This window comes from Maylandia zebra, linkage group LG1 (genome assembly GCF_041146795.1).
Source record: "Maylandia zebra isolate NMK-2024a linkage group LG1, Mzebra_GT3a, whole genome shotgun sequence".
Lineage (NCBI taxonomy): Eukaryota > Metazoa > Chordata > Actinopteri > Cichliformes > Cichlidae > Maylandia > Maylandia zebra.
The window spans coordinates 30189365-30312282 of record NC_135167.1 but is presented as its reverse complement, the minus strand read 5'-3'; the positions used below and the strand labels follow the sequence as shown (position 1 = coordinate 30312282).

Genomic DNA, 122918 nt, shown 5'->3' with positions numbered 1-122918 from the left:
GACTGCACTCCACGAGCGTCTGGCAGCACAAATGAACCAGCTGCCAGCTGATGAGAGACACCGGGACTGGCTAAGCCAGTGGTTCCCAAACTCTTTTTGCTGCTGGGCTCCCCTTTGTTTTACAAGAAAAATGTTCGCGCTTCGTGATTTGGACAGCCCAGCGCGTGCTCCCGACGAAGGGAAAAGCAATTATGCAGGGGAGACCTACCTTGGCACTTGTGCAGGTGAAGCCAAAGGGAAGATATGCTTCACCATATTTTCTAGTCTTTGGCTTAGAATGAAGTTGGTTTGGAAACATATTCAGCGATGCTTCATCTCCTGCTTTGTGTTTGTGTGGGCGCCCATGCTAGCAGTGTCCAAGCATTGTAGTTCTTTTCCCCTTTTCATACCGGCTTCTTGGAAAGCCATGTTTGCTTTACATGGCTGGGCTGTATACTTTGTCATGCTAAAAAAAATGAAGCTTTTGCCAGGTAGATATATAATGACAGAGCCTCCACTGTGTTTTACACTGTAGACACTCACTGTTGCACTGTTGACCTCCTATGTACACAATGACAATGAGTTGAACCACAAATTTGGCTTCTTGACAGCCGCCCTTCCACTGAGACCATTTCTGATGACATTTCAGTGAACAATAATCAACTGAAGGGCCAGATGTATCCCTCAGGTCCTGTTTCAGGTCTTGCTCGATTTTTTTTCCATATTTCTTAAGGACATGACTTTCACATACTGTTCATCTGCTGTAGACAGTTTTTTCTTTCTTCTTCTTTTTGTCTTCCCCTCATGCAGTTTCCTCAGATTTGCTAAAGACACACTGCACAGCATGCTGAGATATGCCAAGTCTATCTATCTATCTATCTATCTATCTATCTATCTATCTATCTATCTATCTATCTATCTATCTATCTATCTATCTATCTATCTATCTATCTATCTATCTATCTATCTATCTATCTATCGTCTGACTTGGTGGCTGTGCTGCTGGGTGTGAATATTTAGCACTCAATCAAAATATACATATACATATATATAAATATAGTGAAGCTATCCAACTGTTTGAGAGCATAGAGGCGTGTCTTTGGTCTCAGCCAACCTCATTTAATCAAAACATAGTTTATCATGTAGCTTACTGGCAGGGAAGCTTTAATCAGAGGTTTTCCAATACACCTCTATGAAATGTTATGGCACAGAGGAAGCACTGATTTTAGGCTCTCAAGTAGAGCTCTAAATCCACAAAAAAAACTTGTAAATAAGCATTTTACATAAGGCTTAACTCTAGCCATGCAACCATGAGTAAATATTTCCCTCCACTGCAATTTCCTAGCAGACTTTTTACATTATTTGCAGACCATTTGCACAACATTTCAATGAAAATTGTCAAACTAGATCATTTTATTGTTTCACTGTAGATTGTTTTGATAAGATGTATGCCTCTTGTAATTATCTGCTGCATAGAGATTTCGTACCAGGAGAGGAGAAGAAATATTTGTGGTGTCTTGGAGTTAAAATATAGCACCTCTCACTTCATAAATAGCAGCTGTAACAGACTTGTGCTTTCAGCAGACACAGACGCATTCAATGCTCCACTGAGGTAATTTTCTTGGAAAACTTCCAGCAATGTGACTATTTTGCCGTGTGTAACAGAGGACATCAGCGTGACGTCGCAGTCAGCCCACTCCTTCACACCGCACAGGTCAGAGGTCAACAAGAAGAGCATTTCAGGACAGACAATATGGCTCCCTGGAGGTATGGATGAAGCTACAGCTTGTCTAGCCATCTGCTTCAACCTGCCCCCATTACTCCAGCTGTCTTCACACTCTCACACACACTGGTGTGACACAGTGGTTGACTCCTGCTCTTTGTGCCTCTTGAGATCTCCAGAAGACTGAGTGCTGCACAAAGCAGGTATGTTATACCAAGCTCACTTTGGTAGTTCATGGCATTGATCCATACAGCAGGACAACTTTAAATGTAATTCAATGGCATGAATTCTAGTATATTTTAAGTTAGGCTGTAGTTGCAGTCACCTGGGGCAAGGCCTCGCCTGAAGGCAAAATGCTTTAAAGTAATTGACTAAATCTGTGAAGGTCTTTCTCTATTTTTCACCCCTTAAGTTAATTCTTCAGTTACATCACTTTCATCTGCCTTTTCAAGCTGTCACAGTGAGCCTTGCAGCCTTTTTAAACATTTATTTTCATCTATGATCCTTAAAAAGTCTTGTTAAATCCAAAAATCTGAGATATTACTTGATTAAAACATAAACTTCATGTGTGGTGTGTAAATATACTGACTAAAAATATAGGACAGGACAGTCTTACTTTCAAGAACTGAGATATTAAGTTTGGTCTTATTACATGAAACACAGACACACAGACACACACCAGAATTACTCAGAAAGAAATGTGACTGCACAGTAATGTGAGTGCCAGCCATATTACAGAAAACTGTCATTATAAGACAGGGAGAATTTTGCTCTACCGTGATTTATACTGACTCTTGGGTGATTCTGGAGCAAAAATGAGTCAATACAGACGTTGTCCGCCAAATGAAATCAGTAAGTTTTGCACTGAATAATTCATGCTGCTTTCACTCTTTGCTGAGCGGCTGTATTTAATTTCAGACACTGAGTGGAGTTTAGGGCTCTGTTCTGTTTGTTCACTAGATGTCAGTGTAGTTTCTTGTGATAAAGTTCTGCTAATTCTGCCTAAATCACATATGCACATCTTTGAGCAGTAACATGAGATTTTATTTAAAATTCAAACCGACAGCTTGCTCTGTAACACACAGACACACAGATGTTGATGATTAGCCTGTTAAATGTGCTATTACAAATGATTGATGAAGGATGCCTCTTGTTGCCTACTATGAACTTCATATTACTTACAGAGGCAAAAGTTGGTCTGGAGGCATGGATCCGTCCTTCTTTTATATACAGTCTATGATCTGTATAAACCCACAACAGCACCAACAAACAAAATAGCATCGACTGCAGCGTTCAAGTATTCATAATTTCAAATGTGAGGCTGTTAAGGAGGGACATGTGCATAAAGCAGTGTACAGGAGGTCTGTAGTTTTTTTGTTGATGATGTAGCATGCCATTGAATATTGCTGGGTTTAAATATTAACTATACTCTGAGTGTACAACAAGGTCAATTAGTCCCATAGGCAACGAGTCCCTCTTATTCACTTTTCTCAATTCAACTGACATGTTTTTATTATGTCTGTACGACTCTGTGGGCACTGTGATCTGACTCATTAAGAGGACAGTCTGGGCTGCAGATGGCCTTTGAAATCAAACTGAACGATGCTGCAGTGGTTTGGACGTCACCTCACAGCAAGAAGCTTCTCGAGTCGACTGGAACGTTTCCGTGCGGAGTTTGTTCTCCATGCATGTTTGTGGGTTTGTTCCAGAGCTCCAGCTTCCTCCCACAATCCAAAGGCACGAAGCTTGGATATCACCAACTGTAGGTGTGAATGCGAGGGTTCAGTTTAATGGACTACCTGGGATCGACTCCAACCCTCCGATTGTTGTATGGATGAATTTGTCATTTAATGCGCTCCTCCAGAGAAGCAGATCTATTATCTGTTTTTGTTTTTATTAATTTAATCTAATTGAATTACTCACCTGTGATTTTCTGCTTCCTCAGACTAGCTTTAGTGAATATTTGTATTTAAATAAGCAAATCTTTACCCTCAGGGTAACATGTAACGAGGGCTCCACGTCATTAAAGTGGAAAAAAATATTAATATATAAATTTTTTATAGCACTTTTTTGGGCGTGGTCGATTTGTGGCTCCTAAGACCAATAGTGTATGCATTTTTCTAGGATGCCCCAGGGGTTAAAGTCATGGTTGTTTTTCATAGTTAAAATGTTACAAAGTAGACATTTTCAGCGCATGAAAAACGGCGACAATTTATTAAATTTAAACTGATTTCATCAGAAAGAAAACCCGTGCCAGTGATGTTCGGCCAACGTACCGTATGTAATTTATTAAGCGCCGAGTGCTTCTGCCAACATCGTGGGCCAGTTTTATAATTTAGCCTGAGCTGTGGAGGTTACTGAAATTTGCAGTGGTCTTGGAGTCCAGCCTTTTTGTGGTCGTGTATGCCGTGCCAATATGACAGCATGGAAAACCAGACAGTAAAAGTCTTGGCACCCAAATTGACGGGAAAACAAGTAAAAGCCACAGACTTTTTCTCTCTCTTTTGCTTATTTACACTGTTTTCCAATTTAATTCACAGGGATTTCACAAAATAGGACTTGAGGGTTACATGTCACATGTCTGAAAACTCATCATCAGCCAACAATATGACACATCAGTGTTATTTTAAGTCTTAACTCTTCATTTGAAACGTATAAAAGAACCTGGGGAACACCTGCCACACAGCTGACTAGTGATACAATGAAAAACAAAGGAGATGCATGTCATCTAATCGTCCCATTCACATTACAGTTAACACCCACAAGGGATGTGTCCACTTTATCAAATTATATGACGTATAACTTCATTCAGTCAACAGTCTGTGCTTGCAACATTACCTTTTTTCATAAATATCATGAAAAATGATTCAAATAGTCACATACGTCTGAAATCATGTGGACCTGTACTAAGAGAAAGTGCATAGTGGTAACTAGTTTTATCCTTTAAAATGAGGTTAAATAAGAAGAATACATCTGGTTCAGTCCAGTTTTTGTCAGTCACAGTATGGTGAGATGTGCAAGCTACACCCATAACGTGCCTGACGTCTTCATTCTCAGTCTTTTTTCAAGTAATTAATGTGTTGAATTATCGCTCAGCTACTAAAAAAAAAGATGAGTGCCACAAACAGCAGATTCAACAGTAATCTACTCACTATTTCAGGATCGCCTTACACTGAGGCGTCACCAGGTTAAAGATGAAATGCCGGAGAGAGGGACAGATCCTGGGAGACAATCATAATCTAAAGTAAAAAGCTACTTTATATTTAGAAAAAAATAGACAGTCTGTTTGCATAGTCTGGAAGTGATCACTGATTGGGAACTCGTTCCCTGGTGGGAAAGTCCATAAGGAGCCCGGAGTTGGGTTGTTGTTGCACCTTTGCACGGTGCAGCTGGTGCGGAGGTTGGTCTGTTCTGGGCTCTAAGCAGGTCCTGGATCTGTGCAGAAGGGCATCGTCGACTCTGAGGCGGGAGGAGAGCAAACAGCAGCCAGTCTGGAGGCTCACAGCAGACAGCGGTTGGTTATCTAGATGAGGAGAAAGCAGCCTGGTAGTGGACTCCGACACCAGAAATGTGCTGTTATTTATCAGTCTTTACACCTGCTCCCACATACAGCAGTACTGCACAGCATTAATCAGTACTGTTCCTGCTAAACAGAATTAACAAAATACAAGAATATCATAAAATAATACAATATAATAATCATAACTTAATAATATTGCTGATATTTTTTATTTATTTCTGCAAATTCCAGTTATAATTATTCAGATTATACTTTTTTAGCCTTTATTTTTGTTTGTAATCGTAGACAGAACAGCAGGGATAGAGCAACAGGGAATAACAGGTCGGGCTAAACCCAGTCCTCTGCAGTGTGGTTGCAAATTTAACCAGGTGAGCCATACCAGCACCCATATTACACAGTTTAACATTATTTAAATCACTGATGATGCCACTGACACCACGTTACTTACCTTTCTCTCAGGGGTAGATTTGGGTTACCAAGGAAAGACAGCTGCTGCTCCAGACTGCACACACGGAAGGCCAAGTAGCACGATGACAAGATGAGGAGAATAATACTGAAGACAGAAGAAAAGATGCACCCGTTGGTCTAATTAAAAGTGTATGTCATCTTTGCTGATAGTAATGAGTCTTGTAACAAAGTATGAGGGCTGTAATGGCTTTTGATGAACACTGGGTGGCGGCATTTGGCTACACTGTCCTGCAACAACTCAGCCTAAAGAAGAGTAAGAACTGATTCTGTAACAAATCATGTCTTTTCTTTCTTATTATGCAGCCACAGTCATTCATATACAATAATAATAATAATAATAATAAAATGAAATGTTGGGACTTTTATATAATATAACTTAGCTGTAGTTTTTAAAATATACTCTGCATTATTACATAGTGATAATAACATGATGATTTACCTATTTATCTACTTCTGAATAAGTCTGTTATATCTCAGAGAGATTAGTCTCTTCCTCTTATTCAGACAGGGGACAGGGGTCAGCAACATAATAAACAGCTAGCAGATTGACCTAATGCTTTCTGGATAATGCACAGTCTCCCAGGTGGAGGAAGGAGCACATACTGTCCTAAAGATAAATGATTTATTTATATAAGAGACAAATCTTAGAAAAGTTTCATGGGAGGAAACTTGTTGTGTGGAACAAATACAAAATAAAAGGTGTTTTATCAGCTCTGACCCCCTGTGTTCACTATGAGTCAATCATCCACTATTTATATTTCTGCATTAGTGTGTGTGTGTGTGTGTGTGTGTGTGCGTAGCTGTGAGTCAGCTCCTGGAGGAGATGAAGGTGGTGTTGTTGGTGTCTGTATCCTCAGTATACTCACAGCAGGGTGAAGAACTTGAGCAGCTGGTACTCCATCTGGCCCAACTCTGCCACTGGCTCAGATAAAAGACCTCTGTCTGTCTGCAGAGCTCGCTCTGTAACACACACACACACACACACACACACACACACACACACACACACACACACACAGTATAATAAAACCATTAATAGTGGTTGACTGTACCACATAGTCCCCTTTAAATATTGCTGCCTGTCTACCACTCATATGCAATTACAGTGCTTTCATATATTCCCTGAAAACGATATCCAGAGTTGAGGAGTCATAAATAGATACTCTAATTCTGTTTCTACCTTTTTCTTCATTCACTGTAAACAGTGCAAACAGTCTGTGTCATACAGAACCACAGCCTCCATACTGCTCTGTTATTATGTGCATTCTTCTTCTTTACACTGTGGTGTGTTTTTGTAGTGAGATAAAACAATTGTAATATAGGTGTTGACTTACATCCCAGCTTTCCACTCCACAGACGAGCTGTGACAATAACGTACACAAAAGCTCACGCTGATCTGACATTTAATAGAGAGCAGCATTATTGGAGGAGAGTATGCAGAAACAATATTCAGCAGATAACGCGGAAGCTGTCCTCACACAACTTGGACGGCAGACATTGCTCGTCATAATCTCTACTTAATCTGCACCCGCCCAAAGCTTTTTAATACAAGCCCCTCAAATGATTTAATCTCCATTTGAGGCTTAATGTGTTGTTGCATAAGAGGAACGTTGCAATCCAAAAGCAATTACTCTCTCAATGCCCCCCTCTCACACACATGTTCTGTCTGCACAGCATTCAACTAACAATAAAAATGTTAAACAGCAAATAAGTGTGGCTCAAAAAAAAAACAATTTAATAAGAGTATAGCATCAATTTAATCGAACTTCTGGGATATTTATTGATTCTTTTCCCTACTCATCTTTTCTGACTGTTTTTTCATTAGTTTTGCATTTGGCAAACATGGTAACATGGTTCAGGATTACTGATTGGTGGTGGGTCAGTGATGGTCTGGGGAGGCATATCCATGAAGGGACACACAGATTTCTACTGGCCAGACAACGGCAACCTGACTGCCATTACGTATCGCATGAAATCCTTAGACCCACTGTCAGACCCTACACTGGTGCAGTGGGTCCTGGGTTCCTCCTGGCAAGAGGATGCAGGAATTGACAACGCTGACTGGCTTCCACTCTTGGAAGCCTAAATCCAATAAAGCACCTCGGGGGCATTGTGTTTCTGTCCAGGTTGCACCTCAGACTGTCCAGGAACTCAGTGATGCCCGGGTCCAGATCCAAGATCAATTTCAACATTTTTTTCCACTTTGATTTTTGGGTTATATTTGAATTCAGCCGTCCATAGGCTGATCATTTTCATTCCCATCAAACAATGTGGCATCCAGTCCATCTTTATAGATATCCAGCATGAAGATTCTTTTTCCCCATCGAGATCTGATATGTTTTCAAAGTGTTGCTTTCATTTTTTTGAGCAGTGTCTATTAAGTAAGTAAGTAAGTAAAATTTTATTTATATAGCACATTTCTAGATAGAGATCACAAAGTGCTTTACAAGATATAACAGATTAAAAAGACAAAATACAAACAAAGTTAGCAAAAGGCAGTTTTAAAAAGATGTGTTTTTAGCTGTTTTTTAAAAGTAATCAATGAATCAGCGGATCGTAAGTCCTGAGGAAGGGAATTCCACAGTCTGGCGGCCACAGTAGCAAAAGCTCTATCACCCCTAGTTTTCAGTCTCGTATACTGAATGACAAGTAGGCCCTGACTACTCAACCTCAGAGACCTACTAGGGGCATAGGGCTGTAAAAGTTCAATGATATATGGTGGTGCTTGTTGTTGAAGAGCCTTGAAAGTTAAAACCAAAATCTTAAACTGGACTCTAAATTCAACAGGAAGCCAATGTAACTGCATGAGCAACGGTGTTATATGTGAAAATTTAGAAGCTTTCGTCAAAAGTCTTGCTGCAGCATTCTGAACGATCTGCAGACGCTCCAAAGAACCTTTATTTAAACAAGTAAACAGGGAATTGCAATAGTCCAGTCGTGAAGAGATAAAAGCATGAATAACAATCTCCAGTTCGGTATAGGATATAATAGAGCTCAATTTAGAAATATTTCTTAAATGATAAAAGCAAGACCGAACAAGAGATTTAACATGACTATCTAACGTAAGAGCAGGATCAAGGATAATCCCTAAGTTCCTGACAGATGGTTTTACAAACGTTGAAAGAGGACCAAGAGCATTTATTATACTGGGTATATGTCTATCTGGGGCACATAAGAGGACTTCGGTTTTACTTTCATTTAGTTGGAGGAAGTTTTCAGCCATCCAGCCTTTAATGGTTTCCAAGCACACATTTAAAAGCCGCAGCTTAGAAGCCTCTTCCGGTTTAAAAGATATATAGAGTTGGATATCGTCCGCATAACAATGGTAACAAATATCCTCAAAAGGGCTCAAAATGTGCTGAAGAGGGAGTAAATAAACTAAAAACAGTAATGGCCCTAGCACAGAGCCTTGTGGCACACCAAAAGACAGGGACGCAGAAGATGATCTATACTTAGAAACTGCCACAGAAGAATATCGTTCAGAGAGATACGAGGAGAACCATTTCAATGCAGTCCCAGAGACACCAACCCAGTGTTTCAGCCTGTTAAGTAAAATATAGTGGTCAACAGTATCAAAGGCCGACGTAAGATCCAACATTAAGAGAACAGAACATTTACCTCCATCGCTTTGTAACAAAATGTCATTAGAAACTCTAAGAAGGGCTGTTTCAGTGGAATGAACTTTACGAAAGCCAGATTGAAATTTGTCGAAAATACTATATTTATCTAAAACTGCTGTAAGCTGCTTAGCCACGATCTTCTCTAGAATCTTAGCAATTAACGGAATTTTTGAGATCGGTCTATAATTGCTAGTGAGAGATGGGTCCAGCATAGGCTTTTTTAACAAGGGATGTATAACAGCAGTTTTAAAATAGGCAGGGACTATGCCCGAGGCCAAGGAGGTATTAATTATAGTAAGAATACAGGGACCAGTAGAGTAAAAGACATTTTTAAATAATGATGCAGGTAAAAAATCAAGAGAGCAAGAGGATAATTTTGTTGCACTAACTATTTTTCCCAGCTCTGGTAGTGAAACAGGTGAAAAACCTTCTAAAACAACAGGCCGAGCTGGCGTGGGAACAGACAGCGCAGACGCTGAAAAAGACAGGTTTTTCCTTATGTTGCTAATTTTTTCTAAAAAGAAAGCAAGAAAAGTTTCACAATCTTCAACAGAAGAAATAATAGCAGCAGGTGGAGCAGGAGTAATAATATTAGTAATAGTATCAAATAAAACTTTAGGATTACCTCTGCTCCTTGCAACCAACTGAGAAAAGTAAGCAGCCCTCGCAACTCTAATAGCATTGTTAAAGGAGGCTAAAAGATCCTTTAAATAGAGGAGATGAACATTTAAGTGAGTTTTCCTCCATAACCGCTCGGCTTTACGACAATTACGTTTTATAAGACGAATGTTGTCATTTAACCAGGGTACAGACTTGGAAACAGGCACAGGTCTCATTTTAATCGGACAGATTTCATCTAAGATCGAAAGACAATGATAATTGAATAGAGCTATAGAAAAATCAACATCGTTTTGTGGGGATAATGTTAAATTAAAAACATCAGAGAACTTCTGTGCTGTGGAGGAGTCTAAAGTGCGGGAAATAACTGTCCGATGAACAGGAGACATAGGCTCATAAAAAAACATATTAAAAAAGACACAATAATGGTCAGAAATAAAAATGTCCTTAGAACAGATATAATCAATATTCAGACCCAAAGAAAAAACAAGGTCCAGTGTATGGCCTTTGTTATGTTTAATCGATTAGTCTTCTTCTACTAAATCAATGACATTTAGAAAACACACAGTAACATGTCTTCAGTCTCTCCAAAGTTAATTTACCTCATACTAAAAATGACTTCCTCCTACCCTTAAACCTCACAGATTAACACCTCCTTACATCTTAAAAATTTTATACTCCCCCCAAATTAAAAATGTTTAAAATAAAGATACAATACAATACTCACTCTTAGAGTGCATAATGCAGGCACTGCCCTGCTGGGAGTAGATTTTCTTTCCATGCTGCACTCCTGTGAAAATCTGTACCTTTACCACTGGGACGTGTTATACAGAAAGATAATTTATTATTTTTAAACGGAGACTGAAAACCCGCTTGTGAGATTACTTCCCTCTTTTTGCGTCATAAAACTCAATTAGTCAAAACTCACAAGACCCGTGGCCTTGCGTGAAGCCTTGACCTTTGTATCTATGATGTAACGCTGCATCATTATCTAGTTTTATCACCTTCGAGTTGCTGCTCTGATTTGAAGGGTGTGTCCGTGGCACTCAGGCTGCTGGTTGAGTTCCCCAGGAGGTCGGGGAGGGAGGAGGACACAGACACGACCGAGGGTTTCCTTCTCCACTTTAACACTGATGGGAATTCATCAACCACTGGGAACACGTCTGGAGCTGGGAAGTCATCCTGTGGCACAGGAGGAAGAGAACAACAGATCAACACATGAGCTGTCAGCACACGTCTGGTTTTAAATAAATGGTTATTATATTATTAATAGTAAAGCCTCTTTGAAAGTAAAAAGCCTTAAATTAGATCAAAGCCTGTAAGGTTGCAAGGGAAAGAAATCTGGGTGTAAATAATTTTGTTTTGGTAATAATGCAGGTATAAACTTTTAAAAGCTCTTGGATGTTTCACTTTTGCCATAGTATGATGACATGATAATCAAACACCCTGTTTCCATGATTATTATCAGTCCAGGTTAGAGTATGATCAAGGACAAGTACGTTAACACAACTTAATTATTCCTTCATGCAAAAGCTGTTCTGTCGCAGTGTAACCTGTGGTGTGTGTGTGTGTTCATGCACACAAACACACAAGGTGACTTCAGAGAGCTCTTTGATAGCATCTTGCAGACTCGGGGAATAATGCACTGTGAGGCTGCAGCTGCAACAAAATGATGTATTGATCCTGTCTGTGTAGGAAGGTTAGTCAGCCCTCTGATCAGTGTTTCAAGCTACTTCAGGGGTACACTTGCTTTAATTTTTCCAGTTTTAAGATTTTTAACAGTTTTTTTTTTAAAGTGGTTTCTCTCAGCGGAAGACATGTCCTCACTGACCAGGGATAAGGTTGGCTCCTCCATGAACTGCTTCAAGCTCAGACTCTTCCCATTGACCTGAAGAGGAAAAGCAGATCACTTCTGTAACTAACATGTACACCATGACAAATTAAATTAGCAGTGTAGCTCTATATGTGTGTGTGTGTGTGTGTGTCCTCCATCTGTCACCTGCAGGTGTGTGCAGATCCTGCGGAGGACGTCATATACACTGTCTCTTGATAGCAGAGACACAAATACATACTGAGAACATAAAAAAGAGAAACAGGGAAATAAACATTCAGTTAACTTTATCATTATAATTTTTACTGTGCAGTAAACACCTGAGAACAACACAGCAGCGTATACCCATGCAGCCAGTTAAGGTTTCTATTTACAATTTTGAGAAGACCCTCAGTTTAGATAAGAGATTATTTCTGTTTCACATTCCCCCTGCCTCCCCCATAACACTAATGCTTATGATGTTAGTCCGCATGCAGTACATTTATGGCTGCAGACAAGCATAAAAATATTTCGATTCTGATTTTACTGAATTGTAAAAAATCTGTTAGAAGTCACCTGGACTTTTCTGATCTCATTTTGGCTCACGTACCAATATTCCTTTGACCTGGATGGAAATTTGAATCACTGTGCGTGCGTGCGTTATCAGTCGCTTTTAAGATGATAAACAGTCACGACTAATTATGTTATGTCTGTCACATGCTTCAACCCAGGTGTGTCTTTAATTCCTTAAATAAGATGATGCTATAAACTAACGTGCTGTCCGGTGAGTCACACTACGTGATGTAAATATAACAACGATTTATCTTCTGAGGTCATTTAGTTGGTAGGAATGGATTTTAGCACGCAAAGAATGTAAACATATATTTGATCAGCTGAGTTAGTGTAAGGAGAAATAAAGAAAGAATGAAAGAAACTGAAGGTAAAGACAGAGGTTGTATATCCTGGTAGGCAGATTTTTACAGTGGGAAGATCCATTGTTAGAATATTTAATGAATACTTCTGTGATTTGGTGCATTATATAGGTCGTATAATGACAGAATGGCTTTAACCTTTTTGATTCTCATAATGCTGAGGAAGCTGCTCTTTTGTCTATATGTGTGCGGACATATGTCTGCTCCAATTAGAAAGAATATTCAGTAAAATATTTCCTTGTAAAACAAACAAACAAACAAACAAAACATCTGTCTCTGTCTTTATCTATTTAGGTTTATAGCAGAACATTTTAAAACAGGACAACAATGAAAACAACGATCTCCGTTCTATCTTGTCAGCTGACAGTATTTCTAACCTTGATATGTAGTTTATATGTAACGCAGCACAGTTAATGTTTGACCACATTACTCTATAAATATAGGGCAACATGATAGAGTTCAGTTGTAAATTACTAGAGTGCTGCCACTTCTGTGGGTTTTTTATGAATCACAACTTTGAATTTTTTGCGTTCACCATTTTTTTTTATCATTCCTTTCGAGTGAGCAAATCATGCTTTTAAAAACGAGTTAATTTGCCCCTCTTCTCTCCCTCAGCACGATGCGCGGTGCACACAAATAATTAATTTGGTGGAACAATTCATTAAAACATTTTTCACCCTCTGGGCCACACTGACTTCAGTGTGTTTATAGGTCTTTTTTTTGCACAGTACTAATTGGCAGTTGAAGATGAATTACCCAGATTTAACTAGATGCTAATGTAGCTATTATTATTCACGCATTGTTGGGGCCAGGGCAAGAGCTGAAAGGTGCAAATTGTCCTTGAAAGCACCACCTGATGAGAGGTTAAATCTGGTGTGACAGGAAGTTAAGAGGCTCATCTTAACATTGCTGTAATGGTGGAAAAACCTTTCGCTCTCTTGTGTTAGCAAGCTGGGACTTCACTCTGCTTCTAACTATAGCACCGTTCTATTTTTTTCCATCTCAGCTTCAGTGGAAAAAACGCCCTTGCTGAGCTAATCAGCATGAGCATTTCAGTTTATGGTGACTGTAATGTTTACCTTCTGGCCGGTGTCTGTGGTGATAGCCAAGCCATTGGGTACGAGGCCTGCTGTTTTGTGCTTCTTCACCAGCCTCACAGAAACGACAGGGATGGCCACCTAAGGAAAAAAATAGATTTTTAAAGCAGGGGTGATAAGGAAATAACACCCTTGTGATTTCAGTAGATGGTAGCAGGGAAGTTAGAGCTAATATCCATCTACGAAAAGCCCTCAGAGAAAGCTCAAAGTGGACACGAAGCGTGTCTTATTTCAGTCAGAATGTGAGGAATGCAGTCTGAATAAGTAGCTTATTGTCACTGAAATGTTACGAGAGGTTTGGTTTCAAGGAAATGAAGGAAAAGGTACACTGCACAACATCAAAGAGAGAATAACATAGCTGATTAAGGTTAAAGGTTCAGTAAGTCTAACTGGCCCTCGTATATAAATTCACCGCACATACAGACAGACAGAGGTATTTTATAGAAGACTGTGAAACTTCACCTCAGTCTGTAAGCCTGACTGACTTTCAGACAAATAATTTGTCCAATCAGTTTGTAAGTTTTTCAGATCCGCTTGTCAGACTCTGACAGGGAGTAACCCGGTTCAAGTTTCTCAGTCGGTTTAAATTTATTAAGCTGTCTGCCAGTCATTCGTACCTTGATGTCCTTGCCGAAGAGGTTGGCATAGAAACACAGCCAGTTTCTGGAAATGTATAGCCGGCCTTGTAGGAGGATATCTCTAAGAAGAGCGCAGGAGTACACTGAGGATAGAAGAGACAAAAGCTCTTCTAACAACAGTAAAACTTGATGAAGAAAACCTTAAAAAGCTTAATAGTAAAAAAAATAGTTCTACTAAAAATATTTTTACTTAAAAACCTGAAAAGTAAAGTACACGCCCCCTGCATGCGCATTAATGTCTGCCAAAGAGAAGCTCCATTTAATTCTCACTATCGAGTTTCAGTAGAGGGAGCTATGAATGAAAGAACGGATGAGTGACTTCTGATGCAGCTCTAGTTTGTGAGGTGACGGATGGGTGAAGCTGCAGCTCTGGTCAGGACTGAGCAGAGGCGTGTGATGCCACCGAGGCTACGCCGTGACTGCTGGGCGGTCAGTAAATCCCTTCAAACTGTACGGCTACGTCTCGCTAAACATCTTATTTTCTATTTTCTTATTTTCTACCCGATATACAAAAGATTAAAGGTGTGGTTAGGGAGGAGTTGGAGATGTTTAAAGGCACCTGAAAAGCCCGAGGTTGAGTTACATAAAAGAAAAGAACAATATAAAATGGATTAAGTTACCTTTTTAATGAATAACACGTAATGACTCATTCGTTGCAACTTCAAGGTCGCCAAACATTTTATTTCCAATTCATTTACGTGATAACAGCCACCAATTAAACTAATCTTTTTCATTCTGATGATTGCTTAACTGACTCACTTCAGTTACTATAGATGAGCAGCTTGAGCCAAACAGAGTAAAAAACACAGTACCTTTCATGAGGATCTCATCCTTGGGCACGCACTGGAACAGTTTGTGGTACTGCGAGTTGTACTTGCTGACAGTCTGTGCAGAGGGACAGGGCAGAGTCATGAGCAGCTCCTTGGCGGACCGGCCTGCCTGCACAGCACCGGAACCACCGCCGCCACCGGCCACTCCGGCTCCGCTCGGCGCAGACGCCACCCTCTCCCTCAAAGGACGCGAGTTCTGCACCAGGCTCAGCACGTTGGCACCATACTCACACACACACTCGCGAACATCCAAGGCCTGGAGCAAGCTGCTGCAAGACACACACTGTTCCCCTGTCGTCGGTCAGTACTGTGACAGAGGACTGCCTCTGTGCAACTACCTCTAGTCAACACGTCCTACAAACACACACGTGGCTCTAATGTGCGGACCTACACACACACAACACACACGCGCTGCAGACGCCTCGGTTTTTACAGCCACTGAGCTCTTTCACAACTACAAGGTTGTCTTTCTCTTCCTCAGATACACCAGTGACACTACACTTTACAGCACCCAGCTGACACCCTCCCTCTTCTCCTTTACACACATACACACACTCTGCCCTCATCTATAAAAAAACACTGGTACTCCTCACTGCTCTCACTTGAAGTCTGCTCTTTTTCTGCCTTTACCTTTCCTCTTCTCCTCTGTCAGCATCTTGTCTGTAGTGCCAGTGTCTCACACCTAAAATTCTTCCCTTGTTCAAAGAAAAAAACGTCCATTTTCCTCCCCCGAATGCACGACAGAGCTCATTCATTCCCCACCCTCCTCTCTCGCAGCTCGACTCACTTCCACCTCTAGCTATCTCCAGCACAAGATTAAGTTTCTTCTTTTTTTGTGTCCCGTTGTAGCTCATCTATCTTTCCTTCAACTTGTAGGTGCTCTGTTTGTTATTATCTGCTGCTCCTGTTTTTGTCTTTCTATTAATAGCTCACGCTAGAGCAGCTCCTGTCGTCAGGACTATGGAGCTTACAGTAGGTTACAGTAATTCAGAGGGCTCAAATGCCACTGCGTGAAAGCTGCAACCATTACTGGGGGATGATTTGTTGACAAATTTGTAGTTCAAATGGTATTATGGGGTTTAGTTTGTGGTGCGGTTGTATTATTTCTACTCACTGATGACAACGTTGCTGTAAATTCTCTTTTAATGGGGCAAGAATCTGGTACAAACGTAAAATGAAGGAGTCCAAATGTTTCTCAACTTTATCATCTTAACCACAGGAAATAAAAAGGATTCAATGACTGAGCGCATTTATCTGCTTTCAGATTTAATTTAGCAGTACAGAGAAAGAAAATAATGTTTTAAAGGATGTTCCACTTTTATTGAGTATTTAAAGTAAAATACAATTAACTGGACTTGAGTCACAGACACAGTTAGGAGCAAAAAGAAGAGATCAGACTCACCGAGCCCCTGTAACACTTCTTCAAATCTTCATAGGACAGGTCTTCAATCAGCTGAAACCTGTGATAAAAAAAAAAAAAATACACTTAGTTATACAGACATGCCATCTATTGCCAGCTCATCTCAATGTGCTGTTTAAAAACATTCGTTTTAAAAAATATAAGAACACTTGAAGACAGATTGATGTCGTCACGTGAGCTAAACAAGGCAAAAATCGTCATCGTGACAAATGGTTAGTTAATCATCAGCATAAATGGAGGGAGATGTGGGCTGCCATAAAAAACAACATAAAGATAAACACTGAGCTGTTCAAACACAAAAAGTGGCCATGTCAGGAGATTATCTGTGTCACTCTTTTAATAGTAGATGAGCACACACGCACACACACATATAACTGGCATCCAACTTGCCTCAAGAGGAATAGTCAGAGTGTTGCAGCAGATGTCACAGCATGATACTCATATCTTTTGCTAAAGCAGACACACACACCCTCCCCGCAGCAGATAAAATCCAGTATAATCAGACCTTTAAGGAAAATGTCATTGAAACATACTGCTGTTCCAGTTAAGAGGTTTAAAAGGAGAAGATATGTATGCAACAATAAAGAGTAAAAGGCAGGGTGTTCTCGATGGTTTCTTTTCTGAGAGACTTGCCTTTCTTCCTCTATTTTCTGAGAGCGCTGGGTGATTGACAGCGAGCACAGCAAGATGTAACGCAGCGCTGATACGAAAAGAGCGCTGCTGAAGGAGATACTGATAAATCAGGAGCTCTGGCCAAACCAAATTGAAGCTTCGCGTGCTCTGTGATGAGTTATCACACTCCGTGGAAGCCACTTCTTGCACTGTGCGAGAGTAAGAGGCTTCAAACGAAGGGCAGAAAGTGAAACTTGGTATATTCCATCATATAGAGCACAAGTCTGTTGCATCATCTCAAAGTCATTGCTCTCACATTACGAGTAAAAACATACTGTTAAAAATATGAAGAAGCCTTCAAGTGTCAGATAAATTATTAGTCAATCTTATTTTTACACAAATACAGTACAAATCCATCATTTTCAGGCTGATCACAAAATATTTATAGATGTCACTGTATTTATAACTGTATTTTAACTACTTTTACCAACAGCCTTATTTACCTTTTTTACGTACACACAAAATCTACTTCTCAACATGACTTCTTCAGCATCACATTTTGTATTCTCCTTGAGAAGCATCCTATACTTTATACAATGAGATGCTTTTATGTAAAATCCCCCTCCCTGTTGCCCTTATAGCAGCAGGGCTGTCAGTGTCCCGTCTCTCCCCCAGAGGAGAAACGCTCCTCTGGGTAAGAAGATAGCATGACCTCTGTCCTAAACAACTCTCTCTGACTCTGGTAGTTTTTTCCATGCAGCTCTTTGTCACCGTGGAGATGAGAATGACAAAGTCTGACCGCCGGGGTGCGTGTCACGATGACGCCAAGATAATTACATCACCGTTCAATTTAAGGTTAAACAGCTTTATTTAAAAATCACCAGCATCAGAAAAAATATTCGATAAAACTGAAAAATGCAGTACTAAATATTATATTATGTACTCGAAGTAATGTGAAAAAAGCCATGAGACCACGAGAAATCAATCTGATTATCAGTATGATTCAATATTTGCTAAAATGAGTATTTAAAGATGTTTCTCACGTGACTTTTTAAAAAAATATATTAGAATACAATATAATCACACAAACCACCTGCAACTCAACACCTCAAAGAATAAGGAACTGGTTGTGGACTTCGGGAGGTCCAGAGAAGGTCCACTGCCGGTTCAGATAGAGGGGGAGGAGGTGGAGGTGGTCAACAAGTACAAGTACCTCGGGCTGTGGGTGGACAACAAACTGGACTGGTCATGCAACACAGAGCACCTGTGTAAAAAAGCCCAAAGCCAACTGAGGTCTTTTAACATCTGCAGGAAGCTCCTGAGGATGTTTTACCAGTCGGTGGTTGCTGGAGTACTTTTCTATGCTGTGGTGTGCTGGGGGAGCAGCACAGCAAAGAAGGACTCATCCAGGCTGGAGAAACTGATCAGGAAGGCTAGCTCTGTGGTCGGCATGAAGCTGGACACTCTGGTGTCAGTGGCAGAGAAAAGGACACTAAAAAAGGCTGCTGGACATTATGGACAATGCTGGGCATCCTCTGCACACGGCCATAAACAATCAGAAGAGTCTGTTCAGTGACAGGTTGCTTCTCCCCAAGACAAGAACTAACAGACTTAAAAACTCCTTTGTCCCACACGCCATCAAACTGTTTAACTCCTCTCTGGAGGGGAGAGGGAGGGGAGACAGGAGGACAAAGGAGGGGGGAACAACTAAGCTGTAGTGCCTCTTCACCTCACTGTGAAATACTTTTGTTAATAGTCAATTTCAATACTTGAAATGTGCAATTCACTTGTATTTTTATTTTTATTCCTATTCATCCCCTTCGTATATTTTATTTATATTATATGTCTCTGTATTTATATATGTGTGTGTGTGTGTGTATATATAATATTCTGTAACTCTGTAACTTCTGTCGGTGCTGTGCTTTTGGATACCGAATTTCCCAGAGGAACCCACCCGAGGGATTAATAAAGTTTTATCTTATCCTCTTATCTTATCTTAATATCATTATAGCTAAGGTGTATGTCAAAGCTAAAGCTAGCCGCTACCAACTGAAATGTTAGAGAGTGAGACTTTTAAAAAGCAATAAAATCGTTTGGAGAAAGAACGGGAGATTTAAAAAGGACAGAAAGATGCCTCTAAAATAATGCTAAAGGACCAAAGTGATGACTCCTTCACTTAAATGTAAGGTGGTCACATGTTATGTAACTTCAAATTTGTAAATAAACCTACAGGGGTTTGAAAAAGTCAAAGTCCACTCGACACACATGACATGATCTTGCTCCGTGGGCAGATTGCTCGGTTGTCTTGGTGACAGATATGCTGAAATGTGAGCTCAGTAATCGTTTGCACCTTTCTTCAGTGTTTGCTTAAAGTTCTGAGTAAGAAGTGCAAACCTGAAAACAGCTCCATCTGTGTGACAACTGAGCCAACTCAAGGTAATAAATTAATGTTGTTGAAAAGATGAATCCTATATATCCAAGAAGGCTTAAAGTATAAGAGAGCAGAGGGTCTGATAAATGCTATGTCAGCCTACTGGCTGTGTGACTTTGTGTGTGCGAGCTTGTCACTGTTGTTTACACAAGAGCAAAGCTGTTCCAGCACTGCCAGGTCTCCTGCTGGTACTCCTGTAAACCTCACAGACCTTAAAGTGATATATCTGTTGTATTATTCTAGGGTCTACCTTACAATATAAAGCGCCTTGAGGTGACTGTTGTTTTGATTTGGCACTGTATCAATAAAATTGAATTGAATACCAGCCAACTTATATTATGTGTCTGCTTAAAAACAAAACAAGACATTGACATCATCCAATCATGTACATAGACTGTATGAAAGGTGACCCAAATAATTGTTGATTATTGTAGAAGGGTCTTTAACCTGCACTCTCTCTGAGGGCCAGTGAGGATAGACTTCACTGGCTTCAAAATGAATTTTAGATTGCATAGAAGACTGTTAGTAGCTTCCCCTGTGGTTGAATCCCACAGTAAGAATTTTTCTGATAGCATTAAATTATCAAGTTTTATTATTCTGTGTCCAATGCATCTCTTAACTCCAAATGCTAAGCTTCACCTACGGGTGAAATCTCTAAGCTGAGGCTCAAAAACAGCAGTCTGTGACACACATCTTTTATATACAGTCTTTGACAATGAATCCAAGTAGCCAGACTGTCTCTTTATAATCTGTATTTTAAATGTAATGAATTTATACTAATATATTGTGTTGTTTTGTAGTATCTACTTGTATTGTGAGGTACATTAACTTACAAAATGTTACATGCTGTGAATTTCATAAGAAATTAATGACCCAAATATGTGAAAATTAAGTGTCATTAATACAAACGTAGAGACCAAAATAAATAATAAGTAAACCATAACCAAGCTAAATAAGAGCCATAATTTGGCCATTAGATGAGCAAACTAACCTCTGTTCAACCTTTCAAATGTTTCATTATTTAATGTAGCTTGCACTAGATGTGAAATTCACAGTTTTCCTCATTAAGCCCCCTCCCCCTCCAGGCACCCCATCATCTTGTGACCACATTATGAACAACAGAGCATGTGTGCTGCTCTGCCTCCCTGCCTGCTGGTTCCCGCCTATAAATAGGCTACACAGTGGCTCTGCACTCTCAGGTGGAGAGAAGAGAGTGATTATTAAAAACACAGGCGGGTCTGTGGGGACTAGTAAGCTCTCTAGTATTCTATCTCCATCTGTCTCCCTCTCACTCTCTCTTTTCCACCAGATCCAGCTTTTAATCAATACTGCAGGTGCATTTGGGCAAAAATCGGGACAAAAGTGCTTTGGGCATTCCCACATGACTGCAGGATAGCTGTGAATGTGGTTTGTGTTGAGATAAAGCATTTTTTACAGTACAAACAAGGTCACGTTGGAATGATACAGATATGGACAGCTCCACTAAAGTTTTGCTTCGTGTTTATTTTGGGCATTGTTCAGAGGGTTTGAAATGCACAGGCTCGGGAGGAAATCATCAAATGTTCAGTGTGTGCTGAATACAGGAAAAACAAAGAGTAATAACAGCAGCAAAATGTGTTGGATTTGTCCTGCACACAACATATACTGAGCAGCAACAACTTTCTCATAGATCAGGGGTAGAAGACTGATCCCGACCATCACCTCTGAAGTTTGGAAATAAAAACAAAGTAAAATGCTGCCTGTGGCACGTGGGTTCGTGTGTGTATATGCATGCACTAGACTGTCACAGTGCCCTTGGCTGCGAGGCGAAATGGTGAAACTAATTACAAGCTCAAAGAATCCTAAATTGAATCCTAAAATTAGAAGGCGAACACCTCCCATCGGTGGCCAGTGTGGCAGTGGACTCGCAGTCAATAATTTAGCTGGAGGAGTGGAAACTGGGACTGGGAGCACTGAGAGAATACGTCTCTAAATGACACGTGTCCACGAGAATGATCGGGAGTTTAAAATCAAAGTGTTCTGAGTGGGAAATGAATAAGGTCACACAAGTGGGAAAAGTAAAGAACGCGTGAATTTTTTTGCCTGCGTGTCCTGAGAAAATCTGCGTTCATTTGAAATATTTCACACAGAAATCAGTAGAGCACACTACAATCAATAAGAATTCTCACTGCTTTACAATAGTGCAGTAATAAAATAATAAAATAACTCATCCTTTGCTTTCAATTGAATCCTTTTTTGCTTTTGCTAATTTTAACTGAAATAGAAAAACTACTGGTGCAGCAATTACTGAAATGACTAAAAATATATATCTGTATGAGCTGTATGAGCATTCAAACAAATGATTCTGTACAATAAAAGAGGTTAGATGGGTAAATATCTACTAATTCGTGGATTTTTAGCCCCTTTGAACGTTTGGTTTTACAGAATGTAACTAAAGAAGTTCAATTACTTCTTTAGTTACATTAAATTATTATTAACTTTTAATCAACTTACAATGATAAACACCAGGTAATGTCTAGCACCACGAACATTTAACAGTTCGGAGCTAGGCACTAAATGAAAGTTATAGTTGAGACCAAAAGAGCTGTTGGACTAACAACAAAACAACAACAACGAAAAGTAGCCATGCCTAAAATCATGCTTTATCAAGTATTTGATTCTTTATGGGACTGTGTTTTACTAAATTAATATCATGTTGTATTAAATAAGTCTCAAAGTCAGCAACAGAGCTCATAAACTCATTAGTATCTACTGAGGTATTAATTGAAGGGGGAATTCAGGTCATTTTCTCATACATTTCTATAAATTCTGAGAAGTCAGAGGCTCTTCTGCACTGGCTTTACTTTAGAGTCACGGCGTAAGTCTATCTTTTAGAAACAGTCTGTAAATATTTGCATGCTGGAACAGAGCTGCATTGAAGTGAGCTACACACAGGAAGTGGATCAAATATAGACGCACCGCTCATTGAGGTGCTACAAGTTTAAGCTAACGTGCATAAAGTGTTCAAGTCCCTGAGTCCGTACCTCAGGGCTAAATCCCATCCCAGAGCAGATTCCCCCAAGATTACATTGCTCCTGCCTTCAATCCTTCTTATATAACACACCAACACACACATGCAGTATATCTGCAGATGCACGCACACACATGTCCATATGAATACTCACAAAAAGCATGATGCATTAGATTAAAGCACTTTATTACGAGTATAACTATAGCATGCCTCCCAAGCACATATATCTTCTTAAAGACCCTAAAGGGAGAAGAGAAAAAACATCCTGTCTGCAGTCTCTTTATCCTTATGTATGCATGTTTGACCATTGTTTGACATCAAATACAGCTGAAATAAAAGCACAAAATAAGTGCTGTGAAAATAAATCTCCTAGGGCTGACACCCGTGACCGTGCACAGGATACAGATGGTGTGTGGGATGAAAAAAAAAAACATGGAAAGAGTGTGGCGGAGCAGCGTGTGTTTGTGTGTGCAAGCTTTGCCTGAAGTGGCCGTGTGTGTCGTCGTCCTTGGAGGGGTCCAGGTCCTGCGTTGAAAGCAGGCCTATTTCTTCACTCTGCTCCTGCTGCTCAGTCATGCTCCTGGCCCTGGATACACAAACACACAGCTCTGTGTTAACAGCGGGTAACCTCTCTGCTCGATCTCCATGTAGACGTGTAAAAGAAATGGTTTGTTTTTGCCTCCGTGTTTGACTTTAAAGTGAGCTATTCCCAAAAACTTTATGGGCCAAACAAGTGGACTCTGTCTTCAAAATCAACACAGAGGTGATGCAACATTCAAAGTCTGACGCAGCTCACTGGCACTACATTAAAAATATCTACTTAGCGAAATAAATCTGTGTGCTTGTGCTTGTGTAAACTGGGTCAGTTTGTACCCTCTCCCAGATGTCTACAATGAAGCAGAGCACCCCAGAGGTTGTGCAGATGGCTGACCTGATCTGCTGCTGTGAGCTGACTCAAACATTTTTAAAAATACACTTTATACACTTTTCAGCGCCACGTGCGACGTGAAATTAATTTTTCTCGGATGAGAAAAGGAGAAGAAGAAGCCATGAATATGACCATTGGTTGTGCGTGAGCTGCTCAGAACAATATCTCCTCGCAGGCTGTGATTGACAGCAAGCCGGGCAAAGCGTGATTCACACCAGGCTCGGTAAAGCGTGGATTCAGCAGAAACGCTGAGAGAACCAAATCTCAGCTCAGTGTTTACTGTGATGTATAATGAGGCTCGAGTCATTTTAACGGCTCGTTGAGATTGGTGTGCACGCAGTTCAGAATAGATGGCAGCAAATGGCTTTAAACAATCAAACACGCCTCACAATCTCCATCTATAATGAGGCTCCAAAGGCAAATGAATATAGATGATTCATCAGACCACTTAAAATAAACTAGAAAAACTTCATTCGTCACAGCATTTTGAGATGAATAAGTACCCTTAAAAAGTGTGACCTGTAATATTTCATTTGATGCTGCATGGGATTTAACACAACTGTTCATACAAAGAGAACTTTTTAGTAAAATGTCTGATCAACTTTCAGCTGTTATATGCCTACCTGCATATGTAATCTTTTTAGTTACAATTTCAACTTTAAATCTGTTGCACATATCTGGTTGACTTCACCTGTTAAATATTTCCCAACCTTTTAAAACTACAGACTTTCAAGTGGTTCACAGTTTGATTTGTTAATCTGTGGGGGGGGTTTTTTTTGTTTTTTTTGGGGGGGGGGGGGGGGTTGCATCTTGCAAGGCCTTGTGTCAGGAAGGGCCTCTAGCATTAAAAACGGCTAAATCAAACATGTGCAGCTACCATGTGACTAAGGGTGCAATCTACTTAAAGTAGCATCTAGTGGCTTTCATCTAGTCCAAGGGTTTATCCAGTACTTTAAATAGGTGTTAACAAAACAGTGCATCAACAGTATAAAAGTCCTTAGCAGTTAGCAGTTCTGACTGTGACTATCTCTGACTTTCAGCTAAACATTACTTCCATAGACACTATAAAACATGGAAGTAGCTTCGAGGTCTGACAAATTAAGAAAATGCATTAGTGCCTTTAACCTACATTTTATCTGAAGACCACCAGATGGCAATTGCTGTGGACTTGCGGACCCATAGAAGTGTACAGGAAAGCAACTTTCTGATTTGACCTTGATAAACACTTTCCTCCTGAATTAATAGGCTCAGTCACTCATTTTGGATCACATTGAATGAAAAATGATGTCTGGTTTGTGAAAACCTGGTCGTACAGTGGGGGAATTCACAACCCCACTAGCGGTTTCATAGTCTGCGCATCTTTTCAAATGTATTTTTCTGTGAAAACCTTCTTACAGCTCCAGCGTGGGACTTCAGAAACCAGTGGATGGCTTCATGGGAGCTACGTCAGCCTCTAACGTAATTGTGTGAATGCTGAAAGGCATTCACACAATAGTTTGTCTCCTAACATTTGTCTACTTTTAGCTGACACCGCTGATTTGTTAATCCTTTCCATTAAGTCAGTGGTCTACTTTTAGCTACAAATTTTACCTTTTAGTTACTTTTAAAGATTTTAGCTTTTATTTATTAATACTTTTTATCCTTTACGTTTGACTTTTTTCCAGTTTGTGCATTCACTAGGTTCCTATGTCTATCTATGACCAGCATAATTGTAGAATCATAATTTTTTTAATATACCTTTACATATATATTTGTCGAAATGGGTGTTTATGTATTCCCCCACCTATTTTATACACCTATTGTATAATTTGAAATTTCAGCACTGCCTTGCTCTCATTCCCACCGACTGAATAAAGATCTCTGTAACTATATCTCACTCATTTTGATTGCAGTTTGCTTTGCCTCAAAGTTCAACATCACATTCATTTGAAATGTGTTCACTTCCTTTTTCCCCAATTTGGATATATTTTTAAATAAAATTGTAATTCATTTTTTAATTGTCCTAGTAGTCCACAGTCTGTCTGGTAGTCTTTGGGTACACAAAAAAAGGTTTTACCCTTGTAGTGTTTGCGCTTTTACTACATAACAGCTTCACCTGAAAAGCTCTAGCCCATCTATTTTGTTTCCTCCCTCACCTGCACATCTTTTTTTTTCCACACATGCACACACAAACACATGCTTGCCCTGTGCTATACCTCTGGGAGAGGGGAAGTCTTTACCACCTGCTCTGGTTTAATTACAGGTGCTGATGGATATGGCTCCTGCATGCAGTTTCCAGTATATTATCTCTAATTGGCCAGAAGGCAGAAGTTTTGCGTCAGCCGCTGACCTGTTCAAACAATAGCTGTCTGTCTGGTGCTTGAGGTTACATCTGACTTGTTGTCTGTGATCACAGAGGACTAAATGGGAGGTGAAAGGCTGAATACATAAGTATAGGATATGTGGGGTCTTTAAGCAGAGTTTAAAGGATTCAGGAGCAGTATTTGATCCCAGATGCTGTATTACCGTGAATTTGCATAAAGCTCACTTCTTTTTGTACACTTTTTCCTCTTTAGCTCGTCCACAGAAGGACTGGTAGCTCCCCTTACAATAAGGGTTCAGATCGCGCGAACAGGTGTGAAATGTGTGTGTTTAGTTAGTTCGTTTGTTTGTTTTAATCAATTTTAAATCATGCTTTTTATTTGTTTTTGTTTCTAATGTCTCTGTAAAGCACTTTGAATCACCTTGTTGTTGAATTGTGCTATACAAATAAATTTGCCTTGCCTTGCCTTCAGAATCAACATATAAAGGACTTGAATTAGTGCTTACTTAACAGTGTTTATTTTAATAATTAAAAAGAAAAAAACCAATGTGTGAGACTTGTGCATTTGCAGAACAGAGGCTTTTTACAAAATATGGGTAAATGTTACTCCAAAGAGATATGGTGCTGTGAAAACCCAAAGAAGTTTAATGCAAAAAGTGAAGGTTTCTGCATCTTTATTTAAATGTTTTTATATATTATTTGGCCTACTTTGAAAAGAAATACACACTGTTATTGTTTCAATTCATTTTGCTGTAGTCTGAAAATCAGCTTGCAAAGAGATAAACTTGACTCAGTGGATACATAGATAAATGGACCTTTTACCTAACAGCTGCAATTCTTTTTCACATTTGCTTTTCACATGAGGTAAGACTAACTCATTCACAAGCTGCGGGCTTACAGTCTAGACATTGTATAAAACATCTATAGAAATGCATCATAATGACCAAGACAAACAGCCCTGAGATAAACCAACTTTATATCGCTGTGAGTTTGACCGTGAGGATGTTTAGGCCATCTAAAATAGGTTTTATTTAGTCTGAGTGGGTTTCCTGGAAGTAGACGATGAATGCTACGTCAAATACACCACAACCTGTGATTTTCTCACAGTCATCTGGCTATATTAGCATGTCTGTCTGGAAAATTATTGCCCGCACTTAAACCTCTGATTAAAGTTGGACTGTTCATGTCATCCAGGAGAGCAAACTGAAACAAAATATACCAGGCTGACCAGTTTCTTAGGTAAATAAGAGGTGAGACACTCATTCATTATGTTGAACTCCAATGCTGCTGGAAAAAAGAAGCAGCCTGGTGAGCTCTGTCACAGTATTTCAAGACTAGGAGCATCATTCGAAGCTATCTGATAATGAATCCTTCCTGTTTTTGATGAGAAAGTTCAATACGTAGTCTGTTTATGTGAAGGAACACGCTCTCAAAGCTCATAATTCATGAGATAATGACAAAGCGAATTTGCTGCTTTTCAGTTTTATATGACGCGGTTCAGATAAGAATCAGTTCATATAAAATGATTTAACAGGCTTCCTCTTCTACCCGTGCTCTGCCTCCACAAAGATGGCTGGATGTCCCCATGGAGCCACGAATGAATACATAATTAATACAGAGCTGGCTAAATATTCCAACAGTATAAGTTTTGCATTTTTCTCAACAAAACAGGGTGATGCATTGTGATGAATACTTCAGTCTGCTGTTGGAGCTGGGCAGGGAGTCAACGCTGCTGTAACTTAGAGTTTGTACCACGATTATGAGGCCAAACAATACATGGCCCATTCATTAAACACACTGAGCCTCAAACTTAGCTAACAAAGCAGCGTCCCACCTATCATCTTACGCCAGTGCTCATAAAGACAATACACACATGTATAAACTAAAGGTTGGGGTCTCTTCTAACCTTTGGCCTTTCTTTAGGCCAACTTTCATTCCTTCGGTCTCACTTTCTTTGTTTCTTGCATGAATGTTTTTCAGTTGAAAGCCATTCTTCTCTTCACCTCTCCTCTTCCATGTCCTTCTTTGTGTCTGGACATTTTTTGCTGTCACAAGACATCCCTCAATCCAATAAACTCTAATCTTGTTAAGGTTGCTCATCACCGAGGTCGTCCCTGCGCTCTCTCCACCTCTCGCTTCCTTGTAGACCAGTGCACCAAGGAAAATACCTCCAAATTTCTTTTACAATCTAAAGTCACGTTCATTTTTGAGGCTACTAAACCAAGAACTTTGTCTCTGATTAGATGCGTCAGTAATAAACCATCTGGGTTGTTTACAGTGGATATGCAGGAGAAAAGGTTTAATGTGTCTACAAACGCTGAAGGTGACTTCCTCTTATAGGGACATTGAAGCTGCCAGCAGGAGCTTTCTCTCATGTACAGCAAGTCAACCAAGAGTTTACTCATGAAAAACGCTAACCCAAGGGATATTTGTTTGCAGAGCTTTGGTGCATCACATGGCACGGGATAATTATTATTTTCTTTCGTTTTCTTTGTGTCCTTGAATCAGTCCGTCTATGAAACACATGTACAGCCTTTGGACTCTGGCCTACACTGCTTGAGACCAGACAAAGAAAAAAGAAACCCTCCCCATTGTGCAAGTACCTCAAAACAACCTTTGATGACAGAAGTATGTTTTTAAAGCAGTACAACCCTTCAAAAGTCCATCTTACCTAAGACTTAATGGAGCAGAGTGATTGGTTTAATGGGATTAGAGGAGGAAGGGGAAATTAATAGCTTTGTTGAAAGGTTTCTAGTTACTTCTAGTTAGTAGCCCATTTAATAATTTATTTGTTTAGTGTAGGTATGTCGTGGCAAATCGATAGGCCACTAGCACCTTCAGTTTTAGTAGTAATAAACATGATGATTATGGGCTTGTAAACACGTTTTGAAAATAACTTCATATTTTACTTATATTTTTCAATTTAAGTGGCTACTTCAAGGATTTCACATTATATTCGTGAAGTATATCCGCATGTTCAGCGCCTGACTTGGAATAAACGCCGCTTTTACAGTATTCCCGAAAGCAGCAACGACGTGAAGCTAAACAAGACAATATCTGAATAACCGGGGCCCTTCAAAATAAAAGCAGAAAGCGTTCAAATTTAGAATACAAATAGACATGCAGTAGGCTATAAGGGGCACTAAAACACAACAAAAAAAGTAAATTTTGGTAAACTCCACGACCAGCAACTATTCATACAGACCATCGACATCTCTAAATTCCTCAGTAAATCCCTAAAGGCATCACGGGTGCATTTTTTTTTTAAGTCATTTCCGGAAGCATTGCTGTTTTTTTCTCGCTAGCTTGATTTACATAAGGTTTCCTACCTGTAGCTCAGAGGCTGCTGTCGCTTTTTCCTCTGTTGTTTTCCAGTAGCTCCACTAAATTCTTCAGGTCTTAGTGGTGTTTCTCGTCAAATTCATTTTTTTATTTTATGCTTTTCCACGACAAACTAACAGAAGCACCCAGTTTCCCGCCACAATAATTAAAGCTTAAGCAGGGAAATAGGGCTGAGCTGCAGCGTCTTCACAAGCGAGTCCGAGTGTGAGGTGGGTTGAGCTTACCTATTAGCTAACTGTTTACAGCAGCCGGGGGATTACACGGTGGCTATTTTTTCCCCTCGCAGACGCTCAGAACAGCGCGGCTCGTTCATTTGCACGTGCAGAGATAACGGAAATTAAAAACATGACGTAAAAGATCAAACTAGTTAGATTGTTTTTTTTAACTGGGGGAGGGGTCGTGACTTTCATTCTATCTTTTATACGTTAACAACATGTTTCCGTTTCCAGCTGAGGAGTTTAAAAGTGTATAATGTCATTATAAAGCGTTACTCAGAGGCAATGTCTCAGCTCTTAGTTATTGGCCACGTTATCCATGGAATAAAATAAAAAAAATAATTACATCTCAGAAGTATTTTTAAATAACTTTGTAAAGATTATTCAGCGTATCATTGTATCATCTGCAAATTATCAGACTGCTGTTTCAGACTTACATTCATAGTAAACGACCAATAACTGACATGTAATGGCTGCCTTGTTACATTGCAGATGTTTTGCACTCATATGGAAGCAACAAATGTGTCATCTGGTGCAAAACCATCAAGTGGAAGATTTAAAGGAGAATCGTTTAAGGATGTTTGAAGGGGTTTAGCCGCTGTCCCTCGTCTTTCTGTGCACATGTACGAACAGTAAAGGTTCAAGCATCAAGCTGTCTGTGTGCATTAAGTGCTCTGAGTCCGAGCTCTAAGGTCAAACTGAGACACTTTCCAGAGAGGATGTTGCACTGAGGAGTTTAACTTTTGAAATCGCAGTCCAAACACTGCTACTGAGTTGGGTCGTTTTAAGTTGACAGTGCCGCACAAATAAACCCTGAATCACACATTTTGTGGTGTCAGTGATGACTAATTGACTTATCATAGACATGTCATAACTTGAACTGCTGACACATTTGTGGTGATCCCTTCATCCCTGCTTCTCCTCTGCCATTCACGTTTCAAAGCAGAAGCAAAAACACCTAAATTGAAAACTGATTTCCTACTGCTGTTTAAAACAGTGATCTTTTTTTTCTTTTTGTAATGTATGCATGGATGGGATGCGTTCTTGAATGTGTAACCATCCTAAAAACACTTCCTGTGTGCTGTTCACTGACCTGGCTCTGCTGGCTGCTATCCTCTGACTGCAGTTACCATGAGGGTGGCGGTAGTGGGGGACCGGATAGTATCTGTCCTGGCCTGGGGCCTCGTCGGCTGGCAGGGCCTTAGGGCTGGCTGCGTAGATAGTGCATCCCATGAACACCTCCTAGAAGTCACCTTTAATGTCCTACAGTTAGCGGGTGTGAGTCGTCCTCAAGGTATCCTTCCTCTGAGCGGCCTGTCCTGCCCTGATGCCAGCCAGCTGCTCTGTGGAAAAGCCATTGGCTCAGCACATTGGTAACTTAACCCCTCCTTCCCTCTGAATCTCTCCTCCAGCCTCACTCTCTCTAGTTCCAGCCCTCCTCCCTCTGCAGAGCTGAGAGCATGGAGGATAATCAGATTTCACATTTACACTCACCAAAATCATCCCCGGCCTAATCACCCTCTGTCACTGATGTTGCATTATGCTATTGCATAGAGTGTACTGTCAGTTCAGGGGCATTAGGGGCAGCTAAAAATATCCCAACTGCCTGATACGAATGGATGTCGCACCAGATGCAGATAAAGTTTGAGCACTGTGTGCACATATGCAAAGTGACGCTCTCAACAGACTCAACTGTTGACAGCTTGCAAGTGTTTCCCAGAGGAGCATAACATATATTCCAGTTAAATGTATGTATGCTCCTCAAGCATGCAGTGCAAGCGAGTCAGCTGTAAAACTCAGAAAGAGGCAAAAATCTGACATTTGATCCCACTGAGACAGACTGTGGTCTCTTTAGAGACACTGCACTCATGTGGCTGTGTGCCATGGTGCAGTTTCTGCAGGCTAAGAGGTTTTTCAGACTTTTAGACTTCTTTCTCCCAGGATGGGAAAATCAATTTACGTGCAAATTCAAACACTTGCCATACACATGCTGGGGACTTTCTGTGTTTTGTGATGGGATATAAATATTACGTGACCTATTGGGTTGACTCTCATCTGAAATAAGACTTGGTAAAAATGACAAAAGGAAACCTGTTCCGATGATGTGACTTTCAAGGTTGAAAAGGAATTTTGCTGGAACGCTGCGTTACAGTCAACCTTGTCCCTGGGCGGTAAACAATAAATACAAAACCATTTTAACTGTATTATCAGCTTAAATCTACAGCACCCACCAAGCACGAGCCATTAAACAGTTCCCAAGACAGATTGTCTCATAAAAAGATTTATTTTTTTCCAGCCCAAATTTACAAAGGCAAGTTACAGAGTATTGTATAAAAAAGAACCATGGTAATGTACACTTTACACAAACTCCTGAAGGGAGGGAGAAATGAGGAGAGGGGACAGAGATCTGAATTTCTCAAACAGAAAGAAAATGAAGACATTGTAAACATCCTTGCAAGCACCAGAAGTGGTACTTTTGGGAAAAGGGGTGTGTGGGAATGGGGTTCGGGTTGGCGGCGGTTTGCGTGACAGTGGGCGGGGTCGGGAAAGGACAAACGAGCGAGTGTCTCTGCATTTTCACAGGAGAATGTTCAACTAGGCACCAATTGAGACAACTGCTGGCCAATAAATATACTCTTCACCATGAAACAAATACAGTCCTGCAAAATACAAGAGCCAAGCACTTTCCAATATGTTGATAGCAAAACATTACTTTTCTGGCTTTTTCATACACTTTAGTATATATGATTTTCACTGGGCTTTGCTTACTACTGAGATAACATTACTACTCTCAGAGAGAGAACAAATGCACTTGTCACAACCATTGTTTGATAAAACTATATGTACTGTATGCAGCCTGCTGGTACTAAAAACCCACTGACTTTTAATGACAACATCACAGCTGCCTAGATTACCCTTACAGATTTAAGTACACGTCAAACACCACCACATTCAGCTTACTCATGTCAGCCATTCTTCTTGAAAATGCGTAAAAAGTCAAAATATATACCGTCCTCGCAAGCCTCCATTAGACGGGGCACTGGCAACTTATTTACTTGGAATGTCCAAGAACCTCAGAATGAAGTGATGCAGTTTGGTAACTGAATAGTGTCTCAACAAGCAGCTAACATCCGACGTCAGAGGGTGTTAGACACAACGTTAACTGGTGGTTTAGGGATTTGACCATGTAGAGTATTTACTGAGAGAAACAGAAACGACAACAATAGGAACATTAAAAGTATAGACACCCCCCCCCCCCCCAAAAAAAAAATAGGAAGAAAAAAAATCAATAAAATTAGATTTAATGACAACATGGTCAATATTCCACTCAGATTATAATCCTTTAGAGGAACATTAAGACTGCTCATAAGCCACAGCCCACATTGAACCTTTAACAATGCCCTATCCTGAATGAACCAGCACATCAAATCCAGCCTAGAGTGGATAATGTGCCCCTCCCCCAACACAGAGAAACCGAATCCCTCTCAAATCTATGCAAGTAGCATGTGTATAGAATTTCACTTACAACCCCTGAGGTATAAGAGAACTGTACTATAAAGCCAAGAGGGAACTCTGGTACAAGAGGACACGTCTGCAAATTAAAAAGAAGAAGGGGACCACGTGTTAAGAGGTTGAAAGGAAAGCAGAGAGCTCATTGGGCAGCTTTGAGCCTCCCGACTCCCGTTTCGCTTTAGTTTACGATGTTCGTGTTGCTCCACATTTTGACTGGCTCACACTTCTGGTTTTGTTTTGTGGAACATCTGATTGGTTCATGCTTGTAAGAGTAACAGCTGGATTTTTAATAGTTTTCTTCTGTTTAATGTGCTAATAAACTGACCTTCCAGCATAGGCAACAACGTAACAATTAAAACTACTGTCAGAGGCATCAGACTCATTTGCTCACTTTTAGACTAATCCAAAGCTAGCTGCTAGTTAAAAAAACAAAACAAAAAACCGTGTGTGTGTGTGTGTGTGTGTATATATATACACACAAGCTAAAAAAGAATCTGAGGTGGATGTGTGTTAAGGTGAAGCCACATGAGCAAGCGAAGCACCAAGAGAAATTTTAAGCCTTTTCACACTGGATATTAACCTAAAAATGACATTTGATTTTGTTCCAGTTTGTTGTCACTGCAACGTACAACCACAGAGTTTGAAGACTTCACCTGTGAAACTCTGCCTGATCTCCCCATCAAGGTCATGTTGTTGTACAGCACTGCAGGGCTTTTAGCATGGCTGCTTTTTATTCATTTCTTTATTTCCTGCTCAGACTTGTGCCCGTGCGGTCTTCACCGATGTGTTAAAATAGTCACCCTTTGACTTGATTTTTATTTTGGGGGAAGTAGAAAAAGCTGCAGGGAGCCAAATCTTCTCAACAAGGGATTGCGCTGGGTGCCAGAGCAGGTTATGCTATTTCCACCTCAGCATGCTACAGTAGAACTCCTTACTGAGACAGGAATTCATGGTGTCCTAATGTTAAATGTTGTAAAATCAGAAGCATTGCAGAAAGCAGCCCAGAAGTGCACCAGGGAATGACCCTGAAGGGGAGAGCGGCCAAATTTGAAGAAGTCCCGGAAATAACTCGTGAACTGTTGTTTTTGGAGCTGGAAGACAGCAATTCAGAAGTCTATAATGAATCAACCTGCGCATTGCTCGGTTAGGATGAGTGGAGATGTGAACCAAGTTTAAGGTCAAGCAAAGCCTGTGGGGGCAAATAAAGAAGCACACAAGACGTTCAGGAACTCCACAGCAACAGTGACCATCTGAGCGCATAATGGTAAACGCAGCAGTGAAAGCTATTTAACAGTTTTTTAAGCAGTTGCGTGCTGGGATAAATATAAACATTTATGCACATAAAAGTAGGATAAAAGTCTATATTACAGCAGAAAAATACATGGGTGAACTTTCACATTGTTTACAGGAAACAATCAAAACTTGACAAGCTTGAAGAAGCACAATCTTACAGTAAAACAAAAAAAACCAAAAACACCAGAACACACACCAGCAGCCCGATGAGCGTGACGACGGAGCGTCCCGTGAACGGATTGCTCGCTAATGTGGCTTCACTGTTTGAGTGAGTGGCAAAAACGGAGGCGACCCCTTTGCGGTGTGAGGAAAAGATGACGGGACCGATACCAGCATCAGACACATTCGAAGATGAACGCAATGATATGGAGCAGAAGTGAAGGAAACATGAATAGTGTTTATTCTCCGTTGAGGTGTACGCGGTCCCTTCGCAGAACATGACGACATCATCCCTGAAACACGACGTGAGGGTTCGAGGAGGATGGGGAAACGATGATGGAAAGTTGAAAACAAAAAAACAAAAACTTCAGTCTCAGGCTCTCAAGTCTCTGATGAAAGCAGCTTCTGCCATATTCCCTCTCCCCACGAAATATAGCCAACAATTTGTCAAGTTAAGGATATACTGTTGTTTCATGGCATACGAGAAGCCAAAGACAGAGTTGAAAACAATTTCAACGTTAAATCATTTTTCTTTTTTTCTTTTCTTTTTAAACAGTCTTTAATTTAGTTTGACCCCTCTTTCCCATCAGCCACCCAACTTCCTAAAATCCCCTGCCAATTTCTTTCTGCATGTGACAAAAAAAAGAAAACAAGAACAAAACAAGAAACAATGCAGTCCAAGGAGAAAAATACAACAACAACAAAAAACAACAACAAAAAGCTGTTCTGGCAGTCCAATAGTCTCTTTTTGCATTGCATTTGTTGACAGTGCAAAGACTAGATAATCAGCGGGTTGGTGTTTCCTCTGCGTGACAGGGCAGAGTGATGGCTTTGAACCTGGGTTATATTATCAGTTCTGGTACAGACCAAGGTTTGGAGAATTTGGGGTCTTTAACGAGAGGAGGGGGAGGGAGAAAAAAAACAACAACAACAGCAACAACAGTCTGCCTTTCCTTGGGACAGAAGAACTAAAAAATATAGATAGAAACACCATTCAACTGATGTCTAAAAGGTAACACCCGGGAGATCTTGTTCTCATGTGATCCAGTCATATGAATCTTTGCAGGGTTGAGGTGTGACGGTCAGGTTTTCCTGTGAAGGATACAAAGAAAAGAATTATTTATTTACACATATTTCAATTTAAAAAAAAGTGTGTGGAGAAAATACTTTACACGCATCTGTAACTCAGTTCTACTTGAGGTTTTGCTGATCACAAAGGCTGTAATTTGTGGTGCTGTTTAACTCTGGTGCATTATGCATTAGGTATCTTATTTATATAAGTGAGGTGGACAAAATAGTAGAAACACTTATGAGTTAATGTGATACAATTTAATAATAATAATGATAATGGATTGGATTTATATAGCGCTTTTCTAGGCACCCAAAGCGCTTTACAATACCACTATTCATTCACTCTCACATTCATACACTGGTGGAGGCAAGCTACGGTTGTAGCCACAGCTGCCCTGGGGCAGACTGACAGAAGCGAGGCTGCCATATCGCGCCATCGGCCCCTCTGGCCAACACCAGTAGGCAAGTAGGGTAAAGTGTCTTGCCCAAGGACACAACGACCAGGACAGAGGGCCCAGGGATTGAACCGGCGACCTTCCGGTTACAGATGCGATTCCCAACCCCCTGAGCCACGGTCGCCCATTTAACAGTGACTCCATCCTAAAGAAGCTTGATACAAACATTTAACATCAAAACTTTTTGTTAAAACTGTACTTAATGTTAATACAGGCAACACATTTGCAATGGAAGAACAGAGGCATTTGTCAAATTCACTGTAATTTGACTGAGCTGCCACTAGATGTCAGTGCAGTCTGCAGTGGACTTGTGTCTTGGGCTCATTCAACATCTCTATTATCAACACCATGATCCAGTTGTCCTCAGAGGACCTACTTAGGAATGGATGAGCTGAGAGGCTAAAAGTGCTGCATATTTGACTAGATTGCAACAGAGAAGTGAGGGCTTTGTTTTTTTTGTTTTGTTTTTTTTACAGGTTGCTGCATCTTTCTGGAAGCCATGACATATAAAGCCATGACAAAGAAACATACAGTTTTACTTTTAAATGACATTCTACATCTCTGCACGTACTCCTAACTTGCTGCCTGAGCTTTTTTAAGATGAGCTGCTGTGTGACGCACATTATCTGCCACCTGCATTTGTTTGAAAATGCTGCTCTCGGTAGGCTTGTGTTTTGCCTCCCTGTCGGTTGCTGGTGGTGGGTACAAGGAAGGGGTTGCTGCTTGATGGCTGACAAGCAGTTAAAGTATATTTCCTTCTTATGCTCGTTTTTAGAAGACCCGATGGTCACATGTTTAATTTACTCTAACAGTCTGCTGCATCTGAAAGAAGTGAACATTGTATCTACAGTGAAATGGGATGACTGATTTACCTGTGGCGTAGGACAGGTCATATTGCAGGGGATATCCCAGGTGGTGGTGAGAGGGCATGATCCGCTGGGAGGGTGAGGATCGCGGTCGGTCCACATCTCGCTCCCTCTCCCGATCCCTGTCTCCCGAAGCTCCCCTGTCCTGCTCTCTTTCCCTGTCGTGGGGTGGCTTGTCACCTACTGTGGGGGATTTGCTCTTGTACTGGCTGGTATGCAGATGTAGGTTGTCCAGGGCTTTCGAGTCTGTTGCCGTTTTGGTGACAGTAGGGCTAGCACGAGATTTGTCACTGCCTTCCTCGGTTCCGGCAATTTTACTCCCATATGGGGAAAAGGGATAACCTCCAGGTAGATAAGAACCTGAGAGTGACAAAGAAGATTAGTGATCCACATATTCAGGTTTATATGGAATACAAAATTAAGATAAATACTGTTAAGATTACAAAGTAATAGTTACACATTGGTAACTAACCACTTAGTTGCACAGCTCACATATCTCTTCACTAGGGATGGGAATCGAGAACCGGTTTTCATAGAAAACTAGTTCTCAGTAGACCAATTCCTTGGAATTGTTAGTCTGGCTATTCCCTATCGATCCCAGTTATTGGTTCTTGCACTTGCCAAAGCAGAATCAGTGCGGTGATTGCTTTTTGTGCTGGTTTTCCTCTGTGCTTTGTGCAGTCAGCTTTGTTTTTTTACTAAGAGAAAGGTCTTAGAGGTCCATGTTCTCATTGGTGTGTGGGGTTGTAGCCTCAGGTTTATTTTGTTAAATGGTGATTATAAAACGGTGGGTTTCAACTATTTTACAGAGTGACATTAAAGTAATGTAACGAATAGTATAACAAATTACTTTTTCTCTGGGAGTAATTAAGTAATGTAGTGCATTACTTTTAAGAAATAAAATGTAATAATGACTTTGAGTCACGACTCCAACACTGATCACAGCAATGAGGGTAAAAGCTTCAACAAAAACGCACAAACATTTGACCCACAGCATGCAATACATTTGCATGAATGTAATTTTGGTGGCGACTCTAAAAACAGAGCGAATGAGAACCCAAAAGACAATCAATAATAGAATCAGAATCGCTAAATTCTTATCAATTCTCATCCGTATTCTTCACTGACATCCAGGTTGGTATAAAAACACTACTCTTATTTACTCTACATAAAGACTAATATTTGGGCTATTTACATCAGATCCTCCAGGAATGTGTGGATTAACACAAATTCAACCATGCTACTAGTATTTATAAGTGCAAGCAATCCTGCAAAATCAAGTGAATGCAATTTTTCCCCACTCTACACCATTTTCAACACATGTAATTTTATTGATAGCCTCTTAGGGAGTAGAATCATTCTTTGACTTAAATCATGTAATTGCCTTGAAAATTACTCCATTGCCATGCTTCATTTCTAACAAACTGTACCAAAGGACTGCAATTATTTCATGAAGCTATTAAATATTACCACAATTACCAGTGAAACAACACAAAAAGTGCTGTTTTTATGATGGAAAAGAAGAAGAATAAACTAATCAGAAACCCTCACAGATTCAGCCAACAATCTTTATATAAACTGCATTATCACAAAGTAAACGAGCAAAAATTCTCATTTTTTCATGCTACATTTCATAATTGCTTGTATTTGGAAGAAATCCAAGGTCATACCTGGGTAATTCGGCATCATGACCGAAGGCATTCCCCTGTATCCAGGGTGGTTGGGGTCATAGCCTTGTCCGTAGGGGTAACCATGCATGTAGGGCATGTAGCCTTGGTGCTGTGCTAGTGGTGATGAGAACTGCATGTGGGGATTAGAACGAGAGTCTTTGCTCATAGCACGATGATCTTCAGAAGTGATTCTGGGATCACTGCTCTCTTTGCTGTCCTCCTTGGGCCCACTTTGACTGTCCTTGGGCCTGGGCCTTTCATCCTTCAATTTACGATCATGTTCCCGGTCTTTCCATCGAGCATGTTGTTGCTGGTGCTCATCTTCTGCTTGAGACTTCTGGCTCTCAGGGTACTGCTAGGGGCAGAAAAGAAGCTCCAAGTCATCTAAAATCACTATCACCATACTAGAGTGGTGCATACCTCACAAAGCATTATCAAAACAGTTTTACAAACATATTGTAGCACTGTTGAACTGGACTGCTACTTACCTGTCTGAACCACATGGCCTGCTCCAGCCCTGCCTGACCTCTGGATTCAAGTGCTTGCTTGGGATCTTCCTTTCCATGGTGACCTCCTTCAGTCAGCTTCATCTTTAGTCCCTCGGGTTGTTGGGACTTTGAGTCCTCCCCCTTTATGGTTCCCATGGATTTGGAGGTCGGCTCAGAGGGGGAATCCCTGGATTTGCTTGGTTGCTGCTGCGCCTTTCCAAGGTCTGACTGACTTGGGGTTTTGGAAAGGCTTGGCGGCATCAGGCTTTTTTGTTTCCACTCATCCTTCATGGAAGATTCTCGCTCTTTCATGGCCACATCTGACTTCTTCTCAGCAGCACGATGCTGCTCAGCCATCTGTCGCTGGCGTTCCTCATACGGTTGCCGGTAGGCTGGGTTGGTGCTCATCAGGTAGGCTTGATCAGGATGGTATGCGTACGGAGGGACGTAAGCATACTGGTTGTAGTACAGAGGCTGCATGTACATGTTAGATCGCTGTTGGATGACTGAGGGTTGCTGCTGCTGTTGTGCAGGAGCAGTGCTGTCAGGTTTGCGATCTTCATGAACCTCAACCTTGACTTTTTCCTCAACTTGATCCTGCTCATCATCCCTTTTAATCTTTACCTGACCTTCGGCAGCTGTTGTACCTGGATTGGGCCCACCAGGACTGGGGTTGACATAATTGGGTGAGTAATAAGTGTCATACCCAGGATAGTAAGGAGAATCTTTGTTGGGTGTCTGATTTGGAAACAGTGCCTTTTTGACACTTTCCCTGATGGCTTGGTCCTCTGTCCTGACTTTAACAGCTTCTAGTTTCCCTTCACCATCTTCACCAGCATCTGAAATGTCTGAATATGCTGGGCTGTTGGTTTTGACTGAAGAGTTGTCAGCACCATTCTGGTTCACTACGTGAAGTGGCGTGAGAGTCTGTGGAATCCCACTACCATCTATTCGACTGGCAACACCAATGGATGGGCTTGGGGCGTTGTCAGAAAAGCTGTAAATCTTGTCAGCTTCAGCCTTTATACTGGCCAAGCGACTTTGATGAGTTTCTGATGAGCCGTTAAGAAGCCCTTCCCCCTTACTCCCCTGATCGCAAGGCTCTGAGTACGGAAGCTTTCCTTCCTCCAGTTTTCCTCCCTTTCCTGGAGGCTTGGGGCTATCAGCTTCCTTTCCACCATCTTTTTTCTTTTTGTCTTTCTTCTTCTTGTCTTTGGAGCTACTGGAGGCAGGATCTCCAATGGCAGGGGGTTTAGGCTGTGTGCCTTTCATTTGGGGACTCTTAGGGATTCCTTGCATCATTTGGGTAAGCCCCGGGGAAGAATTTGGGTTTCCAGGAGGAAAAGAGTAAATCTGCTGGGTTGCTGTTGGGCCAGGGCCAATTGGCCGTGGTGACTTCAAGTTTTTCTTATCTGTTTTTGCACTTGTGTTAGCCTTTTTAGACTTCTCCGATCCTCTCTTATCATCTATACCATCGTTACTAGCCTCATCTGTGAGGCAAGGCCCATCCTCACACCCATCCATCGGTGTACCGCCTGTTTCAGCATCCGTTTCAGCAATTTTCTTTTTACTCTGTTTTGAACCAAACTTGCCAGGAGATGGAGAAGGACTTTGAGCATCAAAGTTCCTGCCTTTTGGAGTGGCTGAACGTGCTGGAGACAGGCATCCTTTCTGAGAGATAGATGCTCCATTACAGTTTCCTGGTTCAGGATGGAGAGTTGAGTCCTCCCCATATTCGCTGTCACCATCTAAGTCCAACTTAATGTCATCATCATTGTGAGCGCGGGCTTGGTGGTACTTGAGACCGTTAATGTGCTTGTACTTTTTGTTGCAGTTAGGGTGTGGGCAGTCAATAAGAACAGGGGAAGGGCAGCTACGATCGAGGGGAGGTGGAAGTGGCTCAGTCTTAATAGAAGGGATAGGAAGGCCTGTAGGTCCCACCCCTCCACTGTTGGAATTTGTCCGCATGCGTTTGTTGCCTTTTGTGTCCTCTGAACTGGAATTGGGTTCCATGTCTGAGGTTGGCTTGGTCTTTCGTTTTCCGGCTGAAGAGGGACTGGCCTTGATGTCCTCGGTGTTGCTGTTTGGTGGGGTACGGCGCTCTGATGGTGTCTGACTGCCCCTCCGACCCTTGCTGTTAGAGGCTGCGCGTGTCTTATTATTGGTGGTGCCCTTGCTGTCTGATGAGTTGCTGTTTTCGTTGAGAGGAGTGTTGCTATTCGGTCTCATTCGTTTACCCCGACCGCGACCATTCCTCATCTCCAGATCACTTGTAGGGGATTCACAAAACCTGCAACAGTGTTAAAAGATCGCATTTAGATTTGTATTGTCAAGTGCCAATTATCAACATTATGGTACATAATATAGAGGAAATTTGACTAATGATTTTTGAAAATTAACATTGTGGAAACCTAATAATACTACTTCAATCAATACCTCATTCAACTTTCATTTTATTATTTCACACCATTAAATTACTCTAAATATAATTGGCTTTATGACAAGAACAGCCTGTCAAGAAAAATGACAAATCTCATCAGCGGTGCAGTCAGTTGTTTTCGCTTAATGGAAATCACCCGTGTGTAATTAAGATGTCACAAATGATTTTATGATAAATACACTTGTATCTGGAAGGCAAACCGCTGTTGCCCTCATTACTAGGAAAAAAGGGTCAGTTTCTGGCAACTGTAATGCTCTCTAAGGACCTTTAAAGCAATGGTTTTAAAGCTTTCTTTTTTGTTCTTTTTTAATCTCTCCACAAACAAGCTGTAGGGTTGTGCTTGGCCAGACCAATATTAAAACTATTATGAGGATGACTTGTTTATATTTTCACTTGCAATGTCATATACAAGGTTATCTAGTCCCATCGGTAATAACTTTATTGGCACGGACAATAATGGCGGAGAGCTAAAGTTACAATAAACAATGTCACTCATACTAAAATAGATACACTATTGTCCCCCTCTTTTTCCTCTTGTAACATAATAAACTTGATATTTGGTGCTGAACAAGTGAGTAAGCACTTTAAACAAAGCAACATGACATTCCTAATGAAAGACATGTAAGCAACATTGGAAAAGACAGCCATGAACATTCGAGCTGCTTTGGTAATCAAAACACGCAGTCATTCAAATACTTAAAATAGCAGTTTGGCCTTATCTCTCCATAACAGTAATGCAATTATCTTCAGCACGGCAGTGAAGGTTAGCAGTCTGTGACAAAGTCAGACACAGGGCTGGTATGACTCACAGCTTCCCCTGCAAGTCTCTCCAAAAAAATTTCAACCTCAGCAGGGGATGTGAATATATCGGTAGACTGACTGGTACTGGAATTTAGACACATTACAAGCCCAAGTTTACATTCAGTCTGTTAAAGGCTTTCTGATTTATTCATGGCTTGTCCCTAATGTGGTTGTGCTGCAAATGCAAGATTATCTCAGTCCAAATGCAGCACAGCAAACAACATGTACTGAGCATTATTGTAATATACTGTGATACATTAGTATTATACAGCCTCTTCTTGTTTTCCATTAGCACTGGTTTATCCTTGATTTCATTAGATTTTTTTCTGTTGCACTTAACCATGCATTTCAAATATAGATTTATATTTACATCTAGATACAGTGCGGGTGTTTCAAATGAAAGCGAGTGTGCCTGGTACAATCCACACACTGTGTATTTTGCATAACAAAGGCAAATACCCAGAAATTACAACAACACCTCATGCTACCACCCACATAACAGTGATCTAAGAAATTGCAGCCGTTGTGATAAAGAACGTTATAGCGTTGAGGAAAAGCTGTCAGTTCACTGAGTGGATTCTGCAATCTGGCTAATTAGAGTATCTTTGTATCTTCTACTACTGCCTCCTGGGACATCAGCTGTTTGCTAATGAATCCTGTTTCTCCAGGCTCAACGTAAGGACTAACATGTACTTGTAGGTCCAATGGCAAGTTGATGCATTAGGTTTTATATCCTCAAGCCTGACTCTGCTACAGCACATTTATATCAAACAGAATATGAAAGGGTTAAGAGGCCGAGCACCAAATGTTGGAGAGTAAAAGTAATAGTATGCAAACCCTGCTTTCTCTAATAATAATAATAATAAAGAATTGCACAGAGCCATGCATCTTACCTCGGGGGAGCCCAGTCATGCCGTGTACAGTCCAACAGGGTGCCCACATATGTCTTGTTTCTCCAAGTAACATTGACCACTAGCATGCCTGTAAAACAAAGGATCAAAGATTTACATATTTATCTTACACCACCTATTAGAATATATTAAAGGAAGTGGATAAAATACAGCTCATATACCAAACAGAATATTTTACTGCGAAGTCCCTACATAACAGCAAAATGTAAGGAAAATGATGCTACAGCCATAATGCACTGTGTTAATCTTCGCTAAAGGGTGTCATATGGAAGACAGTTTTACAATTCAAAGGATCCTTTTTTTAATCTTCTTCACACAGTAAAGCCGTGGGGGCAAGACTGACTGATATCTTCTAAATGACTTGGAACAGACTCAGCTGCAGTCGGTATTGTAAAACCTGTAAAAATAGACACTTGCAGCAGGTCTCGCTGAGAACGATCGCATAGATTTTACCGGGAAATACTCACACAACACCCATTCGATTTAAATAAGCCATCTCAAAGTACAAGAGAGTTCCCTGAGGGACAATTACTTAGATGCAAATATTTTCGGCAAAACTTCTATCTCGCTTTGTAGCCCAAAAATTTACAACCTTGGAGAGAATGTAGAGGCAGTACCACAGCTTATGAAAAACAAGCAACAAGCTCCTGGGCTCAACAGATTTCAGTGAGGATGGCTCTTTCTGACAATGTGCAAAGAAAGCTACTTGACTTCAGTGGCATTCCAGCAATCTGTCACACTTAGAAGCTTCTGCGTTGCCTATTTGGCTCATGTGAATACTGTAGCATTCGGTGTGAGCTACACGATCCCACTTGTGCTAAGTGTGACACCTGAGCTCACGTTTTACAGTCTAAAATGAGAGATTCTAACATTAGAGATAAAATTAAGATTCGTTTAAGATTGCATTAACTAAAATCCTTGTACGTGGATGTTTAAATGCGGGAGTACGTTTCATATTAATTCAAGCCACATTCCACACGGCGGCTCCTGTTGAAGGTCGTTTTAAATGGACGCTGCGACGGCAGGCAAACGAAGGATAATCCGAAGATTTGACCCGTAAATTCAGAAGTGAATCATCAACCAAACGGCTACAGTGGTTCAGGAGCAACGACTGTGCACAAACACATTCTGAATTTATTGCCCACACCATCCCCCCTCTCTCTCTGCTGGTGACCTCAGCTTGCCACTTCAGCACTGCAGAGAAACTGGAGGCTGCAGTGAGCTAACTTATCTAATGGCACAGGAATGCTGGCTGGCAGCTTCCATCCCTCCGAACATTTTATTAGCTTAGGAAACCTCTCTTGCTCACCCCATTTTCCCTCTCTCCTTCACCCTCACCCTCATTTCCTCTTTTCAATGGTATAACCATCCCTGGCTTACAATCTTTTCCCCTCCCACACACACACACACAGTTCAAGTCACAGTTCAGACCTCATTTTTCTCTTGCTGCCTCTGGCATAAAGCAGCGAGTGTATAAGGCATTTATATATGTTTACAGGAACCTGCTGACACTTGGCTACAAGTCTCTTCCTTCAATCTATGGCTCAAAAGCATGAATGTTGGGTCCAGGCAAGATCCAACTGCAAATGTCATTTGTGTGTGTGTCTGTGTGTTGCGTAAAGAGAGGTTCTCCAGTTCAGATTTCTGTCACATTAAAAGAACCCAGACCCTTTCTGAAACGCCTTCAACAGCACCCTCTCCCCACCCCCCTAAGCTCTCCAAACACTCCAGCACAAAATGGCTCTGGCAGCTGGTCGTGGCAGGATGTAAATCAAGGCAGGGCAAATGAATGAGTGGCCTTTCATGATCTGCAGGATATAGCCTTCCCGGCGTTCTCTAGAGAAGGGTTTAGAAATTACACTACGAGTTGTTAAATGATTTAAAATTAGCATTTGGTCTTTATGTTTGACTGTGTCTTCAGTCGCTGGAACAATGCATGAGCTTAAGAGGGAATTAAGTGTTAGTAATGCCAGCAGCACTGATTGAGACACTTAAAAGGGAAAAAAAGCATTTTCAGATACACATTTCTTTGCCATTTGCTTGAGTCAATAAGAATTTTGACACGACCGCCTGGAAGAGAAAGCGACACATATATTAAGCTTTACACAGATTTACTCGAGCTCAAAGTGAATGAGTGGTATCTCTTAAACCATTTTTGAGCCACTACAAAGGTTTTCCATCACAACTCAGGTCTGAGCTCAGTTATCAAGGTCTTTGACAATCTTGTTCTGAAGAAATTCCACGCCGCATTTTATCTTGTGATAAGCATCGCTGTCTTGTTGGAAAATAAATCTTAAGCCACAATCTATTTGACACTGGCTGTTTTGCATGAGATTTTCTTCAGGAATTTCCCCATCTTTCCCTCAGCTACAGCTATCATGTGACAGCCAGTGAAAAGCAGATCACAGCGTAGGGTTTCAAATGTTTAACCTCGTGTAGGCAAAGTGGAGGACGGGTGATGAGAATAGATGGCGTGATCAATTTGCATTTGCAGTCTAAATAGCTTGCCGATTTGATTGGAAAGAAATATTATGAGCGGTCAGAGCAAAGGGTCAATTGATACCTTAATTATACTATAAAATGCAAAACATTCTGGAAATCTATTGGGGATGCAACAGGAAGTGTCAGAGGGTCATAAAGAATGTGTTTATCATTGTATGCTTCCTTCAGTGATGACAAACAGCATCATTAACAATATCACAGCAACACGTGAACTATACTTCTACATCAGATCTACCAGAACCCCATTTTAACCCTACGTCACGACCTTGTATTTAACCTGACGTGCACCAGATAAAAGGAGTTTCTGGTTACTAAGAAGGTTAGGATGCAGATTTCCCACAGAAGTCTACATCAAGCCTAAGGTACTTGATAGTTTTAATTGTATGACCCTGGTAAGCCGATATTTTGTATGCGCCTTTACTCTTCAACACAGCCTGAACTCTCTTAGGCAAGCTTTCTTGGTATTTCTTAATACCAGCTCTACTTTGGATATTGGCTGCCTTTTGTTCAGTTCTTTGTCAAGATGATCCAACACTACTTCAGTAATGTTGAGGTGTTCCTCTGTGTGTGGCTGTAGACACTCACCTCTCTTCTGACCTCCTCTGTACATAGTAACACTGATTTGAAATAAAAATGTCCAAATTTACATTCATCACTCCATTAGACCTGTTGACACAGATTTTCAGTAGAGTTCTTGTGTAATTTGGCATAACCTGGCCGTTTCTCCCTATTTCCCTTCCTAAAGAATGGCTTCTTGACAGCCACCCTTTCATTGGGATTAGAGCTGGGCGATAGAACGATAACGATATGTATCGCGATATAACTTTTACTCGATAGAGAAATTAAGCTATCGCGATAGACCTCGCCGCTCTTGTCCTCTTAAAAAAAAAAAAAAAAAAAAAAGTCAGCCAATCCAAATTCAGTAGCGCAGAGCTGAACCAATCACAGCCGCAGCGTCACGTCGCGTGACTTGTTACGTACAGCACAAGTGCCAAGCCGCACGTGTGTTTGTTTGGGAAGCAGCCAGCGCATAATGGAGGAAATGAGTGTGCCAACTAGAAAAATCAACCGAGCGTGACCGAAGAGAAAACAGATGATGGTTCCAACGCCGGAGAGATTGTCGAACGGAAGAGCCATAGAAGTTCCGTAGTGTGAAGGTATTTCGGCTATTTCAAGTCTGACAAAAACAGAGTAGCGTGCACTGTAAATTGTGCCGAAAGCAAGTCTGGAAATACAATAAACTGGTGCATGCGTCACACTGTGCGCCACGTTATTGTTTCGGTGAAATGAATTTCTACAATACTGTTACTGTTAATTCTACTCTCTGCAGTGTTTAAATGCTTACATATACACACAGTTACTGTCCGTCCACACATACGACTCGGTTCTGCTTCTATGCCCCAGCTTTGTTTACTTTTTCCCACCGAGGCTTCTAGACTTCTGATTGGCCAGCATTTCGGCACGGTTAGGAATCTAGCGCCACCTGCTGCTTTGGCATGTTCATAGCAGCGTTTTCCTTCATTTCTGCCTTTATGTGTGGACGGGATTATTTTTTAAAACGAAAACGGAAAATCTCAGTTTTCAAAAATACCCGTGTACGTGTGGACGTAGCCTCAGTCTCTGACTGGAAGCGCTAATTCGTCATTCGGCTTTTGTCAGACTAAAGTAACTGTTAAAACTGTTTGAAAAGCTAAGCTATACAACAAGGAGAGATTGAGAATTTCCTTTTAGTTCTCAGTTTATTTGATATTGACAAAAGTTAGTCAGTTTTGTCTGTTCTTCTGTAAAACAAACTAAGATTTATTTTTAGAATTAATATTTTGTTTCTAAGTGGAATTGACAATTTAGTCTGTTTCGTTTGTTCTATTTTGAAACTTAAACGCTTTAGCGGCTGCCTTTTGTGTAGTTTGCAATATTTGCCTTTATTTATCTGAAAAAGTCTCATGTTCCTTAAGTACATCTACCCTGTTGAACTTATTATGGGAAATAAATATTTAAAAACAAGCTGCTGATTATTTCACATTTTACTTGTGAGCAACGGCACATTTAAATCTTACAAATATAGTTATTTGGCTTATATCGTGATAGATATCGTTATCGCCTGAAATGAAAAAAACATATCGTGATATGAAAAAATCTCATATCGCCCAGCTCTAATTGGGATAATTTCTGATGAGACTTCAGTTAAAAGTAGAAAGGCCAGATGCATCTCTCAAGTCCTATGTCAGGTCTTTACTGCATTTTTCCTCCCTATTTCTTAAAAACATGGCTTTCAGATATTGTACAACATGCAGATAATTTTTTTAGGCCTGCTGCTTATTTAGTCCTCCTCTTGTCCGTTTCCTCAGATTTGTTTAAGGACTCACTGAACACCACATTGAGATATTCCAAGTTTTCAGCTAATAGCTCTTTGAAAATCATCTTGTTGGTGCAAAAAGTACTATTTTATGTATTGTACACTGTTATCTTTAACATTTTTCATACATTCTAAAAAGAAATGAAAACAAGTTTTGTTTGATTTTTACGGACTGCTACTTACAAAGTATCTAAGGATATTAAAATTAAAAAAAATCTTTGCCAAGTTATCTGTCATTCCTTTAGTTAGGCGACTTTTTACTGCCTGAATAGGTCACTGTTAAGTGGCTAACTAAAAAAACAAACATTCCTCTAACAATGATTAGTTACAATGACTAGACTGAAAATGAATAAAAAAGTAGCCAGTGCCCAAAGAAAAACTTTGAAAGATCTATTGCTCAAAATCACACCAAAACAATTATATCTGGCTACTTGGAAGTAAAATATAAAGAAATGAAGGGTGGCTTAAGACTTTTGCACATTAGTGTATTGTACTCCAATAGTTCAGAGTCAGTGACAGTGACCTTTTGTATAATCCATGTTTGCTGTTGTCTCTTTTCCCCCACAGAGGTACCTTCCTTTTGGCTGCTTTCCCATGCTGAAGCCAAGCAACCCTGTAATCCTGTCAGCGGTCCTTGGCTTCTGGGTCAGCTCAGATATCTGCTTCTAACCTACTCTGAATGCTAATAACGTAGTTCCTTGAATGTTATCTGGGACACCTCAAGGACATTTAAACAAGTTGTGCTGAAACATTTATCAAAATAAGAGGAAAAAAAGACTTTACGTGTGTATGTTGTGCATCAATTAGACACAGTATTACCTGCTTACTAAGTAATTAAAATTCACTCCTCATCATGGGGAGTACTGGTATACGTTTTCAGTGCTGACACTTCAGTAGTTGTATCAGAGCTTGGTAAGTAAAGTTGCAAGCTCCACAGTATCAGTGTGTCAGAGATAAACAAAGCTTGGTTTGCCCCATACTAAAAGCAACAAGGATTAAAAATTCTATTACACAACTGTCATCTTGCAAATGTTTCAAAATTTCTTCCGTCCTGGTAATTATTTACTGTAGATGATACTTTATGAGCAACACTCTAAATTCTTCCTGCACTACCGAGTAGATGACATTTACACTTCATTAAGCAACCGTTATTGTATATTGATGGCATGAGTAGCTGATTGCACAACTATTCCATCTTTGAGAAAATTTATATTTATGCAGGTTATTAAAAAAATCAGATGCTTCATGCTTTCATTTTAATGCTTAACATTTATTACACTTTACATTGCGTAATTTTAACTCAGCTACTCAAAGTTTTGACAGGGGTTTCGAAATCCACTGAATTTGTTAGCCATATCAAAAATATGCCCAAGGGTATGTAACAAGATCAGGTTTCAAAGCTGGAACTGAAAAGCTGTTTGAATTTATCTGCACACTTTCATCCTTGGAATCATTTTGAAGCCGTTAGGACAAAGATGTCAATGTCATGTCTGTCTAAACACGGAAAGCCCTCGACATAACAACCCAAACAAATTTCCCTGTGGCAGAAAGCAAATTACACAAGGAGAACTTTCCATGCGTGATCATTTGTTTACACACACACACAGAGTTACAGATGAGTGTTTGTGTGGGCCAACAATCCCCCCCCCCCCTTCTTTCCTTCACTGGATTTGTCTCGAGGGAAGAAACAAGACTGGCGTTCAAAGATCAAAAAAATACAACTTGCACTTTGAAACTGCAGTTCACTTGGGATTTGTTTTCAAAGGGAGGCTTGCTGTGTGGTGGAAGAAAAGGGTCTGAAATTATGTGGAGCAAACATGGTTTCCTGCAATTCCCCCTCTTACTCCCCTCCCCCTGTCAACCTTAATAGGGTCACTCAGGATGGCAGAGTGAAATCCACATTAATGAGAGGAATTGACCTGTAATTTCACCACTCATTTCCTTTCAATGCTATTGAACAACAAACAGAACCCCGACTGAAGCGCCAAACTTTCCCGTTTGCTTTGCTTAGCTTGTGTGCTGCAATGGTGTCCACCATGCCCTACCCCTGCCTTCAAACTCCCTTCCTCACCACTTAACACATTTCATTAGGCCTCAGTGGGGCCAAAATATCAGGTCCTCTGCTGCTGGTGAAATCTGCAAGGGCCACGGGTTCACTGGCTGACCCCTGCTTTGCCCCATCTCAACAGGAATCCAATGGGGTTAACGGCATTTTCACTGACTGACCTTGTCAAAATGCCTTTGTTATCTTTGAAAATGTAATGACTGGGTGCGATGTTATACGACTCCCCTCCCAAAACACCAAATTAAAGGGTTCTGTTTGTCTAAGTGTGTGAAAGGAATTTCAGTTTAAAAGCCAGGCAATCCCTAAAAAAAAATAAAAATAATACTTATGTGAACAATTACCAGCACTTGCAATTATCACCTTTTCAAACAGTTGGATACAAATATGTAGAACTTCAAAAAAAACAAAGAAAAAAAAAGAACATTCACCATTTTCTGTGCAGTAAAAGCACCATTTATCAAGGTTGCATGAAGACAAGAAAGTGAGAACAATGAGAGAAAATGCCAGTGTTCATTACGGAGAGAAGATAAAAGATAGCTGTGTGCTGCCGCGAGCAATAACTGTAACCTTGACAAATTAAGTGTTTGAGCATTCAAGTGTCGGGAGTGCATTTCCAACAGCCCGTTTTCATGGTGCGGCTCATAAAACGAAGTCGAGCTTGTCCATTTGTGTCAGTGTCAGAGCAAAATCTCCTAAGGCTGACCTTTGCATTAAATGCTGGGCAAACAGCAATTTGGGAACAACTGTAGGATTTGTCTGAAACACTGAAACATACAAACTGACACATTCTTTTGGGGGGGGGGGGCTACAGTATAATTGATCCATCCAGAATCCATCAATATTTAGGGTTGACTTGTCCAGTTTGGGACATACTGGGCTGTAGAGATGCCTGCCTTCTCTTGAATATAATGGAACTCGATGATGCTTGCCTTGTGGTGCTCAACACATCAAAAAAACAGAAGAGAAGAACAACTCAGCAGCCATGTCTCTCTGAAAAATCACCATTTCCCCAACCCTGTTGTGTGCCAACTCCATGCAGGAAACATTTTCTCTTTACTGAACTGCATCTGCCAACCAAAAGAAACTGGAAGCTATAGCTAATATTACAACTCTCCCGAAGGGGACAGCATTAAAGTTTGCATCTCGTCACAAGGTCACCGCCAGAAGCCTCTCCTTATGAAAAGATTCATGCTTTCTTCAACCGAGTGATCCAGTTTTTTAACTGTCCAGTATTTCTAAAGGCAACTAACAACTATTGCAATGCTTCATTGTGTAAGCACATCCTCAGCTGAATATTAATCTATAATCTTCACCAACAACCAGTGAACCAGCCTCTTTTCACTTTCCTGGCCTGTTTCACCCACAGTCCAGTGTGACATAATAAAAACAAAACCTAATGTGCTGTAACCAGACGTGACCATGAATACAATATGTAAATATAATCTGACCTCGGTACAGATCTGGGAGACCTTAGTCTCATTTCCATCCAGCTATCCCAGTCTGACCTGCAATGACTACAACCATGCAACTGTAAACAGGAAGTTTAAACACTAAATAAAGGAGTTGGGACACTTCCTCATTCCTGAAATGCGAGAGGTCAGTGGCAGTCACAGTTGAACTGACCCTCTTACATCTGCTATTTTGTCCATAACAAGCAAACACCATAAACACATTCATGTCAATTCTGTGCATCTCTACTATCCTCTGTGCAATAAGTTCCTGGCAAAGAAGAAACTGAACACTGTAAACTTTGCAGTCGTAAGCCCTGTTACAAGAAAAAGGGAGAGAAAAAAAAGTTGCTGACATTAAGCTGAGAAGAAAAAGTTACAGATGACTAGCGGTTCAGACGAGGCTACGTTTGATGATTTTATTTTAGATTTCAGAGAATTCAAGTGAGTCCTCTGAAAAGTTCAGCCTCCGGTTCGCGAGAGGTAAAAGTGAGAAGTCGCTCTCGACAGACAAGAATAACAGCCTGTGAGAAGGTCAATTCTCTCACAGCACTGAGAGGCAAGGGAGGGTTGCATTAGTATGCTTTCCACACAGCTAGACATTATCAGACACATGCAGCAGGTTCTTCCTCCCTAAGAAGGGGGGGAAAAAACCAAGCAGCTATGCATGTTTACTCTTGCAGAGGGAGTAGATGAGCAGATCACAAACAAGCAAAGCTTGTAACAGCCAGAGGAAGGGAGAAAATTGACATCTTTACCAACTGCAGTTATTACTGGAAATAATGTGTATGAAGACAATCCCAGCTTCCTTAAATGCCACCATTAAAAAACAGTCACCCTTAAAACAACCCCTCTGGTGTTTTGCCTTAAAGGAGATGGTGTTGAGATTAAGATACGGGCCTGCCAAAGGCGTGTTACTCAAGTTCTCCTTGATGTGTATATAGCAAACATGATATCTTATGACAGCCACTGGCGAAGCCTTCAATTCCTCCAGGCACACGATTTACGACTCAAGACGGTTTTAAGTGCTTAAAAAAATGCAGTTGTCAGCCAGTAAGAATAGGAGCCGTTACCAGCATCTCTCTCTTTAGAGATTTGGGTTCACACGTGGGCGCCATCTTGTTAACACCACCGGGGGACTAAATTAGCGACTAACAAGACGAGCCTGCTCCGTCAGACAATGACGAGCCATCGATGGCTAAAGTTCCCTGAGTGTTGTTTCAACAGCATATTTAGGAAAACTGGCAAATTCTTTAAATATGGGAGTGTTATTTTCTTTCCCTTTTTTCCCCTGGAAATTGGCCACTTCCACTACTGCACAGTGAACACTGATGAGGGTAAAGATTGGCTGGGTGGATTGGAAACTGAAGTGACTAAGGAACTGGCAAATGAAAATGTACTGCGTGGGGGCTGCAGAAAGAAAAATAAGTATCGTTTCTACACTTTTCTCTGAAAGGAGCCTTTAGTGCTAACAGAAGTTGGTCTTCTCTGATTGATTTTTCACTCCGTGTCCTTCTTGCTCATTGGCCTGGCAGACAGCTACAGGCCTCCTGACAACGTTCGCTCTCATTTCAAGGACAGCCTCTAAGGTGGGTTCACGGAGAGCAGCCACCGCTCGCCTTTGTAAAAACATTTCAATGAGGCTACTGACAGGTGTCTTCAAAGGAGCAAGGAAGCATAACTGGCAAGTTAACTATAGAGCCAAGTACTCCTTTCATACAATATTCCCCTTTTCAACTCTCTGACAGGGTCGGAGAAATAAAGGAGAGGGGAAAAAAGGCATCTCTCAAATGTTTATACAGAAATCTCCGTTTCACACTGACCTCCATTCCATGCAGATGCCAAACGGCTTTTAACTTCTGTGCTAAAGCCAAGGCTCGCAATGCTGCAATCATGTGCGCTGCATAAATAATCCAAGAGACAAACATTTATCACAAGCAGCCTGTATTATTTCTCTATTAGGCAGCTCAAGAAGCTGTGGGACCAGCTTGGGGAATAGCCTGCTGTGTACTGGAGGGTTGGTGTGTTTGAATGCCACACTGGCACTGGCATGGAGCTGCGGTGTTTGGCCAAAGGGCCCCCCCTTCTGTGTTCCCTCTGCCCTGGGGCAGGAGCCAAGGCGTTCTGGGCTGCGTTTCAAGAGCAACTTCTCCAGCATTTTAGAGATGGCATTTGGAGGTATCAGCATGCTAAGCCTGGGAGGGGTTGGCCCATTGCTCTGCCGACACGACCCTGGGAGCTGCTACTGCCTCGTCTGCGCCGAGGGGATTTGTGTCAGTGCCGGGCCTTAAAATACCACGGCTCTGCGTTTCTGCCTTCCTCCTGTCTACACTTCACTCACCCCCAGACTGACAGCATGACACAGACTCACTTTATCACATATTATCCATTTATTTTCATCCTGTGTGTCCTAAATGCAGTAAAGGGTGCTTTTTTAAAGCCACAGTGGGTTACTTTGGTCACTTTGAAATCCAAGTTACATTAAGGCTTCCGTTTAGATCCAGTCATAATCCAGATCCGGCTACATCTGAGCTCACATTACGCGGGATGAAAAATTTACCCGGCCCTCATCAGCCAAGATTCTTGTCACCGCTGACCTAAAGGTGCAGCTCCTGTAATCACATTTTGTTGCTTGCTTCCTCCTCATCTGTTTCTTTCACTGGCACATGTTGACTTGGGTGAGGCACAGACAATTACTGGGAGCCTGTTGTTCATTTACTCCCACAAGGCAGAAAGGCGGAGGTGATGAAGCAGCTGTTGGATGGCATGCCAAATGAAATGCGCACGCATGCATGCACACACACACACGCAGCGCATGCCTAAACAGCTCTCTGTCATGCAGAGAAGTGTGTGTGTGTGTTGGGTGGGGGGAGACTGCTCAACTTCACTGCTAATCAGAATGCCTCTGCTACGTCTTTGGGGCCTCAGTTTTGTTGCCTCTTCCCTGGTACTCTGCCTGGATTCGCCTGATTCCCTCATTTGGTTCTCATTTGTTCGGTTGCCACACGGTGCAAGAAGTCCACGTTCTCTTAGGGGAAACGCAGCTGAACAGCAGTTTGATGTAAGCGGCATCTGGGTCTCTTTCATTTTAAAACTAGCCAGTGGGCTGTCGAGGGGGTGAGGGTGGCTCGTACCATTAAAATGATGTAGAAGCAACACGCGTCTTTGTGTCGTTTAATGTAGTGTGCACAGTACAATGGGGGATATTGAGAAATGTCTCATTGCAAGACCCAGCCCAGATTCACCCCTATTATCTCTGCTACACTGAAGGTTTACTGCATATCTGTCAATTTAACACCAAGCAAAGGTTCAGAAACGGCGCGCATTTCAGCCACAGCTCGCAGCTCTCTCTTAAAAACACACCAGCTGGGGCCGAGTCAGTCAGCAGTGAACAAGCTGCTGTCTTCAAAGAATGTAATACATTTCTAAAATACCAAAAAGAGTGCGCAAGAGACAACTACAGGGCCACTCTATTTTTATCAAACTCGTTGCTTTATCCTTTATATGATATTCACCTGATCTTCTACCTTTAAGTTTTTTTGTTTTCTTTTTTTAATTAAAAAAAATGGCTTCAAAGCAAAGGAAGTGGGTTGATGCCTCGAAAACCTGCTGGTGTCTACAGCTCTGATAGCCACAACAACCTGTGCGCTACACCTGCTGTCTGCCCAAACCGCCCTCCAACCGGCTACTCTCCACCACGCCGCTTTTAAAACCACTCAAAGCTCCCACCAACATCCTCCCCACTGAGCCAGATAGAGTAGAGTCAGAAGAAAACACAGATCCATCAGGCCAAACCACTACCTCTTTCAGCCAAAATAGCAGCTTTGAGAGAGCGGAGTGCAGGCAAAGGACAGGCTCGGTTGGGGAAAGGGAAGGGGGCAGGGCGTGCGCGCTCGAGAGAGGGAGGCTCAACCGCTCCGTGGGAGGCAGAGAATGAGGGAGCGCAAACATAGTACTGGTGCTGGCTCGGAGCCATGTTTGTGTCACTAACAGAAGTAGCCTTGTCCACCCCTCCCCCTCGCAGCCGCACCACCACCCCCACCCTGCCATAACCCCCTTGCCTTGCACTCGCTCCCTCTCAGTTTGCTTGGAAACAAGAGTCAAGGGGCGACTGGCTGGATGCTTGGTAACAGAAAAGAGCTGCAGTACAGAGCAAAAATCAAAAAAAAAAAAAGAGGAAAGAGAGGGGAGAAAAGCCACTCAATAGCAGGGACTGTGTTTTGGGAATGTTGATGAGGCAGGGACCTTTTTTTCCCTGTTTGGTTCCTCCAAGCGAACCAACAAACAGCTCTGTGGATGTGTGGGCGATTTGTACTCAGCATGCCCGCAGAGAGACTGAGAGCAAGCTGCTTTGAAGATTAGGTGTTTGCATTATTTCACATCCACAAAAGGAAAAAAAATAAAGTGGGGGGTGGGGGGGGGCAGTTCTTCAGAACCAGCAGAACCTGATGGTGTGATAGTAATACATCTTAAAATTAAATGAGCTGTATGAGGTTTTCGATCAAAGGGAGGAAAACTCAGAGTGTATAAGATTTCCCTCGGACTGCACTGCAGAAAAGGAGCCCACTATTTTCCCAACTGGCAGGCTTGCGGAAAACAAAAAAAAAAGAAACAAAGGAAAAAAGAAAAAGTGCTTTGTGTTTGAGGCATGTTGCTGCAGAACAGATATCTCTGTGCAACAAACTTCTGTCTGCGTACTAAGAAAAAAAGAAAAATATCCCCCCCCTCCCGAACAAAAACAAAGAAATCAAGGCCACCTAAGAACTGCCTGCCAACTACTATTCTTCTTGGCAATATTACGCAGCATGTGCGCTGGTAAAGCACACATTAGTACCACCAACAACAACCATTTCCTGAGGCTGTCTGAGCATATCCAATTACATTTTAGGAGGCAAATATGTACAGTAATGACAGCAAGATGATTTTTTTTAAATGACAGAAGATTCACTAAAGCTTTGAAAAACCAATAGCTCTTTGATGTTAATATGCAAACACATAGCTGCTCTGGCTTTGTAAATAAAAGGAAGAAAGAAAACCTATCCCATATGTTTTTACCTATTTTCTTTAACTCCACAATCCACAGCTTATTTGTTTTAAAGGGAAGAGATTTACAAAGCAGCACGTTAAACTGCTCCACTTACCGTCTTCAGTTTCCTGCCACACTATGCCTTCAAGATTGACACTGGTTCCAGGCTCACAGGGCCCCAAGCACTCCGGTTCGGTAGACAGGGCCACGTCTGATGTGTTCACCGCCACCGAGCGTGTGCGCACCATTATCTGCTCGCATGGTGAGGCAATCTCACTGTTGCCTACTGTGGCCAGGAGGTGGAGGGGGGGTGGAGCTGGCGTGGAGACAGGAGATTCCATCTGTGAAGGAAGAAGTGGAGGTTCAGAGAAATAGAAACACACTTCAGAACCACTCTCTAAACAGATACGGGCCAGATGTTGAGTCTCAGACCAGCGGATGCCACAATGAGAGGAAGTGAACAAAGCGCTGAATGCATCGAGGACATTCTGGTATTTCAGTGGACTTTAAAAGCTAGCTTGGTTACAGAAAGCGTGATGCAGCAGTTAGCAATGCACTGCTGTGTTTTTCCTCGCTTCAGTGGTGATTAGCAGGCAGGGAAGGCAGAAGTGGAAATCTGAAAAGGACCGTATTTGTTATACGAGGTCGGCCAAACAATCCCTCCCCGAGCTTTCCTCCCTCGCACACTGCGAAGCGACGCTCGTGACACCAAATCATCTCGCAGACTGATCACTCATTAATTTCCTCAATTAAAGAGCTAGTTGTGGCAAAGGAGTGGGCTGCTCGGGGTCAGTAATTGATTCCACCTGTTCTGACACTCTGTGACAGTAATGAAGAGACAGTGGGCCGACACGGAGAAGGAAAATGAAAAGGACAGCAAGGGAGGGAGCCGATGAGAACATCTGAGGGGAAGAGAGAACTGCAGGCTGAAAAATGTGTAGGTGGGAAAGAGGCACAGAGGAAGAGTGATGGTGATTTAAGGGCCGGAGTGACACCAAGCTTAGCGCTCTTTATTCAAGGTAGTCGACATTAAAGCGCTCCAAATCATTAGCACTGAACTGCAGGAGGAATGCCACGCCGCAGCCAGCACCGCACATTTATTAATTGGGCATAAACCACTCAGTGCTTGGGAATATGCTGCCAATGCTGGATCCTATTAGACTTAGAAGACAAAACAACAATTGACACGTTGGATTATAAGCCTGTACACCCTTTAAATAATTGTTCTAATCTACTTACTGCTCCGAGCTGAAAACGATGTAGAGAACTACAACAAGTCGGTGCTGCAGATGGTGAAGTTACCGCTTACATCTTAGGGATGTCCGTCCACCATTTTATCTGAGAATGAAACAGCTGAAGTGTTGGGAAACTAAACTCTACTAAAGGGACGAGCACAAAACCAACATTTATCGTTTCCAGATGATGAATCCTACTTTAGTGTAATTTTTCAAACAAGTACCCGCAACAGTAATGACATGAGCCACATCGATGCTTTTTATCCAGTTACATTTGCTGCTGATATTACCATGGTACCACGCAAATGTTGCATTTGTTCAAATCGAATATTACCGTGCTAAACAGTGTTCACCACGGTAAACAATATAATGCCTTCTCAACACTGATCATGCTCTGAATGCTGTTCAAAGCACCACTTTACTTAGGTAGAGCTTTTCACAGCCAGCAATGCTTCATGAAATGAGGGGGTTACATCCAAAACCACCATGATGCTCAATTACTGCAAATGCCACTATGTTTTTCTGCTTTTTTGCATTTTGGGCTATCACAGTTGAACTGCTTTTATAACTCGCCTCACAAAAAACACTGAAAAATCTGTGCCAAACATGAATTAAAACCATTAGCATTTTCATTTCCCCATGTCTCTGTGCCTTTAAGGGGGACTTTTAAAATATAAACTAGGGCTGGACAATTAATAGAAAATGAACCAACATTCAGAGCCTCAAATTGATGGAATCTTGCTGGCTTTGTTTTTAAACTCTATTAATATTTGCCCCATTATATACTATCCCCTTTAAAACATACTACAAAGAGTTGTCACGTGACTCTTTCCCATTCAGTCCGCGACACGGAAACATCATTGAATGAAAGTCAAACATTGAGCCAGTTGGAACAACTCCAGCCGTTTGTGCCAAATAAAAAAAAGCTGTGTCTGTTGTTCGGATACATTTTTGGCATCAATAAAGACAACATTAAACAGAAAGCAGAAAGCTGTGCTAAAAATTGCTTTAGTGACCGAAGGTAATACCACCACCAGGAGTGCATCATATTAGCTAAAAAGTATCCTAGCATTTGCAGTTGAGTATACAGTACAAACATAGTGAACTATGAGGACTATGATGCGTGTGTAACAATAACTGTTTATTAATTGAAATCGGGGTAAAACATTCTATTAATCGTGATTTTGATTTGAGGACTATCGCCCAGCCCTAATGCACACTATGAATTATTCTGTGTGAAGTGCATCAATCACAAAATAAAGACTCGCGCTCTGTTGTGAATCGAGTGCTTTAAAAACCAAACATTAGTCTTCAATGAAATCTAACATTAGCTCAAGACATGTCATCATACAAGCTTTATATTTCATGGTTTAGTGAAATCAGCGTGGATAGTCCATTTCTCCCAGTGCTCAGAGGAAGAGCAAATTAATGAGTGCAGAGAGCGACAGACTCTCAGGGCTAACGACATAGTAATCACTGTGTGTCAGTTTCTGATGCATGATGTGGCCAAGCTGCAGGCCAACTGAGACAATGAGACAGGACAGGTAATCACCCAAGCTGTCACCGCACGCTGTTCTCAGGCCTTATGGAGACGCACAGGGCTGCAGACAAGACCGCACAATAAACCCTCCCTCAGAGTGACAGCAAACGGTGAAAGGTGATAAACAGGTTCATGCACGGCCTACTTTAAATGGACTCAACTCTCAAACTGCTCCTAAACTGTGTCCACAATTTAGGAGCTGACATCTTGGATACATTTCTGGCCAAAGCTAGTCGACCACATTATGGTCTGGCAATAACCGGCTTATCGCAATGAAACTACTATGAGGTCCACACAATTAAAACCTGCAGTAAAAATGACTGATAAAACAGTTCGTGGGACATGTGCTTTAATCAGCCACTTCATTATTAATTATTTACTCATACAGACTGACCCACCTTTGCTATATTGCATACAAGTCCTGCAAACCATTATTCTGGAATACAAATGTCCAATTAATCCTTTTCAATTTAACAAGTAATAATGATTGTAGCCTTCTTCTCTTCATATTTTTCTACATATTTGAAAACAACATTATTTTAGCTAAAACGACGTGCATTTGTGCATGTGTTGAGTTATAGGAGGCTAATGAAAGGCTCTAGTAATGAATTATGGAAAACGCAGGTTGAGTGTCACAGCAGAGTGGGGTTCAAGGATTCCCCTGGTTTCTAGGAGTATCAGAAGCCTTTTAATCATTGTACCTCTCTAATTATTTGTATGAAGAACACTGACTGCTGGTGATTCCCAGAACAATTATAATTTCCATTAATGAACTTGAATTCCACATAGGGCTGGGCCATATTATACCGTTCACGGTAATACCGGTATAATGTTAGGCAACGATAGGAAAATGAAATATAGAATAGAATAGAATAGAATAGCCTTTATTGTCATTGTACAGAGTACAACGAAATTGGAGTGCCACTCCCTTGGTGCAAGTTTCAATAATAAATATAAATGTAAAATATAAAAAGTACAAAAAAAAACAATCGTAAGTACTCAAACAATAGTATGTACAATATATACAGGATAGCAGCATTAATATAATGACAGTATGAATAGCAGCATAATATAATGACAGTGACGGTATGGAATAGGTTCAATTGTTTTTGTGCTTATTTACTACGGTGATAGCTCTGGGAAAGAAGCTATCCCTGAATCTGTTTGTCCTGGTTTTATGTGACCTGTACCGTCGGCCTGACGGTAATAGTTCAAACAGTTGGTTGCTGGGGTGAGAGTGGTCCTTGATGATATTGCCAGCTCTGCTGAGGTACCGAGAGTTTGCAGTGACCTCCAGGCTGGGCAGAGAGCAGCCAGTGATCTTCTGGGCTGTGTTGATGACCCTCTGCAGTACTTTCCTGTCTGCAGCTGAGCACCCTGCATACCATGTTGTTATGCCGTACGTTAGGATGCTCTCTATGGTGGCTCTGTAAAATGTCACCAGCAGCCTCTCCTCCAGGTTGTTCCTCCTGAGCACTCTCAGAAAGTGGAGACGCTGCTGGGCCTTTTTAACCACCGCTGTAGTATTTGCAGTCCAGGAGAGGTCATCAGATATCTGCACGCCCAGAAACCTCATGGAGTGTACCCTCTCCACACAGCTCCCGTGAATGTAAAGTGGGGCCGGGTCTGCTCTGCCCTTCCTGAAGTCCAAGATAAGTTCTTTAGTTTTCGTGGTGTTCAGTTGGAGGTTGTTAACTGAACACCACTCAGTCAGTCTGTTGACCTCATCTCTGTAGTCCGACTCCTCCCCCCTTGAGATGAGTCCAACCACTGTGGTGTCATCCACGAACTTTATGATGGTGTTTGAGAGATGGGTAGGGGAGCAGTCGGATGTGTAGAGCGTAAACAGGAGGGGACTCAAAACACATCCTTGTGGAGACCCGGTGCTGAGTGTGATGGTGCTGGACCGGTGGGGGCCGAGTCTGACAGACTGTGGTCTATTTGTCAGGAAGTCCTTGATCCAGAGGCAGATGGGGGTGGAGAGTCCCAGGTGAGACAGTTTCTGGACCAGGATCTCTGGGATGATATGATTGAATGCTGAGCTGAAGTCCAGAAAGAGCATTCTCACATAGCTTCCTCGGTGCTCCAGGTGACTCAGCGCAGTGTGGAGCACTATGGTGATGGCGTCCTCGGTGGTACGATTTGTCCTGTAGGCAAATTGGTGGGGGTCCAGAGTGGGAGGCAGACCGGCCCTGATGTGTTGACAGACCAGTCTCTCAAAGCACTTCATCACTACAGGCGTAAGTGCAACAGGCCTGTAGTCATTTGGGCTGGCCACAGCTGTCTTCTTGGCGATGGGGATGATGGTGGAGGTTTTGAGGCAGGGCGGGACGGTGTTTGATGACAAGGAAAGGTTGAAGATTTTAGTGAAGACTCCGGTCAGTTCGTCAGCACATGCTCTGAGAACCTTTCCATGTATTCCATCAGGACCTGCCGCCTTCCTGGGATTCACTGACCTTAGAACACACCTCACTTGGTGCTCCCTAAGTGTTAGTTGAGCTAAGAGCCGCTGCACCCGTGCGCGCCGCCATCTTTATGTAGAGATATCGCGATAGAATGGGAGTAAAACGCGCATGCGCAGTGCCTTTGTTTTCATACGCACATGGCCGATTGTTGAGTGAAACAGATGAACCAGAATTGGTTTGTAAAAATGGTGCAACTTCCGTGATGTGGAACTGGTTTGGTGTTTGTCCGTCAGATACACAACAAAGCACATTTTTTTGCAGAACATGCAAGCGGCCGTTGTTATTGTCGTATTTGTCGGACTAAGATGCTCTTAAATCTGGGAGTAATCTGGGTCCTAAACTCCGTATGCTTCAGGTCAAACAACACTGCAGCATCACTTAGAGTTAAAAACTGACTAAATTCTTTCATCTTTAATAAAATGATCAGCATTGCTGCTTTACCAGGTGTAACTATAAAGTTTAACTTCCAGGCATCCATGAAAACAAAAGTTATTACATTTAACGGAGTTAGAAGTTAGCAGGAAGCTAGCGGAAGTTAGCTCGCTAGTTTTGCTAGTTACCTAAGCATGATATTGCATGTTCTGACTGAGAGATTTCTGAAAAAAATCAAACGTACAGCTCTGCTATCACTTCCAACATAAATGAAGACAGGAAACTAAACAGCAGTGACGTTTGTAGGGTTACTGAAGTTGGGCTAGCTGGTATATAATGATGTGCTACGTGATCGCTAGCGACACAGCTATGTTAGCATAACATAAACAGTGAAGCTGGAGGACGAACACTAACACTTTTCCACTTATAAAAGTTAACGTGAAGGTTCTTCATGGTTAGAGACAAATGCAATCGCATGACAGGATGCTGTAAACGGACCAAACTTCAGTCAGGAGAACAACTGAGATAATCCATCCACAATACAAGGTTAGTCATTAATATACTGCAACAACATGGGAATAGAGCAGCTGCCAGAGAATTCAACATTAATGAATCAAAGGTACAGAAGTGGAGGAAGCAAGAAGAATGAGTTTAATAAAGTTTGATTTATCTGACTGCTTTGTTTCGCTTAATGTGCCTTATAATCCTGTGCACCTTATGGTCCGAAAAATGCGTACTGCACACTGCAGTTTAATGTTGCAAAGCACCTCTTTTTAACTTCAGTGGATATTATACATGGTTATGCTCAGGATATGTCAGCCCATTTCTACTGGAAATGCCTTTTGGTTAAACTTTCAGCAAGGAATTTGCATTTGCACTGTTACATTTTTATAAAGCTTTAATGTACATAAAAACCAGCTTCTTGTTTAAGTGAAAATAAATGGAAGGTTGTCTTTTTGCGCTAGTAATGTTGTGGAGTTGCATTTTGTCTCGCATCAATTATATCGTCGGTTATATCGTTATCGCAAATTTTCAAATATATATCGTGATAAATATTTTTGGCCATATCGCCCTGCTCTAATTCCACAGTCTCATGCTATATTTTCAGATTAAGTAAAACCTTGCTGAGATGAGTTTTGGCTTAATTTTTTTCTGTTACCAAGCAGGGGAGGGAAAGTATTTCATTTCAACTGTCAGAAACATACAGCAGGTGATGAGCCACTCCGTATAATGCAACTATATAATAAAAATAAAAAAAACATTTACTAGGTAACTGTATTTTTTTTAAACAAAAAAAGCAGAATCACAGTGGAAACTGGAGCAGTTTTGAAAGTGCATGAATATAATTCTCCACTTCCAGGTTCTGTCTATGGATGAGTGAACAAAAGTACTTTCTCTCTGAGGCTGGAGAATGCAAAACCACACACTGAAATGCCCTGTGTCCAGCCTTTTAAAAAACCCCACATGCAACCGAACTACATAACTTGCCAGATTACAAGGCTCTACCCGACTCTCAGCCAATGCTAAATTCTATGATTTCTTCCCTCCTTGCTAGACTTCACAGAAGGATTTGGAAATCTCTCCTAAAAAAACCACAACGCTCAAGTGTCACGCAAACCTTTTCTTAACTCAAACCTTGTGCCAGCTCTACAAGAAAGCCAAAACTGGCAATAATAATGTTTAACTCGCTGGCAAAAATCCCCAAAATCCAGGACTGCTCTTGTGCATATTTCAAGAGTGCTGACTTAAGGGGAACTCTGCCTGGATTTCCAGTGTTCACACAATAAATCAGCTGTGGCAGATGGATGCTTGCTGCACTTTTAACTGGACGCATTTAACTTCAGCTTTAACTTGTTTATTAGAGTTGGGATTAAAAAAACTGAGCACTGAGCTTGGGCGGCGATTATTAAAAGGATTACACTGCAGTATTATAGTGACTAAGTTGTCTTGGCTATAATCGGTGATGAGGCGCACGCGCGCACACACACACACACACACACACACACACACACACACACACACACACACACACAGTTGACTATTATAACTGTAGACACTTGAGTGCAAGTAAAACAGCTACAACCCCCGACTGTGAGATCCTTTAAAATGCCCCAGTGACAGTAACGTTAAAGTTGCTACAAGGACAGCCTGTATTTTCATTTTAACTTATGATCACTGACAGCAGCCAGTGAGAAAGGATCTGATCAGCTCCAGTGGGAGATACGGGCCGATGGGTAACTTTCTCTTTTAACATTTCCTTTAAAAGGTCAATAAAGCTGTCATGTTGCAGCTGCTGTCATTAACATGCTTTTTCCCCATTCTGTTAGGCAGTTTGCTAAAATGAGGGTCACAGACACTGCTGATGCACACGGGAATGAATAAATGGCAGCAGATCGTAACAGCGGACCAAGCTAAATATGATATACAGTCAGCTGGGAGAAGACGTAGGAAGGATTTTACAGATTGCAGGCTGTTGTGTATAAAAAAAAAAGACGTCTTCAAATCCATACACTTTAGCTAATTGTCAATATACTCAATCAATATAAGCCTAGTCAAATGTCTCTTTGTACACACAAAAACATCTGTTAATGTTTTTTTGCCATTACTGTCCCACTTGTACAAGCAGGTCACAGAGAATCATGTGTGCAACAACAGTTCAATGTGCTTGACAGCTAAATCACACAATTTACTTTGTTGGCGATTTTTCTTCCTAAGTGTCTGCGAGAAAACACAAGCAGCGTAACCCTCGTTAGAAGCAGGGTCTTTGAGTCAGGCGAGATTGTGAATACTGAATCATGTGGACTGATGGCAGGAGTGGGTTATCGTATCCCTCTTTAAAAAAAAACAAAAACAAAAAAACCTTTATAAAAGCTTTATGAGTAGGTACTGCACACAACAAAAGAAAGAGGAAAGAACTGCAAGCAGATTGTGTCAGTGGGAGGTTGATTAACATTGACAGAAATGTAGATGATTTAAAAAATTTTTTTTACATAATTCTTAGAAATAAGCAGTAAACATACAGTCAGCTGACATATCTTGTTAGTAATTAACTGTTTTTACACAAAGCAGCAACCTGAAATCATTAGTAGAATTTTAAAGTTTAAAAAAAAAAAAGAAAAAGGAAGTGGTCAATTTTATTACCACGTACTGTAGTTATTTAGGAAAAATTCACTTATGTTCAGTATATTACAGTAGATAGTATGTCAGCTAGCTTAACAATGACTTAGTGAAGTAGATATTACTTTCTGTTCATGCTGGAAGAGGGAAACAAACTCCCTAGTGTCTCTCATTCTCTGTCCTAACATTAGCAGCAGTGCTTCAGAAGAAGTGAAAGCCGCACTGCTGCAATTTTGTTTATGCCAGCTGGCCTGTGTTACACCAACCCAAGGAGACCGTTGTGCGAAAAGTGAAGGCGGGAGAAAAATATTGATATGGTAATACACAACATCACCTCCTCTTGTGATACCTGATTGGTACACTGGTGACAAATCTCATTATTTTATTAATGGTCAAGGGACCCCCATGGCCCACCTCCCCAACTTTACCAATCAGAATCACTACTTTATGACTCTTTGTGATGATATTTTTACCAAATGAATGAGGGCAAAGTCAAATTAAGTTAACTGACCTAGAGTGGGAAATTGGCGAACCACACAGACAGTGGGGGAGAGCAGAGAGCTAATTAATTTAAATGACACGTTATTAAAATTGAGAATAATGATAATACACAAACGCTGACATCTCGAAGCACAGACTAAATACACAAGACGTTCTTTTTGCCTTTTGGGACTTTGCCCCCTCTTCTTCACTTCTAGCAGATATCATGATGCATCCTAGCAACATATTGAGTTTTGAACTGGTATAACATGATAGCATCATTACTGGGGTATCATTTTAGAAACTTGAATTATTCTCTGAAAGTGGAAAGTAGTAAGCGAGATAACGTGTGCATAGTTACAAATGCTGTTGGTGAATACGTTGAGACCTAAAGTCACCAACAGTGACTGATGTATATAACCCCCAAGAATTTCCAGCCTACTAAAGCAGTAGAAATAAAACATCATTTTCGACATCAAAAGAAAGGGAGAGAAAAAAAATCTGTCTTGAAAGAAGAACATGTAATTCTTTCTGACAATGAACCATTAAGTAAAAAAAAAAAAGGAGTCTTTGCTGACTTCTCAGCTTGGCGAAGTTAAGTGAGCCGGCTTCAACTATGTAACTCTTTTTGACTCCAGGGGCAAAGCCTGTCAACATCTTTGGTGAGTTACTGAGGTCGAAGGCCAGTCGAGATTACGCTCCTCCACTGGGACATGTAATCTGCGTAGCATTGTCGAATCGAAACATAATGAATTTAAGAACAGCAGCATTTAAATTCTAACCAATCAAGACGACGGGTATACGAAGTCTAATGATCAGCATACCGTCGCTGGGCGGCTTTTAGAGAGCGAGTTGCATTACTGAGATCATTGAAGTAACATGGCTATCAGCATTAAGCCACAATTGAAAACAAATCCTCAAGCCTCATCTAATTAGATTACTAAATTGTTCAAAAACAGCCAGGAGACACACATACCAACAAAAGAAAAAGACACATAAAATGACTGGATTCCCTTTCAAGTCCTGAAGGTCTATCCAATTGTTTTCAAACACTGCACACTGGACTAATTCCTTTTCTAAAACCACACTGTCATTCTCTTTGAAGCTCAGATGAATCGCAGAAACTGAGAGAGAAAACACAAACAGGAACACCTGACATCTATTGTAGACCACCAGCTGGCAAAAGCCACTCAGTTTCTAGGCAACTCTTCTCAGTTTTAGCTGCTAATTGCGCTTTCAGGGAAAACTAACCACGCATAAATAATACAGAGAGGAAACAAAGCTGCGATGAAGTCGGTCACCCATGACCTACAAGCTCTTTGGCGCTATAATGAGTGAGCCAGGAACTCAGTCTAAACAGTTATTGTCTTGCCATATGACTCCTTAACATTACAGCCCTGCACCTTGCACAGAAGTGACATCATTTTTTTAAATATACGGCACACTAGAGGAATGAAGCTGGACTTCATTTGTTTTCAGCTTAGAAGCCTAAAAAGAAAACAGACTCCTTTTTCCAAACATTTTATTTGTAAACATCTCAAAGAAAATGTGATTCGAGGTCCGATCCAAGCAAGCCCAGATTTTAACACTTAATATTACGGCTCGTTTTTTATGATGCAACGCTGCCACATTTGGGAACTGTTAAAGACGAGTCATAAACATGAAAAATGTCTTTAAAGGCACCAGCTTCATATGCAGCACTGAGTCGACTTTCATCTCAAAGCCCTCGTCCACAGCTGTGAAATACAGCTCAGCTATTAGAATGACATGTAATGCTTTCGCATTTGTGTAAATTTCAGTGGTAATCAAATTTAACATCTTTTCAGTGTGACAAATTATAGCTGTATGCTGCAAATCAGAGCTACTATTTTACCAAGGCCTTTGATTATACTGAAAAAAAAAGGCATGCAAAGCTTTGTCAGAGAGAAACCTCTTGTGAGAGCATGAGAGGCTTACCTGTGGAGACATCTGCACTCACTGATGAAAGGACAACATACATTAGTCAGGAGACTGTTCCCACTGCTACCAGCTACATGACGGCAAGTAAAAGTGATATAAAAAGACAGAAGGCACATAGGGACCGCAGGGTAGAGGACTGAGCCAGGATAAGTAGAGCTTACCAATTTGCTCACTTATGAAGCAGTGGCCTAATTTGTTCACAAAAGCAAAGTCACACAGAGGAAAAAGTCTTATCCATTTAACACTGTGATCAGCTGCCGTATAACACCACAGGGTTGTGGCTCCTTACTTCTTTAGTACAAGCTATCTTGAAGACTGTGTTATGTTGACTAGCCAAATGCTATCCGATTGTCTAAACAGGCAGAAAATATAAAAACATATAACTGATCTGTTGATCATGTGGTCTAAATATGTCGAGTCTACATTAAAGCCTTGGGTCATGCTTTGGACAACAATTTAGGATAACAAGCGGAAATTAAAATGAGGAGCCACCTTTTAAGGATCTAACGATTGTCCAACTGCACTGTAATGAGGACACAATCTTTTTGTCTGAACTGTTACATCCCTGTGGGGGAATCATTTGTACCCATTTAGTTCAGAGATTTCTCAGGCGGGCCAGATGCTTAGTTGATTGAATGGCTAACATCCTCTTGTCTTGGTTCAGCTTGACCTTGTCAACCTAATTCCTTCGTCTCTTCTCTGGTTCAGCTAGCTGCATTGAGCCTAGGTCTGGTATTGTTTGTTAGAGGACGGGGTGGGGGTTGGGTTATGTGCATAAGTGGGGCGGGCTGGTATGAGGAATGAAAGCCCTCATGTAGAGGCAGGGTAACCTGAATATCCCTTTATGTTTACTACAGCCAAATGTTTTGAATGCCTATGGCCGGGTAAAATGCAACTATTGTCCACTATACAACAAAAACTAGTCTCTTTGTTAGGCTGGTTGTTTCATAAGATCATCTGTGGTTTCTAAATCAGTCGTTTGTGGCTAGATTATGAGCAACACTTAATAACTCAACTTATTGAGGATATTAATGTTGTTGTATCCTCTACAAAGTGGAAAGCTCCTTGAGGCAAATAAATGATATGTGATATTAGGCTATCCTAGTAAATGGAAGATGTTTTAAGCTCTCTGTAGTGCCGCATACTGTACCAGCATGACTTCTAACAAGCATTTTATTCTTTGATCCACCTGTTATTTCCCGTTTCTGTTAACAGTTGATTAAATGAGTAACTCTACTGCTATTCATTTCTGTTGCAACACTGTAAATATGTGGGCAGATTAAAACTATCATCTCTTTTTCCTTTTTCTCTTTTCCCATCCCCCTCGTTCTGACCATAGGTCAATTGACAACAACAGTATCTATTACAAAAATAAGCCACATTCTTGTCAAGGTCATCCACTTGCGCCCGACAGCGAGAGAAGCTGTGCTGGGAGCAGAAATCCAGATAAGCTAAGCTGAGCCTACGAGGATTTCTCTCTCACCAACCCTCTCCATAGTCATAAATCTTATCTCACAGCAAAGGGAAACCTGACAACAAACTGAGAGGCTGTCATCAACAGCTCAGCCACCGAGATTCCCACCCAAATACCAATGAGTCAGCCTCTGGCCAAACACAAGCTTGTGAGATCAGCCCAGAAAGGGAAAAAAAAAGGAAAAAAAGAAAGAGAAGCTAGCAACCTGTGCAGTGTACTTGTAATATAATGTTTACAACTCAGCACAATGTTGAAAGCTGTGACCAAAACTCTAGCTTTGGGTACTTACTATCCTGCTTTCAAATGCTCAAATGCAGCATGCATTAGGCTGAGCAAAAATAAATGCTCCTAGACATACAATCCAGTTAAGTAGCAAAAGGCATACTACTAGTTCCACATATTATACAAGGAAAACAAGTTGTTATTCAGGCTGTGAGATTTCCCCAGAGCCCCTAACCTCAAACTATTTATAGATGTTCTGTTAGTCTCCGTTTCCCTTGTGTTGATGCTTTGCTGTGGGTGGTGCCTTCCCCAAACACTAGAAAGACAATCCTAAGCCACACATCAATAACTACACTTTACAGTTAAAAAAAGAGAGAAGAAAAACAATAGGGGATATGCTAAATTGCTTTCCATTATCTTATGCTACTTATACTGACAAACAAAAACAATTGAAGATTACACTTGGTACACCGCAGACCTGTCATAAAGAAAGTTACAATACGAGGTGATACATTAGGCTGAATTTTGCAATATTCTACACAAATACTCAAGGTAGCTACACAGCAGTCAGTAGAGAACCTTTGGGAGCTTATCAACACGCTCCTAAAATCCATTGGCTCTCTAAAAAAAAAAAAAAAAAAAAAAAAAAAAAAAAATACAGTGCCTTAATACACCTTTGGGATAGAGAGCTCAGCTAAAAAAGTAGATAATAAAGGTGTAAAAGGTCAAGGGCATACTGTAGGAGTAGAAAGAATCTGTACACCAGAAGGAGTGTTTTGTGCTCTGCTTGGCAAAGAGTGCTCAAACTGCACTCGTGCTGCTACTTTAAGAAGGGCTTGCTACTCTGATTGACCTCTAATGCTTGCTGCCCCATTGAACCATGTCTATCTTAATGGACGATGATGTGCACTGTAACCGAGTGCCAATAGTTCCTGCACCACAGCCTCAGAACCCTATAGACTTCTGCACCTTAATACACCTTAGGGACAATGACTGTTATAGCTCGCATCACACAACATTTCGGCACTGGGGAGAGGGGGAAATTGCTGAAAATGCAGGCGAGTGGAAGAGGATAGCAGGGGAGGTTACCCCGACTGTTTATTATCACAGCACGTCTGTGAGCTGTTTTGATATTTATAGTTCGGAAAAGCCTTTGGTATTATCTAGAGAGTTAAGTGAGAAACCTTTTCAGGAATTAAACACCAAATGAAATCTTCTTTAGCAAATCATTCAGAAAGCTGTCTGAAAAGGTTTAAAGCTACTCAGTAGATGCCCTATAACATTACAACAAAAGCAGACTGACCCCTCGAATGTTTCTAAGACACTTAACAACATGTGGCAATGTGTCAGCACAATACAGTAAAGCTTTTGCACCGCGGTTGCTTGTAGGGAATCTCTAAACAAATTATATCTCTGTGCCCTTCAGATCATTAAAAGCACTAATAAAGTCAGTCCCTGGTGATGGCCAGAGAGCACGAGTAAAGTGAAACCCACTATATCGCACCAAATCTCCCCTCTCGGCCAGCCGCTTAGCAGAGGTCTGCTACTCTCAGCCATCAGTTTGATGACCTTGTTAGTTTGAGTGCCTAATCTGCTAATGCCCTGATAAAAATAAACAGTCAGTGCAATCATTGTAGTCCTCCCCTCCACCCTCCCTCCGCCCTGTCTGCAGCTGCTGTCCATAAACACAGATGATACCTCCATCTTTATTTATCCTGAGGACTTGCTCTCATACTGACAATCTTAAGAGGCGGCGGCGTGAGTTAAATACCTTTTAACACAGTGTGACTTATGTACTCCATGTATCTGTGCACGTTCCTTCCAGTTAATCTGGTAGCACCTGAATGTGTTGGCTTCAACCTACAAATAACCACCTTCGTAACTTTTCTGGAAAAGTTGCTACGGTAACTTTACATACAGATTTATGCATCACTTTTAGGGATGGGTACCGGTGTCCGGTTCTGACATAAACGGTAGTAACCAGACTGAAAAGCAGTGCACATTTCGGTGCTTTATTTCGGTGCTTTTTTTTCCTGAGCTGTGATACACTTCTAGCCAATCATTTTACGTTTCCGAGGATAGTAGGCGGGTCCAGGTACGTACGTTCTTTTAGAGCAGAGCTACAGATTAAAAATGTCCAAGGCGAAGCGGTCAAAAGTCTGGCTGTACTTCACAGCAAAATATGCAAACTCAGCAGCCTGCAACAAGTGCTTTAAGGTGATACTGTGATACTGTCAAAGGAGGTAACACCTCAAATCCGATGAAACACCTGGCAATGCATAGCGTTTTGTTTTTTTTTTAAAAGCCAAGAAATGCGCTGTATTTGATAGCTTGCTGCGAGACCTCACACCGAGCGCATCTACTGCGGGTGTGGTGCCTGTTATCGGACCCAGAGTTAGCAACATCCCCAAAAACACGAAGAGGAGAGTCCTGGCCCCTAGCCCTGCCAGTGTAGCAGAAATGATGAGGATGATGACGGCAGCAGCAGCCGTTCTTCTCTGTGTGAGTAGCTTAATGTTGTTCGTGTGTAATTTACGTTGAGTAGGCTAACCACGTTATTACATTAATGCAGGTAAGGTGAACTAGCAAACATCATCATAGCTACATGCGGCTGTCTTCTTGTTTGATGGCAGATACTCCCTTCACCCTGGCCAAAAAGGCTAAAATGACCAAAGAAAAAGAGGGAAACTCTCTTTACAAGTTGCTCAACTCACTACAAGATGATTGTTTTGAAGAACTGCAAGGATATTCTAAAGATAAAGAAGGCACCACTCCCCAGTTAATTCTGACTAAAGCTGGACTTAATAGATAAAGTCTGGGATGTGATGCACCCTGTGTCGGAAAAGGGTTTGGATTCTAATCTAAATGAGTAATTTAATAAAAATCAGAAAACTTTACTTTTTCCTACATATGTCAGCCAAAGGACACCAGGCAAAGTGCTGTTTTTTATGCTATATTTGGCCTTTATAAGCTTTTCAAGTATTTCTAATGTAGTTTGAATCTTTGATGCTTAATATTTCATGGTCAACACCAGAGAGAGATGAGATCGAAATTAATAATTAAACAAAAGTACATATTTAAAATTCTTCAAAAAGAAAAAACCCTCCACTGACGAGTCACTGATGGTTTTTCCATGCCAACTTTGGACCTCGTCAAAGAACAGTAAAACTCTGCAGCCAACAACTGTAGAACTAATACACTGTATATACACTGGTCTGCAAAATGACATGGATACACTGAGGTAACAGATTTGGAATTCATCTAAATTAGACCATGAAACACACCAGCTCATGTAGTCTAATGGTCATGCACAGCTTGTACAAAGTCAGTCAATTCAGACATTATATTTTTTGTATATTAAAAGCCGCATTCAGCACAAAACAAACTCCCAGGACTTTTACAAAAAAAATGTAGCTACTAAAAAAAAGAACAACATTAATTGTGAAAGACAACATAAATAACTGGATTTAACATCAAAATCTGTCACTCTTCAAGGATACATGAGGCTAATGGACAGGACTGAATGTAATTAGACTTCCAGATGGACAAAACATAATTGAATGTGCGAGTCAAGGACTATACAACTCCCCAGCCTCCACAACAATCAGGAGCTCATTTCCATATTAACTTTACCTTTATTGATCCGATCACACATTCTCTTTTCTTGCTACCACACCAACAAACTTAAACCTTTTAAGGACCTTTTAAGATTGTGCGGTGTAGAAGAAATGCACTTAGAATTGTTTAACTGTCGTATAAATTGTGCTTATTTAGACAGCTGTCCATTTGGTGCCATGGAAAAATATGGAGTAGAATAATAATACATTTTTAACACAAGAAGCCCTGAATGGCTCACGAACTCTGTGTCTCAATAAAGCACCATTTGATAAATGGAGAAACCAGCTAAATGTCTTTCTGGCTTGATTTATGGCATCCTAATATGCAACAAGGAGGACTACAGATGAGGTCAAAAAATACCCCATGTATAAAGAGATTTTACATTTAATCATTGTTTTATTAGAAGTGAAACAACTGACACTGAAAACAACATTAATTATAAAAAAGGATCACCCACACAGATGGATCATCGCCTAAATCTGTAGCTTGATTAGCTTTCTAATAACTTGCAGCTCATTAACAAAGCTGTCATAAGACTGTTTTTTCCCCCAGCAGGCTGGTGTTTTCACTTTTAAAAACTTACTGTACAGTAGCTGTTCAGCATCAAACAGAAGACAGAAAGCTACAGGTAGAAACCATCTGGTGGATATAGTGGAGCATTTAGCAGCTAAGGAACCAGGAATTTCCCACAGGATTTGGTAGAGACCAAAAACAGACCAAAAAGAAAAAGGTTGCTGTTCTTGTATTCACCAGGTAAACAGAAATGCTTAAGATGTATGAAATTTGCAATGGTTTGCCAATGTGCTCACCAAATCCTCTAAGAAAAAACACAAAAAGGAGCAGGGTAGTTGAGAGCACTGTGCCACAGCACAAATACGTCAAAAGAAGCTGTAAGATGATATAAACATGGCTTCCCAGAATGCATTGAAACTGGTATAGTGGAAAAGCGATGGCTCCATTGCATTCAGATTAGGGCTGCACGATTAATCGTTAGAAAATCGCGATCTCGATTCATACTTATGTGCGATCTCATTTCCAAATGACAACGATTTAAAAAAAAAAAAAAAAAAAGAGAGAGAGAGAGAGAAAAGACGACGACGATTGTACCGCATTTTGATCCGGGACGTAATCTGCATGAAAACAAGCGCTCACTCTTCCTGCTCAACAAATGACAAGGGCGGAGCCTTATACCACGTGATACAGAAGCTGTGCCGTGTGATGCTAAAATTAGCAGGGAAAAAACAACGGAGAACACGTCAGGGATGACGAGAAAGTGACAGGAGAAAATCCGTCCCGGTCAACCACCCAAACATCAATAACGGGAACCTTATACAGCGCTTCCCTATACCCGTCGAACTCCCACAGGCACAAAGAAATTACGGAGGCTATCACTTATCACCTGACCAAAGATATGGCTCCCATCAACACTGTGCAAAACGAGGGATTTAGGAAAATGATCAACACCCTAGACAAACGCTACACAGTGCCGTCCCGCAACTATTTTTCTATTGTTGCACTACCTGCTCTATACACACAGCGTCGAGCAACGGTGGAGATGGAATTTCAAGCAGTACAACATTTTGCGGCAACAACAAAACGTGAGACATTTGTTGTTTTTATGTTCATTTATTGTTTTTATGTTCAGTCTCAACTGTTACGAAGTTGATGTGCAGCTAATAAGTGCAATAAATATTTATACTGGAAAAGAGAATCGTGAGAGAATCGTGATCTCAATTCTAAGCAAAAAAAATCGTGATTCTCATTTTATGCAAAATCGTGCAGCCCTAATTCAGATCCCTATTAATATAGGATCTTGTGAGATCTACAAATTAACAAGACATCTTTACTGTGACCTGTTTTCAAGTGACAAGCAAAGTCTATGTTTTCCTCCTCAAATGTTTCCTCCTCAAATGGTGCAACACTAATCTAAAAGGAAGCTGTTTGCAAGAAAGACAATGTGACTTGATCGATCAAGTATTCAGTGAATCTCAACGATGCAACATTTCATCATGCAGCTCAGTTGTGTAAAAAGTACAGTTTAGTAGTCTGCATGTGCACATATCTGATTAACTGCCAAATGACACAGCATTTCATTGCTGAAAAATGGTTGCATCAGATTAAAGTTGTGTTTTGCCTGATGACATTACATTTGTTGTTACATGGTGGAACCGCCACGGTTTCCAGCAAAACAAATAAGGGTTTCGAGCACGCAGGGCAGTTGTGGAGGCTGCATGTTTTCCCTTGCGTCCGACTGCGTTTTTTCCAGGTGGTTCTTGTTTCCTCCTTGTCCACACACATTCCTTTTTTGTGTTTTGGGGACAATAAAATGCCTTTCTGTATAAATGAGTGTGCTGACCCCGGGCAGAATAAGGCTTTCCTGTGTATCAGCCAATGGTAAGATTCCTAAAAGTTCATTGTTTATGGTGGGTGAATTATTTCCAGACGTACCGCGCCACCAGTATCACAGTCTTACCTGTGACTCAAGTATAAATATATTATATGAATGAAACAGACTGCTAACCAAACAGATGTGGAATAAGGATGGGAGAAGAGCACGGCAAGATAGGATGAACAACGTTTTGACAGGGGACCCTTTCTCTTCCTACAAAAGATAATGCAATTCTTCTGTATTCAAGGACACTGATGCAGTCTCTAGTGAGCGTATCAGCATTCATAAGAGGACTCTGCTGTGGCAGGGGTGACTTTGATGCATGTGGTACTCTTGTTTAAGGAAAGGAAACAGCATGAGAAAATCAAACCATCATACACTGGAGACTATAAAAGCCACTGGCACACAGCCAGTCGTTGGAGAGAGGCATAACCAGAGGACAACCTACATTTATCACTGATGGCATTTAAGGTTTTTAATATAGTAAATCATGGACATTCAAGTAATTTATAAGACAAAGGTTGCCGAAGTCTGGAATGCAGGTGCACAAAATTGAGAAGACTTTCTGGAGAAAGAATGCGAATGCAAGAGTAAACTTGCAGAAAATATTAAAAAGGTATAAAGTGCCAAATGTAATATTTATTTAAACTTCAGTCTATAAATTCTTTTTAAATAGTCCCCCATCCAGTAAAGCCAGACTTTGTCACTATAACTCTTGTATAACACTAAATATTCCCTGAGGTGAACATGTACTTTTGAGTCACTTGTAACTTACAGCTGCTTTTAAATGGTTACAACTTTATTAGAACTTTTAAAATATATATATACTATATAGTGTTATTTTAATGGCCTTGCCCCTTCCTCTGGCCCTTCTGCCAGCTACATAAATTTAAAATGTCACACAAACAGTGACTGACAATTTGATGCCAAAGTCAAATAGTTACATGCCATCAAGGTTGGATGGACTTGGCAGCAAAGCAAGACTACAGTTAGGGCAGGAGAACAGTACAACCCAGCCGTGTTTGCACAATTAATGCACATATAGTTTGTTTGTTTATGGCTCTCTCTTAAAGAGCATTAGGCCAGGGTGAGGATTTAAGAGCTTTAGAGGTGACATAGATTAAGTTGTTGGCGTGAGACCCAGGTCAGTGAGCCACAAGATACTTTACCTCATATTTAAATCTTCATGTGTTCAACACTGACATCGTACTCCTTTTGTTGCTGAACAAAAATATACTCTTCAAATTTGCCAGAACATAACGACGACTCCTGAATCAACTATACTGACAGTCTTATTTCTCCGTACAACTGAGTCTTCTACACCTATAAAGACAAGTACATGTATTTCCAGATTCTGGGAATTTTTCACTAACAGCTAGTAACACTGAAACATTACATCATTAGTTTAGTATTTTAAAACAATGCTAAATATAAACCAGTTCCAAAATCATTTCAATATGTATGGTGCAAGGAATCTGTTAACCCCTAAATGTTTGACATTGGTCCTAAAGGACGGACGTGTTCTCCCTTTAATTTCTATCAGCAGTATAATCCCCTTTTGAAACCCTTTTTAGGGTGAATTAGAAAGGCCCAGTATTCAAAGAGATGAGTGTGGAGAAGGGGGCGGGAATAATCACAAGGGCCTAGCTGTCTGTGTGGATTAGAATGGGAAAGAAAATCCTTTCATCTCAGATCTGTACTTCCAAGCTTGGAAGCATGCACGCACGCACACTCGCACGCACAACGCACCAAACCTCCAAAGTATACTTCTCGCAGATGAAATCAAAAGACTTCTATACTGATATACAAGAAGCTGTTATTTTAAACAGACCATATTCAATTATGCTTAAAATGGGCATGACAGTCACTGGATTAGAGAAAGGCTCGTATAAAAGCTTTGCTCTCGAGGCTGACCTCTCCGTTTGGCTCTCAGGCACGACGTTGCACAGAGGAGGGCAAGCACACGATCTGACTGGCTTCTCCGATTTCTCGTGCTGAAATGTCAACTGCTGCTCTATTTTGGGCAGATAGCCTTTTGACATCCAGCAAAATGTAAGGAGACGGATAAACCGGGAGAAGCTCCTCAGTGAGAAAACAATCCAACGCCCCCAAACAACATCATCTGACAGATAGGAAAATGGATTAGCCATTATGTGTATTTGCTCACTTGTCTACCTGAGCGCAACCAGAGTTGACACTAAGAGGAGAGACTGTAACGACATAAATATCTTACACACCCAAACATAAACATTTAGTCCAATGGCATGTGTCTTGTGTCAGTGCGATAGAAAATGGCTTATTCTGACCAGAGCTGGACAGAAACAGAGTTTGAGACAATAATGCTTTATGAACAAATCGTATTAATGGCTTTATGGGGTTTATTGACAGAAATAACTGAGAATACTTCTGCGTCGCTAAATAAGACTCTGAAAAAACTGCACCCCAAAACTTAAACAGTACAAGCATGCCGTACCAATCGTGCATACTTGTTTTCCCAAAAGGTTATTCAACCAGTCGAGTGGTATTTTTAGGACAATTACAGATAATCACACAGTCAGTATGGAGAGCTGTGTTATGAGTCTGACTTGTCTAAACAGTAGCGAGCTTTAATATGTAAAAATAAATAAATTCCGACTGTCTCTTCTTTCCAAATCGCTTTTAATATGGGAAGAAATTACACTACTTTCTGGGTCGAGTGTATCTTCCTGACTGTGCTAGTTACTCTGTAACAGCTGGCTGTTGGTTTATGTAGTCTAACAGAAGAAGATAACCCGAAAAGAAGGGGAGCGAGGCATCATATTGGGATGATTTTAAAACACAGCAACATCAGTCTATTCAAATGGGTCGCTGCATACTTAATTCCTCTCAACTAGAACCCGACTAATATCTTAGCAGGGCTTATATAACAGCCAATATTATGCATCTGCCAATCTATTGATAATAGCATTTATGACTGTCTTTCAAGCACTTTCTGAGTATTTATGTTGCAACAACAAGCTGATCCACGCAGAGTGTAAAACAGGTCATCTGCAACTTGTTGTGACAATAAAACAATATTACTTTTAAACCTCACTGTCATGTTATCTTAGTAAGAAATATCAGTGTCTGTCTTATAAATCCTATATCGGTCAGAGTCTATATAAAAATTGATAAACCCTCATAAACGTTAGATTTTTCTGGATCTCATGTGTAACCACAATGTGCTATTAAACGTCTTGCCTTCGGAAAAAGTGGTTAAGTGAAAAGTTAACGGTTGCATGGGCAATCTGAACTTCTGAGACATGGCAACAAGGGGATGATGCAATGTGGTGAAGAATTTCACAGCAGAAAACGTGAACCCCCTGCACTCGTTTCGTTTAACAAACTGCCTGCAAACAATCCCTTTAAGAGAGTAAAGGGGAGGGGGAGGGGGGGTGGCAAGAAGCAAGTAATCCTCTCTATAAACACTCCTGCTCAAACATTGCCTTGCTGTTAACTTCCTCTTTGTCACACTAAAAACGTTCCACAAGCAGCTAATCTCCTGTACTACTTTCTCATCAAATGTGCTTCATGGTCAAACCTGTTTCGCTATTGATAATCATTTTAACGAGCTTCACCAAATATGAGGGGCGGACGACAATAGAACAATGACTTGAAGGTGAAAATTCTTTTCACGTGGTCAAAACAAGAGAGGCTGCAGAGAAACAAAGCCTTCTGAAACAAATGAGAAATCCCCAAACATAGTCTGCAAACTCTTCCACAAACACAGCGAGTCGGTACAAACTTGCGAGCCACCTTTTTCCTCATTGGGAGAAAATTCCTGTCGAGGGAAGATGGGGCGGCGGTGGTGGGGGAGCCACGTCTGCTCCTCCCTACTGTGTGGGTTTTGTTCTGCTAATCAGACCACATGCCTCAAGGATTCAGGAATCCGAGAACTCTCAGCCAGTTCCTCTCATTCCACATACAGCCGCAGCAGCCTGTGACAAAGTATTCAGTGAGCTGTGGAGTTAAAGACTCTATCCATTCATAACACCGTTCAGCCCCCCCTCCCTCCCCCCTCTGCTAATCTCAGGCAGTTCAACCCCACCACCACCAACGCCTCCTCCTCTTACCCCTCATATGCCCTCTTCACCACAGCAGAGCCCTTTTTTTATCTGTCTACATACTGCACGCTTGGGTCTGAATAGGTTCATGGTTTATTATTAGACCATGGCACCACAGCTCACCCCTCGACATTTTAATAGAGAAACCCAGAACTGAGTATACACCAAGTCGGTGCAATGAAACTTTTTGCCTCCTCTTTGCCTGCTTGTGTTCCCCCCCCCCCCCCAATTCTTATTTTGGTTTATTTCCTCTCTGTTCTCCCCTCCTGGGCTCTCTCTTGCTACTCACGCATTGAGAGGCGAAATGAGGCACGCTGGAAATTTGCAGGCCGACAATGGAAGACAGCTGCTCTTGCTGCATAAGTCTTTCATGAGCTGAATTAGTTGTACAAGCCTTAGCTACCCATCCCCCCCTCCCCCAACACACACACACACACACACACACACACACACACACACACACACACACACACACACACACACACACACACACACACTTCCCTCACAGCAAGCTGATCCAGACACAGCACAACACACCTCTTAGAAAGCTTAGGGAAGAGAAAGACAGGGAAAGAAGAGACAAAGCGTGATAGGGGCTTTGTTTGACACATCTGTGATTGCTTTTTGCTGAAGTACTCCTCACATGTTTCATCTCCCTGTGGCAAACATTCACATTAATTCTTAATGAAGTTTTTAAGGTTGTGCTGCACTGTGTCAGAGAGAAAGAGTTCTCTTTTTAAACAAACAAAATAAAAAACAAACAAACAGAACCTTTTTTTCCCCAATTAACCTGATGCTAAATACATTTACCCAAACTAAAGCTAAAGCTCTTTTCGCCTGCACACACTGTAACAATCTCCTGGTCAGAAATGTACAGAAAGTACATTTTTGTCTATCCAGACTATCCACTGCTCCCTGCACTTGTATACCTTACTATAATTCCTTTGGGACAGGTATCTATAAATCTCCTGGTTCAACACGACCATACAAATGACCCAAACAGAGCACTTTGCAGACAGAAAAAGAACCTGAAAAAACCTGATGAAAACCTGCCGGTGTGGCTCATTTTTAAAGAATCTGATCTACAAAGAACAACCACGACTCTTTCAAAGTCTTCTTTACTCCTGATTGCGCTTACGGTAAAGTCAGTCTTTCCCCATCCTGAATATCAAAAGTGACAACAAATCCCAACAGCGTTCAGTAAGCACACAGATGGGACACAAATCAAACTCAACACTCACTAAGGTCAAGGTGAACACAGACTGTTTTTGTGAATTGGAAAAGACTTTCCAGTATCAAATATTTCCAAACAGAAAGTCTGCGGTCCCTCTCGACAAGGATTTTCTGTGTAACATGACTATAAACTTTGTGGGCTACAGCATTCTTCTCCTAGCTAAATATGTGAATCAGTGGTCTGGTGTGGAAGAATCGTTTATGCATGCTGGCTTGCGCAGTGACAATTCTCTAATGCAGTCTTCTTGGGTTACAGATGATGAGCAACACATATAGCAATGTTCAGACTCAGTGATGCATAGCAGAAGTAAAACTATATCTGCTCAGACAGGCCCTACAGATGCTCATTGTGATGAAAATACGATAAAGAAACTACTCCAAGGAGGTTTTTGAGATAACACTTAAACAACTCCCAAAAAAAAACAGTGTAATATATTTTAAAAATCACTCCACATAAATCATATTACACTGAGGTCCAATGTACATCATGTAAGACACTTGAAGTGATTTGGAAAGATGAAGACTTTTCAGCAGAAGGAGAAAAAAAAAATACCACAAGTGCAAACAATTTGGACGCCTAAAAAGATTGAAATTGCTTGGCAGGTTTTTGGGTTCGTATCAAATGACAAGAGTGAGCCAACAATCTTGGAAGCTGTGTGGAAGTTTTGTGGCAGCTTGAGATGGAAATTTATTTTCATCTTAGTATCCGTCCTCAGTATCTACTAACAACTGCTCTAGTCTGCTAATCTCATAAGTATGCTAAAGGAAACAGTAAAATACTAGCTGTTAGGTGTAAAAGTAAATATACATTTAAAATCCTGTTGCAGTGTTTTAAGGTTAAAATATTGAATGCCTACACATCAAAAAACACATTACGTGTGTTTTGCTGTAGTTTTTTGCATTGCTGTGACTGCACTAGTCATTCTGAGATATACTAGGTTTTTAATTTTCACTGGTATGTCAGAAAAGGATCGTATACAGTAAGCCTTGAACATGTGTGGTATGCCTGGTATTCATCATAGTCTGCAGCAAAAAGGAATTTCCCCAGGACATGGATGTGAAACTATGTAAAATTAAATCTGTGGGGCTTTCAATTTCTTAAAAAACAAAAAAACAAACATTCATTCTAGTTTAAAACTTCTACAAGTTCATTATGTACTTCCTTGATTTTTTAGGCAGTCTTGTGCTTTGTTTTGCCAACAAGCTCAAAGCATTACATGTGACAATGAAGGCCGCAGCTAACGGCACACACAGAAAACAATTAATGGTCAAATGGTTTCTTCCTGTTGTAGCAAGGGACTCCCTGAGGCTGCATGCTTGAGACAGACAAAGAGAGTGAGCAGGAATCACAGCACAATGAACTAAAGCTGCTCCATACTACGACATACTGTGAAAGTTTCTGTAGACTCCAACATTACTCATATGATTGTGCTGGATGTAAAAACAGTTGTGACTACAGAGTCTGAATGTGAATTTGATATTTTTTTTTCCAGAGCATACATTTTATATATCACTCAAATAGATGAGGAAAAACATGACCTATCATTTTACTGAGAACAAAGGCACGGTTAAGGCCGATGATTAAACAGAGTCATTTCTTTATATTTTGCTAAGCAATATATAGAAATATGTAGTGTTTGATAGTCAGTACTTGGCATGGCCACCTTTATTTATCAATACAGGCTGAACGCTCTTATTCAGCTTTGTTGTGATTTCTTTCAGGAACAGTTCTCCAGGCTTCTTGAAGGACATTCAGAGCTCTTCTTTGGATGTTGGCTGCCTTTTTGTTCTGTTCTCACACTGCTTCAGTAATGTTTTTCCATCTATACTTTAGCCCCTTTTTCACTAGTACCTAATTGGATCGACTGAGCACGGTTCACCACGGTTTTCAGGGTTTCTCATTAGGTGACAGTACCTGGTACCAGGTGCTAATATAGTACCTGCTCGGTCGGGGTTCCAAGCGATACGAGCAGGTGCTAAAATGTGATGTTGTTAGACTGCATGCCACCGATTGGCTGGTCAGTGGCGTCGCTCGCTGAGTAATGAGTTTGTCTCGTTCACGAAACTCAAAACCGCCATTTTTGAAACCCGGCAAAGAGGGAAATGAATACAAAAAACAATTTGGTGGTATTGTAATGGAAAACCATTCGATCCGAGTCAAGTGGTGGCGAGTTGTGGCAAGTCGATCCAAGAAGGTACTAATGGAAATGGGTCTTTTTAACTGCACTGGCAGTATGTTTTAGATCACTGTCATGCTGATAAATGAAGCTGTTGCTTATTAGATTCTTTCCACATGGTAGATCAAAATCTGATGGCACTATTCCATCAGCTTTGACGTGATCACTCAAGACCACTGGCTGAAACCATGACAGATGGCTGGAGATACTTCTGTGCGCCTCTCCTGACCTCCTCCCTATATAAATGGCAATTTGAACTCATTCTGGATTTTTTTTCCTTTTCTTATGGACATTACTTTCAGACACTCTTCATCTGCAGCAGATAATGGTTTTTTTTTTTTAGGTCTGCCTCTGCCCGTCCCCCATCCAGTTTCCTCATATTTTTAAGATGAAATTGCACGCCATGTTGAGATATGCCAAGTTTCTGGCTAGCTGCTTCCTGCTTTCTTTACTGTAACTGCTTTACAAACATAGACTGAACCCATAAACGTCTTGAGACACTACCCAACTGAGATCATGCAGTCAATGTAGAAATTAAACCATCTTTAACCTGCCACTTCCCTAGTTCAAAGTCTGTGATGTCTTAGAGCACCCGAGTGAGAACGTCGCAGGTAATTGTCTGGTAAATTCACAGTGGGTGGGTGTCCTGTCTCCTCCGGCTTTAAACAAGCAACTCCCTTGCCTAAACTAAACAGTATTTCCAGTAATAAGGGCACAAATAAAGCAGACCATCTCCTATTATATGCTATATGCTAGTAAAGACTGTGGACAATTCCCTGACCCAATTCTCCCAAAATTCTCTGTAGTTCATGTGTGAAAACATCTTAAGTTGAGACAGATTAGTCAGCTGAGCAGTGCAAGGTAATAATTAGTTCACAAGATCTGTCACGTAACCACACTGTAAATCGAAGTATTTAAAGCTCCTGTAGCATTCAATCCTGCACGTGAAAACGCTTCTGAAAAAACGGGGAAAATAAAGAACAGCACGATGCACAGTTGCACTTTTTCACAGGACAGAAAAGGGAATTATTCTGTTAACAAAGGATTAATTCTCCTCATACATACACAATTGGCTTTACCAGAACATTAACGGGTAAGTTAACAGGCTCTTTTTGCAATGAGCCTGTTGGTGTAATTCGTACCCCTTCTCAAAATAAATCACAGTCCTCCTTCTGTTCCACAGCCTTTAAAATCCCTGGCACTACTCAAAAGGAATGAGTCGTAACACAAGAGCAACAGTCCATCAGGCACAGGCAAAGAGAAAGAACTCTGCCTTTCTTCTCATGATATCCCTGAACTCACCGAGCTGGACATCAACAGGAATGCAGAGCTGTATTCAGGGCTCTTTCATTCAAGTGCAGTCTTTCCCTTTTCTGCCCACGTTTCAAAGTAGCATTGCCTATGTAATTTTCCATGAGAGCTGCTCCATTTATCAAGGTCGGTGGCACATCGAGGAAGCTGACGAATGCCTCACTCCTCTAGGTTTGTATAATGAGAGGTGGGAGAGTGAGACACACTCAGAGGTAGTTAGCGATTGTACAAAGGAAGTAGACAAAGAGAAGGCTTTGGGGACCTTTAACTTAGGACATAGGCAATGAAGCCAAGCTATTACACCTCTGCCATGGAGAACAAGATTACTAGTGAGACAGATACTGATTAATGCTTGGATAAGCCATACAAGATCTTTTAAACTAGATCTTTCAGACAAGCTGTAACTAGGCTGACAAATATCCAAATTTGCTTCCTAAGAATCTGCTCTATGGTTAAACTCTACATAATATACACATTCAAGCATAACATTTATATACAAAAAGCATTCAGACTTTGATACAAATGCCATATTACCCTGTAAAGCTTCTGGATGTGATTAGGTAAAAAGGGAAGGCATTAAATAACAGTGTGCAGAAGGCGGATAAGCAAGTACTTGTGATGACTAAGGGTAGTTGTGAGTCAGTTCAGTGGTCGTTTTTCACATATTTCCCCCCCCCCCCCATCAGATTTAGTATCAATTTCACAGGCAGTAAAACAAATGTCGTCAGTGGACGCTGAAAGCTGGTGAAATTGGCTTGTGTACGATGAAAAAACAAAAACAGCATCCAAAATTCACTCAAGTCTGTAAATATTTGGACAGTTGACACTATTTCCAATTTTGCCTCTGTGCACCACCACAGTGGATTTGAAATGAAGCAATCAAGATGTGATTTATGGAATTATGGACAAACCAATGTGATTATAAATCTAAGCACTGTTTTTAATACTTCTCAGTGACTGCCAAAAAACGTTTTGCCAGACATTTACAGAATCCAGCTTCACTCGCTGCTTGTTTCTACAACTTCCTGCCTTTGGTTTAGTCTTCAGTTAGTGAAAACCATGCTTATCTGGGCTGAGGTCTGGGGACTGGAGCAGCCATTTAACATCATTCAGTTTCTCTGCCAAAGAAGCTCTCAGGTTGCGTTGGCTGTTATGTTTCAGGTCATTATCCATCTGTACAGTTAAGTGCCGTCCTATTAGTTTCCATTAGCTGCTATATTTGCCCATGCTATAATACGTTATTCACCATATTTGAGAGAGGATGTACGCTTCGGATCCTGGGCTATTACGAGTCATTTTGTGGCAAAGGTCAGGTCTAATCAGGTCTTTCAGTTCCTGGGTGTTACAAATGGTTTCTATGCTGTGGTAAACCTTTTTTACTTGCATTTGCGTGCAGGATTTTGTGTAGATGACCTGTACCATGCGTTTCAATTACATGGGGAAAAAAATGGAGCAGGATGCGCTATGAGAAGAAGAAAAATCAGCACACGCAGTGCAACGCTCTGGGCAATGTTTGCTGGGGTATTTGGCATTCTGGCATCTGCGTGGATACTTTTTCACAGGTACCACCAACACAAAAGTTACTGCACACGAACCACACATCTCTGAGGTACTTGATCAACAGTTATGTTTACTGAAAGCCAGTAAGGAGAAAAGATTTCAAAACCAACTCTATGTCTACATAAGGATTGATTATGAGCCATGAAAATGAGAAAGGCATAATTGTCTACACTAACAGAATAAAAACTAATGCACAATATAATGTTCAAGCTTGATCTCCTAGTGCTAATCAATACTTGTGGTGTTTACACCACATACAATGGAAAGGAATGCACTAGCATTTATCTAGCACTTTTCTAATCTTCCCACTCAAAGTGCTTTAGACTAAAATTTAATTATACATTTATACACAGCTTTCTTCTTTATATTTTAAGCACTTTATTTATCTCGCATACACGGTAATGAATGCATTTGGATTTTAGGTAGACTGCCCAAAGGAAATCCATGTAGGTACAGGAAGACCTCTGTTATTAGACCTCTCTCTGCATTGAATCATACCTGTTATTAATCTCTGTCTCTCTTCCACAGCATGTCTTTTGTCCTGTATTCCTTCTCTAACCCCAACTGATCGCGCAGCTGGCCCCGCCCCTCTCTGAGCCTGATTCTGCCAGAGGTTTCTTCCCGTTAAAAGGGAGTTTTTCCTTCTCACTGTCGCCAAAGTGCTTGCTCATAGGGGGTCACATGATTGCTGGGGTTTTCACTATATGTATTACTGTAGGGTCTACCATACAATATAAAGCACCTTGAGGCGACTGTTGTTGTGATTTGGCGCTGTATAAATAAAACTGAATTGAATAGAACACGCAAGCTCTGCAGGAATCAGGAACTTCCTTGCTGTGCAGAACACTGATAATCATTGCACCATCATGCCGCCCATGGCAACATTTCTACTGCCAAACAGACCTATCGCAACTGTCGAGGTCTGCATCACTGCGACATGTACATTTAACGCAAAGCTGTAAATCAGGCATTAGGAACAGATGGTGTCCCTAATGAGTTGACCAGTGAGTGCAAACTTGAGCTATTTAACAAAAGGAAATCAATAAAATAAATACATTTAAAAAAAATATTTAAAAAGCGAATAAAATATTCCTTGAAGTGGTCCTTACTTACATGTAACAAACAGCAGGTTGTAGCCTACTTCAAATGTGTTTGAACTAGTAATCACTAATGGTTATTTTACAGTTATTATATTAGCTGTGCTATTCACACATCAATCCAAAACATCTTTGTATTAAGAGAGCTAGCAGGTTAAAGGCTGGCTAATTTCCAGTCAGGCGGCGTCACACATTTGTGTCTCTATCGGTTAAGTCCTAGAAAAGCTCGGGGCTGAAGAGCAGGGCTGAAAGCAGCTTTTGTTTGATTTTATTCTTTGAGGTAAATGCACTTTTGATGTGTGTGGTTTTTAAAAACACATCCATTAAACATTGGACACCAAATGAAACAGCTCTTCAAGCCAAAACTGATGAATGCAGCAACGCAATCACATCCCTTTCTTTCCTCCACCATCACACTTTCAAGGATACATTTAATCAAGATCGATATTTAAAAGCAGTTGTGACCCCTCTCCTTTATTCAGCGCAGTGAACCAATTCACGAAACCTTTTCATTCGAAATACATCGCAATTACAGAATTCACATTGAAATTTCCTTTCGCGGCACTCGACAGCTCTACAGCTTGTGCTCATGTCTGGGTGTCCTGGATTTAAGGAATCAAACAGGCTTCCTTACAGCCCATCCCCCATGCCACTTTCAGAGCAGCAGGAAAAACGATGAAGGCGTGCTTTGCACCAGCTCCCTCCCCCACACACTGCTCCACCAGGCATTGCTGGGGCTTGTGGGATTAAGAATGGAACACGATGACAGACAAAAACAGTCCTCAGCACCTCCCTGCTCTGCTGTCTTTTATACTGCAAGAGCATGAAAAGGCTGCTATGAGGCATACAATAGAGACAGTGATAGATCAACTCTATGAGTGAACAAGATAAGTGTGGGTGAATAGCTACACGGATCTTTATATTGTTCCTGTATGACAATGTCAGCGTTGAAATTGTGCGAATAATAAAAAAACGAAGAAGAAATTTTGACATTTACTTCACTTCACAGGGATTATGTTATGGTTTTGCGTGACAGTGTGCATTACATTTTAGTCAGCCACTGGTACTTTACTGGCTCATGTGAAGCACATAATACCTTTGATTTCACCTGAGGCTTGTTGGCATTTATTTTTAACATGGAATAACCATTTAAAATAAGCAGGCAATTATCAATCCTGCTTTCAAGAACAGGGGGGAAAAAAAACACTGCTGTGTGGGCCATTTCCTGTAGCTGGACTCAGCATCTTATACATCAAGGGTACCCTTTCTCATCGCATGGTAATAAAAGAGAAATCAGCAGTTGGTCTTTTCTTCTGCATCACATGTCAGACTGCTTTGGGGAATGTACATTTCCAAGCCTGCAGAAAGCAACAGGCCCTTATGAGCACAATTTCCAGAAGTCTACAGTATTAAGCACTACTGTTTTTATTTCTCTATGATAAATAAAGCCAGTGCTGTTTCAAAGATACTTTTCACCTTATAAACAAGGCGAGCATTCTTCTTGCCAACACAGATTTCGATAGAAATAGAAAATATTGTCAAATTTAGCAGGCTTTAGTTAGGATAAAAAAAAAAAACATGTATGCCAATATGTTTGTTTTTTCTAGGAGACTAATGAATAAAAACAACTTATTTAATGTCAAAGGTACATTTCGCTAAAACGAGAAATTAAAAAATTCTTTTCACAAGGACAAATATAACCCAATCCAGTGATGCCAAACAGATATGTGCAAAGTTAAAACCAAAAATAAAGGAAAACGTACCTTTTCATTTTTTACCTTCTTTAACGTCTTGCATTCTCCATTACCATTCTCCACCTCCTCTGGTTCAGTTTTTGTAGTCAGTGCTGGTACTATCCCAACAGGTTCAAGTGCAATATTCCCCATTTGATTGGCATCTGCCAAGTCTGCTGATTGCGTGTTCTCAAAGGATGCGTTACGACTATTTCCCAAAGCAACCTGGGCTTGAGAGACAACGTCCTTCTCTGTGACACCTATTGCAACGACAGGGGCGCCATCTGTTTTGTCCTTCTTGCTTTTCCCACTAGCCCCGTCTTTCTCTTTTTTACCGCCGAGAACACCTCTGGAGGCTTTTCCCACTTTTTCCATGTTCTTCCCAGAGGTGGAATTGTTGCCAGCAGCTGCTGCACTTGCTGCTGTGCCTGTTGGCTCCCCTTGAGTCCGCCCTGTAGTTTCTTTTTTACCCCCATCTCCAGCTGAAGCTTTGTTATTATTGTCTTTAGAGTTCTTACTGCGCTTGTATTTGGATTTACTTTCCTTGCCTTGAGAGCCAGACACTGGACTAACAAACCTGATGTTGTCAGGCAATGCCGCAACTGCACTTGGTGGTGCCGCCATACCGTCCTTGGTGCCAGACATCTCAAGTTTGTCCTTCTCTAAGTCAGCGTCAAGGTCAATAATCAGATTTCCAACACCGATATCCCACTCATCCCCGCTGTCGTAAGTGTCCACCGCATTAGAGTCCACACCTTTCCCGCCTGCAGTGCCACCACTTAGGGACATTTTAGTGCCAACGGCCCAGGATTGCCTCAGTGAGGTCCGACACCCTCTTAGACGGTTGGGACACAGGGGCAAGGGTTAGAGAATCCTCACGGTCTACTTGTTCCTGTCCCATTTAACCACATTTTACCCTAGAAAAAACAGAAGCAAGAAAACACATACATTAATCTCATATTTCAGACACAAAAATAACAGTGGATACAAAAAAAAAAAAAAAAAAATCGTTTGATCATGAGCCAGTAATTCTCTGATGATCACCGTGCAAACCACTATGGTAATACCCACTGGTGTGACAGCGCTGCTCGAAACCCTCTCTTCATAATCACTTCCCACAGTCGTCATGGCAACCATGGGAAATGTAGCCTAAATCCTGCCTTGACAGCCAAGGTGGCCCCACTGTTCTGAATGACTGGCTCTCTTTTCACAAGCCACTGCTGATAGTGCCACTGCTGATAAATAAGAAGTAGCTGGCCTCACACTCCCCCGCATGGTTTATGAAGCCGTGCCTTTTCAACTCAATAGTATAATGGTAATCTTGAACTAACAGAGGAGCTTAAAAGCATGAATGAACCAGTGTACGTCTCAGGAGAACACCAGTTTGTTGTATTTGCTTACACAATGTAGCCTAAAGGTCATCACTTTTATATATCTTTGGGCAAATAAATATGACATTCTTGAACAGATCTTAGCTGTATCCATTTGTGGACATACTGCAGAACAAAATGGTCAGAAAAGAATGTTTAAAAATTCTTTTCTCAAAACAGAACTCAAATCTGGGTTTGAAAAAGGTAATATAGTTATATAAATCTTTTTGTATAAAGATACAAGTTTTTGGTTCTTGTTTTTTCCTCTGGAGTTTCAGAAAAAAAAAAGATGTGAGCTCAATGTGAAAATCAAGCTGTTAGCGTGCTTGTTGTGAGTGGGCGACTGTGAAAAGAGGTTATTATTTACTATAAGAAACACTGAAAGTCTGCTAGGAGCTTTGTAAAGTACAACGATGTCTCCGTGTAATTAACCAATGCACAGCTTCACACAGTTTTAGAGTTAGGTAGTTGTATTTTGACACTAAAGTAATAACTTGCCATTAGCTCAGTATTAGCAACAGGTATATAGGGGCTATGTATGACTACATTTATATGAAAATGGTGATTAACAATAGTGACTAAAACTAAGGTGCAGAAACACAACTTAAGGTCAGCATGAAGTTGAAGCTATGTAGTAATACTAATGTAATGAATGGAGATATGTGTAAAATAACAGAAATAAAACAATGCTAATAATAAAAGTAAATAATGATGAGTTCATACAGATTGTGTTTACATATTATAGGCTATTAAAATATCTTAGTATTGTATCACATAAAAATATATCCTCAGAGGAAGTCAAATATTATAATCATTATAATACAATGTTGAATTTCATGCTTATGTCCCAAACATCTATTCCTGCTTAAAGTGCTCCTTTAAATTTGATGCTTATTGCTACAACTATTTACGGTCAGGTGGGTCTACAAAATGATTAGCTTTCATTTTCTGCTACATTTCATAGTAAAATTATGCTTCAGCTACATCTAATTATCTGCCAGTCAAATTAGCTTGGACCTAACCTTCTCAGAAATGTAAATGTGTCGCTGAGATGCAAACTGCAACAACTGCAGTTTGGTCGGCAGCAATATGTCGTGTAGCAAACAGATGTAAATGTTGCATGGGATGTTCTGTGAAAATTTATGTATATTGTAAATGCAAGTAGTAGTAGTAGTGGAGTAAAAATGTAAAAAGAAAATTTGATTAAAATCCAGAATAAAATTTGCTATACGGATTCAGCAAACCTTTTTCACAATCAATCAATCAATGCGTAAATGAACAACTGGTATTAAACAGTGCTTCTATAAAGGTGAGTCAAGAACTGATGAAAATCAAGGACATCATTCACAGTGTGTTACTAGAGATATCAAACTCTGCCAGTTAAAAAAAATAAATGGCAAGAAAGCATTTTACTTTTACTTTATTCATAAAACCTATAAATTTATAATGCAGACTTTTTTTAAAAACCACAAACCAATATAATTAAAATTCACATCTGAATGTTGGACTTCTACTCATGTGTATTTGGCTCATTTGAATCCTGTGGCATCCACCAAGAACTGTGACAGCACCCAAAGAGATTACATGGAGATATTAGCATATTTTCTGCCTCATTACTGCTGGTAGTACAATTAAATGAAATAAATGTTTCTATAATGGAAGAGCTCAAAGAATTATCCTTTATACCAAATTATCCAGTTATGACACATACCCACACAAGACTATCTTTATAAGTTCAGTTACACCCTCCTCAGGGGGGAAAAAAATCTAAAGGATGCAGCACAGATGCTGGTGCACACTTACACCTACCAGCTCATTTTAACATGTACCCTGACTTAGCTCCATCAAGAAAAACAGTGGAAACATCACAGCTGGATCACACAATACACACATCTCGTTCTGTTAAATGATCACCCCCAGCAGTGACGGAGGTAAAACTGTTGAGCAATCATTTGATCGCTGCTTACTCCTCACAGATGGCTCCCCAAAGGAACGACCATCAGTGGCAGGTTTTGGAGGGGCGGAGTGATGCAGCTGTCCCTATATGACTGGGTAAACAGTTGTGAGGTCTAATTTGTCCAACACCTCGACAAAAGAGAGGTTGTAACTCTAGTGGCAGTTGACCCACTGTACTGCCCCTTTTGCTGGAGCTGCAGTGCAAGCCCCTTTTTAAAAAGCTGCACTGAGGAAATGTCCCAAAGAGTGGCCCATTGAGTGAAAGGCATGCAGGCTGTGTAACTCCCACAGTGCTTGCACCCCCAGCCTCCTCCCACCCCCCTTTTTTTTTTCTCTTCTCTTCACAGATCCAGTTTCATTCAGCTATCTATTCGAGGCCATGTAGGGGTGATTTAGCCTTGAGAGTGTAGAAAAAGGACAGCGGGTTGTGATTTCTGGATTATTTCATGTGGAACACAGCTAATTCAGATTTGACATAATGTGGTTTTTCTACATGTGACTGCTAGAGTATGTGTCTGTAAACAAGGCTCTGAAAATGACTACTGAGGCACCGGCCAGCCTCATTTTCCCTTTTTTTGCTTACCAAGTGTAGCAGACAGAAGCAATACAATGGAAAGGTGAAAAATAACACACAGACACAATGGGAAATATGACAAGTGACTCTATTATTACCACCTGTACCTGACAGAGAAAATATGACTGCACTATTAAGGGCTCAAATGAGGGTAATTCTCCAAAATCTGACAAAAATAGCCGGCAATGGACGTTACACATTTTAAATCAAAAGTCAGAGCAGGTAATTATTGTTTGATAGCACAGACAGCCAGATAAGGACTCAGCTAAGGTATAAATGAGACGTGCCCTTAAATTAAGCATGATTATCTCTGCTAGGAACCTTCTTACTGTATCCTACTATCACAAACCCAGAGATCCTTGAGACACATGGCAACGAAAACCCATTCATTTAGATTATTGCATCCCATGATAAACACATATTTAATAGCACTACCAGTGGGGCCCAGGGCATTGTTTGTTGCAGCTCCTGGTATAATAACAATAAAAAAAGCTTATATAATGCTATAATGGTTTCTTTTCCTTTTTTTAATTGAGGTGCATACTTAGTCATAATGATTATTACCTCATCCTGAACTCAGTGCACCACATCTTATTAAGGACTGAAAGATGTTTCTCCAGAGTTGCTCTAAATTGTCGTGCAGGGCTGGAGGAGAGATTTGGTTTACCATATCTCACAGAGAAGAACACCTGCAAAATCTCAAATGCATTCCCTGCATAGCTGTGACTCTCTATATCAAGCACTGAATGTTTGAACAGTGAGGGATATCCAGTAGCACTTGTGCTAGGAAAATGCACCATGCGCATTCACTTCATATTTCATTCGTGTAGCTGACAAAAAACAAACAAAACTGAAAAAAACTCAGCTCCACTATCCACATCCTAAAATTGCTCATATTGCCGCTTTAATTCTCAGTTTCAAATTGTATAACAGGTGAACAAAATGCAGTGAGCATAATGACCCAAAACAAGGGAGCATCAAAATGTGTATGCATATTACTTTTACAGTATTGTGGAAACTAAAATGAATTAAGAGAAGGAATCTGAGTGATCTGGGTGTGTAACAGTGTGTTAATCTATATTACATTAGAACTCTCTCTTTTTTTCCCATTGATTGAACACAATGTTTTGCTTTTCCCCTTTTACATTTAGCGTTGTTTGACTTTCACATGCTTTGGCTGCTCCATATGTTTCTGGATTGCAGTCTTCCAATTGTGCTATCGTTAATTTGATGGTTTGTAACTTCTTGCCTGCTTCTTCTATTGTGCAGCAGTAGTTCAATAACAAGATGTTTCCTTTAATGGAAAAAGTCTCCAGCAACTAGCTCCATTTAACATGACTGCTGAACCCACTTTTAGCTGCTCAAATATAATTAAACAAATGGAAGGAATCACAATTGAGGACTGCCTTTACTCTGAAACCAACATTATTCTGAGGTTTCTTTTAACTGCCTTTATTTTGTGTGTTTTAGTTCAGGTGTCTTTTTGTATTTAATTTATCTCCAACAGGTGAGATGCATGTTCCACTAGATTGTGATCAAGTGACTGACTTCCTATTGAAGAATATTCCACTTCATTACCTTCAAAAGCGCCCGGATTGCTTACACAGTGTTTTGGGTCAGTTTCCATCTGTACTGTGAAGTAGCGTCCCATCTACTTTGCTACGTTTGGCTGAATCTAAACAGACAGTATTTTCTTTGTACACTCTGGATTATCCCACTGCTTTTGTCATCTGTCACACCATCAATAAACACCAGTGACCCAGTACCGCTGGAAGCCATGTCCAGTCTAATCTGGTCTTTCGGCTCTTGGTTTGTACCTTAAGGTAAACCCTCTGCAGTTCTTTTTGTGAAGTCTTCCCTTTATGCTATGCTTAGATAATGATATGCCAACCTCCTGGAGAGTTGTCTTCACCTGACTGCATGCTATGAAAGCAATTTTGTTTCCTTTGCAAAGGCTCCTGTGATCATGCACCACTGTTCCCTTCATCTAATGGCCAGGTCTCTATATACTGCCAAGCCCAAGCTCTCTCTCTCTCTCTCTCTCTCTGAAAAAAACCCCCAAACTTTTAACTGGTCACCTTTAATGTTGCGCCTGCAGTTTGGGTTTTGCAGTTCCTTTGATTGCACAATGCTGACTCACAGAAAAATCCACAGCTGGAATAAACTACAGACCCTCTCACTGCTCAGCTGATCAAGATATAATGGAGGAATAACCGCTACCTGTGCACAAAAAAGGTTCTGAGTCAGCTAACCAACAACATTTGGCTCTTGAAAAAAAAAAGAAAGAAAAAAAAGAAAAGAAAAAAAAAAAAAAAAAAAAAAAAAAAAAAAAAAGGAGCCCTCAGGTTGAGCCCTCCAGGAGCATCTTCCATGGAGGGCTCAACCCTTTTCCCCAGTCAAGTCTGTCCCGTGTTTAGCAAAGTGAAAATAAAATAAAATAAACAATAAAAGGTGAATCAAATAGACCATTACGGCAAGGCTGGGATGGTCCATTTGGTAAAGTAAATCCGTTGGGCATCTTTCTTCGCCTTTAGACAATAATTCTGATGGCAAAAGAGCAAAACGGATGGGCCACACATTGTAACTGCAGTTACATTTGAACAAAAACTGTGTCAAGGTTTACATATATTCGGAAACAGCTGACCATTCTCTGAAATAGGCAGAAATAATTTGTCCATGACAGGAAAAAAAAAGAAAAGAAAAAGAATACTGGGAAATAAGATAAACAGTAACAAGGCTCCCTTAGAATCTGTTCCTAATATTCTGCCTAGCAACACCACTGTGCTGTTTAGCTTATGGCTGAAATTGATTGTACTGTAACACAGAAGCAGAGTATAGCAAATAAACACTCATTTGCATGCTTACTTCTTCTAAATTATTATTAAACCAAACAATGGCACATAAATCCAGTGCAAAAATAATGGTAATGGTAATTGGCTGCCCCCCATATCACAGAATGTATAGGTCCACTTATTAGTGATGTCGATGCTCCTGGCTAGCTTCACATCCGATGGAAAATCTTTGATTTGCAATAACATAATTTAGTATTGCAATGACAGTTTGCCTTGTGTAAATAAACAAATACTAATTATTCAATGCTGAATATAAAGTCCACTTCAGCATTGGCATTCTCTAATCTTTCCATATTCAAGGCTTAGCTACTGGCCGGGTATATAAAGCTATAAAATATAATAAATTCTTAATATCCAGGTAGGTTCAGAAAGATCTGCCAGATCTTCATTCTAGTTTGTTCAGATGGCAATTTAGTGCACTGTGGTTGTGTAAGACTCTTTTTATTTTTTTACTCGAGGATCTTCAGACAGCAGTAACAGTAACAAATGTAACTGTTATTAACCAGAGTTAAACTTGATTTTTGACTTGACTATGCTGTCTCCACCATTTGCTGTAACGAATGTGGTAACAAACAGTAGAGAACATCAAGCACAGTTTTGTTTGTCCATTTGATCTGGGAATTGTTTAAAAAACTGTTGTCATAATAGTAGGGAAACCCAACCGTTTAACCGGATGTATTCAGCCCTGATTGGTGTGATATGTCACATATTCACATGCCTTGTTTAGATGTCTTATGGCTTTAACTGCTAGTAGAAGCCCAACATGACAAAAGAAGACCAACTTGAATGCTTACTTTGTCTTGTAAAATGTCATTATGGATACTTTGGGCAGAGGGGTGGAGGTGGGGGGGTTAAAACCCAACGCCTACAGATGTTCTCAGATCTTCTTAATTTCACTCAGGGCGCGCATTCACAAACTAACCTCTGTGTAATTGGATTGTGTGCTTGAGCTGATTATCAAAAAATAAACACTAGCAGCCAATCAAAGTGATGGGAATCAGGAGTCTGTGGGTCAGCCAGCATCTTGAGCAGTAAAGAGGCCAACAACAGTAACTCACAATGCTAAGCAAATGGAGGCTCACTAGACAGCTGCCTTCCATATGAGTGAAGATAAATTTTACAATCTCCCATTTCTAAAAGGTTGATTTTTTTTAATTAACTCATTCACTGCCATTGACGTCTATAGACGTCAATTACGTTTTTCAATGGGAGGGGCCAGAATACAACCTCGGGCAGCTTGTCAGTGAATTTGATTTTTTCATATATTTGTAAATAAATTGTTTTGATAAAACATAACCTTTCTCAGTGTTATTTCTGTTTTATAGAAGTGAAAAACTATTTTATATGTTAGAGGTGTCACAAAGCAAGAAATATTAGTGTCAAAGGCACTTTTCTGCTTGAAATGTATTTTTCACAAAAAGCTCGTTTTCTCCCTTTTTTTGGTCAAAACAGGCATTTTTGGTGGAACCCACCTCTCTTCTACAGCTGATTACTAAAGAATGGAAAATGGTAGAAACAAGCTTTTTTTTTGGATGAAAGAAGAGAGTCTGTTCTTCATTTTGGTAGGTTCAGCGTTTATATGATCATAACACACAGTTTTCTGTGGCTCTTCAAAAATGAGTGAAAATGCTCAAAAACCCAGTGGGGCAGTGGGGAGTTACCTGATTTGAAAATGGCTGGCAGTGAATGAGTTAATACATTATACTCAACACTCTATAACCTCTTAATATAAAGTCTTCCAGTCTTTTCTGCAGTAGTCTTCCACGATTTCTGGACTGGCAGAACAATGACTCAGACCAAACCAGATGTAGAAGAGCTGCTGTTGGGCAGCAAAACTTAAAGCTCTTACACAACGCCGCTTTAAAAGGTATATTGTCCACAGTAGTGTTCCAGTAAAATGGGTTAGGTGACAGAACAGAAGTAACACTCTTTTACATCTTGCATCAATGTCACATCAGTACATAAACACTAAGGTGGACAAATAAGGCAACGCAGTCATCATTTGATCACAGCTGAAATGCCAACGTAAATGTTAAACTCGACTACAAATATTTACCTCTGCTGCCCCACAGACTGTTTTGGAATATTAAATAAATAAAATCTATTATGTGATCAACTACACTGACATTTAAACTATTTGCTCACAGAAAAGGTTAGATGCATTAGGAAACTGACTTCTTGACATTACACCCTCTCAGCACCGTATCCGAGCAGGTGTATTAAAGCGTGCACAAAAACCAAGACAAGCCTTTGCAGATTCCAGGAGACAACATTTTATTTTTGCTGCGACTTATTGTAGATGTCAGAGCAAAACATGGAGGAAAAAAATCATTTAAAACTATTGAACCTTTTATTTATGACCACTTCTGCAAGATGATTGCACAGGTCACCTGAGACAACCCTTCCCAGTCTGACTTGGACTGACTGCAATCACTCCCAGAGAGATTTTGAAGGTTTCCTAATAATTACTGTCTGATTGGTGAATGCAGACATGCAAATATGTTGCCACCAGTCAGATTAAGTCTTTGTTAATAAGCACTTGAGGAAAGTTGAATATTTGGCATATCACAAAATATACCGACAAGAGCAACACATTCATAATTAACTTAAGTGATCCATTATTACTGGGACAAAACTGACCAGGCTTAGTGTTCACTCTCATTGTAAGTTCCATGTGTGGCAGGCTTATTTTTCTGTGACCACACAAACAGCAGATTCTGGCAGCGAGTTAATACATCCTGCATGATTAATAAAATTGGCATAGTGTTCGCCCTGCTTTGAAGACCAACTCTGCACTGGTGCGTTGTCAAATCGTTCCAACGTGTGCCTCGCTAAAGCTCTTGCATTTTTGTTCCAGAAGGAAATGTGAATGGACTTCTGAGTGTCTAGCTCACAGCTGATAACCAAACCAACAGAACATCATGCCAGTTCTGCATTGTTGTAACTTTACAAATCAGTCTAACTTCAGTGCCAATCACTCATATCAGTAACAGTACAAACGTTTCAAGCAACTGTTACAAGAAGAAACCAAATTCCTTAATTATAAAACCTTATTGTTAGTAGTATCTATTTAAGGCAGATGACTGCAGTAATAGGGGAAATGTCATGGATGGAAAAAGATGACATCTTGAAGTGACATGTCTAATAGTGGGGAAATGGTAACTGCCAACGGATTCAGCTGGGGGCTATACAAAAATCTACTTGCCTAGTGAAGCCTCTGTAATTATGTTGTATGCTTAAACAAAGCATTTTGAGATGATCGCTCTGCACAACAAAAGCTGCCAGATTAAAGAAATGAAAAATGGCACAACAGACGGGGCTAACAACTACTTTAATTTTTATAAGGTGCTGCATTTTTACAGCTTACGCCCCTCCCCCTCCTTTGATAGTGATATCAATAGATTAAAAGAAAGAATAAAGCCTTGATCTGGAGGTTTAAGTACTTGACAGATTAAGGCAACTCTGCGTGAATTGTAATCAAATTGAGATAAATATCAGGCTTGAACTATTCGAAATAAACATATGCCTCAGATGATTCAAAGCTACAGAACATCAAGTGCGTTTACGGTCATTTGATAACGGAAATGCTTGCCCCAGTAAATCAAATTCTTCTGCCTGTCACAAAGTATTAGTGAAATGCTCTTAGAAATAACCTCAGCACAGTGTTAACACTATTCACCGCTATTCATGGCAAAGAAAACATCAATAAAAATGCACTAAAAGATCATCTGAATTTTGTCAAGTAGTCAAAGAGTGGTGGGTACTTTAAAAGGAAATTAGACTCACCTAAGAGAAGAAATAAATACTCACACTGTGGCTTGTCTGTGGTTAGAGCTGATGCAGAGAGCGAAAAGAACACGCACACGTTGGCAAGAGAGTAAGAAACCCCCAATCCTAAAACACTGACAAAGAGCCATATTGATTTTTCCTCTGCTCAAAGAGGACTCGAGCAGAAACAAGAGCAACTCCATTAACATGCCGAGCCATTCCACTATGCCATGATTTCTGAATTACCAACGCTAGTCTCTAAGATTCTCAAAACACTTCTAATTATCTCTGCTCTCTCCGTTCTATAATTGAGGCACTCTGTCTCAATGGAAGCTGATGTAGCGGCAGTCGCGGCATCTACTATGGCACTCTTCTTTGCATCCATGGCCAGCTGCACAATAGGCACACTGACTGCGCAATCTCCCAGTGGAGAGACTTTAGGGTTGATATTGCTAAGGAATTTTTAGTAATACATTACTGCATCCATCTATATGTTTGCACGTGGGGCACAGGAACACTTCAAGATGACAAGTATTCATCTAGCCTGTCATCTCTGCACACCAACATGAAAGTGGAACGTCGTCACAAATACCACACCAGGGGCTTTATCACCTATTTAGCAGTGAAAGATAGAAAGAACATCTTATCACTTAAAAGAACACACTAAACCAATACTCTGCATTTCATTAAAAATAACTACTTAGCATTAAGCCTCATATAGAACAGGGTTGAGTGATATGTTCCACTAACCAGCACTTTGTGGTAGAACAATATAATCTAGACCGTTAATAAAATAAAGCAGCCCAATTCAACTTTCAATTCTTTTTATAACACACATGTAAAATCTTCTAACGCCTAAAAACTACCAGCTGCGAACTCTGAATCACCAACAGCTGATATATCTGTTCAATCCCCAACACTAACAAGTCAACGAGAACAGCTGCACAAAGACATCTAGGCTATTTTCTCCTTTTTTAAAAAATGTGCACAACACTCATGGTGGAATTGTTTCCAGTATCTTAAAATGTCAGTGGAAAAAATAAAAAATAAAACCAATCACAGCTTTGTTTATCAGTCTTCAAAGAGCTACACAGACTGCACGAACAAGGACAAAGCGGTAAAATTAGAATGTTAATACTGCAGGACAAACTGCCTTGTTTAAGAGTAACATCTCCTCTGTGGTAATGATGATTGACTTCGACAACATTACATTCCTCCACAAGGTAGTGAGACTTAAAACACTCGATGGAGCCCTTTAAGCCAAAACAGAAAAAAAAGATGGTGCCATCTGCATTACAATGCAACAGTATATTTAGCATCTGAGCTGTTTAAACACTGAAACAGAAGGGACCATAGCAATAACTTCTGTGGTAATATCAGTTAGAGCTGATGAAGAGGTTCCCCTTGACACAAAACGGTCTTCTTTCTATAGGGGTTCAAGATAATTCAACAAAGAGTATGAAATTTCATTCCACAGCTCTGGTAGTCTTATCAAGCCTAAACTAATTTGGTTACAGACAGACTGTTGGCAAGTGACAACCACTCAGCAAGACTGTGAGATAAAAAGGATCAAGTAGTACATTACAAAGAGCTGCTTAGCAACATTATCGAGTACATCAAACACAAACTAGACAAAATCAAGTGCAATCTAGACATATCTTTTTTGACTGCTATCACTTGAATAATTTCTAAATGAAACTGGTTTACTAATGCTTATTGCAATGGTAGAGCACAAACTCATTAAACGAAACTAAATTATTCAGACGAAAGAGAATAACAAGTGTAGATAAGAGAGCTCTTGAAGTGCTTTGTGTTGACTTTAGGTCGACATCTACAACCCCACCAAAGTAAGATATGCGATGTTGGTAAAATTAAAACCTCAGGGTATGTTCGCGTTACGTGTTTGCTGTGCTGAATTTAATGTCTGGTCTTGACTATCTGTCTTACTTTGCTGTCAACATAGTGTTCCTACATGACAATCAAAGTGGAAAAAGATGACATTTTGTCATACTAGGTACCAAAAGATCCACGTCCATCAACAGAGGTTCAAAAATAGACATATTCAAAACCAAAAAAAAAGTAAACAAACATTAAGTGGAAGCAACTTCCTGATTGGCAGTGTTTTTAATCCAAATACCATAAATACCATAAATACTTAAACAGGAGCTCAGTAGAGAAATGCACACAAGGCCAAATGATAGAAAGTGTATCCAAGAGCACCAGCATTTCAGTATTTTAATAACATTTATCAAGAGGACTAGTCCATACAACTTAATAACATCTACTGGTAAGCACACAGACATCAGCCCTTTTCCTCAATATCATTTTCACTTGTGCTCAGTTGCTTTCGACATGATGGGGTATGATTTCTGTTTAATGGGCATTTTCTTTTCAGCACCTCGTTGGCTTTTTAGAGATGGTCTTAAACTTGAGTCAGTGAGCTGTTGAAAATAAACAACCCAGGCTTTAGCAGTAGGAAATCAGCCTTTTATCTTCTTCTTTTTTTTATTTTGCTTAGGGAGTCTGCCCACTGAGTGAAATGACCCTGAAATATATAAGTGAAATCTCTAAGAGCTGGCTGAAATCTCAAAATACAAGGAGAGGTCATTCAGTGCTTTCTTTATCATCTCCTTTAGCATTGGATATACACTGGATACACCCAGCAATCCTTTAGGACAACAAAGCATCTTAATTCTATATTTAATTTCTTGTAGCAGCAGCTTTCAAAGTGGGGTGATGTCAATAAGGCACACAAGTCATGCACATGACCTGTGGAAACTTAATGTTTCCATATACTAAACTATAAATATGTTGTTAAACCCACAGTCAAACCATGGTGGTTAGTGCTCTATAAATAAAATGATCACAGTGCATACACAGATGTGAACTACATGAACTAATACCTACCCCCACACATTAATCTAACCTTTAAGGCGAGAATAAGAAACACTACAAAACAAATACGCAATAAAAACTCTGTAATGTCACAGATGATGGTCCCTACTACCCAAAAGCTTTGTGCCAGCTATGCTGTCACAATAAGGCCAGTGTATTTTTCATTTACCTCTGGTTAAACATTGTGTACACACTACCGAAACCTTTTAATCTGTTTTGACCAAATTTGTCTGGTGATTCTTTTTTATGTCCCACTGACAAGAGAAAGTCAAGGTATTGTCCAGACGCTTTTCTTTTGCAAGCTCCTTTGACTACGATGACCTGGATGACTGAGAACCTTCACAGACATGTCAAGGTATTGTCTTTGTCTTCTAAGCTTAAAATAACTTCCTGTTAAGTGTTGGCTACAGAGTGGCTGACATCCTTATAAGAACTTTGTTTGGAACATCAACAGAGACCAGCTTCAACATATTATTACTTAACCTAGTGTAGCTGGATTCCCTTAGCACCTTGGGTATCTTTCCATATGACCTCACGAATTCTCCCTCACAAATTTACTTGACATCATGACATTTTCCACTAAATTCAAGAAAAGGTGTTTCAGAAAACACACACAATTTATTCTTTTTGATTATTTAGCTGTAGTAAAGCAAAGAAGAATGGCTAATTTAATCAAACAAAGCAGGGCTGAAGCTTGAGGTGGTTAGTCAAAGTGATACGATCAAGCTCCTCCTCGCTTTGAGACTTTACTCCGAGTATCTGCTGTCAGGCTTTAGTCAGTCATCAAATTTAGATCACTGACTGATTTCTTGACTTAGACAATACTGCACGCACTAAGGCTGCACATTTCCTTTTTCACACTTTTAAATCAGAGGACAGTCAGTACACAGAAATCACAGCTACCGCAAACACTTTCATGTAAACTTGCAATTGCTAATCTGCAAGACTTCAGTTTCAGTAAAATGGCGGGGAGGAGCTTTAGTCACAGACTGGCAGGAAATTGCATCTGCATTTACATCTATGGAAAACTTGGGTAAATATGTTTGGGTAAATATTGCCAACAGCGAATATCTGATGACTATGCAGCAAGTACCAAAAAACAACGGACCAACTCTTTCTCAGTTGGCTGAAAATTCCAATGCAGGGCACAATCATACTGTCAGTAACAACAGTCGAATAACAATTACATACAGAGGGATTTCAAGATGAGGGTTGAAGGGCTTAACCCTCTCATTACACAAGTGTGTTTAGTGTTGCAAAAACCATAGGCATGAGAATGGTTTATAGAGAACAGGAAAAAAGTGATGAGTCACTCATCACAATGTAGACGTGTGGGCTAACCCTCATTACCTTTTATCCTGTTATGAAACACTTTATCCAAATGGGAGTGGTCTCTTCCAAGATAACAATGCCTCACTGAGAGAGCACGAGGTCTCACTGAATATTCAATAGGTGGCAAAATGATGTGATTGACATGCTATGACCATCATGGTCACCAGATCTCAACGTGGTTTACTACTTAAGAGAGAATCTGGACCCTCATTTTAAGATATCACAATTATCATTCTGGAAGAACACTCCTGCAGCAGAGCCTCATGGACTTTGGACTTTCTTAGTTTGACACGTCAAGCGAGGTGCCTGTAAGGACGGAGCAGTAGTTGGAAGCCATCCACAAAACACCGATGCACAAATTCTACACAGAGATGCCTGAGATCACTAATTTCAGATCACTAATAATGAACATTGTGTATTTTCCCAACATTTTAAAGATAAAAATCAAGGTTTCAGGTTGAAACTGAGAAAACTTTAGGAAAAAAGCACAAGAGAAAAGGTGCACAAGTAAGAATGCAAAATTATAATGTCTTACTTTTTTTTTTTTTTTTTTAAATCAGGTGTAGTATGCATATACCAGTGAGAGACAGTGCTGAAGCGCTTTGCACCGACTGAAATGTTAAAGTATTATTTTGAATAGCCGATATATGATATTTCCCCATCAATCAATATTAAGGTTTTCCTCCTCGACCCAGAATGTAAACTGAAAAAGGAGCTGAAATGTGCGAGCTAAAATAAGCTTGTTTTATTAACTTAAATACTGACTGACAAATGAGGGAGAAGGAAGAGATGTGAAAGGAACATGGCCTCGGGCTAAAGAGCAGAAAGTCCCTGAATAACACTGCTCTCTGTGTCTGTGTGTGTGTGCAGCAGAGAAGATAAAGACACTACTTTTTTCCCTAGAGTCTTTTGTCGACTGTTTATTACATGCATTCCTGCACGGGCAGCTCACCAGGCAGGATTCCAACAAATTCTTAGTGAAAAGTGAAATACCCATCTGCACACAGTGCATTCAGTCAAGTTAATGGTATCTACTCGCAAATTCTCTGGACCTTTCAGGCTTTTATACTAGTTTATTCCACGAGGAATCTTCTATTAACCTACTACACTGAGGATGACTGAACAATAGAAATCAGTAATAAAGCAACAACAGCACCACAGTGAACACTGGCATAACCGCTCCTACAGAGTGTCAAAAGTCCAACTATGAGAAAACAGCAGGCCACTGGTGAGTGACTAATACACTGCACTACTGTTTGTACCATAGACAGTTGTGGTGTTGCCATGTGAATGTCCAACTAGAGAAAGGCTGAGGACAACCATTAACCTCAAATAACTGCCTGCCTCTCTTCCAGCAGCTGCCTAACAGGGGCCGAGTCAACAAGCGAGGCTTCAAATGGCATTGTCACTCTAACATGGTGGCTACCCACAATCAATGCTGCACTGATCTGTCCCTCAGAGACACAAGTGTCATGTGCAAAAAATGACAAGAATCAAGAGTAAGCAATAATTTGGACCCAATTCACTCTCGATCAGAGAACTGGTTTTGACAGCGTGGAATCTATTGCTGACAAATTATCTGCAGCACACTATGTAAAAATCACATCTTAAATCAGGAGTGGGCAATCAATTTCCCCAAAGGGCCAAATGAGAAACTGGGACCAACAGGCTACACTAAGTTCTGCTTAATATTAATTGTATCTCTTATAAGCTTATTGGCGTGGCCCTCCACAACAGTCCCAGTTTTTCATGTGGCTCCTTGGGGAAAATTAATAGGCTGCCTCTGTTTTAAAGGGCACTTTAACTTTGTACTTGAAGCATAAAGACTCACAACGCAACTGCTCATAAAAACACACACACACACACACAGAAACGTGGGCAGTAACATCTGACAGTAAGGCCTAAGGTGCACACTCTATCACCACCAATGTTTGCAGTGTAGGGCTGTTTAATACTGTTTAATATAGTTTTTAATATTTGGAGCTACAGTGCATCTTCCATGCTGGACCATGTGACAGAGGTCTAGACCAGCTTTCCTTTAGAACGCGAGTTTAAATACATTCGCCTTATTTGGACATTTGCTGCCACCGTGACCACTTGGTCATCCATTAAAGGAAATGTGTTTCCGCCTCCAAAAATGCAACTCAGCTATGTCGGAGCTCAAACGCACCATCACTTAGAAAAGTATAAGAGCTGAGGTTTGCTTGCTTTGTCCTCGTGTTGTCACCAATGCAAATGATTCTCCTTCAATTCTCCATCTACCTCTCCTATTCCCCATGCCTGTTTGTTCTCCCTTTTCCCCAGCATCATCAATTTTCTTTTATAGCGGCTGCCAAATTAAAATGCAAAGCAAACAGGCTTTCTCCGGCAGATTACTGTATGTTACAAGTAAAAGCTAAAACAACCAATCACACAATATGCAGACCATGTGTGCTCTTTTTTAGCTGCAGTATATTTAGTCCGATATATTCACACGTTGGAGCATCCTAATATTTCATTTCACTACTAATAACACTAAAGCTGAATTTATGCTTCTCTGGCGAGTTGTTTCTCTGCTCCTGTTTGTAGATGCCTACGGCGTGGGAAGTGATTTATGGTTCAGCGTAGGATTTTAACCCGTTGGCTGTCGTGGCATTGCTACCTCACTAGATGGATGTGTTGTACATTTTTGTGCCATGCTGTGTATTTATTTCCCAACCAAGTAATATCATTTACCTTCATGTATTTGCTATGCTGTGCTTACGTGATTTAAAAAAAAAAAAAAAAAAAAAGAGCAAATATGTCCATGTTGTTTACATTCTCAAAGAAATAGAAAATGATGGTGAAGACTAAGCTGTTCCATTACTCCCATGAACCCTTTACAGCCTGTGTTAACCTCACACTGCTGCATCTTAATCCAAAGGCATAAATCTGCCCTAAGCAGCTGACTGAAACATTACACACCCATATTTTTTTGCAAACCAGTCAGGACAGTTCAAACCACTAATGTTAAAGCCACAAGAGCTACTACTTGCGAGACTATGCACGAGTGCTGCTCCATTTGCGTGTTTTTGATTAACTCCTCTCTCTGCCCACAATCTCGACCTTAAATAGGATCTCTACTCTTGAGAGTAACCGGGTTTCTCCACTGATCTTCCTTGATCGTTTGTGAAATCGCATAACACAGTTTTATCGGGGTAAGACCTACATTTGCTGTCCAAATAAGTGAATTTGTTCCAGCGTCTTGTCAGATTAATTGGAAAAATGAACAGGGACAGATAATAATGACTTCCTGCAGGCTGATTAGATTTAAATTTCCTGATTTCTAGCCTTAGTATTTTAATTCATTTGCATTTTGTGGTGCTTTCCGTCAGATTTTTTGGTTACACAAAGTAATCTGGTGATTATCTTTTTGATAAACTTATTATCAGCCAAAGACTCTCATTATAAATTTCCCATAGCGCAAAATAATGTTGCTAACCAACACAATGTTGCAGATCTGATTTCCCCTTTGTTTTTGTTTGATGTTTGTTCATTACTTGTTTTGTGTTTTGATTATTATCATAGACCTAAGCATATTTTGACAACAGCACACAACAGCCCCAATCTGGTTGGCCTAGGTAGAAAAAGGACATAAGAATCAGTGTGCCAGTTAACAAAAACTGCCAGCAGACTACACAAAATAGTTGGAAGTGATCCAAATGTGGTCACCCAGGGTAACCAAACAACTAGTACTGTTGAAGCCTGAGGCCCCAAATAAGATTTCCTGTAACTACGTGCCAAAGCTGACTGTTGTATAGAAGATTGGTTGATTTCATTGGGATTTTTTTGTAAAGCCCATCTGATACTGGGTTTTTGGAACCAATGCTGATACTGACTTTTATGCTACAGTGACACTAGAGAAAACAGTGGAGGGAGACTGTAGCACCAAAAAATAAAAATGACTGGGTCTCTGTGCAATGAACTGCTTCAAAGATGGAGACTAGGTTTGTAACCACTATTCAAAGCGACTTTGGTGTGTCAAGATGGTGATAAAACAGCAATGAAACAGAACCAGTTTGTTATCAGTTTGTGATTAAATAGGGTGAAGCTGGCAATTACATGAAATCTCTTTACGATAATATAGTGATTCACTGTAAGAAATCTGTAACAATCGCAAATCTGTTGCTGTTTACATACACAAAGAAATCACATTAAACAAAGTCCAGTCAAGACTGGAAATTCCCCCTGAATAATGATGTAGTAGTTATGGCAGGGCGGGGCTTAACTACAAAATGATAGATGTTTGGCAACCTTGCTTTTATATGAGAATATAACCAGATTACAACCACTTCGCAACTAGATGACAACCAGTTGAGCGCCGTCTCCTATTGCAAAACAATGCATCACAGATAAGCAACTTATCGGCACAGACTGTCTCCGATCAATTGCGAATTTTTTGGCAATTGATTTGTGTCTATAAATTGGACAGCATTTATTCCCAAACCTCTGCTAATCTCAGAGTGATTGCAGTCAGTCTGAATCAAAACACAAATTTTTGTGAACAGGTTCCCTCCCCAAAGGCGACCCTGGCAGAAAGTGGTCGCCACAAGTACTTGAAATCCGTCACCAGTAGCAAACCAGGTCAATGGATTCACTAAGATTTTGGACTCCACTGACCAAGAAGCCAGCTTTCCTAATTTTTTATTCTAGTGTTACAGAGCCATTAGACAACAAAGGTTTTCAACAGTGATATCGGTCAATTAGCACAAGAAAGCTCCTTTTAAATTTTTAACTACTACATTAAACTTTTCTAATCAACAAGCTGTCTAATAATACACGTTTCTAAATTAACTCAACATCTTTTTGTATTAAATTCTATCAAAGAAAAAACAATTCATATCAACACATTAAACATTTACACCAACACCAATAAATCTGCAATACATCCATTTCCAGTTTGTTCTATCCGATAACGCAAGTGTAAAGCACATCTCAAATCACTGTACAATTTAAAGCAAAAATAAAAACCTGGCCTATTACTGTTGCTCGAAGATCCAGCACTAAATTCTTCAGTGATGTTTTCATTACTGAACAGCTGAAAATACATAATGCCTACTAAACTAGCCCCATGATATATTGAGCCCTGCAAAAATCAAACAACTACAGCCTTTAATCCCAGTTAATTCTTTATCCATGCACAGTAAAAAGGAACTGGACATGATCGCCGTGCACCTCGAACGACAACCCTTTGGTGGGCTTTAAACCGAAGCCGCTTTGATGGGAATGCGTTTCAAACTAAAACAACATTAAAATTCTATACATCTGTTTCCATGCATGCCCGGGCAGAGGGATGAAACAGGATAGTAGATCTCTGTTAACACTTGCACAGTTTTAGACTGACGAAGGAAATGGTGCTCTTTGAAAGTGGTTGCCGTTCCAATTGATCATCCGTGTTTTTCACATTAGACTGCAGCAATTGTGGATGTTCTCTCATTTACTCATCAATATAACAAGCAAGGCTGGTGTCATCTGAGAGCGACAACAGTTTCTCTTTGATTCTACAGATGACAGTGGATTCTGCTGTATGATTAGGGCAACAGGGATAGAGCCTCCCACTCACTGCCACCACGCTACACTATTGATGTGCTCTGAGGAATTCCCGCGCATCACTTCAAAGACCTTTCTTGCTCTACACTAAGCTCAACTCAAAAACATATCTTCATAAAAGACCATGACATTCCTACAGCTAAAAGCGAGCTTATATCTGGGAAAGACATAATTGCTTCGCGTCAAAAAATGGATACGCTGTATGTTCTGTAGAGCAACTTAGAAAAAAAATAATATTATATTGTAGCATTTTCTTTACTATTTTAATCAACCATTTATAGATGTGCATGTAGCAGCGAAAAGATAACCACTGTCAGGAACAAGTGATGCACCACTGATTAATGAGGTCACACTGCTTATGAATGGAGGAGTGAAGGCAGCACTAAATGCAATGGTGTGGTAAAAAACCCCAAAGGTTTTGTAATAACAGAAACACAACTATCCTTTTGAATCGACCCCCATAATTGCTGTGGCTTTCCTTTCTACAATCACACGGGACGATACTTCAAACCAAAAGCAAATGAGACAGCATTTCTGCAGCACTCAAGTCTGTGCTGCGCCACAAAAGCTGACAATATCTTTATAGCCTGTGTGGGGGAGACTTGAGTGTAACCTGGGCTCACATCCCAGGAAAAGATGGATCACTGGTTTCTGGCAAAACAGCAGCTGTGCAACAAGCATTCAAAGTGCCCCCCCCCCCTCCCCCGCTGTAATGGGCAATTCACAAGTGAGAAATCCAATGAAAGCTGCAAAACCTGAAGCAGAGCTGCATATTCTGATACAACATTACAGCCCGCACGACAATTGTCACATCCTCAACTTTGTCAACAAAATGGTAGCCTCAGGAAATAGAGACGGCGGCAACATCCACACAATCAGTTTTCATACATAAAATCTATTTTGGGGGCCAGATGAGGCACATTTTCCCCCCACTACAAGCTTCCCTAGCCCACCCACACAATGGATGGCTCAATAAATATTGCCATCTATTCTGACTGTCAGTTTCCATTGTCCTGCATTTACTATGCTTGAACAAGCAAATAAAAAAATAAACAAAAACACAAAAAAACCCACCATTTTAATAATTGCATTACATAATTACGCATTTCAGTAATATTTCGCAGTTTTCAGGTGTAGCGCAGCTTTTAAGCCTTGCCGCGGCCTTTTACATTATAATCTCGACAGTCATGTTCATATCGAAAGATGATGGAAATTACATAAGCACTTCTGAACCGTCCACCCACCTGTCTTTCCACAAGCTACGAAAACAAGACAGGACACTCCACGGAGCACTTGATTGATTACAGGAACTGTTTAATCAAAGTCTGAACTCACTGCAGACCTAGTCAGCTGTTACAAGCAGATACAGCATAGTCAAAATTCACAGGTAGCCAAGTGTGCAACACACAGCGGCACAGGCTAAAAATATAAACAATCAACCGTTTTCTTAAGTTGTTGTCCCCCCAAAAAAAGGATTTAAATATGCCATCAGAACATATTGGGTTACCAAAGCCTATGCTACTTTCTCTTCATGCTAGAAGTGTGAAATGAAGTCCCAGGTGTCTCCCTCACTCCTTTTCAACTGTGTGCACATGCAAAGGAAATAGCGAAAGCTGCACCTCTGCAGGTTAGCTGTTCCAATGGAACACAGTATGCACTATGGTAGGTAGGTAAGTAGCTATTTTAACCAAGTGCTATATTGCATTAACAATTACTGACTACAATTTGGAGGTCAGGTCATGTAGGTAATGCTGTTTTTCTGAAGGCACTCAAGCGTTCCATGTTAGAGCTTCCCTGCAGTGCTTCAATAAGCCCATCCCCCCATCACTCAGAGTGGATCGCTTCAAAAGAATCTTAACCTTGGAGAAACGCTGCATGTATGTTTTAAAGTACAAAGATTTTCATCTAATCACAACCTGCCTATTGACACTAACTGCATTAAAGCACTCGCCACTTCACAAAGGGAACTGGAATCCATATGAGTCTCATTCCTCATGATCCATTTCATTGCTAATGTAAAACCCAGGAGTATAATTGAATATGTGGATATATGTGCACCTGTAAAAAAGGCTTAATTCAAGTGGTTTGAAAATAAAAGGCACCGTAAGCCTTCAAATGACCAGCTACCTTTGAGGATATAGGTTAAATCCTTTCTGAGTTTGCTATCAGCTGGTGTGTGGCCACGACATGACGGCAGCCTTACAAAGCCAACATAATCCCCTTGTCCTGGACTAATCTAATGCCCTGGACCTCAAAACAAACACTTTTAATGCTCTTCTTGCACAGTGTTTCTTTGGTATATAGTCTGAGGCACAACAGATTTTTAAAAAGGTGAAAGGCTGGTCACAGTTAACGCAAAACAAATCTGAGCCAAAGCCCAGTGCCATCACGTACATTAGTAACTTTTACAGCCAGTTGCTGTCCTTTAAAAACATTACATACCAGCAGCTGAGTTATCAAGGACATCATACTGTTGAATAAGGAAATGGGAATTTCCTCAAGTGGCGTTGCTCTCGTGTTCAGTCACTTCACAAGCTATGGTCTGTCAGACTGTATAAAATCTATCTGCCATGCTATAACAAGGATCCTAACACCCTTATAATGATTAAAACAAATTACTACTTAAAAAAAAAAAGAAAAAAAGAAAAGGTAATCAGATGGAGAGGAACTGCCTTTGAAAAGGTACTGAGCTGGAATGAAAGCTATGCCAGCTCTATGCCTTACAGTGAAATTGCTCAATTTTGTCCACCAAAAGAAAAAATAGCAAAGGACATGTTTGCTCTGTGGAAACATTGCTATTATTAAAAGGGACACCAGTGCTTTCACATGTATGAATTCAATTTCAGGGCAAATCCTCTGGGCTTAACACTGTTATATTACCGTCTTTTGTATTGATTTCAATGTGACAAAGACATGAGAAGAATGAGTAATAAACCTCTAGGTAAAACAAAGTGTTCAAAAAGAAATCAATACAAAACAAGTCGGTAATGATACGTAGTGACCAAACACTCTTCCAGCAAGCGTAAAAGACCTCAATCATTTATTGGAACCACTAGCAAATTAATGTTAGTCTGGTTAAGGTGATCCTTTTGCTGCCCGCTCTGATATAGGTTATTTGGCTAGTTGCACTGAAAATAATATGAACCGTCACTAAACCTCAGAACGAATGCATTTTATGCTGCCTTGGGTCACGTGCGTGAATTTCTATTGACTTGACATTATTTCACATAAGTCACTTGAAATCATTAAGTCCCGTCAGGCCTTAATGACTGCATACCAAGTCTTAAATGAGGAACTCTTACACCTCTATGCCAAAAAGCTGGTATGAGAAAACCACAGGTCTGCTGCAGACTGGCCTGGACTCAAACAACTTCCAACACGTCCCACATTGCCGAATAGGGAACAAACGCTTCATGCACATTATTCCAAAGTAGCTTAATATTACAGTGCAGAAAAGTGTCTTCAAATGGTGTCCAGAATTTTCGCGAGACAATGTATCCAACCTGATTTAATAGTAAATGAAGCATTAGCCAGGAATGCCTGAGGCTCTTGAGAAACCAGTGACATGTTTAATGATTGAGTATTCAGTTACTGTCAACTATAGTAGTTTTGTGTAAACAAATACATTTCATTAACAAAAGAACCACTCATTCCACTCATTTGCATTGGTTTCACCTCATTTACGGCTTGGGTGGATGGTACAGTCGATGGCTCAGACAGCATTTCGCTCTTAAAGTAAGAAGATAGTTACTTCTATCACTAAATTTAAATTGTTAAGGCTTCATGGTGGACAAATTGTAGTTTGTTTCATTTCTGTACTTCAATCTCATAACCTATTATTGGAAAATGACATCAGCTTCACCTACTTATCCATCTACCTCGAGTACTCTGTAATAATATCTGAAGTTTGGGGTTCTGCAACCGCTTGCAAATATCTCATTGCGAGATCATCCACCCACGCCAGATATCCTTACACTTAGGCATGCCACATGGAAGACCTTGAGTGTTGTATTGTAAGCACTTAGCGGTTGTGCTTGCAAAAACAGAAATGTGCAATACAAATGACAAATGTCCTCAACAAATCATATTTAATTGACTGCCAGCACTAGGTCATCGTACACATTAAGCAGGATTGTGCAAAGCCTGTGACACGTTTATGTTGCAAGCTTGCACAACAATTAAAACCATGTCTCACTTTTTCCCAATGAACCCATGCTGTTAAAAAAAATAATAATAAAATTCTGCACACTGGAGCATTTTTGAGATATATATAAATAAAAATACATTTAACACTACTGCAGTCTTGTATCTTGACTAATGAATATGTTGAACACTTTAACCTGCAGCTAAGTACTAGACTGAGACTACTTTGCTAGTCTTTAATGTGGTCCTGTTACAGTCCATGGAGCAGCACAGACCATGGGGTAGAGCACAGGGTTAGCCCACAGTGGTCCTGTTAAAAAGGAAATCTTGTGCTTGAGCTGAATGACTCAATTCACTGAGATGGGACACCCCCAAGAACATGAGCTGACAAAACGTGACTTGTTTAGTTTTAGTTTGGTTTTTTTTTCGGGGGGGGGGGGGGGGGGGGGGGGGGTTCCATGGAAGTCCTTACCATAGCTACATATTAACATGATCCACCATTTTGTAAAATTTTTAGCTGTAATACAGAGCACTTTGTCTGAAGCCACAACCTGTAACAAGAGTTGTAGCACTTGTTTACACTGCTCTCTGTGTGTGTGTGTGTGTGTGTGTGTGTGTGTGTTAACACCAGTATACGTGTGGTTTCAAACAGATTCACACAGATCCTCACACTCTGCTCTAAATCATCACTAGTAGCACGTTAAAAGATCAGGCTTTCATTTTCATGTCTACTTAAGTGCCCCTCGCAATTCACTAACGAGACCCCCTGGGAGTCCCCGGTACCCAGATTGGGAAACACTGTGGTCACTTCACTGGCGGAATTTGCAGCTTCAAATCTGCCCAGATCCATATTTTATCTCCAAACATGGGGGGGGGGTCGTTTAAAAACAAAAACTATTAGTGAAGTCAGCCAAGTGTATTCTGGGGCTAATAAATATTGCAGTCCCCGAGGGTAACTGTCACGACCCGTGAGCTCAACTTAAAGAATCTGTTAGCAGTGCTTTAACGGTTACGGTACCAGCTTCACTTTCACACGTTAGCTGAAGTTCAAGAAGCAGATAGAGCTAACTTAGCTCGGTGTAATGAGCTAATCTAAGTGTAACGTTAGCTCTCTGGCAGACAAACAATGAGCTCAGAGTGCAGTCAGCCTTGGCTAGCTTGCTTGCTGCTGCATGCTGTGTTGGCTACATAACGTAAAGCTAGCCAGCTTGCCATGCACACAAGGCTAACGTTAAATGGCTAACGACTCGTAGCACTATCAACAATAAGAAGAAAAAAAGAAGAAAAAAAATGTACTTACTTACCGACTTAGCTAGACACTCCTATTCCAAACCGTGGTCTGCCCATGGTGGTGTATGCTCCATAAAAAGAACAAATCAACGGTAATTATGCTTTACTTATAAGAAAACCTCTAAAAAAAATCTGAAGCACCAGAAAGCAGTGGCAGCGCACTCCCCAAGACATCCAACACAAGAGAGGAGGGGAGGCCAGCGATTCACTGGACTTCTGCCATCACACTTCGAGATACCGTCCACAGCGTAAACAGCCGAGTCCCGAGCGCATTTTTATCGGTGCCGTCTCAAGCCAGACACAAGTCCGGTCCTCTCCAGCGACCCTCTGTCAATTATTCCCACAGCAAATAGCTTTCAATCCAGGTTAATTCCTCCGTATTCACCGTCTCTGGATGAGCGCCGTGCTGGTTCTTCGTGTGGGAACTGATACAATGTAGCCAACCAGCAGCAGCGATTAGGAAATCCAGGATAGAGAAGTTCCTCTCGGAATGGACTGGGATACGTCAGGTACAATGCATGGAACTGGATTAACCAGCCTGGACTGTGACTGTGTGTGTGTGTGTGTGTGTGTGTGTGTGTGTGTGTGTGTGTGTGTGTGTGTGTGTGTGTGTGTGTGTGTGTTAGTTTTCAGTTCTAGCCGCTGCTGTGGTTTTTACACAGAGACAGGGCCGTAGCCAGGATTTTAAAAAATACTGAGGTCATAGGTTCAATCTTCTCCTCTCTCAGTTCTTATAATGGAGTAAGGCTTCTTTAAGCTATCTATAAATAATACTGCTTTCCTATAAATAACACCGATTTCAGATTTATTGTTAAATGTAGGACAGAGCACAATTACCAAATGCAACTAGCAGCCCAAAACATCAAAATGTTAAATGCAGCCTTCCATGATCCAGAAAAGACACCAATAATCCTCCATAAATTGTCTGTAGTTTACTCACTTAAGTGACTCTTCATTTTTTTTTAAAAAATGATGTGATTTGACATTAAAAATATTTTAAATAATGCCTTCACATAAAAGTGTCTAAAACATTAGAAAATACCAAACAGTAGACAATAGACCACTTTTTTGCTACATTACAGTTCAGGGATAGAAATGCTAATAATCTGATGATGATGATTTGTTGATGACTGTGTGATAATGGGAAGTCAGACATAAATTGTCTGGCCTTCATCATGTGTTTATAAGACACAACTAATGATATTGTCAGTACACTCCGAAAAATATGCCAGTTACTCTTGGCCTATCAAAAGGTCAACATCATAGGTATATTTTTAAATCAGTCGTGTGACAGGACTCTAGCTCCCCTTACTGCTTCCGTAGGAATTAAGAGGGTCAGTCTCAAACAAGTACTGCCAATCAAATGTACTTGAAGTAATCATCAGCAAATCCGACTGCCTCTTTAAGCGCAGATGTTTTAGCAGTTTGCTGGTCTGAGGGGTTCAGGTGTGTGTAGATACGATTTTCTAAGTAGTATGACGTCCTAGCAAATTCATCACAAGGTCAGACCCTACAATGCTCAGGGAAATTGTAAAAACGGGGGAGGGGGATCCAGGTGGTACATTTTAGCCTCTAGAGACCTCAGTTAGCATGTTAAATGTGTAAAACATGTTTCAAACAGTATCCAGACCAGAGTTTTTCAGTAATGAACAGCGGCATATTTAGCAAATACCAAATCAACAGAAACACCTCATACTAACTGTCAAACACATGGCGAAAACAAGCCCACAAACTCAGTGAATTAAAGGGACATTGTAGAGAAAAATGGACCAAACTTTCTTGACAACAATATGAGACACTGATTAAGTAGTTCAAAAAATTATTACTTCAAGATTTTGCTGGTAAACGTTGTTCTAAAAACTACTAAATCACACTTAGCCTGTTAAAGAGTAATAACACACATACACATACCAACACTTATTAACGGAGCTTGGAGTGACCATGTAAAAAAAACTGAATTAATTGTGTATAAAAAATTCATTAGGGAATTAGTAATTATTATTATTAGGCAGTCACATATGAATTCATCACCGTGTAATAAGCCATCAGATCTGCAGGGGGGAAACTGATAAATGGTTTTTAGAGTAATCCTGGTCTGCCCTGGAATGTTACATGTTTAAAAAGTGCAGTATTGTTCATATTTTCCCTACCAGCCTTTTCCAGAAGGAAAGTGGCTGAACAGTTCAGTGGAGCGGTCTACCTGATGAACTAAAGAGCTTACCTAAAACAATAAAGCAGGTGTTACTCTGGAGTCTGGACAGGGGTAAACACTGACCAAAGGGATTTGTCACAACCTGGCAACCCAAATGTTCACGTAACTGGCTTATAAATGATCAAATACACTTAGTATGTGACTTATTCAACCTGTACAAGCCCATAGGGATGTTTTGTCGTTAGAAAGTGGCAGCACTGACGCATCATGATGAATGTACTCTAACTCGATTTTAAAAAAGGGGAACCAAATGTGCATTTTGTTGAATGACAACACTTTTAAATCTGTAAAAACTGTGATTCTACACAAGAAAGCAACACGGAGGCAAAAACTTGATCTTCACGCTTGAGGCAAATTGGACATGTTACCTTAGTGACTGCCAGCTGGGTTCAGATTTTGCTGAAGTGAATCTATAACAACAACTGACGGGGAGTTTCTCAGAAAACATTAAGCTGGCAAAGGAAAAGATTCCAACAATAAGACCCTTGGACATGTCATGAATCCAGTTCTCCCAGCTCCACGGATAACCTTTCATGTGTACCAGCTTCAAACACCATGAAGGCTTTAAGTCGTTGTCTCGCTCAGTGCTGGTTTCCCAGGCAACAAGAATATGATAATGTTGCCTTTGACATGACAGAAGGAATCATCTCGCTAACAAACAGAGACAACAGGCACAGGGAGGGCTCGGAGAGAGGCAGGGGAGGGGGCTGAATTAATGGACTCATTTTCACACAGAGGGAAACACAGCGGCAGCAGCTACTTACCATCCTCCATCTTCCTCTATTGCCTCCAATGCATTCCTGCTGGCAGGCACACTCTTGCTCTCCCGAGGGAACAGCCAGCCTCCATTGGAAAGCTAAATAACAGTCAGTGGCCAGTGGGGACCGGAGGGGGACAGCTTTCTGATGAAGGCTGCCCTTCAAGGCTGTATGGCTCCAAACCAAGTGCTCTCGCTGCTTAGCGTCACACCAGCTAAAACCTGAAATGAACAAGCTGTGTGGACGCCATGTGTTTTCCATCAGTGAAGAGGGGTTAATCAGCCAGCCATGTGGAATCACAGAGGGGCTGGCTTGATTCATGTGATCATCTTTCCATTACTCTATAAAAGAAACTGTAAAGCCCCAAAGCCCATCTGTAAGAAACTTTTTCTTTAGCACATGTTTGAAAATCCATATCAGCTAACAGCCTTGTTGAAGAAACTGATGCAACAGAATAAAATGACATGAAATAACACAGTCACAGAAAATAAAAATGTATCGTCCTTACCTAAATTAAAAAGGCAAAGCCTACTGAATGGACTGTTTTTGTCATACACATTAATGCTTTCACATTTTAGTCCTCACTTTGCTCCAGACTGAAATGTCCCATCATTAATGTTTGTGCTAACAATACATCTTTTAAATTGCAAGGTATCTCAGCTTAATGTTTTTTTACATAACATCTTGTGTTTTGAACAGATTAAGTCTAAATGTAAAGATACAAATGTGACATGTACTGTTAACACTGCTGATTTAATCTTGTTACATTTACATCTGCTCAGATTGATTTTTTTTTCTAGTGCATGACATTAACTTGTTTATTGTTTTCTTTGACTGAAATGTTACAAGAACCTGTTACATGCAGGCATTCGTTCCCCCCTTGAGAATGAAGGGTAATAACCTTGTTTCTCAGCGCCATCATTGTTGAAATCTTTCATTTGGTTTACAATTAAATTCCTCACGAAACCATTACAATCCCATCGTCTTTGACTGTACTTTGTGTTTAGTACCACTTAAAAAATATTAGCACCAAATGAAAATGGCGATGGCGGGAATGGTGAGAGTTTTTATTAATCCAAGTCAATTCAGTTTTATTTAGATAGCACCAATCACAACACCAGTCACCTCAAAGCTCTTTATATTCCAACAATAATAGAGAAAGTGCTTTAAACAGGACCCAGGCTCAGGGAGGGACAGCAATCTGCTGCGTCCATCAGCACACCAGCTTCTTCTTTGAGGATGTTAGCCCCACAAAGGTCGGAGATTGGGTCTAGTGTAAAAATGGCTGTAATTAGCCATAGGCAAGACTACAAAAAAGTGCTCTAGTCCACAGTTTTATGCCTCTAAGTGTATGCATAATATTTTCTCTATCTGTACCCATATAAACTATATGGACAAAAGCATGTTACACCTACAGGATCTGCTCCCGTCATAGTAACCAGTGCCATGAAGCTCCCAGTGCACAGTTTTTGTGCTGATGTTAATGACATTTGAAACCCTGCACTTACTGAGTCACCAGAGTATTAGTGACTTTTATGTACAATGGGCCTTAGCAGTTGGTGACCCCGCTCTGTAACCCTACATGATGTGCCACTTTGTGTCCGAGTTCCTGTGGTTCCTAAACACTTCCGGTATGGAATTACACCACTTACAGCTGATGGTGGAACATCGACAAGTGAAGAAATGTTACAAATTGACTTGCTGTAATGGTGATATCCTATTACAGCACCATCTTCCAACTCAGCGAGCTCTTTAGAACCATCCATTCTTTCTGTCTGTGTAGGCGCTTGGTCATCCAGGTCGTGGTAGCCTTCACAGCTTGGAAAAGGAGGAATCCAAGAGGCTTTTTCAGTCCCGTGTAATAAACCTCTAGAGGAGGCTGTCTTCTTTGGAGGTGGTCCTGAGGGTCGTTAACCTACTATTGATCTTGTGAGTAGTCACGTAAGCTGAGGTGTCAAAAAAGCCGTGGGTCATCCCCATCACCCGGGCAGACAGGTGAAACCTCTGTTAGACCTTACCCCACCCCACTATCACGTAAACTATTGAGGTTACCTGAGGCAAGGTGTGAATGGGGGTTGAAACCCCTGGGAAGGGATTTCCGGACTGCATTGCAGGTGGCTCATAGCTGATGTCGTAAGCCGACACCTCTGTTTAATGATGGTCGTTCACGGTGGACATAGATGGTCTCCTTTACTCCTCTTTCAAACCTTCTGTCTTCTCAGTCCAAAACGGGCGTCCTTGAAAGACTGACCTTTGTCCTTAAGGTGCCTTCTATGCTAACTTTACATATAAACAAACTATATTTCGACACCTTACTTTATAAATACGCTGTACTTTTCAAGGGGCAGGCTGTATTATGGAGCTTTCCCTTTTACATCTTTATTTAATATTAATTATATTGATGTGCAGGGTGGATATTGTGTTATTAATCTTTTGTACAATCCAAATATGAAAAAGGACTCTCAGTCTCACCAAGTTACATGAAAAAATAAACGCCATCACATTTTGCGGACTTGTGTGACCTTATGTAAATCTAACTTTATATTTTTTCTTTCACAGTTCAAACATAACTTTTAAAGGACTGCACAGGAAAGGAATGTTTCTTTTCCTCTGTAATACCACTATTACAGTATTACTATAACAACACAAGATGGGGAAATATAGTTTGTTTTTCAGCAAAACTACCAAGAAATTTGGCAGTACTTAAAATTATTTACAGTATAATCATTTCTTTGTTTCCTGTAAAACTTGTGAAACTCTTTTTCTAGTTTACCTACCTTTAAGTGTTTGTAGGTAAATATATTTACTTTCTTATTTCACATAAAGTACATTGAAATGCCATTGAATTACAGGGTAATTATGCTTTTAGTTGGGGGCTGTATTATAAAGTGTTACAGCGTTATGTACACTCCTCTTTTTCACAGGAAGCAGTGAATGAGCGAACCCCGCGTTGCGAGAGAATGAGACGGACAGAAGATGAGTTGCAGTTGTTGGGATTTGATGACCTGACTTGTCTGGTCGTAGCCATCAGCGAAGGTCGTGTAATGGATTGGAGTCATGCAGACAACAAAGTACATTAAGACGAGGAGAAATCACCCTTGTTGAATATAAGGTCACTTAAGAGCCAAGAATTAATCAACATAATGAACATAGACGTCAGTAAAGTAATATGGGATATATTATGCTGGGGAGATTATTTTAAAGCAAAGTTGTAAGACCAATCTGCTTCCTAGACTAATCTCAGGTCAAATACGTGACCTAAATAATGCATAAAAAGGCTCAATCAAAGGAAACTGTGGGGTGGGGGTTCAGACTGTTAAAGATGTACTCTTTTGTCTAGATTGCGCTCATAGCAACGCACCCCTCCTCTGACAAGCAAAATGAGATCAAGCATGAAAGCAATGACATCTTTTACTGCATGTTCTAAATTTGTATGAAGCATCTAATTTGGGACAAACTTGGGGTTTGACCCAATTAGTCAAACAGAAATCATACCACAGTCATGAGGCATTTGCAAAAGACATCTTTGCATGTAAGAGACTGAGAACAAAAGCTTTATTGTCAGTTTGGTGATTAGAAGACAGTCGATTTTTTTCCCCCCTTCCTAAAAGTTTTAATCTTCCGTGTCCTCAAATGGCAGCAGTTTTCTCACACATCTGCAACTCTTTATACAAACAAGCTGTTGGCAAAAAAAGTGTTTGTATTTATTGTCTATCATATAGCAATATGCAAATAGTTAATCCAGAGTAATCATGTTATGTATCTGTTACAGTGCTTGCTCCTGAGAAAACAGAAGCCTGGAAGGGACTATTTTACATATTCAAGAGTCTAAGGCTTTACAAATCACTATGTTCAGAGATTTAATCCTCCTGACAGAGGAGGCCATGAAGACAGACGGTCTACAGTAATGTCTACAGTGTGGCATTATGTGAATTAATAAGACCCGAAAGCTGTGAAGACTTCTTGGTGGGGGATTCTGTAGGTGGGCATTTTATTCTGATTTAAAGACCCCAGAGTCTGTTTAGTTTGGAGTTTTGGAGCAATTTCCCTCGGCGCTTCTGTTGGATTGACTTTGAGAAAAATCAACATGGCCATAATTTTAAGTATCACCTACTCCATTTGTGTCACTACAGATACCATCTCATTCAGGAGCACAGCAAGGTCAAAGGTCAGGGATTAAATTGACTTCTTATCAGTGGATCTTTAGAAATGGCCAGCAATTGAAAGCTGTTTGTGATGGGAAATCCATTTTTAATTGAACTGATGCAACTGCACTCCCTTTGTGAATCCTGGAAGTCAGGTCAGCAGGCTTTCGGAATCTGAGATAGTTTCTTTTATTTATTTATTTCTCCGATCAGGATTATTTGTGGAGAAGGTAATTTATAGATCTGATATGAACATTTACGGTGGCCCATCTTTTAAGGTGCAAGCAGGTCATAGCTCTTCTTGAGCTGTGGTCACATAAAGAGATCCACTTCTTATCGCTCCCACTGTGTGTATTTCTCACTGCCCTTGAGGGAATATAAGCTTTCAAAAGACTCATGCGCCTTCCCTCCTCCAATGGGGCCCAACCTTAGATCTGTGGACTATGTAGATTCTACACTGAATGGAAAAGATAGCAATTGTGCTCTTTTAGTTTATGCATCAACATCAGTTGTGATGAAGGAATGGGATTTCATGCAACAACAAAAAAAGCTGTGAGGACTGTGAACAAGTGGGTATGAGCTATAGAAATTAATAGTGCAGCAGTTTGGGAAATGCCAAGAGTTAAATGAGAAGTTCAGTGGCTGCACAGAAAATACGATGCTACAGCTGAGTTGGCTTAGTGGAGCTGGAAACACCTAGCTAAACTCCCTCCAAACATAATTCCCCTACCATCAAATGTGCTAAATTAAGCTTACAGATCTATCTTCAAGTGGCATCTGGCTTCTCAAGTCACACACAAACCATTTGAAAGTCCTGATGGCTTGAGATGAAAACACCGTCTTAAATCCCAGGATGTTTTTGAAGTAACGAGCGACCATTGCGTCAGATTTTGCGGTCAAGCTGTCTTAAATGAGCAAATATTGACCCACTCATTCCTCAAAATTTCCTTTTGTACAACCACCATGGCTTGACAGGCAGCGATCCATGACAGATTATGAGATGGATGAGCCATAAGCTGTTACCGGGTTTGTATTGTTCCCCAGCCTGCCACCACCTCTTCTGAAGTGCTGCGAAGCACTAATTCCTCTTCCAGGCCTGTGGGGATGGGGGTGGCGGTGGAGGATGGGACCCTGTGCCCTCAGACCAATCAGTCTCTCAGCAAGCACACAAAGGTCCTGCTGCTTCTACAACTGGAAACTTGGCTCGACGGTGAGGAGGGCATGCTGTTGGAAAGGAGTCAATTACATTTCTTTTCATTTAGAAAATTCAGTTGGGCATCATTTCAGCCCTAATGACAAATAAACAGGTTATCCTATTTATGTCTAATTTAATTTATAACTTCAGCTAAACGGATCAAAGTTGGAGGGTGGCAGGAATTGTACTTGGAGTTCCTGCTTCTGAAACAGGTGGTGCTCAAAATTGGATGATGCC

General features: G+C 40.6%; 2 protein-coding genes and 1 long non-coding RNA gene across 8 annotated transcripts; 1 reads left to right on the top strand and 2 right to left on the bottom strand.

Moving 5' to 3' along the window:
• Window positions 1-4192: 4192 nt before the first annotated feature.
• On the bottom strand, window positions 4193-30853 carry gramd2aa (GRAM domain containing 2Aa). Of its 3 annotated transcripts, none has more exons than XM_004557978.6 (12): window positions 30589-30853; window positions 23190-23294; window positions 16638-16695; window positions 15218-15518; window positions 14385-14488; window positions 13750-13848; window positions 11928-11999; window positions 11760-11816; window positions 10933-11110; window positions 6557-6650; window positions 5671-5775; window positions 4193-5225 (listed from the first exon to the last, which is right to left on the bottom strand). In XM_004557978.6, the coding sequence occupies exons 1-12, from the start codon at window positions 30726-30728 to the stop codon at window positions 5222-5224; spliced, it is 1317 nt and encodes a 438-aa protein (XP_004558035.1). In that variant the 5' UTR covers window positions 30729-30853; the 3' UTR covers window positions 4193-5221. The 3 variants fall into 3 exon arrangements, with proteins under 3 accessions (XP_004558035.1, XP_004558037.1, XP_004558036.1); XM_004557980.6 differs by having other exon boundaries at window positions 15218-15290; window positions 30589-30852; XM_004557979.4 differs by lacking the exon at window positions 30589-30853 and adding an exon at window positions 29268-29519.
• A 907-nt stretch (window positions 30854-31760) lies between these two features.
• znf609b (zinc finger protein 609b) lies at window positions 31761-114797 on the bottom strand. 4 transcript variants are annotated; one of them, XM_012920984.4, is made up of 8 exons: window positions 114382-114797; window positions 88654-89540; window positions 56675-56900; window positions 43145-43232; window positions 39011-41300; window positions 38523-38877; window positions 36859-37212; window positions 31761-35552 (listed from the first exon to the last, which is right to left on the bottom strand). In XM_012920984.4, the coding sequence occupies exons 2-8, from the start codon at window positions 89410-89412 to the stop codon at window positions 35509-35511; spliced, it is 4116 nt and encodes a 1371-aa protein (XP_012776438.1). In that variant the 5' UTR covers window positions 89413-89540; window positions 114382-114797; the 3' UTR covers window positions 31761-35508. The 4 variants fall into 4 exon arrangements, with proteins under 4 accessions (XP_012776438.1, XP_004558034.1, XP_012776439.1 ...); XM_004557977.4 differs by having other exon boundaries at window positions 114386-114797; XM_012920985.5 differs by having other exon boundaries at window positions 38523-38874; window positions 114386-114797.
• Window positions 114783-121012, top strand: LOC143418970 (uncharacterized). Its single transcript, XR_013098918.1, has 3 exons — window positions 114783-114880; window positions 119125-119270; window positions 120266-121012. It is a non-coding gene; the product is annotated as an uncharacterized LOC143418970 (long non-coding RNA).
• The last annotated feature ends 1906 nt before the right edge of the window (window positions 121013-122918 follow it).

What these genes read in the sequence shown, in the direction of transcription:
- gramd2aa (XM_004557978.6), bottom strand. Translation starts at nt 30,728, where the DNA reads ATGGGATGCACTATCTACGCAGCCAGCCCTAAGGCCCTGCCAGCCGAC. An exon ending in GGATCTGCACACACCTGCAG is followed by an intron (nt 11,817 to 11,927) that starts GTGACAGATGGA and finishes TTTCCTCTTCAG; the next exon opens with GTCAATGGGAAGAGTCTGAG. An exon ending in CTCAAGTTCTTCACCCTGCT is followed by an intron (nt 5,776 to 6,556) that starts GTGAGTATACTG and finishes TTCTGTCTTCAG; the next exon opens with TATTATTCTCCTCATCTTGT.
- znf609b (XM_012920984.4), bottom strand. Translation starts at nt 89,412, where the DNA reads ATGTCCCTAAGTGGTGGCACTGCAGGCGGGAAAGGTGTGGACTCTAAT. An exon ending in AGAAGGTAAAAAATGAAAAG is followed by an intron (nt 56,901 to 88,653) that starts GTACGTTTTCCT and finishes CTTCCTTCACAG; the next exon opens with ATGGAATCTCCTGTCTCCAC. An exon ending in TGACCTGTCCTACGCCACAG is followed by an intron (nt 35,553 to 36,858) that starts GTAAATCAGTCA and finishes TATCCTTCACAG; the next exon opens with GAAAACCTGACCGTCACACC.